The 144,179-nt window shown below is 40.9% G+C and overlaps 3 protein-coding genes and 1 long non-coding RNA gene across 20 annotated transcripts in view; 1 reads left to right on the plus strand and 3 right to left on the minus strand.

Moving 5' to 3' along the window:
- Positions 1-9,211: 9,211 nt before the first annotated feature.
- On the minus strand, positions 9,212-73,050 carry ACOT9 (acyl-CoA thioesterase 9). Of its 11 annotated transcripts, XM_072743678.1 has the most exons (20): positions 72,659-73,029; positions 69,403-69,483; positions 61,823-61,928; positions 59,442-59,545; positions 57,851-58,269; positions 30,237-30,334; positions 28,736-28,771; positions 28,062-28,107; positions 25,664-25,834; positions 25,359-25,396; positions 20,424-20,507; positions 19,722-19,825; positions 14,989-15,062; positions 12,664-12,731; positions 12,069-12,180; positions 11,817-11,907; positions 11,356-11,441; positions 10,858-10,945; positions 10,554-10,704; positions 9,212-9,521 (listed from the first exon to the last, which is right to left on the minus strand). In XM_072743678.1, exons 5-20 carry the CDS (start codon positions 57,904-57,906, stop codon positions 9,433-9,435), a joined length of 1,392 nt encoding a protein of 463 aa, XP_072599779.1. In that variant the 5' UTR covers positions 57,907-58,269; positions 59,442-59,545; positions 61,823-61,928; positions 69,403-69,483; positions 72,659-73,029; the 3' UTR covers positions 9,212-9,432. The 11 variants fall into 11 exon arrangements, with proteins under 11 accessions (XP_072599779.1, XP_072599784.1, XP_072599781.1 ...); XM_072743683.1 differs by lacking the exon at positions 59,442-59,545 and having other exon boundaries at positions 57,859-58,269; positions 72,659-73,050; XM_072743680.1 differs by lacking the exon at positions 59,442-59,545 and having other exon boundaries at positions 28,745-28,771; positions 72,659-73,050.
- Positions 73,051-73,217: 167 nt separating this feature from the next.
- Positions 73,218-76,287, plus strand: SAT1 (spermidine/spermine N1-acetyltransferase 1). Its single transcript, XM_072743690.1, has 6 exons — positions 73,218-73,547; positions 73,777-73,828; positions 73,919-74,002; positions 75,382-75,483; positions 75,577-75,617; positions 75,762-76,287. The coding sequence occupies exons 1-6, from the start codon at positions 73,482-73,484 to the stop codon at positions 75,930-75,932; spliced, it is 516 nt and encodes a 171-aa protein (XP_072599791.1). The 5' UTR covers positions 73,218-73,481; the 3' UTR covers positions 75,933-76,287.
- A 31,122-nt stretch (positions 76,288-107,409) lies between these two features.
- On the minus strand, positions 107,410-113,577 carry LOC140596238 (uncharacterized). Its single transcript, XR_011998275.1, has 5 exons — positions 113,356-113,577; positions 112,972-113,092; positions 112,546-112,665; positions 108,508-108,684; positions 107,410-107,695 (listed from the first exon to the last, which is right to left on the minus strand). It is a non-coding gene; the product is annotated as an uncharacterized lncRNA (long non-coding RNA).
- A 66-nt stretch (positions 113,578-113,643) lies between these two features.
- APOO (apolipoprotein O) overlaps positions 113,644-144,179 on the minus strand; it is a 55,175-nt gene continuing 24,639 nt past the window's right edge. The window contains exons 4-9 of one of the 7 annotated variants that reach the window (XR_011998273.1): positions 143,701-143,755; positions 140,593-140,688; positions 133,345-133,436; positions 129,259-129,334; positions 118,260-118,325; positions 113,644-113,895 (exon numbers count right to left, since the gene is read on the minus strand). Coding sequence is in view for 4 of the 7 variants with exons in the window: in XM_072744483.1 (XP_072600584.1) it covers positions 129,294-129,482; positions 133,345-133,436; positions 140,593-140,688; positions 143,701-143,755 (432 nt within the window). In the remaining 3 variants the exon portion in view is untranslated. Of the gene's footprint in view, positions 113,896-118,259; positions 118,326-129,258; positions 129,483-133,344; positions 133,437-140,592; positions 140,689-143,700; positions 143,756-144,179 lie in introns of all 7 variants that reach the window. The other 6 variants (XR_011998272.1, XM_025997444.2, XM_072744485.1 and 3 more) reach the window with 6 other exon arrangements.

The raw sequence follows: 144,179 nt of genomic DNA on the forward strand, positions 1-144,179 counted from the left end.
TTAGTTTTAGATAGCAAAGAAACTCACCAATTCCATGAACACAATTTTGGCATAATGTTACATACATTTGCATAAAATCCTAAGAATTTATTTTTAAAGATCCACCTTGCTAAGGCTTAAGCTTAGATTTTTTAAAATCAAAAGCCAAGTCAAAACCCAAATTCACCTAAATCATGCATTTGTTCATATATGACCTACACATGTGCAAGGTACTTTGCTGGCAATGTGGATAAGAACACATGAAACAGTCCCATCAAGAAGAAGAATTTGCAGTCTCCCAAATGAAACCATATGAAAAGAGCAAGACAATGTAATAAATGCTAAAAACACCAACACTGATGGTCATTCTAAGGGGAGCATGAACAACTACCAGCAAAGACAGATGAGGGGAGGTGTGCCACTGGCAGGGAGTTCGCATTTCCTGCTCTCCTACTGAAAGCCATACCACCTACAAGAGTACTGTCCTTTAAAAAAAATAAAAAACTGGGACACCTGAGTGGCTCAGCGGTTGAGCGTCTGCCTTTGGCTCAGGGCATGATCCCAGATCCTGGGATCCTGGGATCCCAGTCCCACATCAGGCTCCCTGCATGGAGCCTGCTTCTCCCTCTGCCTGTGTCTCTGTCTGTCTCTGTATGTCTCTCATGAATAAATAAATCTTTAAAAAAAATAAAAGTAAAAAAGTAAAAAACTACTTGTTACCCAACCTCAAGAAATGAAAGCACTAATTGGTTTTCCTCTTTCATGGTAATCTACTGGGAGATAGCACATACTTTAGAGTTGATTGGTTAGGGTTAGAGGTGTGTGGCCAAGCTTAGATGGAAGAATTGAGTCACATTAACTTCAAGCTCTGGCCATTTGGACAGCTCAGTTAGGACATCAGAAACTGAATTTACAAGTTTTCTATAAAAGGTAGTGTGCTACACTGTAACCCAAGGGCCACAAGATGGCGCCAGGCAAAGTTATTATTGCTTTAGACTTTAATAACTAATTTAAAAATAAAACAAAAATTTAAAAATTCTGAAATTCAACCTAAGTACAGCTCAAGCAGCCATCTTATTGTGTACTAAGTGTACTCTTTCCATCAGTTACCATGACCCAATTAGTACATTATACACTGTGACAGTCCATCCGTAAATGTACGCACCATGCAGATGCATAACAAGTTTCGCATATTTACCATTTCTAGGCATGATGCATTCTGATCTTTTATTTTCGTAATGTTGGTCACAACCCACTAAATGTCATGACCCACGGTTTAAAAATTAAACACAAAGTATTCTTATAAATAGATAGAAGATACAGATGTATATACATATAAAATCAGGATAAAATAAATGCCTGGTATATCAATACCTTATCAAATGTGTAATTTTCACTTTACTTCCATTAGGGTTTTGTTCATTTGTTTTAGCCTTACTATTCTATTAAAGGTGCACAATTTCTGTGACGCAAACCCAAATATCCTACCCTTTTTCTTGGTTACTCTAATCCTTTCTCTGAGGTATTAATTTCTCAATGCCTCTGGATAATTGAATGGTTTTCAGAGGGCTATTTTACTCTAAGGCTGCATTTTTTTTAGAATACACACCTTAAGACTTGATTTTTAAGATGATATGCAATATATTCATTACAATATTTAACCGAAAAGCTGAATCAAGTGAAAGAATATAGGCCTAAATCAGGGGACTCTAGAACGAGAGTGCCCCTTTTATGGAGTAGGAAATAGAATTCAAAAAGATGAATCTCCTAGCCCAGTCCCAGAAAAAGCCAGTTACAGACCTATAGGCGAAACTTCATGGGCACAGACATTCAGGTCAACACCGCTTCACCCACATCACATCACACTGCCTTCTGAAACCCACCCAATGGATGAAAGGACTCCCAAAACCACCTCAGACTGATCCCCTTAGATCAAAATAATTTTAGGACACAACAGTTTCATGTAGAAGCAATGTGATGAGTCAAGGACTCTTAAAACCATTTTTGAACCTGCTAAATACTTATTTTTAATTCCTCTTTCCTGTTACCTATTTTACAATTCATTATTTGTTGCCAAGGTGGGGGGGGGGGACATGCACAAGTCCATTTTGAGAGTCAATGGAGACTCTCTAAAAGTCTCCATTTAGTCAATCACAAATGTAGTAAAAATGTTTTCTATAAGGGAATTAAATGCCAAAAATATCTTAGCCATCCTCATCTCTCATGGTTGGAGACCTGACTGTATCCCAAGATCTATATATAAATAAAATATTTGTGGGGATCCCTGGGTGGCACAGCGGTTTAGCGCCTGCCTTTGGCCCAGAGCGCGATCCTGGAGACCCGGGATCGAATCCCACGTCGGGCTCCCAGTGCATGGAGCCTGCTTCTCCCTCTGCCTGTGTCTCTGCCAATCTCTCTTTCTCTGTGACTATCATAAATAAATAAATAAATAAATAAATAAATAAATAAATAAATAAAATTCAAAATAAACAAAATATTTGTAATATTACAAATTTGGAATATTATATATTGCAAATACATAAATATATAATCATTACTTAACCTTTTATCATAACAGCTGAACAAATATGTATAAAATGTATAAAAGGGCAGGACTCTAGACCAATCTGGGCCTTCACCACCTGTGGACCGTTAGATGAGCTTTGGGAAGTCACTTTCCTCATCTGCAAAATGTGGGTAACAATGGTAGTGACCTCAAAAGGGGCGACTGTAAGGATTAAATGAGAAAATACACTTGAATGTCATTAGTATAGTGCCTGATCCATAGTAGGACTCCAATAGTTAGCCATATACAAAAATTCTTATTTTATGATTATTACATTTCGTCAACGATTTCTTGCAGCACTTTGCCAACATACAAGTTGCCATAGGAAAAAAAAAAGTTGCCATGGGGTTCTGTAACCAAATAAAGAATCCCTAATTATTCCCATGTTTTCGTGTTGAAACATAAAACACCGAATTTGAGCTTTAGGCTCTTGCCCAGAAACAGAAATTGGTAACAAACTGGTATTGGTATCAAAATGGAGGCAAATGTAAACTAACCTTCACCATCCCCCTCAAGCACTTCCCTTTGCCTCCCTCTTCCTGTGTGTAAAGAGGTACAATGCTACAAGGTTATTGTTCAGAATTTGTTGTAAAGTTAAACACATGTTCCTACAAGTGAACATTTTCTACCACAGCAGCAGTGACAACAAGCAATTACACTGCCATTAAAAGCAAGACTGCCAACCCTCGAAAGTTAGAAATGTCAGTCAGATCTCACATGAGATCCTACATTTGGTTTTAAGAAACATAATACAATATTTGATTCTTCACAACAAAAGAGGATATAAAGATTCACTCTTTGGACAATACACTCTACTGCTTTTTCACAGTACAAAATAAAAGAGAGTACAATCCCAGCTTTGGAAGTTACACAAACTCTTCATGTGTGCAATTTGTTAATAGGTATTGTTAATAAGAAAGAAGGACCATGGTCAAATAAGTTTCATAAAAGCTGATTTAACAAAGTTAAACAGGTGTTCTTATGGACCTACTTCTCAAAGAGTCTTGTAACCTAATAGGCAATCAGAACTACCAGAGGAGGGGTATCTGATGTGTTGTTTCCCAATGTTACTCGTTGACAAAATGTTTTTAAAAGAGTATCTCATTAGCACCAGCATCTGAGGAATTCACCCAAGAAAGAGAGCAGGACACTTGGAATGATTCAGCCCCAGACAACATCACATTCTGAAACTTCTTTCTAACCAGCGACCTTGCAATCATCCCACTGGTGGCCTTTACCCAGTGCTCATCTTTGTCAACTTCTACAACACTGCTCATTCTCTCCACAGAAATGGCTGTGAGAGGCAGGATGGCACAGTTGGGATCCGAAAATCTGGCTGGCTACTCTTGGAGAGGCCTCAACCCACCATTTATAAAATCCAACCAGCCTGTTACAGGCCTGGCCAGCCCCCACCAATTCCAGCCACCTCAGTGGAGGTGCCAGATGTTCCAGTCCCAGACATGCTCCCAGCTGAACACAGCTGCCCAAGTGACCACAGAGAATGCTACATGGAAAAGAATCTCCCAGGTGGGCCCAGCCATCCCTCAGAATCAAATATGCATTTAGGGGATGCCTGGGTAGCTCAGTCAGCTAAGCGTCCGACTCGTGATTTCAGCTCAGGTCATGATCTCAGGGTCGTGAGATGGAGCACCACATCGGGTCCTGCGCTGGGTGTGAAGCTTGCTTAAGATACTCTCTCTCCCTCTGTCTCTCCCCCACCCTGGCTCTCGTGCACACTTGCTCTCTCTCCCTCAAAAAAAAAAAAAAACCATGCCTTTAGAAAGATAAAAGGTCTTTCTCTTTCTCTGCACAAACTTATCAAAAAGAAAAATAAATGTTGAACTCCCTGGGGTGGCGGTGGGGGTAAGACTTCAGTTCTTCAGCAGTCAGGCTCCTGGCTGTATGCAGAGATGAGAGAAAGCAAATCATATCACAGGGGAAGCAGGGAGCTAAGGGAACATGCAGAGTCTTCAGGGTCCACAAGAAACGGATCCAGAGCATCACACGGGTACACACGACACAGTGCAAAGCACACTAGCATGAACTCTTCTAAAAAAAAAAAAAACGGTGTTAAAGACACCATCCTCAGAGACTGCCCACTGAAGAAATAAACAAAAACAACACGGTAATAAATGCCGGAAGTCAGATTGGGGTATCTCAGCATGGACAACTCAGTACAGAACTCTGCCCTGCCCATATTAGGATTTTCCATGCTAAACACATTCCGGTGCTGGGCCTAGTTAAAAACTCACTATTCTTTAAAGAGGGACAGAACACTAAAAGTCTAAAGCCTCTTGTATGTCCTTTGTACTTTTCTCCATCTGATCTTTTTAAAGTCCTTTAAAAGTGAAAACCTCTTTTGTTTTCATGTGCCTGATGGCCATCTGGATATCTTCTTTAGAAAAATGTCTTCTGGTGTCTTCTGCCCACTTTTTAACTGGATTATTTGGGTTTTGAGTGTTGAGTTGTGTAAATTCTTTGTATGTTTTGGATACTAACCCTTTACCAGATAGGCTATTTGGAAGTATCTTCTCCCATTCTGTAGGCTACAATTTGTAGATTGTTTCCTTTGTTATGCGGAAGCTTTTTATCTTGATGAGGTCCCAATAGTTTTTGCTTTTCTCTCCCTTGCCTCAGGAGATGTGTCTAGTAAAAAATTGCTGCAGCTGAGCTCAAAGAGGTTGCTGGCTGTGTTCTCCTCTAGGATTTTGATGCTTTCCTGTCTCACATTTAGGTCTTTCATCCATTTGGAATTTATTTTTGTGTGTAGTGTAAGAAAGGGGTCCAGTTTCATTCTTCTGCATGTTGCTGTCCAGTATTCCCAACACCATTTGTTGAAAAGACTTTTTCCCATTGGATATTGTTTCCTGCTTTTCAAAGATCAATTGACCATATAGTTATGGGTTCATTTTTGGGTTTTCTATTCTGTTCCATTGATCTATGTGTCTATTTTTGTGCCAGTACCACACTTTCTTGATCACTACAGATTTGTAATATAGCATGAAGTCTGGAGTTGTGATGCCTCCAGCTTTGCTTTTCTTTTTCAAGATTGCTTTAGCTATTCAGGGTCTTTTGTGGTTCCATAGAAATTTCAGGATTGTTTGTTCTAGCTCTGAAAATTGGTCTTCTATGAAAACCTATATTGGTAGGAAGCAGATTTTGAGTTAAGATTCTGATATCCAAAATTACAATTACTCCATCTAGTAATTTAACTAAAAAGGTAATAAGCAATTTTTAAAATTTCAATCTTAGCAGAATTCAAAAAAAGGTCATTAACAAATGTCACTTTTCACCTATCACAATGGCAAAGATGTTTAAAAAGAAAAGGGTACAATTTGGCAAATTTCAGGGAAATTAATGAGTAAATGAAGATGTCCAACTGTTCTGCAAGGTTATGTGAAATGTATATGCAAAGTTTTCAACATGTGCATACTATTTGGACCTAGATACCACTTCTCTACAGTTCTAAGGAAATCATTTAAAGGTTAATTATTTTAGCTATTTAGAATATTTACTGCAACATTGCTTAGAATTGCAAGAAAAGTCCTAGAAAGACCTTCAGTGTATAGAACAATAAATGCTTAAATGTATAATATATAATGTATACAACAGCATACAGTAGGTCTCTTAACTGATCTGCACCTAACACATTCACACACTCCAAGGGTCCCCATTGAGTCACAGGTGAATATGCAAAATGCTATACTGAAGAGCCCAGAGCAGCTCAGGATGGTAGCAAGTACAGCATGGGGAAACAAAAACTAATGCTAGCACACCTCCAGAGTGGTTGGATCTGTTCCCATGATGGTGCCAGAAGTGCTCATTCATATGAACTGTGAGTCCAATAAATATTAAAATACAAAAACATTTTATGTGAGACAAGAATCCATCAAAATCCTAGAGGAGAACACAGGCAACACCCTTTTTGAACTTAGCCACAGCAACTTCTTGCAAGATACATATATGAAGGCGAGGGAAACAAAAGCAAAAATGAATTACTGGGACTTCATCAAGATAAAAAGCTTCTGCACAGCAAAAGAAACAGTCCACAAAACTAAAAGACAACCTACAGAATGGGAGAAGATATTAGCAAATGACCTATCAGATAAAGGGCTAGTATCCAAGATCTATAAAGAACTTATTAAACTCAACAGCCAAGAAACAAACAATCCAGTCATGAAATGGGCAAAAGACATGAACAGAAATTTCACCAAAGAAGACATACACATGGCCAATAAGCACATGAGAAAATGCTCCACGCATCCCTTGCCATCAGGGAAATACAAATCAAAACCACAATGAGGGGATCCCTGGGTGGCGCAGCGGTTTGGCGCCTGCCTTTGGCCCGGGGTGCGATCCTGGAGACCCGGGATCGAATCCCACATCGGGCTCCCGGTGCATGGAGCCTGCTTCTCCCTCTGCCTGTGTCTCTGCCTCTCTCTCTCTCTGTGACTATCATAAATAAATAAAAATTAAAAAAAAAAAAAACAAACAAAACCACAATGAGATACCACCTCACACCAGTGAGAATGGGGAAAATGAACAAGACAGGAAACAACACATGTTGGAAAGGATGTGGAGAAAGGGGAACCCTCTTGCACTGTTGGTGGGAATGTGAACTGGTGCAGCCACTCTGGAAAACTGTGTGGAGGTTCCTCAAAGAGTTAAAAATAGAACTGCTCTACGACCCAGCAATTGCACTGCTGGGGATTTACCCCAAAGATACAGATGCAATGAAACGCCGGGACACCTGCACCCCAATGTTTATAGCAGCAATGTCCACAATAGCCAAACTGTGGAAGGAGCCTTGGTGTCCATCGAAAGATGAGTGGCTAAAGAAGATGTGGTCTATGTATACAATGGAATATTCCTCAGCCGTTAGAAACGACGAATACCCACCATTTGCTTCGACATGGATGGAACTGGAGGTTATTATGCCAAGTGAAGTAAGTTAATCAGAAAAGGACAATCCTTATATGGTTTCACTCAAACGGGGAATATAAAAAATAGTGAAAAGGATTATAGAGGAAAGGAGAGAAAATGAGTGGGAAAAATCAGAAAGGGTGACAAAACATGAGAGACTCCCAACTCTGGGAAACGAACAAGGGGTAGTGGAAAGGGAGGCAGACAGGGGGATGGGGTGACTGGGTGACAGGCACTGGGAGGGGGGCACTTGATGGGATGAGCACTGGGTGTTATGCTGTATGTTGGCAAATCGAACTCCAATAAAAAATATACAAAAAATAATAATATATGAAAACATTTTAAAGATTTATTTATGTTAGAGAGCATGTGTGTGAACAGGGTAGGGGCAGAGGGAAAGAGAATCCCAAGCAGATTCCCTGCTGAGTACAGACCCTGCCTTGGGGCTCCATCTCACAACTCTGAGATCAAGACCTGAGCTGAAATGAAGAGTTGGGATGCTTAACCAACTGAGCCACTCAGGTGCCCCAGTATGAATTAAAAAAAAAAATTCTAGGGATCCCTGGGTGGTGCAGCGGTTTGGCGCCGGCCTTTGGCCCAGGGCACAATCCTGGAGACCCCAGATTGAATCCCACATCAGGTTCCCGGTGCATGGAGCCTGCCTTCTCCCTCTGCCTGTGTCTCTGCCTCTCTCTCTCTCTCTCTCTCTCTCTGTGACTATCATAAAATAAATTTAAAAAAAATTCTAGCTTATTCTGTGACAGAATCAAGTTTGTGATCACTGATCTAGAACTCACACTAAAGATTGCTTCCTTCTTAGGAGCACCTGTTCAGGGATGACTCTTCTGTACAGCCTGATTTTTTGTCTCTTCCAGATTCAACCAACCTTCTGTCCCATTAAGGAAGACACCATGTCTCGGCTCAGCTCATGGGAATACCTCCTCTTTTGTGTTCCTAGGTGACTCTGATACTGGACACAGCCTCTCTTGCTATATTCCCAGAAAGCAGGACAGGGTACTGGTCAAGAGTGCCCCGGCCCCACACCGCCTAGCTCTGAATGGGAGCACCATCACTTACTAGCTGTGGGACCATAAGCAAGTTACTTAACCTCTCTGCTTCAGTTTCCTGAGTGATCTAAGCTGAGGGGGTTTCAAAACCTACATCTAAGGTTGGTGGAAGAAATAAATGAGGTAATACATGTCAAGTGCTTAGGACAGTGCCTTAGCACAGGGCAGGTGTTCAGGAAGCATAAGCAGCTGTTATTATTGCTGTTCCTGTGTTTGAATCAGATATATCCTGCCCAATCCCTAGCCAAGTGTGCTGCAGGGTTGTCCGGCGAATGAAAGAATAACATGTAGGCCTGTGTGTCTTCACCCAGGTCATCTCTGAACACCTCCTCTTAGCAGGGCTTTAGATCTAAAGCCTCCCACAAATCCTTCCAAATACCTTACCTTTTGCAGGATCCCTGCATTCCGACTTTTCATCTTCCCTCTGTTAACAACAAAAGCTGGGAAGCAGAGGGAGGCAAAACACAGAAGAATCAAGCAGGGCTGATGGGATTTAGACAACACAGGGGAACCACCACTAAGAGCAAGCTAAAGGAATGCCCTCCAAATACCTTGGCAGGAAACTGCACATGCAGATAGTTTGTGATAAGGGCAAGAAAAAAAATGTGTCCAACTACATCTAAAGGCATTCTGCCCTTGTTTCTTTTCTTTACCATAGAGGAGGCAACAGGGCAGATTCACAATTTCAATTGTCTTGAGAGTATTTATTGTGTAATAACCCCACCTCCCCGTGCCCCACCCAGCTTCTCTCTGGTCCTGCTTTTCTGAGCATCCTAAAGGTTGAATACATTCTTCTCTACGGCAGATGAGAGTAAAGCTGAAGCCGGAACACGTGAGCAGGCCTCCATCAGGCACTATGTCACGACAGAGAGCTGCTCTGCTGCAAGCATGGCTTTCCTAGGGCGCCTCAGAGCAGTCCTTTCTCAGCTTAACCGGTACGCTCATGGAATTGAAATGCCGCTTCCCATCTAAATACAACATGGACTCTGAAACACAAAAGAAAGAACCATGAAGAAACCCGCAGAACCTTACAGAATCACTGTACAAACACAAGACTACTCGGGAGCACGAGGACAGCCACAAGCATGCAAAACTGGCACTCGGCCTGCCCTGCTGGGCCAGGGATGTGCAAGGCTCCCGACGGAATCGGCCTCAACTCTTGCCCCATTCCTTTGGCCGGACTGGTCTCTGACCACCAGTGGCTGTTGTCAGCTGGCACTGACTCTGCAGACAACAGACAGGTTCGGGCAGAGCAAGGACAGCCACCTGCAGGCCATGAGGCATCCAGGCCTTCAGGGCTGCAAACCCTCAAAAGCACAATCTTCTAAAGATATGCTCTAAAACCCCGAATATCGACGAACCATTTGGACTTCCTCTTGTGAAGTGTGTTATTACTTTTTTTCATACCCAGTATCCAAGATGCCTGCTTTTCCAATATCCTTTTATAGGTCACATTTGAACAACTTATTTCAGGTAAGGTAATGCTATCAAATGAGACATATTTGGGACAAGTTCTTTCCAAAATATAATCACAACTTACTTAAATTATCTTCTATGAATGTGATTATAAACTTCTTAAAAACAGGACAAGACTTTTTTATTTTATTTTTCACCTTCCAAAATAATCCCATGCTTTCAACTTTCATTGCTGGAATTTCTCATGGTGGTTTGGGGGTTTTGTTGTGACTCAGTTTCCCTCAAGTATGTAAAGGTGATTTTTATCCTCTTCAATCTGTGTAACTGAATTCTGTTCTTTGTTATTTTGTATGTTATAGGCAAATTATTTCCCCAGCACAGGTTTTTTTTTTTCATTTCCCAGTTTCATTCATTTTATAAAAGTCACAGTGAGTTTTTCTTTATTTCTGAAGTCCCTGCTAAATTTATGGTTTGTTGGGGTTAAAAAAAAGATACACTCTTGAGCTAATAGGCATCAGTATACTTCCTATGACAATTTAAAAGAAAAAAATTTCTTTGAACATTCTTCCATTCATCAGGGACAAGCAGACACTGCTGCTTACCTCCATATGTTCTAGGGAAAACCAAGGGCACTTCTTTTTCCGACATGAATGTGAAATGAAAGACATTGGTGGTCATATGCTCTTTACTCTCAAGAGAGGCCACTTCACTATGTACTCTGACTTGAATGTAATTGTCCTTAGTAAAGCAAACCTAAGAGATTTAGATACAACAGTTAGTCAAGTGCATTGAAAAGGGAAGAAAAGGCAGTCATAAGAGAAATATTGACTTTAGGGGGAAAAAAAAGACTTCTCGTCCAGGCCCAAATGATAGAAAATTGTATTTCATCTCTCATCACACACCTACCTGTGAAGAAAGGAACAGCAATGATCCAACCTCTACAGGCTTCTGAAACATGATATCATCCACGGCTACAACAAACGGTCGGGAGCCACTAATGGGCAAAGACAGAATATGGGTCAACCACAAAATTCAAATGATCTCTACTTCTCCCCTAACAATCAGCTGAAGCAAAATTTAAATAATCAAAGAATAAACTTACGGAAGGAGGGAAGGAAGACCAATGAGAAATGGTAAGCAATGCCCCTGAGACCAGATCACCACTCTATCTTTTCCCTCCCGCATATCATCACCTCTTCTCAGTAGGTCTTTAATGTACTGACAGAGGCAGCACTACAGCCTTTGGAAAAGTAAGCTCAAAGGTAGGTGGTATCACTAAAATAATTATCTAAAAACAGAGCCTATTCCCCAGTACATCCAGTCTGGTCCAAAATGTTCCATTTGGTTCAATGGGGTAGTACAAGCTGCTTCTCAGAAGTTAAAACCACCTTCACTCTGACTCACCCAAAGTTACAAGCAGTAGCCCATCCAAGTTCATATGCTTTCCTCATAAGGAAACCACCAAAGATACGATTAAAAATGTTGCGCTCCTATAGGATATAAAGTAATTATTAACAAATACAAGCTCCCAGCCACCCTCATATACAGAAGAAAGGAATTAGCACTGCTGCAGAAAGGAGGTGAGTTTAAAGATATGTCAAATTTTACACAAGAACCACGAATGCGAGTTATCCTATTTAAAAGATTTTTCAGGGATCCCTGGGTGGCGCAGCGGTTTAGCGCCTGCCTTTGGCCCAGGGCGCGATCCTAGAGACCCAGGATCGAATCCCACGTCGGGCTCCCGGTGCATGGAGCCCACTTCTCCCTCTGCCTCTCTCTCTCTCTGTGTGACTATCATAAATAAATAAAAAATTTAAAAAAATAAAAAATAAAAAGATAAAAGATTTTTCATTAACTTAAAATACCTGAGGGTGGCACACTTCCAAGCTCTTCAGTTTTGAATTCTCCATCCACACTGCATTAGGGGGCAAAATTCGACTTCGAAAACTTACGGTCCTGTACAAATGGAGATTTAGTAAACCCTGTGAATGCTATGGCTTTACTGTTGAAAAGCAAAATATTTGCAAACAACTCCCAGTATGTGAGGCACACGTAACTCTGGAGAGGGCCAAGGCTGAAATGCTTTCATAACCTACAATCTCACCCTGCTGACTTACTTCGGATCCAGCGTGTTTAGAAACATCTCATGTATGGTAGTCCTCTCCTCAGCACTGGGAGCCATTTTCAGTAATGACGTGGCACTGAAGGTCACCCTTCTCCCCTTGTTCACTGGAACACAGGGCAATAAGCAGCCACAGTCAGGAAGGTCATACCCCAGCACTGGGGTTCCTGACCTGGGCTGCCAGGGACCCTACAGAGGCAGCATTTCCAGATTTTAAAAAGCCCAGGGGAAATTAAACATCTATCCCAGAGGAGGCTGCCAAGGCTACATAAGGTATTCAGAGATTCTTCGCTTCCAGATGGAAATTATACTGGCTCAGGGGGGCCAGGAGTTATTTCACTGATAAGCTCCCATTTTATTAAAAATAAGAATGCAAATCATTTCACTTGATGAATACTATCTAATTGATAAAATTGTTCAAACTATGGACTCTGGGGAGAAAAATAAGTATTTTTAATTTCAATAAATTCTTGTCCTGAGTAAGACACATGACCGGTATGAGGAGACCATACATACTCTTACATAACCTACTCTGCAGTACAGTTAATGTGCTTTTTAAACTGTATCTTATTATAAACAAATTAATATACATTCTCCTTGTCTAAAGAGCTCTTCTTCCTCTGGGCTTTCAGGGATGAGTGGATTTACAAATGCCGGCCTAAAAAGAAGAAAAGAAAAGATTACAGTTTAAGAGGTGTCATTACCTAGCAAATATGGAAGGTGAACAATTACCCACTAGTTTCAAGAAGTCTTTGTTAATGCTGCCTGACCGCTTCCCATAATAACCCTAGAACAACTGAGGGGCTTTCTGGTTACGGATCAGTCTGTACACTAGAAAGTTCACATTTATAAAAAGAATACTGCCTCGCATCAAAAAATTTCACCTGATGGCAGTAATGAGGAAATAGTCAAAGACAGGCTGCAGAACATTCTCCAGGATAACTGGCCTGGACTCTCCAAAAAAAGTCAACATATTAAAAGAAAGAAAATGGCAAGGGACTCTTTAAAATAAAAAAAACATGATAACTACATGCGATACATGATCCTTGATCAGATCCTGACTCAGATGGAAGGGCTATAAAAGACATTTTAAGGACAAAAGGCAAAGTTTGAATATACATCGTTTATTACATAATATCACTATATCACTTAAATTTCTTGGATATAATAAAGGCATCCAGGTTGTGTAACAGAATGACTTTATTATCAAAAGATACATGCTGAACAAAAAGTATAAAGCCAAATAAGTTAAAATCAATCTGCCTTGGAATTGATGGTATAAACTCATGAGGTTGGATGTTCATTGTTTTTTAACATACATCCTAGCTCTGTCCACCAAAAAGCCTTAGAGACAATGATAAATGAGTAACAACATATACTTCTAGGGTTCAGATTCTGGTCTCTAAATATCAGTGCTCACTGAGAGAAACCCCAGGATTCCTTGGAGAAACGGCTGGTTTCAGGCCTGAGGCAGGAAAAGTATAAGATGACCCCAGGACATCCCCTTGTACCAGAGAACAGGAAGACTAGTAGAGAAATGTGAAAAGAGCTTTTTTACATGAGCAAGCTGAAAGCTGCCCCCGCTGCCCAAAGATGGCTGCAATTTACTGAAATACAGACAATTAAAATCCATGAATTCACAATGATACCTTTTTAAAAAGCCAAAAAGTAGAAAAACCATGTCATTGCTAGCTAGTAAAGCAACTCATTATTCAGAAAATGTGTAAATAAAAGGCAAGAATGAAACATTAATCCCAACTTTCCTTTACAAACTAAATTACCCTAGCTAAGAAAGGAAAGCTCTTCTTTCCAGAACTCTAGGTAGTAAACATAGAAGGAAAGACAGGAGAGAATCATTTACATACCTTCATGATTAAAGCAATGATCAGCAATGAACATTTAAAGCACTGGAGAAAGACTGATGGGAGCTAGCTATCCACAGGGTGAGAGCATATACTCTGGATATATCCTGTACTATACTGCACCCTGCACATTATTGCTGAGTGTAAGGGGATAAAGTGAACCCTACAATGAAAAGATCAGTTTGGTCACTACTGAACCACCATACACCAATCTTGGCATCACTATGAGTGGGACAATCTGTACCTCCTGATATGATACAACAATTTGAGATACACAGATCTCATCACCTACAAAGTGCTCTCATCAAATATGCTGAACCTGAATCTAATCAAGGCTTTAGCTGTAACTTCAGTTTATAGAAAATACTAGAGATAGAGAAACAATTAAAAAAAATACCATGAGGAAGCAACAAGACAAATCTATAAAGTTGTACACTGTACAGAAAAGCCCATCTGGCCTTTTAACAAGTTTATATGAAACACTAAGGGGGCAGTGGGGACACACAACTATTCTAGATTAAAAAGCCCTAAGAGATACAGTTCTGTGAATATACTAAAAGTCATTAAATTGTACACTTTCAATAGGTGAATTGTATGGATATGAATTATATCTCATAAAGCTATTAACAAAAATGATAGGATTAAGAGACATAAAAATCAAATGTAGTATGTGAACTTTGGATTGTGACTTGAACAGGTCATTAAATGATATCTGGAGAAAAGTGAATACGAATTGATCATGAGACTATATTACGGACTATTATTTTTATTAGGCATGCTAATGGTAATGTCTTTATTTAGGAAAATATCTTCATTTTTAAAGAGATGCCTACACTTAAGTATTCAGAGACGAAAGGTCATCATGTCTGGGATTTACTTTAAAATAAAGAAAACAATATACTTTGAAAAAACAGATGAAGCAAATATGGCAAAAATGTTAAAAATTCTAAGTCTAGGTGATGGATACATGGAAATTCGTAATAGTCTTCTCTCTAGTTTTATGTATCTCTGAAATCTTTTAAAATGAAGAATTAGGAAAGAAAGAGCAATTACCCTTTATTTTCAGAATCACGAGCCACCATTACAAATGTTGCATCCAAAACAGGACAAAATTCATTGCCATGTAACTAAAGAACAATGGAAAGAAAATACAGATGTAAGAAATGCATTTACTGCAAAGACCTACCACAATTCTAACAGCATGCACCCTTTGAAAAAGACTACAATTAGAAAAAGAAAAGTGTGTTCGGTAACCTCCGTCTGCTGAGTTGCCAGGCACAGAAATAAGCTCTGGATGAGAAGGGCAGCATGACCAAAGAGCCTATGGTCTGGGAGAAGAGAAAGATCTCCCAAAATTCAAACAGCAGACCAGGTGAGAAGGGCTGGGATGGACACTACCAAAGGGCTTTGGAACCGCATGTCACTGAAATCAAGGGCAAGGGTCACAGAGGGACCCTCGGCATCAGCAGCATTTAACTGTCCAGCAGCGCGTGGGATCCTGGCTTTCTGCAGGCCTACCTGCCCTTGCAGTGGCACACAGAGCCAGGTGAATGGCCCACTGCACTCACAGACATTAGTATTTGCAGGGTGCCAACTACCAGCACAGGTTTCAGTTTCCTTAGCTGAGTGCGGGGGCTCCTGCGAAGCAGGGAGGATCAGTGATAATTCTGTGGATTGAGTGACATATTTACAATGCCCAAGCCTTTGAGGTTTTAAGGTATTTCTTTATCATCTAGGAATCTGTACTTCCAGGGAAGTTATATCATGAGGTCCTGTCATCAGCTGAGGGTACAGTAGGCTGGCTCGACAGACCTCACCCCTACTCCTCACTGCTGCCTGTTCGGGCACCATCACCCTCTCCCCCTCAACCTTCTTCCCGCATCTGCTCTAAGCCTGCTGGCACCATATATACACAGGCCTCCACAACACAGCCCAGATTCCTCTCTGGTTGTTCACCAAACAGCCCTCTCACACCTGCACCTTTTGCCCTAGCCGCAGCTGACAATTCGGAGGTTTTCGAACATACCATGCTACGGAACTCCTCCTGCCCATGTCTGTGTCTGATGCCTTCCTCATAGCTGCTGTCCTCAAGACACTCCTCCCCACTCCTACCCCATTCCTCCTCTTCAGGCAGAGGTCATCATCCTCTCCTTGGTTTACCACTAGAATGGAAACAAAGTCCTCCCCTGAAAGTGGTTCTCAATGTAACAGAGATGGATACCACCCCTATAGGGAGCATTTGGATATGTGTAGAAGAGGTTTTGGTCGCCACATGACTTGAGGAACATCACTAGCAGGGCAGGGGTAACCAAGGAGCTAAACATCTCACAACACGGGATTGTCCTGCATAACTAAAAACCTTCCTACATACAATGCCAATAGTGTCCCTACTGAGAAATGCTGCATAATGCTTAATATTCTACAGATCTCAGGACTCCTGGGTGGCGTTTGTCTTCGGCTCAGGTCATGATCCCAGGGTCCCAAGATCGAGTCCCACATCGGGCTCCCCGTGGGGAGCTTGCTTCTCACTCTACCTATGTCTCTGCCTCTCTCTGTGTGTGTCCCTCATAAATAAATGAATTCTTTAAAAATATATATACTGCACATCTCCCTCAACTTATGTCCCAACAAACCCATCATAAATTGAAAATATCATTAAGTTGAAATGCATTTAATACATGTAACCAAGAGAGCATCACAGCTTAGCCTAGCTTACCCTAAGCACACTCAAGAACACTTACATTAGCCCACAGCTGGGCAAAATCATCTTATACAAAGCCTATTTTATAGGAAAGTGTTGAATATCTCAAGTAATTTACTGAATATTCTTCTCAGAGTAAAAGCAAAATGGCTAAATGAGGACAGGATGGCTGCAAGTGTATCAGTCATCTACCTTCATGATCACACGGCTGCCTGGGAGCTGCAGCTCGCTGCTGCTGTTGTACTACGTATCACCAGGCCAGGAAGAGATCAAAATTCAAACTTCAAAGTACAGTTTCTACTGAAAGCTCTTTCAAGGCATCGTCAAGCTGAAAAAACATGAATCAAACCATCCTAAGTTGGGGACCTTATGTAAATCATAGTCACTTATTTATGTGGCTGTCTCCCTATTGTAGCATGTGCTTCTTGAGGACAGAGACCCTTTTATTCACACTTGCATCCCTTTATGCATAGCACAAAGACCGGCAGATGGCACATACGCAATCAGTATGAATTAAGGCAGAAAATGACTGAGTACTACTAGAATGTGAACTCTAAGAGAATCAAACTTTGGGGTTTCTTAAAAGATTTTATTTATTTATTCATGAGAGACACAGACAGAGAGGCAGAGACACAGGCAGAGGGAGAAGCAGGCTATCCACGGGAAGCCTGATGCAGGACCCAATCCCAGGACCCCAGGATCACGCCCTGGCTGAAGGCAGACGCTCAAACGCTGAGCCACCCAGGCATCTCGAGAATGAAACTTTGTTTAGCTCACTACTGCATACCTGGCACAGCACAGGCACTCAATAAACAATGGCTAAGTCAATGATAAATGAATGGATGTGAGGAAGTGAGCCAGGTGACTCACATCCAGATGTTGTCATTAAGACTCATACAGTTTGGTAGAAGAGAAAAAGATGTGTTCATACACAGCTTGGTGCAGAAGAGATTCGCCAGTGCCAGGAGAAAGGTCAGGGAAAGGGTACTGAGGGAGGAGTCATAGGGAAGGAATAGGTGCTATGAGCTGAAAGCATCCGAGCATGAGGTGATCTGGAAACACAGGTGGAATGTGGATGGTGGAGCCAGAGCATGACAATCTCAGGCAAAGAAAAAAGCATAAGCAATGATACTCATCCAACTCACTGTTTAAATTATGGTTTATTATAATGAACACCTACTAGCACCAAGCATCAAGAATGCAAAACTGAACAACTCTCTACTCTTAGAATGTTCAAAATAGGGATCCCTGGGTGGCGCAGCAGTTTGGTGCCTGCCTTTGGCCCAGGGCGCGATCCTGGAGACCTGGGATCGAATCCCACGTCGGGCTCCCGGTGCATGGAGCCTGCTTCTCCCTCTGCCTGTGTCTCTGCCTCTCTCTCTCTCTCTCTCTCTCTCTATCATTAAAAAAAAAAAAGAATGTTCAAAATGCCCAGCAGCAAGCTCTAGGAAGGTATATAAATGTTAAATTGCTGGGAATATGGTTGGAAAGCTGAGTGGGAGGTAGGTTATGGAGCACCTTGGATCCTAACTAGTCAAAAGAAGTTAGACTGTAAGGCACACCTAACAGTCACAGGTTTTTTGAGACGCAAAGCAGTGTGATTTAAGATCGGCTTTGGGGGATCCCTGGGTGGCTCAGCAGTTGGCGCCTGCCTTTGGCCCAGGAAGTGATCCTGGAATTCCAGGATCAATTCCCACGTCGGGCTCCCTACATGGAGCCTGCTTCTCCCTCTGCCTGTGTCTCTGCCTCTCTCTCTCTCTCTCTCATAAATAAATAAAATCTTCAAAAAAAATAAGATCAGCTTTGGAAGACCTAGCTGGTAAAAATCTGTACAGTTAACAGAGAGGCAACAGACTAGAGGCAGGCAGGCTAACTAAGACAGTTCAGGTACTCACACAGGAGGCAGTAAGGCCTTGAATGAAATACATGGGCCCAGGAGAAGGGGAAGAAAGAACTCTGATGAGTTGTATGGGTGATGAATTTGCAAGACTTGGCAGAAGGCTGCATAGGGCAAAATTAAAGCTATCACAAAGGGTTGGGGCTGGGGAGACAAAAGGGAAAATGAAGGAGGATCAGGACTGGAAAGGAAACCAACGGACTCAGTTTGTAACACACTGCATTTGAGGTAGCAAAAGCACATGCAGGGGGAGAGAGATAACAGGTACCCCTAAGGTAGGTCTGAATGTCAGTCCCAGAAAAGATTTGGGGCCATCTCCATAGCGATGCTAATATATCAACATTATTGCCAATGTGTGATTAGTGGTCACTGTGTGACAGGCAATTATAACAAGTAATTAAAATGGTTGGGTTGTTTCTTCATTCACCCTTAGCAAACAATATAATGTGGTACTATTACTGCTTTCATGTTACACTTGAGACAACAGAAGCTCAGAGAAGGTAAGTAATTTACCCACAGTCGCATGGCTAATAAGCAGCCGAGTTGGGATGTGAACCTACAGGTACCCAAAGCAAAGGCAAAGCCCCTACCACCAAGCTTCCTGTCTGGAATAGAAAGGATCACTCAAGTCTTAAGTTATTAGTCAAAATGACCAATGAGAAACACAAACTTAAAACAGACATTTGTTCCTGCCTAACATTAATTTTCATTCTCTCTCCTCACAATAACTCCTGTATCTCTTTTCAACCTATTGGGCCAAGATTCAAATAACCGAGAATCCCCAGAACAGGTCCTACAGCAGGAATCTGGCAGGGCAGGAATCAACCATGAAGGTGGCTCAGTCGACTAAGTGTCCAACTCTTGGTTTCGGCTCAGGTCATGATTTCGGGGTCCTGGGATTGAGCCCGGCAGCTCCCCACTCAGCAGGGAGTCTGCTTGAGGATTCCCCCTCTTCTTCTACCTCTCCCTCCACTCGCTTTCTCTTTTTCCCTCTCTCTCTCTCTAAAAAATAAATAAATAAATCTAAAGAAAAAAAATCACCCACCATCTGCATGACATGAACTTTCAATTGTTTCTCTATAAGTGGTGAGCTATAGACTTGTCTATTGATACATAGGTAACTGCGCTTTTCACTGGGCCTGGATGGTTGTATTGGAATAAGCAGTCAATCTTTAGATAAATACACACCTGAAACATTTGCATCTTCACTTCCATGGATGTCTTCCCAACCCAGCTAACATGGCCACTGAACTTAATGTCCTGTTCTGGGCTTAAGCTCGTCTTACACATATCTGCAAGACAGAAAATCAATCTGAGTTCAAATGACACCCAAAGCTATCTGTATTTCAACTGGAAAATTTCACTTGAAATTCTGACCAATTCCACCACATTTCCTTTTTTCTTTTTTACAGTCTTCAAAACTAAAAACAATTTTTTGACATATAAAAAAATTCATATGCCTTTTGGAAAACTATAGACAATGCAAAGAATATAAAAAATAAAACTGGAATCATGAAAAACCCTTCCACTCAAAGATTATAATAAATATGTATCTTGGTACATAGCACTCTAGAATTTTCATACATATATATACACATAAAAATTCCCATAAAAGGAAAAGATTTCCTCTAATTTCAATTAATCTCCTATAGGGCAGCCCCGGTGGCGCAACGGTTTAGCACCGCCTGCAGCCCGGGGCGTGATCTGGAGACCCTGGATCGAGTCCCACGTCAGGCTCTCTGCATGGAGCCTGCTTCTCCCTCTGCCTGTGTCTCTGCCTCTCTTTCTCTCTCTCTGCATCTCTATGAATAAATAAATAAAATCTTTAAAAAAATAATCTCCTATAATTACTAAGAATGCTAATTATTCATAGAAAATAATATTGCTTACCAATCTTGTCCACCAGGGCTGTAACTATTGACAAAGGAGACATCTTAGCTGCATGAACTCTGGTGTGCATGTAGCAAATAAGAACTGTAAGGAAAGCGAAGAGAACCAAATGAAGGAAAAGCAAAATTATTTCCCAACATTTACAACCAACTCTCTGCCATTATCTGAAGACCCAACCCCCCAGATCCCACCAGCAGTCTTTTCTGATAACCAAAGACTTTTATATTTTATACATTGAAGATATTTGAGGATTCTCTAATCTGACCGCCCACTCAATTTTAGATTTGGTAAAGAAATCAAAGCTCAAAACCAGCAGGCGTCCTGTCACCACTACACAGAGACACACACAGTGCCTCAACTAGAAAAAGACTCCAGCCCATGAGTCTGACAGCACTGAAGATCTTCAGAAAAGAGAAACAAATCACAGGGACTCAGCAATCTATTTTCCTTGACTCTTCCTTAATCATAAAACAATTACTTAACTGAAATCATTCCTCCTTCCCAAATAACAGATTTGACTCTTACACCACCTTGTGGCTATCTATATACTTTTAATCAGCTAAGCGTGCAGCTATGCATCTTACAAATAACAAGTCATTTAAAGATGTATTATACTCCTGTGTTTAGAAGCCTCATTGCTTCTCCATGAGTCATTCAAACTTGTATCATCAGCCCTCGGGACCAGGGTCTGTACCCAATATTACTTAAGTGACAATAAATCCTTCCATCCATGCACCTGCTAAAGGATGCACTGGGGGAATGAGAGGCTAAAGGCAAGCAGGTCCATTTAAAAGTCTCTGTGGTACCCATAAAATACATCACATGTGGCTAACCTATGGTAGCCACTCGAGGAAATGAAAGGATCAAGTTAAGAAGAAGGTGCACTTGACAGCATTTTAATAAACCCAGGTCTCTAGCTTGCCTGAGTGAAGATGGTACACCATTCACTGAAAAAGAGAATACAAGAAAGGACAATGGACTGTTTTCAACATGTTAAATTTGAGAAGCCTATAACATTTCCAAATGAAAATGTCTGGTAGGCAGGATGACAAATTGGTCTGGAACTAAGAAAAGCAGAACAGGAAATATAGCTTCCTAAAGATTCCACATACTGATAATAAGTGAAGAAATGACACTGAATGAGAGTATTTAGAGTGTATAGATAAGCAAAAAAGGGTAGAAGACAAAATCCTGGGGATAACCAACATTCAAACGGTGCTGGACGCTAAAGAGGGCACGTGATGGAATGAGCACTTGGCGTTATAGAAGACTGATGAATCATTGATCTCTACCTCTGAAACCAAGAATATATTACACGTTAATTAATTGAATTTAAATTAAAAAATTCTTCATAGATCACTAGGCAAAGAGGAGCCTACACAAGAGACTGGGAAGGAAGAGTCAGAGAGGCAGGAGGAAATACCACCAAAGCATAAAGATGAGTTTAACAACATTGTAAACTTGGAAAAGCATCCATCAGGGGCACCTGGATAGCTCAGTCAGTTAAGCGTCTGCCTCCAGCTAGGTCATGATCCCAGAGTCCCAGGATCAAGCCCCACATCCGACTCCCTGCTCAGTGGGGAGCCTGCTTCTCCCTCTCCCTCTGCCTCTTCTCCCCAATAGTGTTCTCTATCTCAGATTTTAAAAATCTTTTTAAAAAGGAAAAGCATCTATTAGATCATGAAATAAAGGGGCTGATGGAGATCTTGGCAAGAGCAGTTCAATAGCAGGAGGAGGAGCAGAAGCCAGAACATATGAGATTTAGAGGTAAATAGGAGGTTAAGGTATAGAGGAAATAAGAGCAAATGACTTTTTTCAGAAAGTTAGCTCTGAAGTGAGGGAGAAAGTTCAATAGTGTTGTGAGGGAAGGGGATTTTACCTACTTTTCATTCTGAGATGGAAGAGCCTTTAACATGTTTGTAATAAGCTGAAGGAAATGTGAAGTTGAGAAAAGGCTTGAGATACTAGCGAGAAAGCATAGGTGATAAGGCAAGTTCCTAGAAGAACTGGAAAGAACAGAATCAAGTGAACAGGTGAAATGGATGGCCATCAACAGGAGTCAATGAGGAAAAAACAGGGTAGTGGCAGGGGAGTTTGTGCATTTAGGGACACCTAAGTAAACCAAAGTCAAGAGTGTATGTGTGCGTGTGCGTTTTTTTTTTTTTAATGTCAGTAAGAATGTTTAACCAAGTTTATTTTTTAAAAGATTTTATTTCTTTATTTAAGAGAGAGAGAGAGAGAGTAAGCGAGCGAGAGAGAACATGAGTGGGGGTGGAGAGTGGCAGCAGGAGAGGGAGAAGCAGGCTCCCGGCTGAACAGGAAGCCTGATGCTGGGTTAGATCCTGGGACCCTGGGATCACGATCGGAGCCACCCAGGTGCCCCTAACCAAGTTTATTTAATATTTTTTAAAAGATTTTATTTATTCATGAGAGACACACAGAAAGAGGCAGAGACACAGGCAGAGAGAGAAGCAGGCTCCCTGCAGGGAGCCCAATGTGGAACTCAATCCCAAGACCCTGGCATCATAACCTGAGCTGGAGGCAGATGCTCAACCACTGAGTCACACAGGCACCCCAGTTTATTTAATCTGAAGAAACACAAAGCTGGGTGTTAAGCCTAACAACTGACTTATGTCTATATTGTAGAAGTCATTAGAGCTAAGCCCTTTCCCAATAGTTCAGTCAAAAAGTCATTAGTAAGAGTAAGCAAGGTAGCCCAGAGTGGGATGCTAAAGGCCAACTGGAATCAGGAGGACATAAAGAGAGGAGACAACAAGATAATGGCCCAGCATGTTGCAGACTGAGCAAAAGGAGGAGAGTGACCCTGCAGAGGGGGACGTGGTACAAATCCCAGTGAGATGAGGGGAGCATCCATGAGGGGACAGAGGTGGCAAAGATATGAAATTGGCTACATACAGAGGAAACTGAAGAAATAAGTATATGGATTTAGGATAATGGAACCAGCTGGAAAAGGGAATTACAAATATGAAAAGGGAAGAAGAAATGAATGAACTTGTGGTGCTGAACCAAAATTGGAATGGTCAGTGTGAACTCATTGTTTTCATCGATGGATAGAGAGACAGACAGACAAACATGTAAATGTATGTGCATAGATTCCCCAACTTGTCCACTGAAAGGGCACAGGAGCAGTGACACCCCAGCAGCAGTGACCACTCCCAGCACTGGTATCTTGGCTTCTAATTACCATTCTCCATCAGAAAGAACCAGAGCTCCTTGGAGATTTGGTTGATTTCAGGACTGAGGCAGGGAAAGTACAAATGAGCCTAGAACATCTTACTGTGTAAGAAAGCAAAGAAGTACTGAAAGAATGATGGGGACCCATCAAAAAACCATAAGCCCACCTGAAGGGACTGGGACAGTCCCAGCACAATCTGAGCACCAGAAGAGATGACAGCAACATATTATAATCCATTCAATAAAAAAGGAATCCAGGCAGCCCGAGTGGCTCAGCGGTTTAGCGCCGCCTTCAGCCCAGGGCGTGATTCTGGAGACCTGGGATCCAGTCCCACATCGGGCGCCCTGCGTGGAGCCTGCTTCTCCCTCTGCCTGTGTCTGTCTGTCTGTCTCTCTCTCTCTCTCTCTCATGAATAAATAAATAAAATAAATAAATAAACAAAAAAATAAAAAAGGAATCCTTGAGTCTATACTGATTTTAAAGTAATAAATTGGTGATGAGAAATGGAATGTTTATAAGGTCTGCCTACAAGTTACTTATTAATTACAAAGGAGGAAAGAGTAAGTTTACAGTGAAGAAGCCTGGCAGACACCACCTTCATCAGGGGATTAAAGTTAACATTCCAGTAATGGGACAAATGAGAATTATGCACCAGTTGACGAGATGCAATGAGAACACATCATAATTTCTGTGATGTCCCTGCCAAAGATGTATGCCCCAAATCTAATCTTGGGTAAGTATCAAATAAAACCAAATTTAGAGAAAGTTCCAAAAAAGAACTGGCCTATAATCTTCAAAAGTATCAAGGTCATGAAAGAGAAACACCAAGGAGCTATTCCTGACACAACAACTAAATGCAACATGTGATTCAGAACTGGACCCCTTCTGCTACAATGGACCAGTGGTGAAAGCTGAATGGGGTCTGAGGATTAAACAATCTAAAGTATCAGGGTTAATTTCCTGATTCCAATGGTTGTATTGTGGTTATGGAGGAGAATGTCCTTGTTTGTAGGAAATTTTTTTTTAATTTTTTTTTTTAATTTATGATAGTCATACAGAGAGAGAGAGAGAGAGGCAGAGACACAGGCAGAGGGAGAAGCAGGCTCCATGCACCGGGAGCCTGACGTGGGATTCGATCCCAGGTCTCCAGGATCGCGCCCTGGGCCAAAGGCAGGCGCCAAACCGCTGCGCCACCCAGGGATCCCAAATTTTTTTAAAGATTTTATTTATTTATTCATGAGAGACACGGAGAGAGAGAGGCAGAGACATAGGCAGAGGGAGAAGCAGGCTCCATGCATGAGCCTGATGTGGGACTCAATCTGGGGACTCCAGGATCATGCCCTGAGCCGAAGGCAGCCGCTTAACCACTGAGTCACCCAGGCGTCCCATTTGTAGGAAATATTAATGAAAACAATTGGGGATGATGTACATCACATTAGCAACATATTCTCTCACATGATTCAGAGAAGAACAATTCTTTGTACTGTACTAGCAACTTTTCCATAAATTTAAGACTTTTTGAAAAGCTATTAGAAAGGATTAATAAGATTACAATTGTTAAACAGGAATCTACATTTTCAGGAAAAAAATTATGACAATTCAGAAGTAACAGAGGCCCTTCTTTTGCTCTTTTACAATATCCTCATCTGTGCAACTTGAAGAATTTAAAAGGCCCCCTCCAGCCAAAGAATTCAATGTATAGCTGTAAATATTTATTTAGAAATATTAAATACCAGTACCTCCTAAGCTGTCAAGGTCCTCAAGAATCCTGCCAAATCTGTGAAATAAAGAAAACTGTGATTAAATGAAAATCACGATGATCATCTCTTAAAAATGAAGAACATAGTTTGGGTGGATGAAAGGTTCTTAAGTTGAATGTGGTGATGGTTGCATGACTCTTACAAATATACTAAAAACCACAGAACTGCACACTTTACATAGCTGAATAGTATGATGTGTGAATTACATCTACATCTCAAAGTCGTAGTAATGAAAGGAAATAAAATAAAAACAAATGACACAAACAAAAAGAGTGCTGTGTTACCTTATGGTGTTTTGAACAGTCAAATACTTCTCTCGTAATTCAGGCTGACTACCCAAAGGCAAGAGAACCTCAATATAACTGTCTTTCATTGTCCTGGGTGGTAGTCCTTCCTGCGACTTAGCCAAAAAACTCTGAAGTAATTTTCTTTCCTCCATTGCTTTCATATGGTCTCTGAGAAGAAAGGATGAAAGCTTCATGAATGAAACACAGAGGCAGTGCTATCCCACATGCCAGTGACAATCAGGCAAGTTAGACCCCATCAAAGGAGGAATATGAAGGTCTGGACCTACCTCATTTTCTCTTCCTTCCCTCCCTCCCCACCTGGCTCTCAGTGTAATTAAAAATTTTCTATTAAAATGCCTTGCGGGGCGCCTGGGTAGCTCAGGTGGTTAAGCATCTGCCTTCAGCTCAGGTCACGATCCCAGGATCAAGCCCCACATCAGCTCCCTGCTCAGAGGGGAGTCTGCTTCTCCCTCTCCCTCTGCCCATCCCCCTCCCACCTTGTTCATGCTTTCTCTGTCACTCTCTCAAATAAATAAATAAAATCTTTTTAAATAAATAAATAAATAAAATGCCTTGCACTTGTAGATTAAAAAAAAACATACTTATAAGTGATATAGATAAACCCAAACAAACCATATGTTCACCCTCATCAAAAAGTATATTAAAAAATAGAATATCTGGCATCAAATTAAAAATGTAGTGATGGATACAAACACATCTATGGGCTAAAGAAAGTGGCCACTGAACTCCATATTTCCATCTCTCACCCTGACAATTCTTGCATTCTCTGTATGTACCCTAGCTCTCTGTCTCTCTTTCTGCCTTCAATTTTAGGAAAGAGAGACAGAGGATGAAAAATAGAGTATATCCAAAAGAAATATGGAAGGCAGAGCAAAAGGTAAAGAGGAGGAGATCCTGAGGCGAACTTGGAAAGGAGATGGGAAGGGAAGAAGAAGACAAAACGATTAAAGTGGAAGAGAAGAGAGAGAAGGACACCTGGGTGGCTCTCAGGGCATGATCCCAGGATCTGGGATCAAGTCCTGAATCAGGGTCCTTGTGGGGAGCCTGTTTCTCCTTCTACCTATGTCTCTGCCTTTCTCTGTGTGTCTCTCATGAATAAATAAATAAAATCTTTAAAAAAAAAAAAAGAAGAGAGAGACAAGGGGATAAGAAACTAAAATGTTAAAACATCATTAATTCAGATGTCTAAGCTTCACTTGCAAAGTATTATTGCCAAAAAAGTTTAGCTTAATATAGGGGGTAGAGGAACAAGTTAAATGGTACCAGGTAAATCCTAAATATGGAACATTCTACATGACAAATAGCTTGGCCTCTTTAAAGTCAAGCTGGTAAGAAAAAAAAAACAGGGAGGAGAATGGTCTGCTATTCTAGATTAGAGGAGACCAAAGAGTCTTAAACACTAAAGGCATCAAATCTGGCATCAAATTAAAAATAAATAAATCTTTTATTGGATCTTGGTATTTTTGTAAAAAGCTGTAAGAAACATTTGGGAAACAGTTGAGAAATTCTGAATAGATGAGTAATATAATATTAGGGGATTATTGTCAATTTCACCATGTAACAGAGTATCTTGTTTGTTAGATACACAATTGCAGATTTTGTTATAAAAGAGAATATATTTATTTATTGGAGATATATGCTGAAGCCGCATAATACCTATAATTCACTAAGAAATAGTCAAGCCAATATATGCAAATTGGCAAATCTGGAAAAACCTCAATATCCAATCAAGATGGTAGGGACATAGGTATTCACTTTTTCTACTTTTCGGCAAATTGAAAATTTTCATATAAGCCGTTAAAAAGAAGTCATTAGATAATTTCTATACCAATAATAGATTATTGTATGCCTAATAATTGCTTTTTTTAATCTCAATAATCCAGTCTCAAAATTCAGTGCACCAAGAAGGATATTACCCTATTTCACAGGGGGGAAATATTGAGAGACCGGGTTAACTGGGAACTGCTGTTAGCAAGAAGCAATAAAGGAATCAAGCTGCACAAAAAAGAAAAAACAAGAAACTTGGGTTTGAGTCCCAAACTCTGATACTCAATCTTTCAATCTTGAGTTTCAGTTTCATCATAGGTAAAAAAAAAGATAAGAATATATGCCATAAGCATGTCACAAGTTTTATTGAGAACCAGTGAGGTAATATACCTGAATATATTTCAAAAAATAACAGAGTAGGTGTAAATCGCATTTTATGACAACAATGCACCAAATGATGAGTATGATGGCATGTTGGTCTTCTTCAAGTAAAAAACCCATTTCCAAACACAGGGCCCCCTCCATCCCTACAACGAGACCATCAGCTGAGCCTAAATACAGCCTAACATAAGGGATGAAAGAATGAAGGACCACAAAGCATGCTTACCTCCAGTTTGTGGATACTCCTACTATCTCCCGCAACTTATCACGAACTGAAAGAAAAATAAAGAGGTCACTCCAAGAAACCAAGAAGTATCGGAAATGGATTATGGCAATGAGTTCAAGAACCATGAAAAGCAATTCATGCACTCAAAAGCTTTATTTTTTTTTCAAAAGCTTTAAAGATCCATTAATTTCCATTTAATGCCACAACAGAGAGCTCAGGGAAGAGATCAAGCCTCTGCTTCCTAAAACCTCCAAACAATTATTGTCTCCTTAGTGTAGAAAGGAATACTATTGTGTCAATCACTGGGATTTGCACACACAAACAAAAAAGGGTAACTTCAATTATTCATCAGGTGGGGCAGAATCAGAGTCCGTAGGAGTGCCCTTATGATGGAGATATCATGACCAAAAACGTCACCTAGCTTTTTATAGCCAGCAGTAAATCAGATTACTTAGTGCAGGGACTAACACTGATATACAAGTCTCATTCTAACTGATTTCTCATATATTTTTACTACCCTGATTGTTAGAAAAGTTTGAGCCACAAAAAAGAAGCAAAGATGTAAATCAAGGAAAAGCAAAGAAAGTAATTTAATTTTAGTTAATGCTCAAAAAGTGCAAGAATAAATTAATGCAAAAAAACTAAGCACTTAAGAAAAAGTTGATACTAATTACCACACACACCGTGATTCACATGTATAGGTGAACATGCTATATGGATAAAGGGAAAACAAATTAGATAACCAGTAGAAATTCAAGACTAAAAAATAAATCTATAGAATTTCACATAATACTGAGTTCATTTTTTTCTAGCATTTATATAGGATTTAGAAAATATATATTCCAGTTTATAAGAAATTAACTACAGAAATCCTTGGTCCTTCAATAACTAATGGATCAAAATGAAATATGGTTAGAGAAACATGCATTTTAATGAAAAACAGTTGATTTTTCTATCAAACAGTTGTTACACATAATAAATTTGGTACAAACCATAATTACAACTAAATCATAGGGGTGCCTGGGTGGCTCAGTAAGTTAAGTGTTCCACTCCTGGTTTCAGCTCAGGTCATGATCTCAGGGTTGTGAGATCGAGCCCTGCATCAGTCTTTGCGCTCAGCGTGGAGTCCGCTTGTGATTCTCTCCCTCTCCCTCTGCCCCTCCCCCTAATCACTCACCCTCTCTCTAAAATAAAATAAATAAGTAAAATCTTTAAAAAAAAAAACTAGATCATAAAGAACTGCAAAATCTACAGGCATACCTCATTTTATTGCACTTCATCTTACATCTTACTGTGCTTCCGAGGTATGCCTCCAGTAACCACTAGTATATTGGACTTATTTCTTATCTTTATTCCCTCCTGAGTTCCTTGAATAAAAGAAAGGACATAAAGTACACAAAATGTTATACTCACTGATATTTGCTGATGTAAAATGATTATTACTAGTTTATTCAGTGTAAGAAGAAAGATGGGTACTGATGGCCAAGAAAAAAGTAGAAATTGTAATTACGCATATATAATACATGTGTACCTTTTCTAGAAACCACAATTTTAATTATAATGAATACTCTCAAATTGATATAAACATCTATAATTTGCATATCAGGCTAGTAACTGAAATTAATTTCAACTAAGCATGGATTAACAGCATGTCTCTAACAAAACTATAGATTAGGAGCATTTAGTTGCTACAAATGAAGGGCCCACCTTTTATCCAGCAGGTGTCTTTGTTCATGCTTTCCCCTTTAGTACTGATACAAAGAAGGTGTAAATCATTTAACTTGAAAGAGCTCCATCTCCCAGGCTCCAAAGCTCAAATTCTGAAAGTGGTTTCTACCCAAAGCTGATATTTTTTTTTTAAGATTTTATTTATTTATTCAGGAGAAACACAGAGAGAGAGAGGCAGAGACATGGGCAGAGGGAGAAGCAGGCTCCCCACAGGGAGCCTGATGTAGGACTCGATGCCAGGACTCCGGGATCACACCCTGAGCTGAACGCAGATGCTCAACCTCTGAGCCACCCAGGCATCCCTTTACCAATCATTTTATAAATGAAAAGTTTATAAAAGACCCACCTTTAGTGTGTCTCATGTGCCTAAACTATCTATCTATATGCCTCCCAAGTAAGACAGGGTTTTTCACCACGTGGGCCCAAAAGATAAACACTCATGCTTGCCTTCATGCATATGGAAGACTCTCTGTTTCTCTGGATTCTGGGATCCTTGAGTCAGTCCTCTGCCAGGAATAAGCAGCTCCCTGTTCAAGGCACAAAGCCTACAAAACAAGATAAGACACACTAGAGTAGGTTCCATGGCTTCTTGGAAACCTCAAAGATTGGCCTCTCCTCCCAGAACACTTGGCCATCACACACCCTCAGTATACGCTTTCTTGTAAAGGTCTGTACCTGTTTCTCCAGTGTATATTTGCATACGAGGTTATTCTATAAATCATCTCTCCAACTAGAGTAAACATTTCATGAGAGCAGAGACCAATTAGCTAACAATCTACAAAATAAATAAAAGATATCAACCAGGTTTAATGGATTTACTCTTGCTTTTTTTATTAGCTTCAGAAGCCCAGAATCAATCTGGTAAACTATTGGGTAAATTAATTACAAACATATATTATTAATTATGAACACTTATTTTGTTCTTTATTATCACGCCATAAGTTAAAGCCAATTATATCAATTTGCAAATAGAATTAACCATTTCCAGACTCAAAGACTGGGGCAGAAATTTCCTAATCCCCAAACAAAATAAAAGCTATTTACCAAAATGTGCCCAGCCTAGTCTGCCAAAATAAGTTGGTTTAGCTTACTGTTTAAATGTTGACTCCTAATCACTCACTATTGTATCAGGAATAACACACATATAATATCAGAAATTGACAAAGCAATCTACTGATGGCACAGCTGAAGAAAACACAGCACTGAAGAGGTTAAGAACCCCAAATACTGTTACTCATACTAGTTCAAGTTATTAGTAAATTCTTACTATCTCATGCTGGGACAAGTGAGGACTAACTCCCTCATCTCCCCCCCCCCCAAAAAAGTTTCTTCATCTGTAAAATGGGGTAGTTATAGTAACTATCCTATAGGACTGTCATAAGAAGAAAGAAGTTCACATACACACATGTACTCATGAATGCACACGCAGGCAAGTTGCTTTTTTCACAATCTCAGGCTACTTCCCTTTTATACATGCGGCACTGAGGTGGAGGGAGCAGAAGAATGGTTTAATCACTACTGGACACCTCAGTACCTCAGGTATACTGGCTTCTCCCTGATAAGCTCTCGGAGTCTTACAGGAAAATTCTGAGGCCTTTAGAAGAAGCTGTCAAGAGGCTTTGGGATATTCAGGCCCTAGGACTCCATGATTGAACCTTTCCAATGAAAGAAGACCAAGGAGCCCAATCTCTTCATGGTTTGCCTAGGAAGTAATAGAAATCACCTAAGGTGTGAGCAGAAGTGTCTCAGCTCTGATCTGGATCCCAACCTTAGGGGAGGTGTCCAGGAAGAGTTTCCAGTACAGTAATAGGCAATGCCACTCACAGGCCCTCTACTCTGGGGAAATCCCTCAATTTAGAAACAGACAAATTCAGGTGACTCTTTTGTGAGTCTGGAACAAAAAAGAAATGAAAAAGACTGCCCACTAGTCAAATAACCTAATCATGTTGAACGGTCTGTATTCATTTATGAACTCTCTCTCTCTCTCTAAACCCTGGATAGGACTCACAAGAAAGGAATGCAGGTTTATGGGAGTTCAGGACAAAGAAAGAGACTTCCAAACTGGGGGAGAGGAGATCAAGAAAGGTTTCCTGGGAAGAGGGACATGGCAAGACCATGTAACTTTGTAGAAGGCCTTTCACATCATGTCCAATGTAAGCTAAAGCCATCTGTGGCCCTTCTTGTCATGACTTTCAACCTGTCTAAACAGTGTTAACAAATCTTTTATTTTTTCAGTGCTATATGAGAGAGAGACAGAGAACCTTTTTCAACTGGTAGCAAGACCCACAGGGACAGTGAGAGAGAGAGATCCAGGGCCCTCGAGAGAAATGATAGAGTTCAGGGTCAGTTGACACCAGTGTGGGCCAGCTATGGGAGTTGACAGACCTGTAGCGGGATGATTCCAAACGCTGGAACAGGGGTGAGGCCCTTGGGGTCCTGGCCAGACACAAAGAACCTGGGAACAGCTGGAGTGCTCAGGTGAAAGGGGCTGAGGGAGAGCCAGACCTGTCCTAGAGTCTAAGTCCCTAGGCCTTCAATGGACAAGCTGGCATGGACACATACAAAAAAGCATCCTCGTCCAAGTAGCCTTATCAAGCCTCTCACCTCGCCCCCTTCCTGCTCATTAAAGGTAAAATTTAGATCAGCACCGAAAGCCCTGGGCACACAGTCCTGACTAAAGTCCTGACAGTCCAAGAGGTACCCTGCAATCTCTGCCCACATTAACCAGTCAAGCGGGTCAAGCACTTAAACCGAGAAATGCTCTCCAAAGGAGGGCAAAGGGCTGGAAAGTAACGTGGAATCCTAAAGGCTAGCTTTCGGACTTGGGGCTACCCCAGACCACACCCCTGATGAGCATAGAGAAAGGAATTTCAAGGGAACACCCAACTTCCTCCCTTAAAGTGCCGCTCCGCTTTTAACCTCAAACTCTGCTCCAGAAGCCTTTAAGGTGGGGGTCGCGGCGCCCCACCCTAAGCCCAATGGCACCCGTCCAGGCAGCAGGTGGGCGCCCCTTCCAACCCGGCCCCACTTTCTGCTCCAAACCATCGCATTAGTCCTCCCAGCTGGCGGCCTGCTCCTTCCGCCCGGACCCGCTAGCAGCCCGGAGCGAGGGCGTGGGCGACCCCAGGACCCCGCCTCGCCGCCTCCTGCTACCTACCGCAGCGCCAGCCGCCTCATGGCGCTCCACAGCCGCGAGCGCGCGCGATCCGAGACCCGGGCCACGCGAGCCGGCCGGGGGGGCGGGGGGAAGTCGAGGGAACCGAGAGCCGGAGAGCGCGAGCGCAAGCGCGGGACCAGACCTGCTCCCCACGACCGCACCCTCGCAGAGCGGCCGCCCGGGGGCGGAGCCTCGCTGCTCGGGGTGGGGGCTCGCGGCCGCCGGGGGTGGCACGCGGCGCCTGCAGCCGCTCCCATTGGCGGGAAGCCGGAGTTGGTCCCCACTCAATCAGCGCGCCTGGCGTGTTGCTACGGGGAGGACCGGCCACTCCCCGCCACGGTCGATTAAAGGCACCACGGCCAGAGAGTGACGTGGAGGCCAGGAGTCCTGGCGGCTAGTCTCCGTTTTCCCGCCGCGCCGAAGGCCGCGCAACCTTGACCCCCGCGTCTCGAACCCTGGTCTGTGGCTCTTGCCCTTCGGCTGCACGTCGGAATCTTCTGGGCAGCTTCCTGGAAGACTGATGCCTGAGCCCCACCCTCTGCGGATTCCGATATAGTCAAGAGTCTGGTCCAGTCTTTAGAATGTCTAAGGGCGCCCGGAGGCGATGCTTATTATGTAAGCAAAGTTAGAAACCACTACCCTAAAGGGAAAAATTGTTTCTGTTCTAATCTCGGCCTGCCCCCTAGTGTTTGAAAGTTGGGAGATTTCTGGCTGGCCCGGAGATATTCAAGGCCAGAGCGTTAATGTGATTTTACTGTACAACCAGATTCTCCATTTCATTCCACGAATTCCGTTTGCAGTAAGCCAGATGCTGTTGTGGATGGTGGGGATGCAACAAAATAGACAAAAATCCCTCCCTTGGGGGCTTACCTTAGAGAGAAGAAAAACAAATCAACAAGTTACCACATAACATAATTTCCAACATGGTAAAGCAGTCTAAAGGAGAATCCAAACAAGATAATGAGAGAGGATCTTTACAGAATAAACACAAGTCTTGCTTTACCCCTGAAGATGTTTCTTTCCTAGAAGGCAGGGACCAAACTGTATGCTTTTCTGATATGTCATGCTTAGTAAAAATGTGTCCATTTTAATTAAGCTGATTTTTTAAAATCACATCACAAATTACAAATGGAACATGGTCTTTGGCTTTGGCTTTCCTCTCTACCTAACTTTTATCAGCCCTGCATCCTGAAGACTCTTCTTTCTGGATGAGCCTGCAGGGACCTCTCTTCCATTTTTGTTCCTACTGTCTGTACCTTTTCATGTGCTCGCTTCGGCAGCACATATACATACTGTCTGTACCTTTTCAGTGATGGTTTTGTTACATTTTGTGTCACCTATACTTTTTAATACTCTACCACACCTAACACAGTACAATAAATATTTTATTGAATTACATTATTTTTCTTCTTTTTACTTTTAGTTAAAGCAATGTTAGGTTCAGAGAGAAAATTAAAAAGATAATTTTTTCAGGTTACAAAGATAGTATAATAATGGATAGGAACAATTTATAATTTTTGGGCAATCAAGTCACCTTCCAAAAGACACCTTTTCATCAGCATATAAATGGTGTCGAATGAGCCAGAACAGCTGAAACCAGGGACTCATTACTATAAAGATGCCCTCTCTCCATCCCTTATCTTCACTTCCCTCTGCACACTGGCCTCATTCTTTTTTCTATATATAATATCTTTCTCCACATAGCAAAAGAAGTTCCTGATCTTTACATCTTATAACCATAGCCACATGCATAGAGACTGACCCAAATTTCTGTGTCTCAAAAATTCTTGAGAGAAAAAGAGGATTGAGAAGTATAAGCTTTCCATTTTAAAATTAATAAGCCACAGAGATGAAAACTTCAACATAAGAAATATAGTCAATATTTTAATAACTTTGTATGTATGGTGACAGATGGTGACCACACTTATGGTGACCACTGAGTAATGTACAGAATTGCAGAATCAATACGTTGTATGTCTGAAACTAATATAACATTTTATGTCAATTAGACTTCAATGAAAAAAAAAAGTCCTGAGAAGGGATTCACTGGCCCAAGTGGGATCAGGCTCGCACCCTTGGACACACCCCAGGTCAACTGTGGCAGCAGGGCAAGGTCATATGATTGGCCCGTGTGACTTACCAGGAATCCCCTCAGCCAGAATCGTGGTCAAGTGCTCAATCACAATCTCTAACATGGCTATTTCTAACAGTAACTACATAGTTTAGGGAAATGGAGCACTTCTTAGAAAAAGCAGTGCTGAGAAACCAACCCCATAGATGTCTACTACAGATGTAATTTAAACAGGAAAAAAAACCCTATCACTTAACCCACTTACCTCAATTCTTACCTCACAGAACCCCTGTTAAACCCAGCTAGCCCAGCATTCATCCACATGTCCAATTTTCTCAAATAGCACACACATAAAATTCTTAAAACGGGCACATGGGCAGCTCAGTCTGTTAAGCATCTGCCTTTGGCCCAGGTCACCGTCCTGAGATCAAGCCCCACATTAGGCTCCTGGCTCAGTGCGGAGCCTGCTTCTCCCTCTCCCTCTGCTCTTCCCCACCACTTGTGCTCACTCTCTCTAGTGTAGTCTCTCTCTCTCTCTCTAATAAATAAACTCTTAATAAATAAATTATTAAAACAGCTTAGCAACCCTGATTTCTATGTGTGTATTGTTATAAAGCATATGTGTTATACCGAATTGTAGGTAGCAGGGATAAAAGGCAAAGTAGTCAAAAATCAGACCAGGAAACATCCAACAGTTGTACAGTGATGAGATCACTGTCCTTAAGTAACAGATTCTCCACCCCCACCTTTTTGTTTCCTGTTATGCTCCATTAGTTCTATTTTGATTTGGTGTCAGGGTAACAGAGATAGTATCTAAAAAAAAATCAAGCATTGATTTTTACATAAGATATTATCAAGATACATAAGATATTATCAAGGTCACTATTACAAGTAGAAGAATAAAATCAAACAGCACAACTGAAAACCTTGTCTGCTCAGTCAAGTAATACGAGTGAAAAGTATCTAGTAACCATCTTTCCTTGGGCTATTGAACCATATAAGCTTTTGGATATCTAACCTGAGTAGAGTAAGTTTTTGGAAAACTATGTCATCAGCTTTCAAACAAACTGATTCTTGCTATGATTTCAATCAGGATCTAGAAATTACTTTTTAAAAAGTAGTTTATTTCCCAGATTATAGATATTACACAGAGGGATCCAGAATTGGGAGGTGGAGGAGGAAACAATGGGAAAGTGTTTTTCTCCCAAACCTTAAAGAAAAAACTGGAAAGACTAGTGAGCTGTTACATGAACGTGTTTAGTATTATGTCCACTTGCCCCAAGAGTAGCAAAACTCAGTGATTTTTATCCATTTCCCTACCTTCCCTCAGTTCTACTTTATGACTACTCATCAAATCCAAGTGTTGAAAGGTTCATGTCTTTAATGGTCTCCTTTTCCTCTAACAATTTCCTCTTGCTTAAAAATAGCAAATGCTTAAAACATGTCATACTATTGGTGATTTGGTGTCAGAGGGCCTCCTTAGGATAGGACATCTTTCAGGGTGTCATCTTCAATAAAAATGCTTCTTTCAATAAGAGAGAGCTTAAACAGTACAATTTCAATGGTGTCTCCCCTGCCAATGCCTAACCTTCTGATCATTCTTCACCGTCATGCCTCCCCCTCTCTCCCACTTCATCCACTTTCACCAACAAATTCAGTTCTCTTTGATTTATTCCTCATTTTACACTTTATTTCTCTCTATTCTCCTGCCCGGTCACTTTCCATATTTCCTCATACCACCTCCAAGTGCTGTCATCCCAGCTGAGAAATAGAGCCTCCAGTTACTCCAGGATTGCCTGTTCAGCTGGGCCAGTATAGAAGCCAATTTTGCCATTCCTCAGGCAAGGAAAACCAACAAGTACCTCTGATACAATTATAGCTGCACTAGGACACACTAACCACGAAGAGAACAAAGCTGTAAACATATTTCATTCTCTTTGCAAAAGTTCATGCTTCAGAGTGCATGCAAGCTTTTAAAACTTACTTTACAGTAAGAATGTGCATATTTCATATATGCTAAAATCATGCTGGCTGCTTGAATTCATAAAACATGCTTTGGGGTATAAATTTGTATTTTGTGCTTTTGGGAGATGAGCCACACAAAAACAGGGTGGTGCCAGTAGTATTAATTTACTTTATCTTTAGAAACACTGACCTTACTCTAGCTGGTTCATCTTTCTGTGTGGTATTTATAGGATTGTTAGACTGCTTTGTTTGGTTTATATAAGGAACTAACTAGCACATTGCACAAGACACCACATATGGCTTCTGTTTGGCCTCATCTGTGGAGGGAGGAAAGATCCTTATTTTACTCCTTCAAAGTGCCCATTTCTTCCTTGACTCTAGTTCCTACTATTACCCACAATTCCTCAGTCCTTGTGTATTACTCAGGCTCCTCCATCTCCCTCACCCTGGCCCTGGCAGCTCTCACAATACTTCCCTGAAGAGATATATGGTCAGAGACAGAGACAGAGACAGAGGCAGAGAGAGAGAAGAAGAAGGAGGAGGAGGAGAGGATGGGGGAGGAGGAAAACGGGAGACAAGAAAGAGATAAGAGAGAGACACACATACTCTGAGAGCTTGAGTTTGATTAGAGGGCATATTCAAGGTCCCCAATAGTACCAAGATCCAGCATTGGGACACGAGAGAAACATTGATACCCACAGAAAGCTCAAATTAAAAACTTCAGTGACTGGAGCTGCTCCATCTCTAACTGAAGTCTGTGCTTCCCATCTGGGACGATAAGGATTGAGCAACACTGTAGGTGGCAGGCGAGGGAGTGGATGAGAGGAAATTAGGGGTTCTCTGTTGATGGGGCATATCCAGGAGGCTCAGAATACTGTTGAGTCATTCCTGAACCAAGAGCCCCACTGAGGCCAAGATGTTTGGGGCGCAGCCTCCCCTCGGCTGCAGCTGACCTGCAAATTCTCTGCATTCCAAACAAGCCAGCCCCCCCCCCCAAGAGAATTAACATCAGCCAGACTCAGTCCCCACCCGTTCTTGAGCTTTCCCTCCCTAGCACTGACACCACCACCATCTCAGTCTCCTCCCCCTCGTGACCCCCCACTTCCTTCTTCAACACCACAGATGCCCACAGAGATTCGATGACATTTGAGAGATTAAGAATACAGAGATGTAGAAGGCACAGTCCCGGACCAGGAGAAGCCAACAGCCTGAGAGAGGGAGAGAGAGGAACATGGAAACAAATCAGTATAACTGTATAACATTAACTCTAATAGAGGAAGATGCAAAGCTCCCCTGATACAGCAAGAATGACTTATTTCTGGACAATGTGATTTGGACAGTTTTTCCTCACCCAATATTAGTTTCCTATAGTTGCTATCACTAATTTACCACACACTTAGTGGCTTAAAACAGCACAAATTTAGTATCTTACAGTTCTGAAAGTCAGAAGTCTGAAACAGGTTTCGCTGGGCTAAAATTAAGATATTGGCAGAGTGGTGCTTTTTTCCTGGAAACTCTAAGAGAGAATCCATTTTCTTGCTCTTTCCAACTTCTAGAGGGCACTTGTGCCACTTGGCCCATGGCTTCTTTCCACCCTATCCGAAGCCAGCAACATTGCACCTCTCTGTGCCTTTCTTCCATAGCCACATCTTCCTCTGACTCTTCCACATTTAATGACTTGTGTGATTACATTGGACCCACCAGAATAATCTCCCTATCTTAATGTCAGCTGATGAGCAACCTTAATTCTCCTTTGCCATGTAACCTAAAATATTGACACATTCTGGGAATTAGGATGGAGACATTTTTGGAAGGCCATGATTCTGCCTATATATATGGAGAGAAAGAGAGAGAGAGAGAGAGAAAGAGAGAGAGAGAGAGAGAGAGAGGGAGAGGGAGAGAGAGAGAGAATTTCTATACACAGACACACACACACACACACCCCAACCTGAGTTCCATACACGTTCCTCCCTGCCCGCCCCACTGTATAGCAGCACCTTTCCTTCCTCCTGCTGATTAAGGGCAATTACCCCTGCCAAGAATGTGACTCCTTGGCCACAGGAATCCAAAGCCCTGACAGTAGCCATACTTGTAGTTCAGTGAGACCCTTGCTGTGTCCATTGTCAAGAATGTGACCCTATGTGGAACAGAACCTCAAACTCTGCAGAGCCCAGAGTAGCAGGCTGAGAAAGCATAAAGTCCCCCAGTGGGTCATTATGGTAATAGTAATTGAGGGTACTCCTGCTTCTGCCCTTTGGTTCCCAGACTTACCTATTTTTCCTAAAAGAGGCACAGTGCCACTCAGAGGTCTCTCAGTCAGAGCCTGTGGTACGTAGAATCCTAAGATGGTTCCCTTGATTCTCACTCCCTCATATCCATGTCCCTCTTCTTCAGTGTGGGGAGAATCTGTGAATATGATGGATGCTGCTCCCATGATTGGGTTATGGTATAAAGCCAACATAAGGGGCACCTGGATGGCTCAGTCAGTTAAGTGTCTGCCTTCGGCTCAGGTCATGATCTCAGGGTCATGGGATTGAGCCTCATGTCAGGCTCCCTGATCAGCAAGGAGCCTGCTTCTCCCTGTCCTTCTGCCTCTCCCCCTGCTTGTTCGTTCTCTCTCCTCCCCCACTGCCGTCAAATAAATAAAAATAAAATCTTTTTAAAAAAGCAAACATAAAGGCATTTTGCAGATGCAATTAAGGCCCCAATCAGTTTGACTCTCAAAAAGGAGAGTATCTTGAGTGGGCCTGACTTAATCAGGTTAGTCCTTAAAAGATTTCCTTGGAGTCTTTGGCCTTCCTTGAAGATAGGGAGTCTCCTGCTGGCTTTGAAGAAACAAGCCACCATGAGTTCTACATCTGCAAGAAAAAGAATTGTAACAACAACCACCTGAGCTCAGAAAAGGACCTGCGCCTCAGATTAGACCCCAACCCTGGCTGACACCTTGAGTACAGCCTTGTGAGACCCTGAACAGAGGCCCCAACTAAAACACGACCAGACTCTTCACCACAGAAACTGAGTCAATAAATGTATGTTGTGCAGGCTGCTAAGTTTGTAGTACTTTGTGACTCAGCAATAGAACTTTATATCTTGAATTTTTATACCTAAATTTTCCTTAGGCTTGTGATCTTATTGGTCAAATTTGTCTGTAATTCTCCAATTTCTCTTTGAACTCTGACCCTGTCCCATAGTTTGCTTCTTCCCTCATTCCTCTTCTCTCAGCCTCTTATCGGAACCACCTACAACTCAGTTCTAGGGATGGCTTCTTATAGTCTGAGCTAGAGAAAGTAAAGATATGAACTTGAGGAATTTTTCAGATGGAACTCTAGCTCTGATTCTTTAAAAATTATCCATAGAGGGCAGCCTGGGTGGCTCAGCGGTTTAGCGCCACCTTCAGCCCAGTGTGTGGTCCTGGAGACCTGGGATCGAGTCCCGCATCCAGCTCCCAGCATGGAGCCTGCTTCTCCCTCTGCCTGTGTCTATGCCTCTCTCTGTGTGTCTCTCATGAATAAATAAATTTTAACAAATAAAAAAATAAAAATTATCCGTAGATGAATGGATAAAGAAGTTGTATTTATACACAATGGAATATTACTCAGCAATCAAAAGAATGAAATCTTGTCATTTGCAACAACATGGATGGAGCTAGAGAATATTATGTTAAGCTAAATAAGTCAGTCAGAGAAAGACAAATACCATATGATTTCACTTATATATAGAATTTAAGAAATACATCAAGCGAAGGGAAAAAGAGAAAGACAAACCAAGAAATAGACTCTTAAATATAGAGAACAAACTGATGGTTATCAGAGGGGAGGTGGGTGGGGGGATCGGTGAAACAGGGATTAAGGTGGGCACTTATGATGAGCATGGGCTGTTGTATGGAAGCTTTGAATTACTACATTGTACACCTGAAACTTATATGTACGTTAACTAACTGGAATTTAAATAGAAACTCGGGGGGACGCCTGGGCAGCTCAGTGGTTTAGTACCTGCCTTCGGCCCAGGTTGTGATCCTGGAGTCCCGGGATCAAGTCCCACACCAGGTTTCCTGTGTGGAGCCTGCTTCTCTCTCTCTTTCTTTCTCTCATGAATAAATAAATAAAATATTTTAAAAAAGAAAGAAACTTGGGGCACCTGGGTGCTCTGCTGTCAAATCTGAATCTTGATTTGAGCTCGAGTCTTGATCTCAGGGTCCTGAGTTCAAGTTGCACGTTGGGCTCCCTGCCGGGTATGGAGCCTACTTAAAATAAATACTTTTAAAAATAATCAGTAGAGCCAATATATTAATTAAATCCATTTATTGAGCACCTATTATATGCCAGATGCTGTGCTGGGTAGTGAGGCTATAGAGATCAAACAGGGAGAGCTCTTGACCTCCAGGAATTCACTGTCCAGGAAGAAACAAACGGAAATGTAGTCAAATGTGCTGTGGTAATTATTCCAATGAATAATGTGCCATAAGATCTCAGTAAATAATGCATTCTGCTGAAATGGAATGCTGTAGGAGTCCTGGTGAGGTGACAGGATAGTGGCCTGGAAAGCCACAGAGAGGAAGTGACATATGAGAGAGTTCTTCCCTTAGAGGAAAGGACACTAAATGATCCAAATTGAATTTTCCAGTCTCATAACTACACCCCTTATAAAAAGGCTAAGAAAGCTTTCCAAGAAATTAAAGGGGACAATGCTATCTGGCCTTCTAACTCACGTTATCACACATACCTGGCTACTTAAAGTACGTCATTTGGATTAAAGGCACCCACGGAAACTGGCCAGGTACCATTGCTCATTTCCTGGCAGGAGAGTTCCTGAGTGACCAACCCAAATAAATCTTGTGCTAGAGGCAACTGGGGCTATGTGTGCTCAGCGGAAGGGAAGTGCATAAGCAAAACATCCGTTTTCGCTACATTCTCAGAGGACTTAGGTCTATGGCTTGGGAGATGTCTCTCTCTCTCTCTCTCTCTCTCTCTCTCTCTCTCTCATGGTTCTGAGCCAAGCCCCAGCTTCCTGAAGGGGAGTCACTGTTTGCTAACATCAACTTTATCCCTGGGTAGACATATCTCCAAACCATCTCCTCCACATGTCATGTTTGTTCAAGTAAAGACCCACATATCAAGTGCCAATTTATTAAATAAAAAAATTTATTTATTTGGTGGGGTGGGGGCAGAGGGAGAGGGAAAGAGAAACTCTAAGCAGACTCCGAGCTGAGCTGGATGCTAGGCTCTATCACAACCCTGAGATCATGACCTAAGCAGAAACCAAGAGTCGGATGCTTAACTGACTGCACGACCCAGGTGTCCCTGAGCACACAGTTAATTCCCAATATCTAGTTAAGATTTAAGTGATCAGAAGATGTAAACATTCCTCTTGAGGAGGCTAGTAATGGAGGGAAAGGAGCTATAAGCAATGCTCCCACCTTCAAAGGCTAGTTTGATCTAATCCAGCCTTTAAAAACCAGCCAGACTGAGCTTTTAGCATCCTCCATAAGAGCATAGCATAAAAACAAAAGGATCCACATTATAGATCATATTCAGAGTCCAAATTAAAGATGGGGACTATCACAGTGAGAAAAAAACATGACTGACTGTAGGAGAGAACAATGTAATCTGTGATAAACGTCAACCTCAAAGGCCACCCTCCCCAGCATCATAAATTCAATCTAATCAATTATCCATGCATTAATCTAAACCCTTTGAGATGTTTTTTTAAATGAAAACTTTTCTTATTACTGTAAAGGGTTATTTTTTCTGCACCCCCCTCATCACCCCCACGACCCCTGTCCCATCCCCACCCCTATTCTTGGAGTCTGGCGCCTCCTACGAAAGCTTGATTAACAGAAAAGGACATTTAGTAGGAAAAGAGACAGTGACTCTTTGTAGCATTATAATGCCTGAGAGCACATGAATGTTGGCAGTGGGAAAGGTCTGATTTTTTATAGCTTATCCTTTCTGAGGGAGGACTATGATAAGGACTTCTTTCTTTTCTTCCCTCTTCTAATGACTTGAAGGATTCAAGCCCCAGTAAATCCTCAATCCTTTTCTACTCTCTTGGCCTGTCTCATCGAGAAGGAACTGGATGACTGACACCCACTAAGGAGACAAAGTCCAAAGGGCTGGGTTTTCCTTATGGACTGGGAAAATACAACTCCCCTACTTTCTTCTCCTTTCTTGTGGGAAGGCCAAAGTGGACGTTTTGGTCTGTGTTGCTTTGCATCTATATTCTTTTCTCCTGTGACAGCAGAATTTCCCCCTAGTACTTCAGCAGAAGCCAACCCCCCCCCCCACACACACACACACACACTAGGTTCTTCTGAAAAGGAAAGACAAAGCAAAGCAAAAGTCCCCTATCATGAGCAGCTTATTTCCCACGTGCCTATATGGGGCAAAGGCTGTTCACATTTGTATATCTTCCCTTCCATCCTATAGTCAGCCAGAACTTGGCACATTATAGGAAGGCATCTGTGATCTCTTTGGAAGAAGTCCAGAGAACTCCTAAGGGAGAAGAGTCTCACTAGTAGTGCCAGAAAAACTTGTCCAGAGTCTTGAGGGTTCGGTCTTATTTACTGCTGTGGCTCCTACATCTGGCACAATGCCTAATATACTGTAATTTAATTATATAATAATATGGATTGGCCAAATGACTAAAAAAGCAGTATGATAGCTACCACATATTGACTACTTATTTCAGTGCCTAACATAATGAAAATTCATGATGAATTCAACTGTGAAGAAATAGTAACAAGGACAGTATTATTTATTGAGCACTTACTGCTCAGTTATCTTATTTAATCCTTACAACAACCATAGGAGATTGGTATTCCCATTTTATAGATAAAGATATTGGGGTAAAAAGATATTAAATATCTTTCCCCAAAAATCAAAATGGCTAGCAAGTGATAGCTAGCAAGCATTTCCCCAATAGTTATTACCAGATATGGAGTAGTGATGTCCTTCTCCACCAGAGAGCGTGGTCTTATACCCCAGACTTGCCCAGAAAAACATGATATGGGTAGATATGGAGAAGTAGTCTCATGATCCCAGGCATGTATAACAGCAATCACTGCTAGATTCAGGCAATTCTGCAGAGTCAGGGGAACCAAACTGGGAAATGAGAAATTATCTAAAAACCTAGATGATCACGGGGCCTCAAATGATAATCCTCAAGTTCCCCTCTCATGTGTATATTCAGCATTTTCCAGGTCTTTAGCTGATATTTCTCCCTTTCTGATTAGTTTCCCTGTGTGTAAAAAGGTATTCTATTTATTTTTACTTTGGTAAATTATAAAGTAACAACACATGGTTCTAGTTTAATTGATGGGTTATTATTAAATGGCTCCCCAACATACCGCAAAATGTCCTGAAATTTGTCTTTTCAGAATCCTATCTCTGAATGTTAATTTTCCTAAACTAGGATTCTTTTCTATCTCAGGCCAGTAAATAAGGAAACTCTATTTCTACTTCTTTCCACTGTGCTAGGCAAAAATAGATTCAGAACTTATTACTATTCCACTGGATCTGAGTCTGTCTCATTTATTGGCTAGATCCTTACACACATATCATCCTTACCCACCCCCTTGTCCTGTCCACCATGATGTGGTGATGTAAGTGATGAAGGGACAAAAGCAAGCATGAAATTCAAAACCAAAATGATAAGTATATAAGCTGGTACTGGCTACAGGGCCCTTATTTTATGCAACTGGTATCGACCATTCCTACTGGTCTGTTCTCAGTATGTCACTAACAAATGATATAGCAAGGTCAAAAGTCAAGATTAGGAGAAAAGATATATCAGGCAAATACTTAAAAATAAAGCTGTATTTGCTGTATTTATTTCATAAAAATGGACTTTAATTTCATTTTTTTAAGTGAGAGAGGGGGGATGGGCAGAGGGAGAAGGAGAGAGAGTCTTAATCAGGCTCCACACCTGGCACAAAGCCCTCATCTCATAACCCTGAGATTATGACTGAGCCGAAATCAAAAGTTGGACGCTTAACCTACTGAGCCACCAAGACGCCCTATGGACTTTAAATTTTAAAAACCACTAAAGATAGGGGTGCCTGAGTGGCTCAGTCAGTTAAGCATTTGACTCTTAGTTGCAGCTCAGGTCATGATCTCATGGGTCCAAGGACTGACCCCCCACATTGGGCTCTATGCTCAGCAGGGAATCTACCTGAAAATTCTCTCCCTCTGCCCCTCCCCTCTCTTGCACACATGCACTGTCTCTAAAATAAGTAAATCAAACTTTGTTAAAAACCCACTAAAGAGAAATATCAGAAAGGGAGACAGAACATGAGAGACTCCTAACTCTGGGAAACGAACTAAGGGTGGTAGAAAGGGAGGTGGGCGGGGGGTGGGGGTGACTGGGTGACGGGCACTGAGGGGGGCACTTGATGGGATGAGCACTGGGTGTTATTCTATATGTTGGCAAATTGAACACCAATAAAAAATAAATTTATAAAAAAAAGAAAAGAAAACCCACTAAAGATAAAGAACCACAAATATGAGAATAGGGAAAATACACCATGAAAATATGAAAATTTAAAATATATATCTATATAAAAATTTTGAATTTGCTATACCCAGTAACCATCTTAGTTCCAAATGGATTGATAAATTTGACTATTTTAAAATAAAAAACTTCCATATAACCAAAGACACTATTTTTTTAAACCAAAGACACTAATAACAAAGAAAAAAGATCCTAGCCATAGATTTGGTACATGTCTGGAGCAAAAAATAATAAAAAGGAGGGGTGAGGAGTTAGAATAATAAATTGTATAAAAGGGTTACTACAAATGAATAAGAAAAAGATAAAGAAGTCAATTTAAAAATGGACAAAGGTCATGAATTGGCAATTCAAGTAGAATTAAGAATATATGGCAAAGAAACATGAAAAGTTCAACATCACATTAATCAAATTAATTGATTAAAATGGCATAATAAGATGCCATTTTATACCTATCAGGTAAGCAAAAACCAGAGTCTGAAAATACCAACTGTTGGTGAGGATGGAAGATGCCAGGTAAGAATTCCCATTCACTTCTAGTAGAAGTTATGAATTGGCACAATCACTCCAGAAAACCATTTGGCTGTATTCCATAAAATCAAACATGCATAAACCCTCTGACCCAGCACTTCTGTCCTAGGTAAAAACCCTATAAATTCTTGCTCCTGTACTCAAGGATATATATAAGAATGTTCATAACAGGACTGTTTGAAATGACAGGGAAAAAAAATGTTCATAACAGGACTGTTTGAAATGACAGGGAAAAAAAAAAGAAACAAACAAATGTGTACCAATAGGAAATTTTTTTAAACCTTGAATCCTCTGAGGAGGAATTTTAATCCTGTCAGTTCATGACACATTACACAAGTCACCAAGTTTCAAGGCCAGTATTCCTTTTTTCCAGAGATATTTAAATGCTTAAAATTTAATATTCCTTTCTTATATCTCTTTCACACTAATTAATAAATGTAAATATTCCAAATGGGAGAAACATGCATTATTGGGGTATTAACTAGAGAAAACTGTGTGGCTTTCTGTCTCCCACGATGGCTCACAGGGTTGAAATGCCTTGCTGAATTTATCATGATTCAGGTATTGGCCCTCAGATATGCAGGTCAAAAACAAGATTTGTCATTTCACTAAAGGTGAAATGTGTGTTCCTAGTAGGACTCACATCAACCAAAAGACTGACATATGAAATAAAAATACCAATTTCTTAATTCATAATGCGATGTAAGACTGCTTGGGGACCATAAGAAACCCAATTATAGGGACGCTTGGGCGGCTCAGCGGTTGAGCATCTATCTGCCTTTGGCTCAGGTCGTGATCCCAGGGTCCTAGGATCGAGTCCCACATCGGGCTCCCAGCTAGGAAACTGCTTCTCCATCTGCCTGTGTCTCTGCCTCTCTCTCTGTGTCTCTCATGAATGAATAAATAAAATATTTTAAAAAAGAAACACAATTATAATCAGGAAATTTACTGATGAACGTGGAATCTGTTGCATGCAGCTAAGACACACTTACTAGAATGTAAGCACCATGGGGGCAAAGATTTTTTTCACTATTTTTTAGATTTTATTTGTATTCAAGTTAGTTAACATATAGTGTATTATTAGTTTCAGGAGTAGAATTTATTTTTTTTTCAGGAGTAGAATTTAGTGATTCATCAGTTGCATACAACATCCAGTGCTCATTATACCAAGGGCCCTCCTTAATGCCCATGAGATTTTTGTCTGATTTTTCTACTGCTATAATTCCAGAGACTAACAACTGATAAGATAAAAATCTGTTAAGTAAATGAATAAGGAGAGACTGATGTATCCATCTCAACAATATTCAAAGACTCATCTCAAGATTCAACTACTGGAGTTCTTGCATCAGGGCATTCTTGTTCCAGTATAGTGCCAAATTGAGTAGCACCAATTTTGGCCTCTGAGATTCCTCTTTTTCTATGCTTCCAGTACTGATTGTAGTAAACATCTTTAGTTGCCTATCCTATGGTCATTCTCTTCTAATTCCTTGTTAAAAGAATCCCAGTTTTGTTCTGTGGCTGAAATTACTCAATCTCAAAGAAAGAATCACAATTTATCTTGGCCAGACACAGCATCTCTGTTCCCCTTTGCAAGAAACCTACTGTCCCAGCCTCCCTTGCAGCCATGGGATAAGACATAAAGGGAAGACTTCTGGAGTATTATGGGAAAGATGTTAATTGCCAGATAAAAAGACAGATAAATCCTCATTAGGAGAAAGATTAATTGCTCCTGACCTTTCCTCCCTGTTTGGGAAGCTGATGTGAAGATATGATGCTTGGAGCTACTGCTTAGAGCAATAGCTTGATATTGCTTAGAGCTACATCCCTTCTATGTTCATGAGATGGATTAAGGATGACTGGCAGAAAGGAAGGGTTTTAAAAGCCCAGGTCCTTGATACATAGTAAATTGGTGAATTAGTGCTAGAACTGGCTACCTCCAGGCTTCTGAGGGTTTTTTTTTTTTTTTTAAGTTTCTATGACTGAGGAAGGAGTTAAGATGGCGGAGGAATATGGGGACCCTAAGCTTGCCTCATCCCTCAAACACAGCTAAATAAATCATTCTGAATATCCAGGAAATCAATCTGAGGACTGAGAGAGTAAAACTTCACAAATGGAGGTAGAAAAACAGCCACCTTGTGGAAGGTAAGAGCTGCAGAGAATTGATTTGGGGGAGAAAAGAACTGCAGGTGCTGCAAAGGGGAAGGAGCCCTGATTATGGAGAGAGAGAGAGAATGCAGGGGATTGCATGCTGACCACCACCAAGTTTTTATAAGCAGTGAAATGCAAAGTCTCAAGTTTTGGAAGTTTGCGACATTGCCAAGGTCATGCCTGGTGGGCTTCGTGGTGCTCCAGTGGGGAAGGAAGACAGAGATGTGGGAGTGGGCAGCATGATCTGAGGATCCCCTGGGTTGCACAGGAAGAAAAAAAAAAAACTTCCCCTGCTTGGAGTGCATTTGGGAGAGGTGGCACAGCCTCTCCAGGGACAAAAGAGCTGGCAACGCCAATGTGCTACTGTATTCACTGGCATAGGAACAGAGACACAGGTTGAGGGCAACAAACCTTGGTGCTGGCCTTTCTGCTGCACTTCACCATAAACTCTGAAACACTTCACAGTGGTGTGACCGATTTCTGAGACAAATAGGCACTGGCCACAATGCGGCGAAACCCTCTCCCAGAGGACCCACACAGGTCTGCACTGCATGGGTCTCCAAAATATGGAGTTTTGAAACCCAGCCGCACGCCTAAGATAAAATACAGGAGTACTGTGCTGTCTGGGAGGCAGATAGCTCGGGCACAGACAGGGTGAAGGCAGGGATCTGATGGAAGCCAGGAACACAAGAAGGGTGATTGTTTGCTCTTCTATAAGGGCTTCCTAAAGCATGAACTTCCCACTCCAGGGAGGAGAGAACAGGACAACACCATTCCATGCCTCACCACCATCAGCACTGACCAACTTCAGTAAGCCAAACAGCAACATCCATCAGAGGCTGGAGCCCCTTACACCAAGCCCCACCCCCTTTGTGCCCTGCAGATGTGTCTCCACTAGGGCAAGTCCACCTGAGAATCAGCACAGCAGGCCCCTCCCCCAGAAGACCAGCACAAACTCCTTGCACATACCAAGTCTACTGATCATAGAGTGCTGCAAAGCTTCAGTTCTAGGGGAAATAGGATCTAGCTTCCTTTTTTTGGGTCTAGCTTCTTTTTTAAAAAAGATTTTATTTATTTACTTAAGAGAGAGAGATAGGGCATGAGCAGGGGGAAGGGCAAAGGGATAAGGAGACTCCCCACTGAGTCCAGAGCCCAACACAGGGCTTGGATTCTCAGGACCCTGAGATTATGACCTGATCTGAACTCAGACACTTAACTGACTGAGCTACCCAGGTGTCCCAAGGATCTAGCTTCTTTTGACAAGCAAACCAAAACACACCTAGGATCCAGCTTCCTTTTTTTTTTTTTTAACTCTTCTTAATATAGCTATTACTCTCAGGAGCAGGAATACAACAGGCTTTCCTAATAATCACACACACACAAAAAAAAACAGTAATTCAGACAAAATGACAAGGCAGAGGAATTTACCCCAAAAGAAAGAACAGGAAGAAGTCATGGCCAGGGATTTAATCAATACATATACAAGTAAGATGTCTGAAACAGAATTTAAAACAATAATCATAAGGATATTATCTGGGCTTGAAAAAAACAGAAGACACTAGAGAATCCCTTACTGCAGAGTTAAAAAAAAAAAAAAAAGCTAAAAACTACTCAGGCCAAAATTTAAAAATGCTATAATCTAGATACAAAAACTGAATGGATCCAATGACAATGAGGATGGATGAAGCAGAGGAAAAGATCAGTGATACAGAAGATAAAAGTCTGAAAAATAATGCAGCTGAAAAAAGAAGGAAAGGAAGGTATTGGATCACAAATGTAGGCTTAGAGAACTCAGCTGCTCCTTAAAGGGTAATAACATTCCTACGTAGGAGTCCCAGAGGAAGACAAAGAAAAAGGAGCAGAAGGTTTATTTGAGCAAATTATACTTGAAAACTTCCCTAATCTGGGGAAGGAAACAGACATCAGAATCCAAGAAGCAAAGAGAACTCCCATTAAAGTCAACAAAAGCCAGCCTTCACCAAAACATAGCATAATCAAATTCACAAAATACACAGACAAGGAAGTAACCCTGAAAGCAGCAAGAGGAAAAGTCCTTAACCTACAAGGGAAGACAGACCAGATTCCCAGTAGATCTGTCCAGAGAAACTTGGCAGCCTAGAAGAGAATGGTGGGATATATTCAACATGCTGAATGGGAAAAATATGCAGCCAAGAATCCTTTATCCAGCAAGGCTGTCACTCAGAATATAAAGAGAGATAAAGAGTTTCCCAGACAAACAAAAACTAAAGGAGCTCGTAACCACTAAACCAGCCCTGCAAGAAATATTAAAGGGGACTCTATGAGTCAGGGGAAAAAGACCAAAAGCAACAAAGACTAGAAAGGAACAGAGAACATCACCAGAAACACCAACTTTATAGGTAACACAGTGGTACTAAATTCATATCTTTCAATAACTACTCTGGTTTAAATGGACTAAATGCTCCAGTTGAAAGACGCAGGATATCAGAATGGATTTAAAAAAACAAAACCCATCGATATGCTGCCTCCAAGAGACTCATTTTAGACCTAAAGACATCTGCAGATTGAAAGTGAGCAGATGGAGAACCATCTATCATACTAATGGATGCCAAAGGAAAGCCAGAGTAGCCATACTTATATCAGACAAACTAGATTTTAAACCAAAGACTGTAACAAGGGATAAAGAAGGGCATTATATCACAACCAACGGGTCTATCCACCAAGAATATCTAACATTGTAAATATGCCCCCAACTTGGGAGCACCCAGGGTGGTGGAGATGGCCTTGACCAGAAGGAACACCAGTAAGGGAGAAGGTGACATCAAAGGTGGACAAATGGCAAGGCACGTCGAGGAAACGAGGAGGATCCAGGCTACAACCAATTGGAGAATGTTCCCACATCCAGAGCTTTACTCCTGTCAATCTTCCATCTAAATGCCCTGACGTCTCTCATCTCTCAAGGCTCAATTTATTTGCTTGCCTTCCTCATGGAGTCCTATATGGATTCTTGTATGAAACCTCCCTCAGGTATAAATAAAAAAGCTCCTCTTGGGGCTACTAACTGGGCCAAAAAAATATATATATCAGTTAATAACAAACATAAAGAAACTCACTGGTAATAATACAATAATAGCAGGGGACTTTATTTTTTTTAAGATTTTATTTATTTATTCATGAGAGACACAGAGAGAGAGAGAGAGGCAGAGACACAGGCAGAAAGAGAAGCAGGCTCCATGCAGGGAGCCTGACCCGGGACTCGACCCCAGGTCTCCAGGATCAGGCCCTGGGCTGAAGGTGGCACTAGACTGCTGAGCCACCTGGGCTGCCCCATAGTAGGGGACTTTAACACCCACTTAAAACAATGGACAGATCATCTAAGCAGAAAATCAACAAGGAAACGTCTTTGAATGACACGGTGGACCAGATGGACTTAACAGATATATTCAGGACATTTTATCCTAAAGCAGAGGAATACACATTATTTTCAAGTACATATGAAACACTCTCCAGAATAGATTACACACTGGGTCACAAATCAGCCCTCAACAAATACAAAAAAAAAATTGGGATCATACCATGAAAATTTTCAGACCACTGTGCTATGAAACTTGAAGTCAACCACAAGAAAAAATTTGGAAAGACCACAAAACATGGAGGGTATAGAACATCTTACTAAAGAATGAATGGGTGGGACACCTGGATGGCTCAGCCGGTTGAGCATCCAACTTGATTTTGGCTCAGGTTATGATCTCATGGTTGTAAGACTGAGCCCTGTGTCGAGCTTTACACTCAGCAGGGAGTCTGCTTGAAGATTCTCTCTCCTCCTTCTGCCCCCTCCCTCTAAAATAAATAAATAAGTCTTAATTTAAAAAATGAATAGGTTAACCAGGAGATTAAAGACGTAATTAAAAGTATACGTGGAATCAAATGAAAATGAAAACACGAGAGTCCAAAACCCATCCCAAAGGATGTAGCACAGGCAGGGCTGAGGGAAGTATATTGCAATACAGACCTACCTCAAGAAGTAAGCAAAGTCTCAAATACATAACCTAATGTTATTCATAAAAGGAGCTAGAAAAGGAACAGCAAATAAAGACTAAAACCAGCAGAAGAAGGGAAATTATAAAAATTAGAGCAGAAATAAATGATACAGAAACAAGCAAAAAAATAGAACAGATCAACAAAACTAAGAGCTGGTTCTTTGAAAGAATTACTAATAAAATTGATAAACCCCTAGTCAGACATACCAAAAAGAAAAGGACCTAAATAAATAATATCATGAATGAGACAGGAGAGATCACAACCAACACCACAGAAATAGAATTACAAGTGAATATTATGAAAAACTATATGCCAGCATATTGGACAACCTAGAAGAAATGGATAAATTCCTAGAAACATATATATTACCAAAACTGAAACAGGAAGAAATAGAAAATTTGAACAGACCCATAACCAGCAAGGAAATTGAATCAGTAATCAAAATTATCCCAACAAACAAAAGTCCAGGGCCAGATAGCTTCCCAGGGGAATTCTAGCAGATATTCACTTCCTTAATTAATTAATTAATTAGAGAGAGAGAGAGAGAGCGTGTGCGCGCTCGCAGGGGGAAGGGGAAGCGGGAGAGAGAACTCAAGGAGACTTCCTACTGAGCACAGAGCCTGACGCAGGGCTTGATCTCATGATTCTGATATCAGACCTGAGCCAAAACCAAGAGTTGGGTACTTTAACCAACTGTGCCACCCAGGCACCCCTCTGCCAGACATTTAAAGAATAGTTAATGCCTATTCTTCTCAAACTGTTCCATTAACTAGAAATGGAAGGAAAACTTCCAAACTCATTCTACAAGACTAGAAATGGAAGGAAAACTTCCAAACTCATTCTACAAGGTAATCATAAATAAATAAAAAAATTTTTTTAAAAATCAACATGAAAAAAAATAAAAATTAAAAAATTAAAAAAATAAAAAAATAAAAATCAACATGATATATTACATTAATATATAATTATATATAATATATAATAATATATTACATAATATATATTATACATAATATATTTTTTTAAAGATTTATTTGTTTATTTGAGAGAGCGAGAATGAGAGTGTGCATGTATGTGAGTGGGGGGAGGGGCAGAGGGAGAGGAGAGAGAGAATCCTTTTTTTTTAAAGATTTATTTATCTATTTATTTATTTATTTATGATAGACATAGAGAGAGAGAGACAGAGAGGCAGAGACACAGGCAGAGGGAGAAGCAGGCTCCATGCAGGGAGCCCAACATGGGACTCGATCCCAGGTCTCCGGGATCACACCCTGGGCTGAAGGCAGCGCCAAACCTCTGAGCCACCCGGGCTGCCCCTGTATCCATTCTTGATAAAAACCTTCAACAAAGTAGGTATATATGGAACATATCTCAACATCATAAAAGTCATATATGAAAGACCCACAATTAATATCATCCTCAATGGGGAAAAACTGAGAGCTTTTCCTCTATGATCAGGAACAAGACAGGGATGTCCATTCTTATCATTACTATTTAACATAGTACTAGAAGCCTTAGCCTTAGCAATCAGACAACAAAAAGAAATAAAAGGCATCCAAATAGGCAAGAAAGAAGTTAAACTTTCATTATTTGCAGATAATATGATACTCTATGCAGAAAATCCAGATTCCACCAAAAAATTGCTAAAACTAATATATAAATTCCGAAAAGTTACAGGATATAAAATCAATGTACAGATGTCTGTTGCATTTCTATACACCAATAATGAAGCAGCAGAAAAAGAAATTAAAGAGTCTATCCCATTTACAATTGCAACAAAAACAGTAAGATACCTAGGAATAAACCTAAGCAAAGAGGTATAAGATCTGTACTCTGAAAACTACAGAACACTTATAAAAAGAAATTGAAGAGAACACAAGGAAATGGGAAAAAATACCAAGCTCATGGATTGGAAGAACAAATATTGTTAAATGTCTATATTACCCAAAGCAATCTACACATTTAATGCAATCCCTATCAAAATACTAATAGCATTGTTCACAGACCTAGAACAAACAACCCTAAAATTTCTATGGAAGCACAAAAGATCCTGAATAGCGATAGCAACACTGGAAAAAAAATGGTGGCATCACGATTCTGGATTTCAAGCTATATTACAAAGCTGTAGTCATCAAGATGGTATGGTACTGGCACAAAAACAGACACATAGATCAATGGAGCAAAACAGAAAGCCCAGAAGTGGACCCTCAACATTATGGTCAACTAATCTTTGATGAAGCAGGAAAAAAATATCCAATGGGAAAAAGAAAGTTTCTTCAACAAATGGTGTTGGGAAAACTGGACAGTAACATGCAGAAGAATGAAACTGGACCACTTTCTTACACCACACACAAAAATAAATTCAAAATGGATGAAAGACCTAAATGTGAGACCAGAAACCATCAAAATCCTAGAAGAGAACATAGGCAGCAAATTCTTTGACCTCGGCTATAGCAACTTCTTTCTAGACAGGTCTCTGGAGGCAAGGGAAAAAAAAGGAAAAATGAACTTGACTTCATCAAGATAAAAAGTTTCTACACAGCAAAGGAAACAATCAATAAAACTAGCAGGCAGCCTATAGAATGGGAGAAGGTATCTGCAAATGACATATCTGATAAAGGGTTAGCATCCAAAATCTATGAAGAACTTACCAAACTTAACATCTAAAAGACAAATAATCCAATTTAAAAATGGGCAGAAGTCATGAATAGACATTTGTCCAAAGAAGACATCCAGATGGCTAACAGACACATGAGAAGATATTCAACATCACTCATTATCAGGTAAATACAAATCAAAACTATGATAACACCTAACAACAGATGTTGGGGAGGATGTGGAGAAAGACGAACTCTCTTACACTGTTAGTAGGAGTACAAACTGATGCAGCCCGACTATGGAACAGTATGGAGGTTCCTCAAAAAGTTAAAAATAGAGATGCCAAAAAAAATAGAGATGCCTGGGTGGCTCAGTGGTTGAACATCTGCATTTGGCTCAGGTTGTGATCCTGGAGTCCTGGGATCAAGTTCCGCATCAGGATCACTGCAAGGAGCCTGCTTCTCCTCTGCCTATGACTCTGCCTCTCTCTCTGTATCTCTCATGAGTAAATAAATTTTAAAAAAATTAAAAATAGAACTACCCTGTGATCCAGCAATTGCACTACTAGGTATTTACCCAAAGGATACAAAAATACAGATTCGAAGGGGTACATGCACCCCAATGTTTATAGCACCATTATCAATGATAGCCAAACTACAGAAAAAACGCATCAGTGTCTATCAATTGATGAATCATTAAAGAAAATGTGAGATATGTATACATATATATATATATGAATATTACTCAGCCATCAAAAAGAATGAAATCTTGCTATTTGTAATGACGTGGATGGAGCTAGAATGCATTATGCTAAACCAATTAAGACAGAGAAAGACAAATATGATTTCACTCATCTGTGGAATTTAGGAAACAAAACAGATGAACATACAGGAAAGGGGAAAAAAGAGAGGGAAGTAAACCATAAGAGACTCAACTATAGAGAACAAACTGAAGGTTGATGGAGGGAAGTTTTTTGTTATTATATATATATAATATACAATATATATTTTATATATTATAGTTTTATAATATATATAAAAAATATATTTTTTATTAAAGTTCGATTTGCCAACATATAGCATAACACCCAGTGCTTATTCCATCAAGTGCCCCCCTCAATGCCCATCACCCAGTCACCCCATCCCCCTGCCCACCTCCCCTTCTACCACCCCTTGTTCGTTTCCCAGAGTTAGGGAGTCTCTCGTGTTTTGTCACCCTCTCTGATATTTTCCACTCATTTTCCCTCCTTCCCCCTATAATCCCTTTCACTATTTCTTATATTCCCTGTATGAGTGAAACCATATAATGATTCTCCTTCTCCGACTGACTTACTTCACTCAGCATAATACCCTCCATATTCATCTATTTATTTATGACAGAGAGAGAGAGAGAGAGAGAGAGAGAGAGGCAGAGACACAGGAGGAAGGAGAAGCAGTCTCCACGCCAGGAGCCAGACGCAGGACTCGATCCCGGGACTCCAGGATCGCGCCCTGGGCCAAAGGCAGGCGCTAAACCGCTGAGCCACTCAGGGATCCCCGTATTCGTCGTTTCTAATGGTTGAGTAATATTCCATTGTATATACAGACCACATCTTCTTTATCCATTCATCTGTCAGTGGATACCAAGGCTCCTTCCACAGTTTGGCTATTGTGGACATTGTTGCTATAAACATTGGGGTGCAGGTGTCCCAGCATTCCCCTGCATCTGTATCTTTGGGGTAAATACTCAGTGCAATCCCTGGGTCATGGGTCAGATCTATTTATAATTCTTTGAGGAACCTCCACACAGTTTTCCAGAGTGGCTGTACCAGTTCACATTCCCACCAACAGTGCAAGAGGGTTCCCCTTTCTCTATATCCTCTCCAACATTTGTTGTCGATGGAGGGAAGTTTGTGGAGAATGGGCACCCATTTAGGGTGATGGATATTAAGGAGGGCACTTGTTATTATGAGTATTGTGTGTTGTATGTAAGTGATGAATCACTGAATTCTATTCCTGAAACCAATATTACACTATGTTAACTAACTAAAATTTAAATTAAACTAAATTAAATTTAAATTTAGAGGAAAAAAATAAAGTTTAGGACTTAAACCACTATAAATAGGCTATTCTGTTAGCTGTAGTTAAAAGTATTCCTAACTGATACAATGATCAGGTTCATTATAAAATATACCACCACTCTTTAGGTGTGTTAATTCATTCAATTAGTTTATAGTCAAATATTAATTGGTCTGGGATATAGTTTGCATATCTCTACTTGATTTCAAGTTTCACTTTCAGAGGCTACCCTAACTTCTCTCATTTCTAATTCCACTACCCTAATCATGCAACCACTTCAACTGTCACAGCACTGAATACCTCAGGTCTGCTTTCCCAGCACGCCTTTCCCTGATCTGTTACTTCTTCCAAATCTTTCCAACTTGTGCAAGGTTGCAGGCATTTCTGAATCAAAATAATCTCTTTTATTGAGATAAATAATTGATTTCATTGTTGGAAGAATCAGAATACAATTGATGCTATCATCAACAAAAGCTATTAGAATTCCATTTGTGGGAGTTTCGATACTATGTTCATTTACTTATTCTTTATCTTATTCCAGTTTCAAGAGGTAAATATACGATGTTTTAGGCTTTTCCTTTGGTGGTTTCTTACCTGACAGAGGAACAACAGTAGTCCTTTATTTCCATTTGTCCTATTTACTCTTTGTTCCTTTTCCCCTCTTTTCTCGTCTTCCTTTGGATTGTGTTTTGAGTCCCTCTTATCTCCTCTATTGACAAATTACCCACACCTTTTAAATTTTTTCAGCAATTGCTCTAAGCTTTACAATATGCATCTTTAACTTATCACCATCTACCTTTGAATGTTACAGCATTTAACACACAATATAAGAATCTCTTAATGATATACTTGCATCCTATCTCCTCTATTCTTTCTGCTATTGTGCTCATACATTCTACCTCTATAAATGTTATAAATCCCATAATATACTGTTTTTATTTGTACTTTAAGTAGTTCTCTCTCTTTTAAAGATATTAAAAATAAGAAAAATGTCTGTTATATTACTCACATATTTACCATTCTTTTGTGTAATTCATGGGTCCATCTAGTATCCTTTTCCTTCATGCCTAAAACACTTCATTTAGCATTCCTTGTAGTAGAAGTTCACTAGCGATGAATTCTCTTGGCTTTGGCTCAACTGAAATGTCCTTATTTTGCCTTCATCTTTGAAGAGCATTTTCATTGGATACAAAATTCTAGGTTGACAGTGTTTTTCTTGTAATACTTTAAAGACATTCCACCATCTTCTGGTGTGCATTATTTTTGATGACATACCAATGATTAATCTCATCTTCAAGATTTTCTCTTTATCACTGGTTTTCATAAATTTAATTCTATAGTGCCTTGATGAGGTTTGTGTTTATGCTGCTTGTGGTTCACTGGGATTCTTGATATGTTGAAGAGAATTTTCAGCGGATTCAGAATAATCTGGAAGTTGAACAAGATAATTACAAAATTGTACACTGTGTTTCATTCTTAACATGTTGTTAAAGGTAAATGAAGAGTGCTTAACCACTATTCGCAGCTCCTAAGCAGCTTCTTCTTTTTAACCATGGTTTCAGAAACCAGGTACTGAAAAGAAAGTTTGGGAAATTGTTCTGTCTGCTGTCCTGATCAGATTCTAAACACTGTAATTGCATAATTTCCCTCTACATGGCAAAACTGTAAAAAGGAGAAAGGAAAAAAGTTGTGTGAATTAGTATGTTTTGCATAATGGCCTTTTCAACATTTTCTCCTATTTTCACTAAGCTGTTTCTTTTTTTAAAAAATCTCCAGGTATGGTTTATAGTTGAATATTAATCGGGATGAGGTCCACTTCTAAAGTGAGACAGAGCTGTAAATAATTTATCCTGGGGATGTGTTCTGGATTGGACCTTGTCAACATGATATCTGGCCAGGCGGATAAAACACTCCAGGCAGAGTATAATAAGGATTACAATACTGATTGCCCAACCTCTATAATGATTCCTGATTCTATGACCACTGGGGCAGGCCTTGTTGGTTGGCAAATGTTAACAGAATTACTGCACAATTATTATTCATGAGGAAGGTCAAAGCTTCATGATAAAGGGCAACAAATAAGAGAATGATCCTGCATAAAGGCAGGATAAAAATAGGGTTAGAGATAAATCCTTCTCTCTCCTTATTGAACCATTCATAGTTATTATTCCTAATTCAAAAATTATTATATTTCTCATATCACCAGCTAGACAGAAAGGAATTAACATATAGAGGGTACCTACTATATTCTAAGCACTCTATGAAGGGTTTTGATAACATTATTTAATATTTACAACTATAGGAGGAGGAAACTATCTAACTCCATGTTACAGATAAGTACATTGAGATTCAAGAACCTCCAAAATCACACAGCTGGTAACTGGAATTTGCCTCTAGGTCTGCCTGGCCTCAAAACTTCCTGCTTTAGCTGCCACACAGTGCATTCAGCTCCATCTTCTAAAAAGGACTTCCTGCGGGGCGCATCACTGGCTCAGCTGGAGAAGCATGTAACTCTTGATCTCAGGGTTATGAGTTTAAGCCACATGTTGGGTGTAAAGATTACTAAAAATAAATAAACTTTTTTTTAAAAAAGTACTTACTGAGTCAACTATCCTTTGGCTTCATGTCAACAGGCTGGCATTCTCTAAGTCACTTGCTTAGATGGAAAAACCCACTCCTCCTGTCACATGATTGTGTACACTATCTATAAGGGAATAATATGAATGAAGAGCTATGGACCATTTTCAAAGTACTGGAATAGTGCTTGTCTCAGACAGAGTGATGATATTGCCATGACCCAGATTCACTGACAAGATGCTCAGAAGGGAATCCTCCATGAACACAAAGTCCTGTGGCCTCTGGAACTCTCCTGTCAAGAAGTCTAGATTGGGGCAACTGCTTGCAGCCTCTTAGGTGGCATGGATCTCCTAGTGAGCTGACTGTTTACTTGTCTCACTCAGGTTGTAGGTGCTCCTGATCCATATTGTAGAGTCCTACTTATCTGTTCCATCCTTGGGACAGGGGGCAAGGGCACGTGGCAGAGGAGGAAGGCTTAGGAAAAGGAAGAAATTGAGGAGACTGGAACTGTCAAGACCAAGCATTCTTTACTGTATTAAAACAAGGCATGTGCTAATGAAACTTAATTTGTGAGAAGTGGACCAAATGTGTGGAATGTTCACAGTTTTCTGCCTGAACCCCAGCCTTAGGACAGTATTTTATATACTAGCTGTTTTGTAGTTTTCTATTTTTGCCATAATATCTATGAGATATAGCAAAAGATCTCTTGACTTAGAATCAGGAGACCTCAGCTGTATTTCTGACTCTGCCACCTTCTAGCTGTGTGACCTTAGACAACTACTTTACCCTCTCTGGGCTTCAGTTTCTTAGCTATTAGATGAGAAATTGGTACTAGTGACTCACTATCATTCTATGTTTCTGTGGTGACAGAAATCTCAACAGTGAGGCTGGAAAGCTTTAAAGAAAAAAAAACCTTATTATTCCAGATTATATTCATCTAGGCTAGCTTTATTTAAGTGGCTGATTTCATTCCCAGTTTTCCCTGAAGCTATGGAATAGAAATCCATAATGAACCATTTTTTTAGAATAACAACAAATACCTTTTTAATTTAATAAAATCTAGATGACAAAACAGAATATATATTTAAAAATGAATTACAATATATAGTAGTTAAGACTAAATGAAATCACATCTGTAAAATGCCAAGCAAGGCACGCCACGCATAATAGGCACTAAGAAATGCTAGTTGCATGTATCATTTCTTCCTCTCCTGTAGCACCCTCCTATAATTAATCTCTTAAGGAGACCTTAAAATATATTACAGTTCTGGGACACATAGGTGGCTCAGTGATTGAGCATCTGCCTTTGGCTCAGGTTGTGATCCCAGGGTCCTAGAATCGAATCCCACGTCAGGCTCCTGCAGAGTCTGCTTCTCCCTCTGCCTATGTCTCTGCCTCTCTCTGTGTGTCGATCTGAATAAAAAAATAAAATATTTTAAATATATATTATGTATATATTTTACATATAATACATTATACAATATATATTATATATATATTATATATATATATATATATATACAGTTCTCTCAATTCTATGGTTCTGGGTCCCCTTTTGATCTTCTTGTACCCTTTCTCCTACTTCCATCATCTCTTCAAAAGGAATGACTCACCCTCTTATCCTCTACCTCCAGAATAAGTTCTCAGGTAATAACCTCTGTTGTCTCTAGCAGAATATGCCCAATATCTGCTCACATCAGGGCCAGACCATGGATCTGTTCCTTGTTCCTCAGGTCAGACAGACGCTGCTTGGGTGGAGTTCACTCCCTTGCCCGTCCTTCTTTGAAGTATCCTCTATTTTCCTGGATTCACAGTTAACACTTAATTGCCAGTTTATGAATGGTACAAAGATTAGTAAACTGGATTCTGAACTTGAAAATCTATCGCATGTACCCAGGGGCCATAGGGAAAAGAGGGGGTGTCTTATACTTTGTGTACTAACAGGCAATTATTTCCTATGATCTTCCTGAGTAACCTCCATACCCAGATTCAAAGAGCTGATACTTTTGGAGACTTAAGGATGGCTGACTGCACTTTGCAGGTTTCCTGAGTATTTGTAAGGGGTTAGAGCCTTGATCCCTGCACTGAGAGCTGGGCAGTCGTCTTCCCTTCAGACAGGACTTCAGAAGGGGAGAGAGAGAGGGTTGCCTAGAGGAGGTAGGCGACACTGGATGGGTGATAAACTGTGTAGCTGCCCCCTCAGTTCTGATTGCTCTGTCCCTTTTGTCTAGGAGGCTGGATCCTTTCCATCCATAACTACAACCTGTAATGTTTAACTGTAATACCCTGGAGAGCAGGGACTAGGCCACGTTTATTTCATATTCCCCAAGCACAGTGCATGGGAGGAAACAGACCTTAATAGATGTATGTTAGATGTTAAATTAAAAAACAGGCTTTTACTGACCTTTAAGTGCAGACAGACCTCAAGGTGGCCTCCATGATCCTGTCTCCAGTTGTTTACACTTTTGTGTGATCCTCTCCGCTTGTATATAGGCAGCACCTGTGACTTGCTTTGAATCAAGAGAATATAGTAAGGATGATGAGGTGTCATTCCCATGATTATCTTACATTATGGAAAACCCTCTCTTGACAGGCAACAAAAGCAAAACTAGACAAATGGGACTACATCAAACTTAAAAACCTCTGTATATCAAAGGAAACAATCAACAGAGTGAAAAGGCAACCTAAGGAATGGGAGAGGGATCCCTGGGTGGCGCAGCGGTTTGGCGCCTGCCTTTGGCCCAGGGCGCGATCCTGGAGATCCGGGATCGAATCCCACATCGGGCTCCCGGTGCATGGAGCCTGCTTCTCCCTCTGCCTGTGTCTCTGCCTCTCTCTCTCTCTCTCTCTGTCTGTGACTGTGACTATCATAAATAAATAAAAATTAAAAAAAAAAAAAAGGAATGGGAGAAAATATTAGCAAATCGTCTATCTAATAAAAGGTTAATATACAGAATACAGAAAGAACTCATACAGCTCATCCATAAAAAACAAATAAACTTTAAAAATGGCCAAAGAACTTATATGGACATTTTTTCAATGAAGATAGAAAAATGGCCAACAAACATATGAAAAGATGTTCAACGTCACTAATCATCAGAGAACCGCAAATCAAAATCACAGTGACCTATTACCTCCCACCTTTTAGGATGACCACTACCCCCACTCAAAAAAAAATCCGAAAACAAAAGTTAAACCCAGAAAATAACAAGCGCTGGTACAGATATGGAGAAAAGAGAACCCTCATGTACTGTTGGTGGGAATGTAAAATGGTGCAGCCTCTATGGAAAACGGTGTACAGGTTCCCCCCAAATTAAAAATAGACCATATGATCTAGCAATACCATTTCTGAGTATAGATCCTACAGAATTGAAAATGGGATCTTGAAAAGATATTTGCACACCTATGTTCACTGTACCATTATTCATAAGAGCCAGCAGCCATTAGAAACGACAAATACCCACCATTTGTTTCAACGTGGATAGAACTGGAGGGTATTATGCTGAGTGAAGTAAGTCAATCGGAGAAGGACAAACATTATATGGTCTCATTCATTGGGGAATATAAAAAATAGTGAAAGGGAATAAAGGGGAAAGGAGAGAAAATGAGTGGGAAATATCAGTGAGGGTGACAAAAAATGAGAGACTCCTAACTCTGAGAAATGAACAAGGGGTAGTGGAAGGGGAGGCGAACGGGAGGATGGGGTGACTGGATCACGGGCACTGAGGGGGGCACTTGACGGGATGAGCACTGGGTGTTATGCTATATGTTGGCAAATCGAACTCCAATAAAAAAAAATATACCAAAAAAGGGGATCCCTGGATGGCTCAGCAGTTTAGTCCCTGCCTTCGGCCCAGGGCATGGTCCTGGAGTCCCAGGATCCAGTCCCACATCAGGCTCCCTGCATGGAGCCTGCTTCTCTCTCTGTCTCTGCCTCCCTCTCTCTGTGTGTGTCTCTCAGGAATAAATAAATAAAATCTTTAAATATATATATACAAAAAAATAAATAAACCTATCTTCTAGTTTACAAAAAAAAAAAAAAAAAAGCCAGAAGGTGGAAGCAACCTAAATGTCCCTCAATGGATAGATGGATAGAGAAATGTGGCATATGATATGATTGTACTCATATGTGGAATTTAAGAAACAAAACAAATGAGCAAAGAGGGAAAAGAGAGAGAAAGAGACAAAACAAAACAAAACACAGACTCTTAAGTGTAGAGAACAAACTGAAGGTTACCAGAGGGGCGGTGGATGGACAGGTTCAGTGAAATAGGTGAGGGGGATTAAGGAGTGCACTTGTCATGATGAACACCAAGTGATGTATGGAAATGTTGAATCACTATATTGTACACCTGAAATTAATATTACACTGTAGGTTAACAAACTGGAATTTTTAAAAAGATTTATTTATTCATGAGAGACAGAGAGAGGCAGACATAGAGGCAGAAGCAAGCTCCTCGCAAGGAGCCTGATGCGGGACTCGATCCTGGACCCCAGGATCATGCCCTGAGCTGAAGGCAGACGCTCAACTGCTGAGCCACCCAGGTGTCCCAACAAACTGGAATTTAAATGAAGACTTTAAAAAATAAAATTTGTGAAACTTTGCATAGAAAAAAAAATGTGGTATATACATACAATGGATTACTATTCAACTTTTTAAAAGAAGTCTTATAATAAGCTACAACATGGATAAACCTTGAAGACATTATGCTAAGTGAAATAAGCCAGTCACAAAAATACAATGTATGATTCCCTTATATGAGGTATCTAAAGTCTTTAAACTCAGAACAGCTGGAATACTACAGAGAGAAAAGTGATCACCTCTTACAAGGTAGGAGTGTGCAGAAAAGAAAGGGAGGGGATATATTAGAGGATAAAATGGCATGGAGAGGGAGCCTTTGTAAGCTGCCTCAGGAAAGCAGTACAGTGCACAATTGGGAACTTTAGAAATCTGCTCCTGAGAGTCTTCCTTGCCTGAAAAGTGCTCAATGGGGAAATAGCACAGAATCACAGGAGGGGCAGTGAGGTCTCAATATTCCCGCAGACACAAAGAACAGGGGTGCTTGGGAAAAAGCTCAACTTGTGCCATAAACCACAAGCCGCAGTCGGATTGGGGGAACGATGTTGTCCTATGTCCCATTAAAGGACTGGAACGCAGCCACCCTCTACGGGCATCCAAGTGGAACACATGCGCACTCAAGTGGGGGAACGTCCCAGGGCCTGGCAGTGGAGAGAAGCGGGCTGTACTCCGTTCCTCCGGGAGAGGCAGAGCCAGTGAGCACACAAGACAGCAAAAGCCCTGCCACTGACCAGCACCCTTCAAATTGTAGGAATCTGTTCCCCCATGCCTGCCCACAGGAGGATCTAAGTCAGTGTCCACTGAGAGACTACAGTTCAGTACATGGGCAGAGCTCTTGTCTCCAGGGCTGAAGATCTGGCCACCACCATTTTTCCCCTCCTTTTACCCTGGAGAGGTGAGACTCCAAGGAACAAATGCCTAATAGGGCAAACAACTTACACTGAACCCTGCCATCTGGCAAGGGGCAGGGCATCTCTGCCCAGGCACAGACACCTGAGAATCAGTGCAGTAGGCTCCTCCCCCAGAATACCAGCTGGAAGAACAGGGGAACAGCGAGTTTACTGATCAAACAGCACTGGAAAGCTCCAAGACTGAGGGAAAATAGTATATAGAACTCAAGGGGTTTTGCCTTATGATTCGTTTATCTTTCAGGTTAAAAATTTCCATTTTTCTTTCTCTTTTCTTTCTCTTTCTCTTTTCTTGTTTTAACTGCAGTATTTTATCAACTCTTCATTTTTAAGTTTTTTCCTTTTTGACTTTCATATTTTTACAATTACAAGACATAGATAGTCTTCATTTTTGGCTTCCTTTCTTCCAATGTATACAATTTAAGTTTTGTAGATATATAAGTTTTTTGGGGGGGGGTTGTCTTGTTTTGTTTTGTTTTATAGTTTTGGAATTTAGTACCTTCTAACATATGGACCAAAATATACTCAGAACCAAATGAAACACCATGTTAGTCCACTCTGTGAGATTATATTCTCTCTTCTTTCCCATTTCACCCCCCTCTTTTGTCTTCTTGTTTTTGTTGTTGTTGTTGCTGTTGTTTCTCCATATAAGTTTTCCTTTTTTAATATAAATTTGGAATTTAGTACGTTCTAACATATAGACCAAAATACACTCAGAACCAAGAGGATCACTGTCTTGGTCTACTCTGTGAAACTATATTCTCTCTCCCCCACCACTTTCTTCCCCTCCCTTTTTAAATTTTTCACTTTTTTTAAATTTGTTTTTCACTTTCATGGTCTTTTTAAAATTCTTTTTCTTTTATGACTGGTCCCTGATCTCTTCATAATTGTCTAGGGTATATTTTACTTAGGTCATGGTTGATATTTTTTACTCTGCTCACTCATACAGCCATTCTGCACTGGACAAAATGACTAGAAGGAAGAATTCACCACAAAAGAAAGAACCAGAAGTAATACTCTCTGCTACAGATGTAATGGATATGGATTTAAGTAAGATGTCACTGATACAATACAGGATTACAATTATAAAATTACTGGTGGCTCTTGAAAAAAGCATAAAAGACTCTAGAGATTCTCTTACTGCAAAATTGAGATCTAATCAGGCCGAAATTATAAATACCTTAACTGAGATGCAGTCTAAACTGGATACTCTAACAGCTAGGATTAATGAGGCAGAAGAGAAAGTGAGTGATGTAGAAGACAAGTTGATGGAAAGGATGGAAGCTGAGGAAAAGAGAGAAAAACAACTAAGAGCCCATGAGGAGAGACTTCAGGAATTAACTGATAGTTTGAGAAAGAATAATATTCACCTTATTGGGATTCCAGAGACATAGAGAGAAAGAGAGGACCAGAAAGTATGTTTGAACAAATCAAAGAGGAGAACTTCCCTAATCTAGGGAAGGAAACAGGCATACATATCCAAGAGATGGGGAGAAACCTCCCCCCCAAATCAACAAAAAACAATGAACAACTTGACACATAATAGTGAAGCTTGGAAATTTCAGAGATAAAAGGAAAATACTAAAAGCAGCTCGAGACAAGAGATTCCTAACTTACATGGAGAGAAATATCAGATTAACAGCAGACCTATCCACAGAGAACTGGCAGGCCAGAAAAGCCTGGCATGATATATTCAGGGTACTAAATGAGAAAAACATGCAGCCCAAACTACTTTATCCAGCAAGGCTGTCATTCAGAATAGAAGGAGAGATAAAGAGCTTCCAGGATAGACAGAAACTGAAAGAATACATGACCACCAAATCAGCTCTACAAGAAATATTAAGGGGGACCCTGTAAGCAAAGAGGAAGCCCAAAGAAACAACCTGTAGAAACAGAGACTGTATAGGTAATACTATTATTTGCAAGATGAAAAATTGCTAGAGATTTGTTATACAATATGCATATAGCTAACACTATGGTATTGCACAAATGGTTAAAAATGGTTGAGTTAGTAAATTTTATGTGGGTTTTTTTCACAATTAAAAGAAAAGACTATCTTGCTAGCAGACCACTCTGTAGACTCTCCTTGCTGGCTTGATGAAGTAAACAGCCATACTGGGTGAGCCCACGTGATAAGGAACTGCAGGCAGCTTCTAGAAACCACAGGTGGCCTCAACCAACAGCCAGAAAGAAGCCAACATCGTTAGTCGAGGAAATGAATTCTACCAGTGCCAACAACTGGAGCTCGCAAGTGGATTCTTCTTTGGCCATACTCCCACATGAGAATGCAGCCTGGCTGATGCCTTGAGTAGAGAGGAACCAGATAAGCCATGCCTGGACTCCCAACCTACAGAAACTGCAATAATAAATGTATGTAATTTAAGCCACTATGTTTGTGGTCATTTGTTATGTGGCAAAAGATAACCAATACAAAAGGGACGGTATAAAAAACTTGCTTCCAAATAACTGCCTTGCTCCTGTGGAACCCTAAATAAAAGGGCTCATGGTGGATACTAAAGGCCCTTGGGCCAACAAGACCAGTCTTAAGTTATAAACATTCAGAGACTTGGAATATATTCATGTCTTTGCCTGAAAGTCACTCAGCTTATACATCTGCTGGTTTCCAGGAGGTATTTTCTACAGATTTAACACAATTGCCAAGAAGAGGGAAAAAAGTCATGGTCACATGTCTTAAAGTTCAACCCCAGGGTCTCAGGGTCTCTCTACCATAATTCTTTATGATCTTCAGTGAGAGCCCCATGGATACAATAGTAACAGCCTGGGATAGGTTTAGACTAGGATAATAAATTTATAGATTTCATCTTATAAATACATAGGGATATGTATGGGATAACTTGTTATAACATGAGAATGTCTCTGCCTCTGTCTAATGATACAACCTCTCATTCTTTGGTTTGTTATAGGCATTCTTTATGGCAATGGTCAGAAATGAGCAGAACTGGGCATATCCATGGGATTTCAAATATGATCACCCCTATTTCTGCATGTTTCCAAACAATATCTACCACTCCTGATCTGTCTTTGACCAAAGAGATTCTTATCCCCACTTCTTGTCAAGCCAGTGGAATGGAGACTTTCTGACCTTTTGGCTCCCTTTTTCCTTACAAGTGTATAAAGTGGAAGTAGCTAGGGGTGGGGTGTGCTGTGAGATGGACAACAGTAGGCAATAGGGATAATTGGAAGCATGCAGGCCATCCATCCCATCTGTGGCCATGCTGAGCCAGAAACTCAAATGTGGTTAGTCTTCCATGGCAGGTCAAAGTCATTGTCTCAGACCTCCACAACTTCCCAGATGTGCCAGCAGAAAAGAAAGGACTTTCTTGGTGCCAATGAGAAAAGACACTGATTGGCATGGCTTGGAACACAATATTGACAAAGCAGGTGGCACACTCTGATTGGCAGCCCCCTTATTACCACCAAGGAGAAGCATCTATTTGTGTGTAGGGGGAAAATAATTTTTCAAAAGCAGGAAATGCTTTTCTGGGAAACAACTAGCCATCCATTACAAGCCCTGACCTTTCCTCTTGTTCAGTTTATTTCAGATTATACCATGAAGTCCTAGTTCCAGTCATACCCATGCTCCCTGTGGTGAGCAGTGAGTTCCTCTTTTGCCTAAACTAGTTAGAATCAGATACCATCACTTGCAAACAGGAGGCCTGATTAATATCTTACTTATTACTGATCAGCCTCTTGACTGCAGCCTAAAGTAACGTAATACTTTACATTTACAAAGAGAAGTCTCACACTTTTGGTGGTCCACCCCTAAAGATAAAACAGATTTCCAGGTCCTAATGTATGATTTCTCAAATAAAGAAAAATGATAGAGAAAAAAATCTTGGCCCAAAACAGGGTGTTTTCCTGGGGCTGGCTGTTTTTATTGATCATTCCCAAAGGGTGTCACCCACACATAGAAAGAAGAGACCCCCTCTGGGGAAGACCCAAACACTAGTCTATCCCAAGTATTATAACCTGTGTAATACAGATGTCAGATGTTATCAAAATTTAGCTCGTTTGAGCTAGAGCAAGCATATCTGGAGAGTTAGCTCAAATTATACTTTCATGTAATGAGGACCTGAATTCAGTGTTTCTCTGGCTTCACATCAACAAAATTACATCCCTGCTCACCTAGCACTTCCAGGAATCTTCCCAAGGACACACTCAGAAACCTGGGCCATATTTGGACAGAAAGATGTTCATCAAAGCATTATTTATCATTAAAAAAATCTAAATCTTCAACAAGAGAATGGTAATAAACTCCACAGAATTGAACTCTAAGAAGCTATTCCAGTTTTTTAAAAATTTAAAAATACCTAATGACATGGAAAAATACACCATAAATGTTAATAGTAATAAAGCTAACAGGCCAGGTGCTATGCTGAGTACTTTACACGTATTACCTCATTTAATCCTCACAACAACTAACTATATTAAGGATATTCTTATTTACTCATCATAGACATAGAAATGGTGACTTACCAAGGTTAAGTAGATGACATGGTCACACAGATGGGGCATTCAATTCCAAAGTTGTAGTAGCTAAGCAGCCACCACACTGCTCTGAAAGATAGAAATTATAGTTATAGGATACCAATGTTATCATTACATGCATACACATAGAGGCAATTTTTAAAATATTTTTAAAGGTACAACAAAAAAGGACAAACCAGTCAGAACGGACACTACAACCAATCAGAATGGAAGCCAGATGTAAACAACCAAAATGGCATCTAGTTTGTTAGCCTTTGCTGTATAACAAACTACCCCCAAAACAGTAGCTTAAAACAGCTATTTTATTGGCTCATGATTCTTTGAGTTGATGTGGCCTGAGATCAGCAAGGTGGTTATTCTGTTGGTTTTGCCTCGAGTCACTGGTATGACTACAAACACCTGACAGCTCAATTGGGATTGGATGGCCCAAGATGGCCTCACTTACATATCTTGCAGTTGGTGCTGGCTACCAGCTGGACCCTACTCTTCATGAAGTCTTTTTCTTTAAGATTTTATTTATTTATTTATTTATTTATTTATTTATTTATTTATTTATGAGAGACACACACAGAGAGAGGCAGAGACACAGGCAGAAGGAGAAGCAGGCTCCTTGCAAGGAGCCCAATGCGGTACTCGATCCCAGATCCCAGGATCACGCCCTAAGCCGAAGGCAGACGCTCAATCACTGAGCCACCCAGGCGTCCCTTCATGAGGTCTTTCCTCCTCAAGGAGGCTAACTCAAGTTTCCTCATATGGTGGCAGCAGTGCTCCAAGAGGGCATGAGCAGAATCTTTAAGATCTTTTGAGGTGTTGCTTAGAAGTTATACATCACCACTTCTACAGCATTCTATTGGTCAAGGCAAGTCACAAAGCCAGTCCAGATTCAAGGAATGGGGAAATAGACTCTACCTCTTGATGAGAGGAGCTGCAATGAATTTGTGGCCATTTAAAATCTACTACACTGTATACACCAACTGAGTATCAGCCCTATATGTATATGTACATAGAAAAAAAAGACTGGAAGGAAATCAACCTAACAGGATTATTTTTATGAACTTTTTGTATTTCTGCCATTCTCCAATTTTCTTAATAAATATCTATTACCTTTATGAGTAGAAAACCCTAACACCTTCCATAATAGTTTAACAGGGCAGGTTGGACAGCTTCACTTTGGCACGGAAATCAACATAATTTCTCCTTTCCTAGCTCTGTCACTTCCTAGCTTTGACAGTTTTGTAACCCTTCAGAGCTTCCAATTTTCTCAGCCATAAAGATGGAGCTAACATCACCTATTTCACAAGACAGTTGTAAAGATCAAATGAGACAATGAATATAAAACACCCACAACATGCCTTGGTGGTTTCCCTTCCTCCCACTCCACCTGTACCAAGACCTCCTTAGTTTTATAGGAATTCTCTTTCTCACAAAGCTTAAGCTCTGTTGTAGTAAACTACATACACACACATCTCTAAAAGTAAACTGTATGCCCTGAGGGCTGGTTTCCAGACTTAATCCACTCCCAAGTACCTAGCACAAGACTCAGTAAGTTCTTGTTGATTCATTAACCAAATCAAAGTTTTCCACTTAATCCCTTTTTCTGCAGTTTTAAATATAAATTCCCGTATCAAGAGTAATGTTGGTTATCCAATGTATGTATCCCTGATGATGGAAAAGCCTAACGTGGTTCACCACCATAAGAAAATTCAAATTTCTTATGGTTCTAAGCCTCTACATGTACACAAATACAGTCACAATAGGTTGATTTTTTTTGTTTTCTTTTTTGTTTGTTTTTGTTTTTGTTTAGCCATCCACTTTTCAGGATAGGCTCTTCTTGCGGCACCTGGCTCACTCAGTTGGTAGAGCGTGTGACTCTTGGTCTCAGGATTGTGAGTTCAAGCTCCAGGTTAGGTGGAGAGATTACTTAAAAAATACAATCTTATGAAGAAACGGCTCTTCTTGCCATAAGAAGCAATTTCTGTTTTCATAAAAGCATGAAATTAAAACTGGGAAAATAGAATATGTAGAAAAAAGTGAAATAAATTTTAACGAAACAATCATTATTCTGAAAAAACTATGCAACCCAAACTGAAAACAGCCTTGCTATTGCTTCAACAAGGCAGCTATCACTAGTGCTTAGTTATGGAGGGTCTAATTTACGTCATCAGTAATCACATAGGTAACATGCTCTCATAGTTCCTCCCACAAGTTAGATCCAAACAGAGTAGAGAGAAGGGAGTATGAATGGTCATCCATGTATCATGGTGTCAGGAAAGACACAACCTAACCTGGCTTAGGCAGATGCAAATCAATGCTATTTTTAAAGATCTTTGAGAAAGACATTTCATAAACTCCCAGATGACTCACTATGCATAACATCTCCAGAGGGTGGGAAGGGCAACAAAGAGCCTACTTTTGCTTTCTTTTTTACATACAGGATATTGCTAACAAATGCAGAGAATCAATTGTTGAATGTTTGTGGTCATCTGGTGATAGTCCACCTCTCATTCCACACTGAGAAAGCCGTGAGCCCCTTTTATGCTTTGGCTCCTCCTGGAATCCAGGCAGAGTGGCCAAAGCAAGCCCCCAGGGCCTCTGTCTGGGAAGGTGGGTTGTAAAACAAAAACTGCATCTGCAAGAGGCCGGAACACTTGTTCCAGTGGGAACAACTGAAAAAGAGCTATACTCTAATTCAACCGTTCTGAAACATTTTGTTCTCAGGACATTTAAAAATTACTCAAGAATCCAAAAAGCGTATCTTTGAAAATTCTATGAAACATAAGAATACACAAGCTCACATCCCTTTAGTCACCAGAGCAATGTCATCACACATTCTGTAAATCTGTGATCATTTCAAAATGAAAAGTTAAAGAAAAGGGGGGGGGGTAAGCAGCACAGAGAATGGAGCAAGTAGGGATTACATCAACTTTCAACAGCGATGGAAGCCAGAAGGTAACCTGACATCACCAGTACGCTGAAAGAAAATAACATCCAACCCCAAACTCTATAAACAGTGAAAGAAATCCTTCAAGATGAATTGAAGACACATTTAGACAACCAACGCAGAAAATTTTTCTGTACTTAAGGAAATTGCGAAAAGTGCCCGTCAGGCAGGAGAGTGTTTCCACAAGGAAGGTCAGAGATTTAACAAAGAATAAGGAGGAAAAAAAATTAGGAAAGAACGCTGTGCTAACTCTAAAAATTACAAGTATGAGAGAAAAATTATTGAGGAATCCAAATAGTTTACCTTAGGAAACTGTAGAAAACACAAGAATATAAAAGCACGCATTACGTTAGTCATCAGAGCAGTGACTTCATCACACACACACATCAGGTCGCCTCTGGAAAATTCCCACAAGAATGAAAAGGGGCAGTGACGCCTCACTATTATTATGAAACTCGTTTTGACACAGACTCCCTGAAAGGACCCTGGGATCTGCAGGGTCCCCCACAGCACACTTTAGAGAACCGCTGCTCTCATCCTCGTGTTGCCCAGGGCAGGTTCTTTCTCCTGAGTTCCACTCCCGACCGGCCAAGGGACAAACGGCAAGGTCACCGGCCCGGGTTCACAAGAGGAACTACTCTTTTTCCTTTCGCAAAGGTGACCGGGTGACGCACAAGCTAGAAAATCGGGTTTCCGGGGAGGCGTCGAGAGGCGCCGCGAGAGGGCGCCCCGAGAGAAGCCCGCGGCGCGCCTCGCCCCTCCCGCCCCCCTGCCCGCGCCCCCGCCCGCGCCCGCGCCTGCGCCCGCCGGGTTCACACGGAAGCCCGGAAGAGGGGGAGGCGCCCGGAAGAGGGGGGCGGTCGCGGCCTCATTGGACGAGCTGCCTCCGCCTCACGCCCGGAGGCGGGGCTACTTGGCCCTAAAAAGCGGGACCCGGCGGCCGCTAAAGCGCGCCGTTCTGGTCGCAGTCTGGCCGACGTGCTCGTTGCTCGCCGAGGTCCGCCGGGTCATGGTGCCAGCCTGACTGGGAAGAGGACGCTCCGGGGAGACGAATGAGGAACCACCTCCTACTACTGTTCAAGTACAGGGGCCTGGTCCGCAAAGGGAAGAAAAGCAAAAGACGAAAATGGCTAAATTCGTGATCCGCCCGGCCACCGCCGCCGACTGCAGTGACATCCTGCGGCTGATCAAGGTAGCGGGAGGCCCGGGCCCTCCCTGGGGCGGGGGAGGGGGAAGGTGGGGAGCGGCTCCGGCGGGTTCCCCTTTATCCGCCCGCCCCCCCCCCCCCCCAGCTTCAGCCGGGCCGCTCGATTCTGGGAACGAATCGCCGCCCCGCCCACCCCGTTCCCTCTGAGCTGCCTGGGCCAGGGCCTCACTTAGTTTTCTCCCTCTCTCCCTTTCTCCCATGTGCATCGCCCCAGGAACTGGCTAAATACGAATACATGGAAGAGCAAGTAATGTTAACTGAAAAAGGTAACGCGACTGTACCAGGGCGGGGGAAGGGTGTCTGGTACTTGGCATCTTCACCGAGGCCGTCACTGTCCCCGATGCCCCTTCTTGCAGATCTACTAGAGGATGGTTTCGGAGAGCACCCTTTCTACCACTGCCTGGTTGCAGAAGTGCCCAAGGAGCACCAGTCTCCGGAAGGTAACGCCCCCCCGCTTCCAGAAGCCAAACACCAAGTGTTGTATAAAACATAGTGTCTGTTGTGTAGAACCACTGACAACGCAGGCCAAAGTTACTGAGAAATTGGCCAGAAATAATAGCCAGTGTTCAAACTACTGAGGAAAAAGAAAATAGATGTCCTGCACATAATAATAGGGCGGGTTGAAAGAGCTGTTTAAGTAAGTATCAGAATGCTGTGGAGACCTGGAAGGGTTAGGTATAATGTCATTTATTGTAATTCAGTTCTTGTTTGACCCTAACGTAACCTTTTTTGTAATTGTGTTAAATCACATTTTTTTCTTTAATTTGTCCCAATCTTCAGGTTACAGTCTCTAGCTTCGCCATGTACATGGCCCTTCCGTGTACATGGATGGGCGGGGAGGTAACTAAAAGATCCTTTACACAATAAAGTAGATGATCATGATAAATGAGGTAAGGTCCTATTATCACACACTTAAAACACGGTAGATCAGAAACTCCAGTGTACTCTCTTCCTGTGTTTGCAAAGGACTATAAAATGGCTAGAAAGTTTAATTTGAAACCTTTGCCTCCATTTGAAATTATAGACACCCTATTTTTATAGGGAGTCAGATTGTTTTATTTTTTTTTTTTTTTGCTGGTCCCTGTTGACTGGTCAGAAGACAGAGCTAAAAGGGGAAGTTGTTTGGGTGGGTGCTTCACTTTTTTCTTAAGTCTCTTCCCCAAGCTAGAAGAAATGAACGGAAAACATAAGGGATGAGGTACTTTTTGGAGGTATGTGGATGTTACATGAGAGCTATTTCTGGGTACCTCTGCTTCTTCTGGCTTAAAACTGGGGAGAGCAAATTGAAAATCTGAATTGGAAGGCAAGTTCTGAAATTAAACGTTACACTTTTGATGGCCTGATGTCCTGACCTTAAGGAAGCAGAGTTTCTAATCTACAAATATTTACTATTCTGAACTGCCGTGTAAACCCGACTTATTCCCAAGTCAACATACCAATATATCAATAGGATGTGAATAATGTGTGTGTTTAGTTTAAGACTACAGCAGTTTTGCTCTGGCAAGTAATGAAAGTCTCACTTCCTGGGGTGTGAGATCCAGCAGATCGCAGAGTGGCCAGTCCCATGATTTTAGCCTCGCTTCAGCTAGCTCTAATGTGTGCTTTTTGCAAATACATGTCCTGAGAACAGTGAGATCATCCAACAGTGGCCTGGACTGCACTAGCATAAAAATCAGGAGACAGTCCCGTTTCAGTGCCTACTTACTTCTATAATACGTGCATGTTTATTTTCTAAAACCTATGATAGGCTTCTGATTTTGCAGCTACAACTTTTATGGGTTGCTTTTCATTCACATCTCATGTGATATTCTTATTACAGGACACAGTGTTGTGGGTTTTGCCATGTACTACTTTACCTATGACCCATGGATTGGCAAACTGTTGTATCTTGAGGACTTCTTCGTAATGAGTGATTATAGAGGTATGGCTGAGTTTAGGAGGAGATGCCCTAAAAAGAAACCAGGACTTAACATCCTGAAGATGACTTTTTAAATGGTACTTCTCTTTCTTTTAGGCTTTGGCATAGGATCAGAAATTCTGAAGAACCTAAGCCAGGTACGTCTTGGTTTGGGGGAGGGGCAGGGGGTTTGGTTTCCAGATTTGTAAAGGTTACTGAATTATTTTAATAACTGGAACAGATTTGGGTCTTGGAAAGCAGGTGAAATGTCACTGAGTTTGTTTTACTCTCCCTTATAATAGGTTGCAATGAAATGTCGCTGCAGCAGCATGCACTTCTTGGTAGCAGAATGGAATGAACCATCTATCAACTTCTACAAAAGAAGAGGTGCTTCTGACCTGTCCAGCGAAGAGGGATGGAGACTCTTCAAGATCGACAAGGAGTACTTGCTAAAAATGGCAGCAGAGGAGTAAGGCGTGCCGGTGCAGACGATGACAGCTTCCATTCTATTTTAGATTAAGTTCTCAACTGATCTTGCTTTCTATCCTGTTTGTAGTCAAATAATAGAATGAACACCCATTCCAAAGCTTTATTACCAGTGGCGTTGTTGCATGTTTGAAATGCGGTCTGTTGAAGATGGCAATCTTGTATGCAGTTTGGAGTCAGATTTCTCCTTGAACATCTTTTGATAAACAAGGTGGTATGATCTTAATGTATATGAAAAAAACTTCATTCTTGTGAGTCATTTAAATGTGTACAATGTACACACTGGTACTTAGAGTTTCTGTTTTGATTCTTTTTTAATAAACTGCCCTTTGATTTAATTGGTATACGCATTTTGACTAATCTTTATTTCTCGAGACATTTTTCTTGCTATTGAATGCAAAGTAAAAATGGCCAAGAAACATTAACTTGATAACCTTAAAATTGTTTACAGCCCATTTTTAACCCAATTTAAAGTGGTCATGAGCTGTTTGTTCTCAAAGTCTAGAAAGAAGCCAGTTGAATTCCATGGTTTTCTAGGAAGCAGCATGCAAAATGACTTTACACTGGTGACACTGTATGCTTCACCTGACAGAATTTTCAAAAGCTGAGCACCAGGTTAGAAAGTGAAGCCCATTTGTTAACCAAGTGAAAGGCGGAGATGGAATTCTCAATCACTGGGAATGGAAGGGGGCACACATCTTTCCCACAACACAAAGATGCCATGAGGCATCTTTCCTGCCTCATCCCATACAAAATGCTATTTGAAGGGAAAGTGGATCACTTTGCTAGTCAGGCAGGCATGAACCAACTTTTTAACAGGAAATGAGCAAATAAAAAGGTTAGAGGCAGGTGCAGGTACCAGTCAGGGAAATTAGTTTATTTGGAGGGCCAGTCTATGGTACTGTAGTACCACAATGGGCTCCTCTGTGGAAAAACCAATAGTGCTTCAAACAGGGTGGTAAACAAAAGCTTTCTCCAGAACTGAAAATGAAACTATGAAGGGGCATGAGAAAGAGATAGTCTTAGATAAATATTACGTCTTCAAAAAAAAAAAAAAGTTGTACTTTTCAGTAATCTCTATACCCAATATGGGGCTCGAACTCACAACACCAAAGTCAAAGGTTGTGCACTCCCACCCCTGTTACCTCCTTTTATTACTCATTACATTGAGCTAAATTCCTAAACCCAGCAATTCCCATAATAAAGAAAATGGTAATTAATAAGAACCACTGTGCTGATTTCCAAAATTAACGTTTCCCAACTCATCAGATACCTGAAAAACAATGATCCCTCTCTTTCTGTGTTCTCCAGGAAAGAAATACTAAGCTGCTCAGTGAAAGGGGGCTATCACCCGGCATTCCTTGTTTTGGTATCTGTTCTGTCTTCCTAAATGTCTGTTCTGCCTTCCCTAAACCAGTGGGATCCTGTACTGTACTACTGAATACAAGAGAGCTTTGGGATTTATTGGTGGCTCAGAGAACATGCTATGAAAAGTTTCCAGAGTCCAGGGCCCTGCTGGGATGATAAGTAACTAGAAGAGAGAAGCTGGCAAACATAAAAAGGGTTAATTAAAACACAGAGAGCCTTGTGGGGAAAGAAGGCATTTTGAAGACTGTGTTGTGGAAAGTGGGCCTCTTTGAGGAAAACAATTACATGCTGACTGTGGTTAAATACGTGAATAAATTAGATTAACCAACCGAGTTACAATATAACTCTTTGTTTTCTCGTTCTTCTTAGAGTTTAGCCTAAAAATCCAGTGTTGTCACATGGAAGCTTTTATGAAGGTCATGTCCACTCTCAAGAAGCCCCTCACGTTTAAAATACAGAAGCTGATGCACCACAGTATCAGCCCACTGAATGCTTAGCTGAATTGCAAAGACACCTCTTGAAAACCTAAACCATAAAACAAATCTGTAAAGCTTGAAATCCTTAGGCAAGTAAGAAAACGTGTTCTGGGAAATTTTATGAAAGGAAATAGAAGACAATGGTAAAACCAGAAAGTGGGGAGAAAGATAGCTTCCTGTAAAGATAACTTTAGGGCAGCCCGGGTGGCTCGGTGGTTTAGTGCTGCTTTCAGCCCAGGGCCTGATCCTGGAGACCCGGGGTCGAGTCTCACGTCAGGCTTCCTGCGTGGAGCCTCCTTCTCCCTCTGCCTGTGTCTCTGCCTCTGCGTGTGTGTGTGTGTGTCTCATGAATAAATAAACAAAATCTTTTTTTTTAAAAAAGGATAACTTTAAAATTACTATTTTACTAAAATATTATGCCTGACATAATCACTTGGGAAGAAGAGTATTTTGGACCTAAGGACTTGCCAATTATTATATCACATAGGATATTTCAGGGTTTTTCCTCTGTGTGTGTGTGTGTTCTAAAACAACTATTTGCTAAGTGTATTATGTTCCTCAAAAAACTTATAATACCAAAATTTCTGAAACTATTAAAATGGGAAGTAGCTGGGTTTGTCTGTGTACAGGCTTATGACATCCTGCTACTAATCCTGCCACGGGGTTGAGAGTAGAGCTGTGATCTGTCACTGTCCAAACCAGAGCCTAAGATCATCAGCTGCTTGGATTCCATGGGGCAGCCTCTCCAGGGAAAGAAAGTAGACTTTATACAAAAAGGCAGAAGCAGGACATCTGGGTGGCTCAGCGGTTGAGCGTCTGCCTTCCACTCAGGTTGTGATCCCAGGATCCTGGGATCGAGTCCCACATCGGGCTCCCCGCCGGGAGCCTGCTTCTCCCTCTGCCTCTCTCTCTCTCTCTCTCTCTGTGTGTGTGTGTGTGTGTGTGTGTGTGTGTGTGTGTCTCATGAATGAATAAATAAAATCTTTAAGGAAAAAAAGGCAGAAGCAACAATTCAGAAGCAGCCTAATGACTTCTGCTTTATACCCACTCTACCCCATCCCATGAGTCCCATTTGCATTGGGCCTCGAATGGATGACACTTAACCACTGTTCCTTGAGACAAGGGAGCTGGCTCTGTTCTGAGAACCTGGCCCCCGTCTCCTGTAGGAGAAGTGGCTTCCGCCCTGACTGTGGCTGGCTCAGCCTCCTGTTCAGGCTCTGCAGGCGACCTTGCCTGCTCCTAGAATTCTGTTTGCTTGACTGGCTACATCTTTGTTTTCTTGTTTCATCATCTCTTCCCATGGATTGTCACCTCTGGGTGACCCTATGCATTATTCTCATCCCTTTTCTTTGGGCCGCCAGTCTAGGCTTCAAGCCAGTCAGCTGTTAGCCACAGCTCAGAAGGAGAGTCCCACAGCCTTACCCAACATCCTCCCTCCATCATCAATGCCTTGCTTGCCCCACCTAAGGCCACCAAATGCCCTTCCTCAGAATGTTCTCCCAGCATCCCATTCTCCCATCACCTCTTTCTTGTGGCTCACATCTGCCCAAGTGTTTTAATAGTTTCCAGATGGTTATCAACATAATAGTTAATAATAAGAGCTAACCTTTAGTAGGTACTGCCCAGGAACCAGGCACTACATTTGGCACTCTGTGTACATTTTTTTAAAGATTTTATTTATTTATTCATGAGAGACACACAGAGAGAGACAGAGGCAGAGACACGGGCAGAGGGAGATGCAAGCCCCACGCAAGGAGCCTGATGCGGGACTCAATTCCGGGACTCCAGGATCACGCCCTGGGCCAAAGGCAGGCGCTAAACCACTGAGCCACCCAGGGATTCCCTCTGTGTACATTTTTAATCCTATTCTTGCCAACACACCACAGAGGAAAGTACCATTACTGGTTTCTTTTTATAAGAAGAAACTAAGCCTCTGACAGGTTAAGTTGCCTAAGGCCAGACAACTAGGCCTGGAAATCAAACTCCAAAACCAAATTTCTCAAATCCTGCAGATTCACTGCCTTACTCTCAAAGTACCTCATATTCCCTATAAGAATGATTGAATTTGGTATTTCATCTGGATTATACCCTAAAGATTGATCGGTACACGCATTTTCTAGATCATCAAAATCGGTAATTCTCAGTACTGGCTCCAGGTGAGAATCACCTAGAAAGCTTTTAAGAAATACTAATGCCCCACCCTAAAAAAACTCCTAATTTAATTGTATTTGCATCTGCACTTCAAAGTGAAGCCAGGATGGAGAGCCACTGATCTAGATGATGACCTCGCAACTGAATCCTAGCTGTAGTTGTGAACACAACCATTTCAGTTTGTGTTTACACTGCTCACCTTAGCACCATGTCATTAACAAAGACCAAGTCCCACCACACAGCATGAAGGAGAACCTTCTAGAGAGTTTTTAGAGAAAAATCACAGAATTGTGTCATCCAAGTACATACAAGGCTGAAACCAAAAACATCCACCCCAGCCATCAGTACTATGTTCCTTTGCAAGCAACAACTTCATTTGATCAAAATATCTTCCCTCATATTAAATCAATGTTGTTCATTTGAATTTTATTAGTTTGGTCATTTTTTTCAGATTTGATTTGTAAATGTATATTGGTTTTACAGTTGTGTAGGAGCTATGAATATAAAATATATCTTGTTTTATGTCTATAGTAATATAATAAAAGTAATTTCTCTAGGGGCCTGTGTGAATTCTTTTTTTTAACAGATTTCTTTTTTTCTATTTAAAAAAAATTTTAGTTAGTGAACGAACATGCAGTGCAATATTGGTTTCAGGAGTAGAATTCAGTGATTCATCGCTTACATACAACACTCGGTGCTCATCACATCAAGTGCGTTCCTGAATACCTACCCCCAATTTCGCCTATCCCTCACCCACCTCCCTCCACCAACCCTCAGTTTGTTCTTTTTTCTTTTAAGTAGACTCCACACCCAATGTAGAGCCCAACTCAAGGTTTGAATTCATGACCCTGAAATCAAGACCTGAGCTGAACTCAAGAGTCAGACGCCTAACCAACTGAGCCCCCCAAGCAACACTGTTCTCTGTCTTTAAGAGTCTCTTGAAGTTTGTTTCTCTCTTTTCTTTTTCTCCCCCTCCCTTATGTTCCTGTTTTTTTTTTCTTCTTAAATTCCACAGGTGAGTGAAATCATACGGTATTTGTCTTTCTCTGGCTGACTTATTTCACTGAGCCTAATACACTCTAGCTCCTCCACATCACTGCAAATGGCAAGATTTCATTCTTTCTGATGGCTGAGTAATAATCCATTATATATATATATATATATCACATCTTCTTTATCCATTCATCAGTCAATGGACATTTAGGTTCTCTCCAAAGTTTGGCTATTGTTGATAATGGTGCTATAAACATGGGGAGTGCATGTACCCCTTCAAATCTGTATTTTTGTATCCTTTGGGTAAATACCTAGTAGTACAAGTGCTGGATCATAGGGTAGTTCTATCTTTAACTTTTTGAGGAAGCTCCATGCTGTTCTACAGAATGGCTGTACCAGTTTGCATTCCTACCACCAGTGAGAGGGTTCCCCTTTCTCCACATCCTCATTAACACCTGTTGTTTCTTGTGTTGTTAATTTTGGCCAAGAATTCTTTCCTTGAAAAGGGGTCTGTGTTAAGTTCAGGACACACTGCCATAACCATAATGCAAAACTGCCTGCTTCAGCATGGTCAATAAAACAGGGTGTCAGAAATAAAAACTTTACGGGGCACCTGGGTGGCTCAGTGGTTGAGCGTCTGCCTTTGGCTCAGGTCAGGGTCCTGGGATGGAGTCCCCTGCCGTGCTCCCCGCAGGAAGCCTGCTTCTCCCTCTGTCTATGTCTCTGCCTCTCTCTGTGTGTCTCTCATGAATAAATAAATCTTTAAGAAAAAAAAGAAGTAAAACTTTACTGATTGGGCCTCAACCTGATCAGATTCAGGTTTGATTTTTTGGCAAGAAAATTTCACAGATGATTTTTCCCCCATCAAGATGCATATAATGTCTAGTTGTCTGTTTTTGTGATGCTGGCAGCTATTAATATCAACACCTTCTAGGTCCACTGATTCACCAGAAGTTGCAAAATGGTGATATTCTATTTCCATCATTCTTTCTTCGTTTATTAGCTAAAATATTTCTATACAAAGAGTGCTCTCCCATCTTGTATTTCATTACCATGAGGTACAGTTCACTCAGCAAGGGCAGGATAACTACTCGATTCTTCTCTTTATTTACTAATTCTCAAGAGGATGGATGGGCTTCCCCAGCATCTTTCCATTAGCACTACCCCACACACACCACCAAGTATCATTATTAACTCATGGACTTTAAACATTTCTGTGTCTTAATGCATTGTCCTTATTTTTCTTATTGAAGCTCAGATTGCCCTAACTGTTCAGTGAGAGCTTCTTCAGGTTGGCTTCAGAGTCCTTTGGACATGACCCCAGAAGCTCTCATTAGCTTCCTCGCTTTTAAGATGTCTCAGGTGCATCTTGTACATTTCCTACCTTAGATGTGACATCAGCAGCCAGGTAATCCCGAGCTTCAGAGGTTCCTAGAGAAGCAACATTTATTGGGAGCAACTGTGTTACCTGCTGTTTTGATAATGACAAGGACACAGCATGGAGAGCCTTCTAAATGGGGGCTGAGGGGGGTGGCATTTTGCTTCTGGCTTGGCTCACAGAGGCTTTCACCAGCTCTCTCCTTCCACCTGGTCACTTATACCGCTTTCTTTCATCCAGTGGCTCAATAACAACAACAATAAAAGTGATTTTCAAGAGGCAGTTTGGGTCTGGTGGAAAGAACAGTCCACTTGGAGCCAAAGGGAACTGGATTAGATCCTGGCTTTTCTTCATTACAGTTGCTATTCATAAATGAGATGATGCATATGGACCTGCGGGATGCACGTCATTAATATATTCTATGTGAGCTACTTGTCGGAACCTATGTTGAGCATTTACTATGTGCCAGATGTTGTGATTTTGTTACTCCATTAATCTTCACGACAACAGCGTAGGGTAGTTGAAGGTGGTGCTTTGGCATTAAGGATTATTTTGAGCTAAAGGCATTTGAAAAACAGCAGATGCAAGAAGAGCATTCTTATCTTCCCTGTTCTTTCTGCAAATGGGAGATAAAATTCCCATGTGCGAAGTTGCCCTCCCTGTACCAGTAGAAAAGAAACAGTCTTCCACAGGGAGTCAAAGCCAGAATTCTGTACAAACAGAATTTTTAAAAATAATCCTTCTCTTCCTTTAGCCTCCCCATCTATTTTAGCTACTTTTCTACAATTGCCTCTTTGTTCAACCTAGTTTAGAAGCATTTAGGTTTTGCCCCTTCTTTGGATCTTCGTTTCCTGATGAGGGCTCCCAGGTCGGGTAAAAGTTATACTAAATAAATGTATACACTTTTCGCCTGTTAGTCTGTTTTATGTTAATTTGATCCTCAAGCCCAGACAAAGACCCAGAGGATGAAGTTTTGCCTCCCCCACCTATTCCAGAGGAGAGCTGGTAAATCAGCTGGAGGTGGGGGTGGCGGCCACCATTTGTGGAAGTTGCCGGTTAACACAGTGTCAATACTTCCACCAAGGCTGATTTGAAGCTACCAATAGTTTTAACAACTGGCTTGCAAAATTCCTGAATATTTAACAATAGGCTCTCCCAAGCCAGTAGGAGCCTGCTTCAGCACACCACTGAATCAGGCCCACTTTAAAGATGAGGAAACAGAGGCTGAGGGAGATTGAGCAACCTGGGTTCACCCTGGGCACGCAGGTCTGGGCTGTCAACCGGGTTTGTGCCTCCACAGCTCCGCACACACGTGCTTTCTCTACCACACACTTGCCCCTTCTCTAAGCAGTTGGTCCATATACTTTGGCCTCGGATTTACTTATTTATGCTTTAGGCATAACAGCGTGACCCAAATGCTTACCTCCTTGCTGTTAACATTCTGTGAGCAGAGACCATATCCCATAATCTTTATATCCTCAGGGCCTCATTCCATGCATGGCACACAGCGGGCACTTGATAAAATAATTTATTTCATTAAATAAATGAAATAAACCAGCCTCAGTTTTAGAGGGAAAGCAAGAGAATCAACTTTAATGTTATTCTTTACTTGTAATAGGCCCCCATTTTGAAAGTCACAATTTAATTGGGAAAAAAAAGAAAGTTCATAATTATAAAGCACTCTTAATCCTTAAAACAAAGTCATCCTTTTGTGCATGAGGAAGGTAGTGTGTAGGGGGGTGAAGCAATTCATTCCATGTGGTAGTGTGTAGGGGGTGAAGCAATTCATTCCATGTTATACAACCAAAAGGCAATGGGGTTGAGACATGAACTGGTAGCCAGGCTCCAGATACCACTCACAAACCATAGCTCATCATCTAGTGTAACCATATGTGGTGGCCTTTGGTCATTAATACTGGTGGTGCTTGAGGCCTCAGCCTGTTTCTTTGCCACCTGGAGAGGGTCTTTCCTGTGCCTAGATTAGGTGTGAAGGAACCAGGGGGAATGTGGGCTTCCTATCAACTGCTCCCTGCCTCAACACTCCTCAGCCAGCCCTGCATGAAAATTCAACTTTTCCACAGAAGACCAGCTTCAAGACAAGGCAAGTGGCTCAGGAACCATCCATTTCACTTTTTCTTCCTCAAATTATATGTGAGTTCTGTTACTAGAAACAAAAATGTGCTCTCCTAAATTTTCCACATGGGCCTCCAAGGAGTTGAAAAACAAAAATCATTTTCCAGTTTCTCTGGCTTCGAGCCTGATTCCAGGACGTGATCCAACACTAATCACCATCCAAATGCCTGTCAGCAAGACAGTCGCTATGCACTCTGGCATATAGTACTGAGGCAGTCTTGTGCAATGTTGTTAAAGCATTATGTTATAATTATACCCCGGCCTTGTTTCCTGCACATCTCGCAGATGCTTATCCACCAACGGGGTGTTAGCTGACAACCACTCTAAACAAGTCTGGACAAAAGAAATAATAGCGGTAACCCCGAGGAACTTCTGAAAGAATATGCAGCTAATGTTCCAGAATGTTCGGCCAGTTCAATACTTTCTTACAGGCAAGTCAAATGTCAGACAACATTTCGACCTTCTCTTTTCTGCCTTTGACCGCTCTTTGGACTGTCCTGTCCTGTCCAGAACAATGTCACTTAACTCCTCTACACCTTAAAATATGTCAACTTAAAACATGAAACACTGGGGGAAATTCTTACCACCCCTCAGCCTCAGAACCCAACACTACCCCACCTCCCAGAGAAGCTAAAATGCTTCTCTATGAGGAGTGGTGTATGCACACTGTTTGTTAGAAGTGCTAAAGAAGTGCTACCTACCTACTATCTTATTGCTCCTCTTCTGGGATGGAAGGGAAAGGGTTATGCCAGGGTCGTGGACACTCATGGTCGTGGACACTATGGTTTCACGTCAGACCGGATGGAACTCTGGGGAAACGTTCCCACTGAAATCCAAGGAAGTGGTGAAGAGAAAGATCCTGAGGGAAGAATCTAGGTGGTGGTGTGTGTGGCTTACATTCTTGTCCATGTTTTAAGAGGTTTCCAAGCAGGTTTTAATTAACCTTCAGCTGAAACTTGCTAAACAAGTTTTGCAACCCAGGTTATTGTGTTAGTATTTTTCCGGGTGTATTGTCCTAGGTTTGAATTTCATGAACTTTATTATTCTAGCTACAACTCAATGGCAAAAAGCAAAGTGTACGTTTTAAAACCTAGGTATTTCCTTGGTAATGACTTGGAGGAAAGAAGGATGTCTTCATGAGATTTGGACCAAAAAAGGAAATGAAAATTTTAAAGATGATATTTACGAGTGATAAGATGAAACCAAAACTATTTAAGAATATACCTTTCTTCAAATGAAATATACAGTCTTTTGGTTCAAATGATAACTTATTTGAGACTTAGCTTTTAAAACAAACCCTTAGTTTCCATATGCTCCAAATGAGGTAGAAGGGAAGGGAGGCTCAAGAGACAAGTTGACCAAAGTAAAGCCATTTTGGTTTTAGGTTGATACTTAACCTAAAAGCAACTCAGGTGGCTCAGTGGTTGAGTGCCTTTGGCTCAGGTCATGATCCCGGGGTCCTGGGATCGAGTCCCACATCGGGCTCCCCAGGGAGCCTGCTTCTCCCTCTGCCTATGTCTCTACGTCTCTCTGTCTCTTATGAATAAATAAATAAAATCTTAAAAATAAAATAAAAGTCAGCAGGTCATGAAAAGAGTTACAAGCTCCAACTCATGGAAGACCACAAGACCCTATTCCCTCTGGCAGTAAAAGCCACATAGGCTGGGCATTCGTTTTTTTTTTTTTTTTTAAGTAGGCTTCATGCCCAACATTGGGCTTGAACTTATGACCTGGAGATCAAGAGTCCCATGCTCTACTGACTGAGCCAACCAGGTGCCCTTAGGCTAGATATTCTTAAAATTGCTCCCTATGGGTAATTCCACAACCCTAAGACAATGGAAGAACTAACCACCCAATGTAAATGATAAGCCCAAAATTAAAGAGTAAGTCCTTCCCTATATGGTTAGCTAACTTAAAAGAAAAACTTATAAAACCCTTCAGTAGAGGCAAAGGGGGGGGTCCTTTTCCCATCTGGGAAGAGAGACCACTACTTTGTGAAACAGCTCCTTTCTTACTTCTATACTTTATGATTCTATACCTTATACATCTTTGCCCTTTTCTTTAAAGATTTGCTCTTGGGCAGCCCGGGTGGCGCAGCGGTTTAGCGCCGCCTGCAGCCCAGGACGTGATCCTGGAGACCCTGGATCGAGTCCCACGTTGGGCTCTCTGCATGAGGCCTGCTTCTCCCTCCTCCTGTGTCTCTGCCCCTCTGTGTGTGTGTGTGTTTCTATGAATAAATAAATAAAATCTTAAAAAAAATAAAGATTTGCTCTTAAATTCTTTCTCAGGCCTGAAGCCCTCCCTCTCAGGGCCTCCACCGTTAGGCATCACAACCCCTAGGAGACAAATTCAGAAGGCTTTCTGTTTCTTTCTGGTCTACTTCATCAAGTCCTACATTTCAGAGACTAAAGTACCACATGATCTTTCTGCAACAATAGCCACTGAATAATAATCAGTCTGTCCTCAAAGAGCCACTGAGAAGAGTAGGCTTTGAGGAAACTCAGAAATCATCAAAAGATGTAGGATGCTGCCCAAGAGGCCTCCATCCCAGAGACCTTAGAATAATTTCTTGACATGATCTCTTCATCAGTCATTCTCTATGGTCATCTCTATAAGCCTCTGCCTCAAGCACAGAGGAGTCACCTAGCTCAAAGCCTTCAAACTGAGAAACATTTGCCACTTGAGGTACGAGGACTTTTCAGGGTACTGAGTTTTAGGAACTTGGCTTCCAAACTTCAAAATCCATATATACTCTTTATGAAAATAATCTGCCTGATAATGACTCTGGTGAAGAGGTCAGTCTTCATTCCCCTTGCCTAGCTCCACTTTCATAGTTGCCCTTCTCCCACCTGACAAAATAAAGGGTATCTCTCATCACCCCCCTGAATCCTAGCATGGTGTGCTACCTTAAACTATAAAAACCTCTAGGCAAGAACCCAGAGAACAATTCAGCAATGCACAGATCCAAAGGGAAGATCTCCTTGAGTATAAGGCCATCGTGGCGGGGGAGGAAGAATAATTTTCCCTCTACCCTTCTAAGTTCTTGGCTGAGACTCCCTAAAATAAAAGATTAACAAGAGAAAAATAAACAGAAGTTTAGTAACATGTATACTTCCCATGTACATGGGAGAGCCCAAGATAAATGAGTAACTCTCCGAAATGGCCCCACCACCACCTTAAATACCATCTCCAGCTAAAGACAAAAGAAGATGCTGGGGCAGGGGCGGGGTGGGGGTAGTTATGGGAGACTATCAGGCCAAGCACAGGATACAAAGGCATGGTTGTTATGCAGGTTTGTCTTTGCTTTTTCCACTGATTAGAGTTTCTAGAGATTTATAGTCATTCTTTTCTTCCTGGTACAAAGAAAGAGAGAGAGAGAGAGAGAGAGAGAGAGAGAGAGAGATGTTCTTACAAATGGAGATCTCCCTTATAAATGTAAATGTTTCTTACAAAAGGGTAATTTCTAGTTGATTTTCAGAGCTTCTCCTGTGTCTACTGTCTCTCTCTCTCAAACAACAACAACAACAACAACAACAACAGCTCAAGATAATCTTTATGCCAAAGAGACCTATTTTGCGGTGACATTCTGCTCCACTTCACCAGCTTCTCAGATTGCTTAGAAGCACAGAACAAGGTTTTATTTCAAACTCCACAAAGGAAGAGTCTCCTAAGCAAGCCAATTCAAAGATTCTCTCTTGGTAGAGATGTCAGTGGTATAATACAGAAACTACTAGTTAAAGAGCATTAGCAGTCATTCAGCTGTGGGTAAGCATAACATTCCATGAAGAGACTGCTCAAGGATTTTGTCAGGATTGGATTGTTAATTACCTTCCAGAAGAGTCTGCAAATTACATTAGACATAAAAGTTCTATCCCCAACCAGAATTAGGGTAATTGTCTCTCTCAAGACCTAAAAAGAAATGGATAGAAATTGCAACTTATTTTATCCAGGTGACAAATTGCTTTATCTAAGCAATTAGAATGAGATAATATTTCATGTTTACTTGAATTTAAAAATGGAAGTGAGATTTTCTTTGAAGATTTCCATTCCCCTTCACCTAATTAGCTCCTATCTCTCCTCAGGGCTCAGCTTAAACTGTCACTTCCTCAGGGAAGCCCTCCCAGACCACCACCCACCCACCTCCTATTGCACATTCCTCTACACTTCCTAACTGGCACTCTGCCCAGTTGTGATTTGTTGTTTGTTGAATTAAGATCTGTCTCCTCTAGTAAAGCACAAGTTTCACAAAGCCAAGGATTATGTCAGTTACAGGTTCACCATTGTTTGGTGAGCACGAAGAAGACTAACATTTTGCACAATTCTTTAACAGTGAGTTTGATTTGTCTGATTGGTTTGACAGCGAGGATTGGCTTTGCCATCAGGTTAACAGAGCATTCACCATCCAATAATTGGATGAGAAATGAGCTGTGCCAAGATTTTGAAACAATAGCAACAGATTTAAAGTAGATGCATAATGTATAGTATATCAGAAATCACATTCTTAGCAATTATTTAACCTATGTTTTTTACAAAAATATCAATTTGAAATACGCAAGAGAACATTTAAAAGTTAAAAAGTTAAAAGACAAAATGTATGAGGGGATACACAGTTGTTCAAAATTCTCTTAGGGCATACGTGAGCGGAAATACTTGAACAAAACTGAAATAGTACAGTCACTGCATCAACGCAGGACTCTAATCTCAACTGTTCCTGGGTGGGTATCAGTCAGTATCTACTTGAACACATTTGTTGATAGGTAGACTACCTACATGGCAGCTCCAAGGATTGCTGGAAAGTTCCACTTATGCAAAGCTTCAGCTAGCTTGGAGTCGAAAGCTGCCTCTTTGTTATTTGCATTCACCCAACGGTGCCCTTAATTCTGTCCACTGGAGCTGGAACAGCACTTCATCCACTGAGCAGGCTTTTGATGATTCCAAGACAGATGCATCAGATATCCAATCCTTCAATCATTCTTGATGAAATATAATTTCTAGGCAGGGCACCATCCTTCTTTGAAGATCTCAGTTTCCCTTTGCCTAATTAACTCCTACTCTTCTCAGAAGTTAGTTTAAATGTCTCTTCCAGCACCTCCAAGGAACGTGTCCATTTTCTACACAGGGAAGGTAAGAAGGCAGAGGGTAAAATACCCAGCCTGTCCTCATGTAGCTGGACGCCCTCCCCACCCCCGCTTTTTTTTTTTTTTAATTCTGAAGGAAAGCATCTCAGAACTTCTACCTACACTTCATTTGCTGGGATATATCACATGGTAATCGTCAGTTGCCAGGGAGGCTGGAAATTCTAATAGTTTGCTTTCCAGTTACTCTTGTAGAGAAAGTCATGGTTGTAAGATGAGCAAAGTGACAAAAGCACACATTGCAAGAATTACAAGCTATAATTTTTAAAGTACTTTGGAGGACTGCAAGGTAAACTAAATAATCAGCTAACAAAATAGTTACTTAAACAAAACAAAACACACTTTTGCAACTGGGTAATGCTGTGCGACTTTGTAATTGGGTTAAAGCAAAATTATAAACAGGTCACCAAAAATGCAAATTCTCAAAAAAATAAAAAGCAGTACGTATGGCCTGACACCACTCTGTTCTCAAACTTTTCTCTTTTTTAAATTTTTTAAAAAATATTTTATTTATTTATTCATGAGAGACACACAGAGAGAGAGGCAGAGACACAGGCAGAGGGAGAAGCAGGCTCCATGCAGGGAGCCCAACGTGGGACTCAATCCTGGGACTCCAGGATCATGCCCTGGGCCGAAGGCAGGTGCCAAACTGCTGAGCCACCCGAGCTGCTCTGTTCTCAAACTTTTCCAAGGACTTCTCCTTCCACTTCCAACTCCATCCACCTTATCCCCAGATATTAATGGTTGTGACTTTTGTGTTTCCTAATCAACGTGTAAGTCAGAAATTCTTAAAATACATTTTAAATTGTGGATCACACCAACAGATGACTTGGTCTATAAAGCAACGTGATTTTTTTTAAAGGCAACTTAATTTTAGAAACACACACAAATGTTCAGTTGATTACGCTGAAGACCATTTTCTTCTGGTGCGTCAGCATGATTTCTTCATCAAATTAGGCACTTGGTCTGCTTTGTGAAACACTGGCAGTTTCATTTCCTGCTAAGGAAACAGTATCTTCAGAACTCAAATAAATCTTTGCCTTTACAATTTGCACACTGAAAATAAACAAAGAGAAATTTTAAACACATTTATGTACATTTGGGAATAGTGTAGCAAGTGTGTTTTTAGAATCATTTAAAGGTTTAGAAAGGGATTATTGTGATTGAAAAAAACCACTTTTTAATATGAGTATTTACATATGGGAGATCTATTTTTTTGAGGCGGCGGGGGGGGGGAGATCTATTTTTGAAGTTATTCTGGTTGGTGCTGTTAATTTGTGCCTAGTTTCCTTCTTTTTGTAAAATCGTTAAAATCACATCACCACAATCTACACATGCCCACCTGGACTCTTAGAGTGAAGTCTGGTGTGGGTCTGGGGCCAAGGGCCCCCCAGTATATGTCGCATACAACATCCTAAAAGCTTTTAGGAAAGTTTTTCATTATTAGTGTTTTGTTTTAGAAAGAGTCCAAAAGAGGACATGGTGAAAATCTAAAGGCTAAGTCAAGGAGGAAGAGAAAACACTTAAAAATAGAATCACACAGTCTGCAAGCTGGGAAAGAGCAAGGAAAAGGGGGATTTGGGAGAAATTGTAGAGAAAATATGCCAAAGGTCAGTGAAGAAAGGCAAGCAATGTAGTGAACATTTTCTCAAATGTCTATATAGGGCTCAGTATGACAATGACCTCAATGTAGCATCCAGTAGATAATGGAGGGGACCATCCACTTGGTTGTTTGGTTTCTGATGTATTTAGGAAACAGTCCAGATTTTTTGGTTTTCTGTCCAGAAAGCAAAAAATCCGAATTCCAAATATCGTGGCCTGTGGTGGCTCATCTTTGCCCCAGCCCACTCCCCATTTCCCTTCTTTGGCTCCTTTGCAAAACTCCCCATCCCATCTTCTTGGCCCTGGTGTTACAGTAAGGTTAGCAGCCATGGTACCCTGCATCTCTCTCACCTCCTGCCAGGAACTGGCTCAGAGCTGGGTGAACCCAGGCTTCACAGCTCCCAGTATTTCCAAATAGTTCCCAAGCTGGAGGCTATAGCCTAGGGCTGTTGGCTTCCATCTTCCCTGCCTTGAGGGAGCGTCTGCTGCAAATGTAGCCAGGGCCTGTGGGAATCAGAGCCAGTAACTGAGATAATGGCCTAGCCATTTGAGCTAGGAGGAGTTCTAAGAAGGAGGAATCTGTCCTTGAACTCCCAGGTCAAGCTCCATCCCAGCCCGTGGGAAAGAACCACAGCCTCTGCTTACAGACTGCCTCTTATTATTAAATATATCACACAGGCGTGGCGCTTCTCCCCATCTAGGTAGGTCCTAAAAGGCTTCGTAGGGGCCATGTTATTGTTTTTTTCTGCCTCATTTTCCGCACAAGCCTGACATGTAGAAGAGTAACAAATAATACTTGTTAAATTCCATTTTTTCAAAGATTTTATTTATTTATTCATGAGAGACAGAGAGAGAGGCAGAGACATAGGCTGAGGGAGAGGCAGGTTCCCCAACAGGGAGCCTCATGCGGGACTCGATCCCGGATGCGGGATCACGACCTGAGTCAATGGCAGGTGCCCAACCACTGAGCCACCCAGGCGTCCCAATTCAATTCTTTTCTTGTGACAGAAAATATACTAAAACCAGAATGTTTTTCTAATAAGTGATTCCATTAAGTGGCTGCTTAAAGCTTTACTGTGCATAACTTGTATTATCTCATTTAATTTGCACAACCGACCTGGGGAGTAGACGTTCAAGTTAATGACCTCGGAATTCTGAAGTTCTGAGTGATAAACTGCAACGGACACAAACACCGCTGACTCCACATTCTGTTTAAGAAAATGTACCGCCCGTAGTGCCTCCTCTCCAGCCCTCCCGCCAGCCAACAAGCCGGCTTGTAGCACAGTACTACCCCCGGCACCTCCAGGGTAAAGGACATTCAGGGACAAGGCCTTACAAGCTCAGTAAACTGGGACAAATCACCCGTTTTGAGTTCTGTCAGACGCAGTTCCCAAGCAACAAACTATGGGATTTAGCATAGAAACAAACTAACCATTCGCTCAGATAACACATTTTTTGAGAAAGCCTTTGGCCAACCTTAGTAACCCTGCCGCCGCAGGAGAGGCCTCGGCTTGGGGAAGGAGGGAGGACAAGCCAGTCGTTGGATTGGGACCTTCCAGAACCACAGCTGTGACCCTTAACAAGACAGCTGACCTGGGCCTTTCGTTTGCTTTGACTTCATTTGTGTGTTTAATTCCAAAGTTGCAAATAACAGGAAACGAACCACAGTTTAGCCAGTTCACATCAAAGGTAGGAGACTAGGAGGCTGACCGGGACAAAGAATTAAAAGGGTAAAAAAAAAAAAAAAAAAAAATCCAGTGAGTCACACCCTTTCAATATTCACCAGAACCACAAGAAGCAAAATGTGTGGGAACCTACAAGTGGACACCCCAAATTAGAGCAGACCTGGAGCTCTTTGAAAAATGTAAAGTTTCACACAAATGTGAGAAATAATACATAAGCCGTAGCTTGGATCAATACTCCTCCATCTGCTGCAAAAACGATTTTTAATGGTCATTAACTTGGGGACATACTGATTTGGAGTGCATTACATTTCATCCATTTTTTATTTTTTTAAGATTTATGTATTTATTTATTCATGAGAGACACAGAGACGTAGGCAGAAGGAGAAGCAGGCTCCCTGCAAAGAGCCCGATGTGGGACTTGATCCCAGGACCTCGGGATCATGCCCCGAACCAAAGGCAGACTCTGAGCCATTGAGCCACCAGGTGTCCCTCATTTTTTATTTCTTGTAGAGAGAATAATCCTTGCAGGAACTTGCTCTTGTATTTCAGACCAGAAATGTCACAGATTGTGTGGCACTTCGACTCTGAAATAAAAGTTTGTATGCTGTTCTTTAATAAAAATGGCAAATTTACAAATCTCGCTGCTGGGGAGAAAGCAGTAGCAATCTGTTCTCTCTTGTCACAGCCGTTCTCAGCCTTGGGAGCTTTACAAAAATACTGACTCCTGCTCGCACCCCTCCCCACAGTGCTCCTGAGATTCTGATGTCACCGGTTTGAGCCTCCGAATTTTGTAAATTGCCCCAGGTGACTCAAGTGTGTGCTTAAAGGGCAAGAAGAACCACTGTCTTCAGGGCTTCTTAGGAAGCAAGGCAGCTGCCCAGAGAAGGAAGGAGATTTCTGGAGGTAGGCGGAATCCAGTCTTGATTCCATACCCTTTAGCTTAGCACCCTCCACTCCAAGAAATGTCCTCAGAGGGTTTCTACTACAAGAGATCTGGACTTCAAACAGCACCTCTTAACCTCCCTATTATTTCAGATGTTTGGGAGAAAAAGGTAATGAAGGAAAATTTCCATGGCTGCCAACTGTAGTGCTGGGTTTGCTCGACTCCACTGCTCAGGCTGAGTTTGGACAAAAAAAAAAAAAAAAAAAAATTCAAAATGAGACTGCTTAAGAGAGGAGACCCTCTTAGAGTGTGTGTGTTAGTTGAAGTACAGTTGACATACAATAATATATTACTTTCAGGTATGCGATATAGTGATTTCAACAATTCTATAGATTACGAAATGCTCACCATAGGTGTAATTATCATCTGTCACCATACAAAGTTATTACGATACCACTGACTATATTCCCTTGCTGTACTTTTCATTCCCATGACTTATTTATCTATTTTTAAAAGATTTTATTTAGGGCAGCCTGGGTGGCTCAATGGTTTAGCGCCTGCCTTTGGCCCGGGGCCTGATCCTAGAAACCTAGGATTGAATCCCACATCAGGCTCCCTGCATGAAGCCTGCTTCTCCCTCTGCCTGTGTCTCTGCCTCTCTCTCTCTCTCTCTCTGTCTCTCTGTCTCTCATGAATAAATAAGTAAAAAAAAATTTATAAAAAAAAAATAAAAATAAAAGATTTTACTTATTTGAGAGAGAGTGAGTGCACAGAGGGAGAGAGAGAAGCAGGCTGCCCCCTAAGCAGAGAGCCAGATGTGGGGCTCAATCCCAGGACCCTGAGATCATGACCTGAGCTGAGGGCAGATGCTTAACCCACTGAACCACCTAGGCATCCCAACTTCTTTGTTTTATAACTAGAAGTTTTTACCTCCTGATCCCCTTCATCTAGGTGTGTGTGTTTTAACAACCATCAGAGTAACTTGGTACAAAGGTGTAGCACAGCACAGCATAGTGCTTGACATCAAATTTATGGCTAGTACCTCTGACCAAAAGTGCACATAACCTTAGCCATAAAAATATTTATGTAATGATGCACATGCAGGGGCTTTGCTTTCTGTCTTGTTTTATTTCACCTAATAATTAAAGCTAACTAGGAGAGAAAAAAGTGATCTCTCTTATATCTGACAACTCATCCGAGTAAAGGAGAATGAGGTTTAATGAGAAAGGGCCAAAAACAATATAAAGAAGTGAAAATTGGATTGAAAACAAAGACAAATTGTCAAGAGTCTGATTTCAAAATGAAAGGCTCATTGCTATGACTTTGCTACAACTTCATTTTGATAATTTTGATTTGATTTAAATTTGGCCCCCCTCTTTTTCTCAAGTGTCTGCCAAAAACATTGGTGTTTCCCTGATGTACACTTCTGAATCTGCAAAGTGATTAAGATATCCACACCTCTGGGTTAACACGGAAAGAGGAAAACTGTATGGAAATCTCTCAAAAAATTAAAAATAGAACTACCACATGATCCAGCAATCCCACTTCTGGGTATTTACCCAGAAGAACTTAAGGCAGGATCTTGATGAGATATTGGCACCCCCATGTTCACTGCAATATTATTCACAGTAACCAAGACAGGAAAGCAACCCAACTGTCCAGTGAGGGATGAATGGACAATAAATTGTAGTAGATACATACAGTGGAATATTATGCAGCCTCAAAAATGAAGGACATCCTGGGGTGCTTGGCTAGCTCAGTTGGTAGGGCATGTCACTCTTGATCTCAGGATTGTGCATTCAAGCCCCACATAGGGCATAAGGACTACTTAAAAAAAAAAAGGACATCCTATCAATCCTATCACACGCTACAACATGGATGAATGTCAAAGACATTATGCTAAGTGAATAAGCCAGTAAGAAAAGACAAATACTGTATGATTTTATTTATGTGAGATGTCTAAATTAGTCAGATTCCTAGAAACAGGGACTGAGGGGAGGAGGGAATGGGGGAAGTTATCATTTATTGGGTCTCAGTTTTGGTTTTGCAAGATGAAAAGGTTCTGGATCTCTTTTTCATGATAACGTGAATATATTTAATGCTACCAAAATGTACGCCTAAAAATGGTTAGGATGGTAAATTTATGTTGTGTTTTTACCACAAACTTAAAAAAAAAACTTGGTTTCAAGCATCAAAAACAGAATCCGGGCATCCTAAAGGAAGAAGAATTTGAACGTGGATGGAACTGGAGGGTATTATGCTGAGTGAAATAAGTCAATCGGAGAAGGACAAACATTATATGTTCTCATGCATTTGGGGAATATAAATAATAGTGAAAGGGAATAGAAGGAAAGGGAGAAGAAATGGGTAGGAAATATCAGAAAGGGAGACAGAACATAAAGACTCCTAACTCTGGGAAACAAACTAGGGGTGGTGGAAGGGGAGGAGGGTGGGGGGTGGGGGTGAATGGGCGACGGGCACTGAGGGGGGCACTTGACGGATGAGCACTGGGTGTTATTCTGTATGTTGGCAAATTGAACACCAACAAAAAATAAATTTATTATTTTAAAAAAAAGGAAGAAAAATTTGGAAGACTATTTGATCACTCTTGGAATCTCTGGGAAGCCCAAAGATCCATGGTTAGCCAGTCAGAACAAGAAAGGGTGGGAATCTGGAAATTCGGTGTTCCCTTTAAGTTGGAGACCGGAAAGCATCCAATAATAAATCTCAGGTTTGTAAATATCATGAAAAAAAAAACACTAAAAACTACAAGAGGAAGACTGAGCTAAAGGAAGCCAAAGGGTTCAGGCAGCAGGTGCACTCTGTGCTAAATTAGGACGGGAACACTCATTCAGTGGCAGACTCGGAAACAAAGAAAGGCAGGGGACTCGACAGTCCCGCTAAAAGGTACTCCATTATGATGTCAGCATTTTGATCTAAGTCTGAGTCTATTCTCCCAGTATTAAAAAAAAATCAGCCTCTCTTTGGTGGGAACTAACAACACGATCTGATTCATATTGAATTTTTCCCAAAAGTTACACAAAGGGAAGTAATAATGCTGACTGTGAGAACTGAAGTGGAAATCAGATCTCAGCCCAACCAGAACAACCAATGGAGACAATAGACAATAACTGTGACTCTAATGAAATTCATTTCTCAGCTGAAGGCACCGGGCCCATGTTTCTCTTGCTCTATTCTTAGTACTAAATCTAACTGTTTCCCTTTCAGGGAAACAGCTCTCTTCAGTTTGAAACAATAGATATTCACACTGCATTCCATATTTTCTAGGTTCTCAGTGTTGCCTAAAATGTCATGACCAGCTCGCTTCCCCCACAAGACACGGCCAAGATTTCCCCATCTGCAGGGAGTCATGGCTGTTTTCAGAACATGAGTGTGCAGAGTCAGGCTAAGTGGCCCGAATCTATGCAGCAGGAACAGTAGTGATAAAGGGAGGGAAGCCTTAAAAGCTGTGTCTTACTCATCATTTCATCTCCTGGGCTATGCTTGTCATTTTTTGGCATTCAGCAAATGCTTTTGAAGGAATAGGACAACTTTGGGATCTCTACACATAACACATTAAAAGGAGCTAAAAGTTTTATGGTTAAAGTGGTTCTTGCATTACAACCCCTTAATAAATGTTAAAGGAACATGTGGTTCAACGAACTGGATTTCCTAATGACCATGATAGGCCGAGCTGCCCACCAAATATCTATTCTCCAATTCGCTCTCAAATTAAAAGAAATGCAGTTTCTCAGTTGGCATATTACTTCCCAGCTGAAAAACCACACTTGTCAGGCCCCATTGCAGCAAGGTTAAGTTATAGTCAACAAGTAAACTGAAGTAATGGGTACAAGTTCTGTGAAGTCTTCAAGGGGTGGTGGCATGTGCTCCTTCCTCTCATCTTCCATTCTGCAGCTTGGAACTATGATGTGATGGCTGGAGTTCCAGCAGCCATCTTAGACTGTAAGGATGATGACCATATCCTAGGGAAGGCAAGGTGGAAAGCTTGGAGGGAGCCTGGGTCCCCTATGACCATGCTGCCGTCACAACAGCCCTCGATTGGTACCTTCTAAACTTCTTTTATTTGAGAAATAAATTTCTGTCTTTTTAGTTTTAAAACCCTTAGTTTTAGGGTCTCTATTACTCACAGCTGAACCCAATCCTAACCGACACAGCTATCAGAAAACACAGAATTAGGGGAAAGGTCTCAGGAATACACACCCCTTCTCCCCTTCCTCTCCACCAAGACATCGAACTCTGTCTAGGGAGGGTATTAGTCCTATACCTTATAAAGGCATTCCAGCTTAGATTGTTTTTATGATATATTCCTATAAAACTGCAAAGGTGGTTTAACTTGACTGGCAATATCCTGGCTCCTGACTTCTCTCCCCTGCTCCTAGATGCCAGTACAGTGCCATGATACTAACCAAAGATTCCCTTTGGCCTGTCTCCCTCACTCCTGGCCCTTTCTTTTTTTCTTTTATAAGATGTATTTATTTATTTTAGAGAGAGAGCGCACATGTGAATGAGTGAGTTGGAGGAGGTACAGAGGGAGAGGGAGAAAAATCCTCAAGCAGTCTCCCCTCCCCCCGACATGGGGCTCGATCCCAGGACCCTGAGATCATGACCTGAGCCAAAATCAACAGTTGGAGATTTAACCGACTGAGCCACCCAGGCACCCTAACTCCTGACCCTTTCTTTCTTTTTTTTTTTTTTTTTTTACTCCTGACCCTTTCTAAGCCTGCCTTATTCATACAGCAAGATTATCTAGTGCCCCCTTGCAATCTGATTAAACTGATTCACAGTAAGAAAATAAATGACTAATGGTCTTATTCTGACTAGGAGACCACACATTCCACAAGTGTATAATTCAGAATGCACTTGTGACAGGTGGGGGGAGAATGAGAGTGCAACACGGTTGTAAAACGACTTGTTTGGGCCACGTGGGCACTGAGGTGCAGACCTGGGACGTGAATTCAGGCCTTCTAGCTTCCAGTTCAGCATTCTTTCCTTCAAGCCAAGGGGCCAGACACCTTGAGGGCTCTACTTCAGAATTGGCGATACCAAGTCCAGGGGCACCACAGGGAGCATGTGGGCGAGATGTGTGCCTTATGAGCTCTGCCAAGTTGGAATCTGTTGACAGAGCTGAAGTCACAGGAAGCCACAGGATCGGGAAGCATGTGGGGAAGATCATGGGTTGAACTTTAAACTCCAAGGCTCTCAGTGGCACATGACAGGAAAGGGAAGTGGCTCACACTGTGTGCACTTGACTTCTTTTTCTGCGTAGCTCTTCCACAGAAGTCTTTTGAGGAAGACATGAAATTGTCCCGAAAGCATTTCTATTGCTTCTTCCAGGGCTGAGTCTGTGTAATGGGTCCCCTAGCTTGTTGGTGATATTCAAAAGTAACAGGTTACACAGAAATCTTTTTTTTCCCAATGTGGTAAAATTTACCATCGTAATCATTTTTAAGCATACAGTTAAGGGCCATTAAGTATACCCATGTTGTTGCACAACCGTCCCCACCATCTATCCACAGCTCTTTTCATCTTCCCAAACTGAAACTCTATCCCCGCTAACCACTAACTTCCCACTCCCCTCCCCATTGGCCCTGGCAACCACCCCTCTACTTTCTGTGTCTATGAATTCTGCTGCTCTGGCTGTCTCATAGGAGTGGAGTCACACAGTCTTTGTCCTTTAGTGTTGGGCTCATTTTTTACTTAGCATAATGTCTTCATAATGTCTTCAGGGTTCATCCATGTTGTAGCAGGTGTCAGAACTTGATCCATTTTTAAGGCTGAATAATGTCCCCTTGTATGGATATATATAGGAATTATTTTTAAAGAAAAAATACACACACATACATACATAAACACAGCTACGGACTATATCTGATATTGTGCAAAGGGTCTGGATTTTGAGTCTATGGTTCAGGCAGTGGGTACACAAGGAGCTGTTAGCCTGCCACACATCAGGTGCCAGTGAAGAGAGAAAATACGTGGGACTGTCCTCCAAGACAGCTCAGAGTTGACCTGGGATGCGGACACAAGTAGCTTTAATGTAATATGATGAATGTTATGTCAAACCAGGTGACACAGATGAATTCTCCCTAGGAGGTGTCAGCATGATTACACAAAGGTTGACCTTCGACAAAGCCTTTAAAAGCAATGAAGACAAGGGGTTTCTGGGCTGGTGACCTCAATGGCAGGGCTGTAACTCTCACAGGTACGGGGTGGGTGTTTCAGTTGTGACGGCTGTATGACAAATTACCCCAAAACTTGGGAAGCATTTAAAAAACCCATTTCTTACGCTCATGGATTCAGTGAGTTGTCAATTCCATCATGGCACAGCAGGGACAGGTTGTTGTGTCAGCTGGGAGACCGGAAGGCTGGCTCTGTCACGTTTGACAGTTGATGCTGGCTGCTTGCCCAGATTGCAGCTGGAACTGCCAGTGGAACACCTACATGTGGCTTCTCCGTGAGACCTGTGCTTCCTCACAGCATGGTGACTAGGTTCTGAGGGCAAGCAGAGCGAGGCAACCAGGTGGAAGGAAGTCACATCACCTTTTATGACCTACCCTCAGAAGTCATGCAACCTCACTTCTCCTGCATCCAATTTGATAGGAAGAAGTCACTAAGGTCAGCCCGTATTCAAAGGGAGGAGATTTGTACTCCACCTTTTGGTGGGAGGGATGGCTAGGTTCTACAAGAACACGTGGAACCAGAAATATTGCTGAGGCCCTATTTGATCATCACAGGTTTGGCGGTACATGCCTGAGGCTGGAACCACCTTGGCGTGGGGACTCCCTTTGGGACAGTGGCTGAGTCCATGAGTATAAATCAGCTGCTCTGGGAGTGCAGAGAGTGGTAACCTTGGGCCACCACTCCAGCCCTTGTAATGACTAATTTCAGTAGTGACCAGGCAATAAGAACCATGTACCTATCTTTTATTTAGAACTGATTAATTCAGGCCCAGTAAATCTCTGGGGTTCAAAGACCTGGTGTTCTTGAAAACAATCTGGGGAGGAGGGAGAGGGACAGAGAGAGGGAGAGGGAGGGAGAGGGAGAGGGAGATGGAGAGAGAGAGAGAGAGAGAGAGAGAGAGAGAGAGAGAGAATGAGCACACAGTACTGGGTTGCCTACTAATTTGGATATGTGAGTGAGCAATTAACATGATTACAGGGAAGTGACACTTGTACCTCCAAGCTGGTGAAGAGGCCATACCTACTCTAACTTTCATACACTAATTTGTGGGCCCACCTGCCCCTCCACCAGATTGGAAGCTCTTTCCAAGAGAGGACTCTTCTTATCTGGTCTCCCCAAAAGATTTAACAAGCTTGGCCTTCGGAATCACACCTTTGATTTAAATCTCAGCTCTGCTACTTCCTAGTTGTGTGGCCATAAATGTTATTTGATTATGCCAGACTTGAGTGTGCTCTCCTTAGACTTATTAAAAAGATTAAGATTATTTTGCCCTGCACCTAGAAGGCACTCAATAAACGGGAGACCCTTTCTTCCCCACTAAAAGTGGTGAATGGCCAGGTACACTCAGACTCCCCTCCCCCTGCCCTTCCCCATTCAGCTCTTTTACTTTCTAGGAGTCCTTCCTCCCCAAATGCTCCTCTAACGGTGAAAGTTCCAAGGACTCTTCCTGAGTCCTGCAGCTCTGCTTTTCCCAGGGACCGCCCCCAGGAGTTTCACTCCTTCCCTGTTCCCACCACAGTAGGAGGAAGAGTTGGGGAGGCAGGATGGGGTCTGAGACCTCAGGACAAAGAGAGAAAGAGGAGTTGGCATGCCCTAGGGGACAGGGAGAAGGTCAAGTTACTAGAGCAAATGAAATCCTTTTCAATCTTTGATGAAACAAATCTCTCTAGGACCCAAACATATGAGAAGCTGGGGATACAGCAATGAGGAAAGAGGTCTCTAATCTTTGCAGACTTCTGGAATTTGTATTAGTATTTGTATTTTTGGAATTGTACAAATTGTACAAATTTGGAATTTGTATTGTTATTAGTATATTGCTTATGGAGGGACAGGGGAGACGGTGCAGACAAAAGACAGACAAGCAAAATATAATATAGTGACAGTGTAACAACAACAACAACAAAACACTATGCTGGCTGACCAGAACCCACCCAAGCAAAGACTGATTGGGGTCAAGACCTGGGTGATAAGGAGCTAGCCCAGCAAATGTCCAGGGCACCAGGGCAAGGTTGCTCACCTCCAGTACCATGGGATCATTTTTTGTTGGGGGCTGTTCTGTGCTTTGGAGGAAGTTTAGCAGCATCCCTGGCCTCTCCCCAGAAGATGCCACTAGCACCCACCCTCCCAAGTTGAGACAGCCCAAAATGCCTCCAGCCATCGTCAAGTGTCGCTTGGGGGCAGAACTGCCAGATTGAGAACCACTGGGCTAAGGCATGGGCATTCCCGGCAGAAGGAACCAGGCCCCCAGGCTGCCTGACTTCACCACTTCCAGCTGCCTCTCCCCCGGGGTGAATCTGTCAACTGCAACAACTGGCAGTAGATCTTAGAGAGGAAAAGGGGTAAATAAACCAGGAAGTTAGAGTATGTTCTGGTTCAACACTTCAGCTGTTGGCTGTTCTTCTTCCTCACTCACAGCCTGAAACAGGCCACACAGCCTCAGAATACAGTCGGCTCTGCATCACTTCCCCGAGGATAACCAGGTACCCTGCTGTCCCCTAAACTCAGAGAAGAGCCAGGCAGTCACATTCCCATCATTCAAGACCAGATTTTACCATCTTAACCATTTCCAACTGTGCAGCTGAGTAATGCTAAACGTTCACATTGATCTCCAGAACCTCTTCATTTTGCAAATCTGAAATTATACCCATTGAACAAGAACCCCTCATTTGCCCCCCCCCACCAGCTCCTGGCAATAATCATTCTATTTCTATGCATTTAACTCCTTTAGATATCGTCATATCAGTGGAAGCAAGCAGTAATTTTCCTTTTGTGACTAGCTTATTTCACTGAGCATACTATGTCCTCAAGGTTCATCCATGTTGCAGCATGTGACAGGATTTCCCAACTTAAAAAAATTTGTTTTGGATTTCCTTCCTTTCTAGGGGTAATATTCCACTGTATGGATATCTCACATTTTGTTGATCAATTCGTCAATGGGCATTTGGGTTGCTTCTACCTCCTGGCTATCATGAATAGTGCTGCTGTGAACATGGATGCCCAGCACACATACAGTGTGTATTTATACCTTATTATACTAATATCTCTATTGAGATATAATTCACAAACCGTACAATTCACCCACTTAAAGCATATAATTCAATATTTTTCCATATATTCACAGAGCTTTGCATCCATGACCACAATTTTAGAACATTTTCATCAGCCCAAAAAGGAACCCATTAGCAGTCACTCCCCCTCCATGGCCCACCCCACGAGTTGTTTTTGTTTTTTTTAGTAGGCTCCATGCCCAGCATGGAACCCAACAGGAGGCATGAATTCAGGACCCTGAGATCAAGACCTGAGCTGATATCAAGAGTTGGAAGCTTAACCAAACGAGGCACCCAACAATGGTCAGTTTTATGTGTCAACTTGATACTGCTGTGAAGATACGTTGTAGATACGATTAAAGTCCATAATCATTTTTTTTAAAAAAAGTTCATAATCAGCTGACTTTAACCTAAGTGGGCTTGATCCAGTCGGTTGAAAGGTGTAAGAGCAGAAGTGAGGTTTCCCCTAAGAAGAAATTCCACTTGCGGACTGTGGTTCCAGCTCACACTCCAGAATCCCAGTGTGTCCTTCCTGATGACTTGCCCTATGGATTTTGGACTTGCCTGGCTAACCCCTACAATCACCTAAGCCAATCCCTTGCAATAAACTTCTCAATATATATCTCCTACTTGTTCTGTTTCTCTAGTTGAAGCCTGATTGATACACCACACTCCCACCCCCCAGAGTACTAAGTGACCACCAATCTAGTTTCTTTATGGATTTGCCTATTCTGGACATTTCAAATGTATAGAATCATACAATATGTGGTCTTACCATACAGTATGTGACCGGCTTCTTTCATTTAGCATAACGTTTTCAAATGTTATCGATGTAGCACATGCCAGTGCTTCATACCTTTTTATGGCTGAGTAATATTCCATGGTATGAAAGATATTTTATCCATTCATCAGTTGATAAGACATTTAGTTATTTCTACTGTTCAGCTGATAGACATAACGATGCTATGAACATTTGTAGGCAAGTTTTTATGTGGACCATGTTTTCATTTCTCTGGGGTATTTACTGAGGAGTGAAATTTGAGTCATGGGAGAACTCTATGCTTAACATTGTGAAGAACCACTGGACCACTGGACCATTTCCTCCACATCCTCATCTACACTTGCTACGGCCTTTCTTTCTCATCATAGCCATCCTAGTAGATGTGAAGTGCTATCTCATTGTGGTTTTCATTTGCACTGCTGTAACTAACACTAATGATGGTGACAATCTTTTCATTTGTTTTTTTTTTTTCATTTGTTTATTGGCTACTTGTATACCTTCTTTGGGAAAATGTCTGTTCCTTTGCCCAGTTTTAATTGGGCTGTTTTTTTATTGTTGAGTTGTAAAAGTTCTTTATATATCTGGATACATCTCTTATCAGATATATGAATTCCAAGTATTTCCTGCACTCAGTGGGTTACCTCTTAATTTTTTTGATACTACCGTTTACATAGAGCACAAAGGTTTTTTAAATTTTGAGGTAGTCCAATTTATCTGTTCTGCCCCTTTGTGCTTTTGGTTTTGTAACTAAGAAAGCATTGCCAAATAGAAGGTCATGATTTACTCCTTTACCAAGATTTACTCCTATGTCGTCTTCTGAGAGTTCTAGTTTTAGCTCGTACATTTAAGTCTATGATTCCCTTACAGTTTCCTAAAAGTCTTACCTATTTGGTAGTGCTTTCCCAGAAAATATTTATGGCACTATTAAAAAACAATTAAACTGTTGTGTTAAAAACAAAATGTGCAATGTGTGCTCTTTAGCATTCTAATCTAGCCTGAGAACAATATTTGAAATGAGCCAGTACTCTCTCTGTAGGACAAATAAATGCTTTCATAAGTACGTCACTTTTGAATGGAGTGCAGTTTATGACCTATTTACTTATGAACCAGCCCAAACAGCTTGCTTCCATAGTGTGAGGGAAGGAAGAAAGACTCTATTGTGAGAATCAGAAAAAATCTAATCGCTAATTTGGTCTAAACAACGGAGCTTAGAGCTTTCTGTGGCTTTCAAAAACTACTTTCTCTTTGCTTGAGAAAGATGAATAAAAACTGTTTTTTAATGTCTTGTGACCTGGAAATATTTAATGTAAATATAACAGTCCTTTTATTTATATTTTTCCTCTAATGCTGAAGGGAAGATAGCATAACATGAATGAAACAAGTATCATCTCAACATGCTGTTTCAGGGGATCCCCAAGATTATTCACACGTGGCAATTCACTAAAATAACTCACAGGACTCGGTATACAGTTGTACTTAGGCTTGATTTATTATAGCAAAGGGTATATGACAAGACCAGCCAAGGAAAAAGATACAGGCAGAGTGTGAGGAAATCCATGCACAGGCTTCCTTCATAGGCTTTCCTTCCCCGCCTGCGAGGGATACACTGAATGTGTTCCTTTTCTGGCAGAAAAAATGCAGCCACATTTGTATAATGCTTCTACCTAGACAAGTCCATTAGAGACTCAGCACCCAAGATTTTTATTGGGGGCTAGTCACATAGGCAGGCTGGCCTAGCAAATACCAAAATTCCCAACCAGAAGGAAATCAAGTGTTTGTTATAAATCACATCATTTACACAAACAATATATGTGTAAGGTCTGGTGTCCCAGCTTTTACCAGCTTGGGAAACTTCTGAGAAGCTGAGTTTCCTAAGGCCAACCATGTAAGCAGGTCTTTCTAAAGATGGCAGTCTTGCACCTGCTATGTTAACTGTCTTCTGCACAGAGGCCGTGGTACTCATTCAAGTGGTAGTTTAAAGTTTACTTAAGGAAACACTCAAATTTGGTGTCTAGGACTATTCTGAATTTATCATCATTTCAGTGAGTGGAAGTTTATCCCATCTATGAATTTTTAAAGAGTCAGTATATTACTATAGTAAATACTGTCTAGTGGCACGTTTAAGCTACTAAGAGATTTTTAAAGGTCAGTGGCATACCTTATTATGCAAATGGGTCTTAATTTTAAATAAAACATATCTATTCATTAAAGCAGGACATTCAGGATCTCATCTGGTACTACTCCTTAGGCAGATGTTGAAATTCCCATTTGTACTTGAAAGTAATAAAATATTAAATCTTATCAGCAATAACATTAAGAATGAGCTAGAGGAATCCATCAAGGGTGCCCCCAAAGCCCAACCCTAAGGTAACTTTTGCCAGTCTTGCTGGGGACAGAAGGTGTTCTGAAAGGAAAACAATAAGCACACAAAGAAAGCATAGGTTAGGTCCTAACAGACTAAAAAGTAAAACATACATATAAAAGCAATATCCTGTTGTACGAGGCTTGTTTCCTCTGATTACTCTTCTTCCTTCTCTAAAAAAGTTAGTGTACAAAAAAAACGTAAAATCACTCCTAGGCACCTTATGTTCCCGTTTTAGACAAATATCCTTGGGTGCTTTTTTGCATAAGACCAATGGAATCACTATCTGTCTGATAGTTAATCTGTACATTATGATGGCGCTGCCTCTAATTACTGTTTTGTGTACTTGCTTTGTCTTCACATCTGAACTGTACACTGTATTTCTCTTCCCTGTACAATATAACAGGATATCTAGACCAGGCACTCAAGGGGTGCTTAATCAATCTAAGGGGAAAAGTCACGGGGATTAAAGGCCTTTAAAGAGTACCAAGCTCAATCTCCTCTGTTTTTAGATTCCAAAGTCAGAAACAGAGGGACACACACTCTTGGATCGGTGGCAATCAAACAAACCAATGCTTATGGGTATCCTCAAAAGCTCAAATAAAACCAAATCATAATGCTATTTTGAACATTAAAGAATACACCCAACACACATTTGGCCACGTATACATCGGTGCATTAGGTCAGCGCTGTGGGCACGCTAGGGAGAAAGACACTCGCCCTGGTCTCAGGGAGAGCAATCTGCTAGAGAGCAGGTGTAAACTAACAAGGGTAGAACATGCACGAGGACGCAGAAAATCTACAAAGTGATCCAGGACTTCAGAAAGAGAAGGTTTTCATGTCAGGAAATTTAGTTCTTTAGAAACAGAAGAGCAGGGACTCAGTGCTCAGCGGTTGAGCGTCTGCCTTCGGCTCAGGGCGTGATCCCAGGGATCTCAGGGAGCCTGCTTCTCCCTCTGCCTGTGTCTCTGCCTCTCTTATAAATAAATAAATAAATAAATAAATAAATAAATAAATAAATAAATAGTTAAAAAAAAAAAAGAAAAAGAAATGGAAGAGTGATGGTGAATTCAATAGGAATGCCAAACAACTTAAAAAGGTTTTATACAGGTGCAAGCTTTTCCTACATCTCACAACCTGCCGAGAAATGAGGAACAAGAATAGAAGAAGGAAACCCAAGGGAAAAGGAAGAGTTACACAAAGAATCTATTAGTAAATTAAGCATCTTTAGATCAGTGGGGCCCACAAAGAGCCAGGAGCACAAAGCGAGGAGCAGAAAACAATGTCACGTTGCCTGACAGGACAGAGAGGAGATGCAGAAAGGAGGACGTGCCTCCTCAGCAGCCTCACCAGCAGGAGGCAAGTGCGGACTGCGAAGTGGGGAAGGCCCGGGGCACGATGGCCGCTTCCAGGTCTGCAGAGCTTCGCCTAGTTGAATACACGAAGCGGTCTGTCTTTCTTCATGGAAACAACACGACTTTCGATCCTGGGGAACATGCCCCCAAACGAATCAGAGCCTCCCTCTGTAGTAATGTTGTAATCAAGGGTTGCATTCCTGAAGAAGGAATCAGAAAGTAAATCAGAGAGAGATGACCCACAAAATGCCATAGATAAAAGTCACACCAGAACCTTCTAAAAATTGACAAAACGGAGAGCAATGGATCATACTGCACTCATGACAGGAAAGGCCCCATTGAACGAAAGCACGGAACCGAAGCTTACGAAGTAAGTAGGAGACTTTTAATGTTAACTTCCTTGCTTTTCTTAGAATTCTTTTAAGAAATGTTTTTGTGGGGACCCCTGGGTGGTGCAGCGGTTTGGCGCCTGCCTTTGGCCCAGGGCGCGATCCTGGAGACCCGGGATCGAATCCCACGTCGGGCTCCCTGCATGGAGCCTGCTTCTGCCTCTCTCTCTCTCTCTCTCTGACTATCATAAATTTAAAAAAAAAAGAAATGTTTTTGTTACTTTTGTTTGTGTCACTGTTATATGGGTGCAGGGTTTCAAGGGTCAAACAGTTCCACTAAGTGTGTTGCAAAAACCAGGAGTCCCATTGTTTCCCTCTCCCCATCCTTTCCTTGAGTGCTAATGCCAACTTAAAAAATCCCTCTCTTCCTAAGGGGGAAAAGCATTCCCTCTCTTACCATCTTCCTGGGGTCTCAGGAGAAAGTCATACATACGTGCATTCAGACACTCATTACCTGAGGGCCATTTTCTCCCAGTTTAGAAGAGATATGAAAAATAAACCAGACAGCTGATTTTTAAAAGCAGTCTGCAGCGAACAAAGCATTTAAAATCATGCCCCCCCCCAAAAAAAAAAATAAAAATAAAATCATGCCCCCAACCACACTGAAATTTGGAGTCACTAACAAAATCTGAGTATCGCGTCCTCTAAGTTTTGGAAGGACTGGCTACGACTTCACTTTTGAGTGTGGGGAGCAGTCTCTGAATCCTGGATTCTCCAGCTTTGCCTTGACTTCTGTGCCCACTTGTCCTTTACACTCCCAAGGCAGGCCAGCGCTGGATGGAGAGTGTTCCAGGGTGTACCTGAGAAGAGAGAGTTTACAGACTGACTCTGCAGGTACTGAGTCTGAAGACTCTTTCACAGGTTGGGGGTGGGCAGGGAGAAGAGTCACGTCCTACGCTGTTCTGCCTTCCAGAAGAACTGTTGCCTGCAATAACAAAGCTCTAGAATTAACTGAGAAGACAAAGGCCCTTAAATATGAAATACAGGTCACTCATTCAGCACTGCTAAGTGAACAAAATGTAAAACAGTGAAACTCTTTGCTTATGAAAACAAACCTGCTCCATCCAGAAATTTCTTTGGCTATCATTTCCCAAATATAAATAAGCCTGAACTTCGGTCATGTCTAGAGTCTGATCTAATTGTACCTTTAGAACTATGTCCAAGCTAATTGTGGACTTGCAATTTGAATCTATCAAAAGGGAAACAAAACATCAGACAGGAGGTGTACAGGGTAAAAACCAAAACTGCAAGTTTCTTTCAGCTGGTCGTGAACGAAAACATTATTTATCATTTTTTTTTTCCATCATGATAGGTGTACTCTTTAATTTCCATCTCCTATTTCACCCATTCCCACACCCTCCTCTCCTCTGGTAACCATCAGTTTGTTCTCTATAGTAGACTCCATTTCTTTCTTAGTTTGTCTCTTTTTCTTTGCTCATTTGTTTCTTAAATTCCACATATCAGTGAGATCATACAGTATTTGTCTTTCTCTGACTTATTTCACTTAGAGGAACTCTCTCTGGCTCCAGCCATGTTGTTGCAAATGGCAAGATTTCATTCTTTTTCATGGCTGAATTATATATATATATATATATATATATATATATATCTGTATGTAACTGTATCCACTTCTTTATTCATTAATTGATGGGATAGTTGGGCTACTATTTCCATAGTTTGGCTATTGCAAATAATGCTGCTTCAAACATACAAGTACATGTAACCATCTAAATTAGTGTTTTTGCATTTTGGGGGGGTAAATATCCAGGAATGCAATTACTGGATCATAGATAGTTCTATTTTTATTTTTTTTTGAAGAATCTCCATACTGTTTTCCACAGTAGCTGCACCAGTTTACATTCCCACCAATGGTGCACAAGGGTTCCTTTATCTCCACATCCTCACCAACACTTACTGTTTCTTGTGTTTTTGATTTTAGCCATTCTGACAGGTGTGAGCTGATATCTCATTGTGGTTTTGATTTGTACTCCCCTGATAATGAGTGACGATGAACTTCTTTTCAAGTGTCTATTGGCCATCTGGATGTCTTCTTCGGAGAAATGTCTGTTCATGTCTTCTGTCCACTTTTTTTCACTGGATTATTTTTTTGGGGGGGGGTGTTGAGCTGTATCAGGTATATATATATATATATATATATATATATATATATATATATGAGAGATACTAATCCTTTATTGGATATGTCATTTGCAAGTATCTTCTCCCATTCTGTATGTTGCCTTTTAGTTTTGTTGATTATTTCCTTTGCTGTGTAGAAACTGTTTATTTTGATGTAGTCCCAATAGTTTATTTTTGCTTTTATTGCCCTTGCCTCAGGAGACATACCTTGAAAACTGCTGCTACTGCCAATGTATGATAAATTACTGCCTGTGCTCTCCTGAAGAATTTTAAGGGTTTTATTTATTTATTTGACAGAGAGAGTACAAGCAAGGGGAGAGGCAGGCAGAGAGAGAGAGAGGGAGAAACAGGCTCCCTGCTGAGCAGAGAGCCTTGTGGTGGGGCTTGATCCCAGGACCCTGGGATCATGACCTGAGCTGAAGGCAGATGCTTAACTGATTGAATCACCCAGGTACTCCTCCTAGAGGATTTTTATGAGTTCCAGTCTCAGATTTAAGTCTTCAACCCATCTTGAGTTTATTTTTGTGTATGGTGAAAGAAAGTGGTTCAGTTTTCATTCTCTTATCCTGTTTTCCCAGCACGATTTGTTGAAGACTTTTTTCCCACTGTATATTCATCCCCTCTTTGTCAAAAATTAATTGACAATATAATTGTGGGTTTATTTCTGAGTTTTCTGTTCTATTCCATTGATCTAGGTGTCTATTTTTATGCTGGTGCCATACTGTTTTAATGATTACCCTTTTGTAATATAACTTGAAACCTAGGATTGTAATACCTCCAGTCTTGTTTTTCTTTTTCAAAATCACTCTGGCTATTTGAGGTCTTTTGTGGTTCCATACAAATTTTAGTATTGTTGGTTTAAGTTCTATGAAAAATGCTCTTGGTACTTTGGTAGGGATTGCATTAAATGTGTGGACTGCTTTGGGTAGGACAACCCAGTTATTCCAACCCATGAGCAAGGAATGTCTTTTCATGTCTTTATGTCATCTTGAATTTCTTTCATCAGTGTTTTATAGTTTTCAGAGTATAGGTCTTCCACCTCTTTGATTAAGTTTATCCCTAGATATTTTATTGTTTTTGGTGTAACTGCAAATGGCATTTTAATTTCACCTTCTGTAGCTTTATTTTTAGCATACAAGAACACAACAGGCTTCTATACATTGATTCTGTATCCTGAGACTTTACTGAATTCATGTCATTGATCCACTAGGGAAGTACTTTGCAGTACAGGGGCCACTTGTGGGCTGGGATCCAGCAGTGCATTTATAATAAAAACTGCTAATCCACTGGCCCAGGCACCTGCTACTGTACCACAAAGGTAGGCATTCCCTCAGCTGGCCCTGGTTCTTCTAGCTACTACTATTGTTTTGATTTTGTCCCAAATGGCAGCACAGGTGGTAAGATTGATGAAGGCATTCTTTAGCATCTCTAGTCCCTTTCCTCCCACTGAAACAACTGCTTTACAATCTTGATTTGCGATAAAGCAATCTTTCTTAGGACTCCAACCACCATATTATTACAGAACAGACTACACCACATTTGTCTCTTCGGAGTCCCTTAAATCACTCTGTATGGTAGAGAGCGTTCCCTCCAAAGTCTCTAAAGTTATTAAAATAGAATTGTCCTGGGCAGCCCGGGTGGCTCAGCAGTTTGGCGCTGCCCACAGCCTGGGGGATGATCCTGGAGACTTGGGATCGAGTCCCACGTCGGGCTCCCTACATGGAGCCTGCTTCTCCCTCTGCCTGTCTCTGCCTCTCTCTCTCTCTCTGTGTCTCTCATGGATAAATAAATCAAAAATCTTAAAAAAACAGAATTGTCCTGATTAAGTCACAGATAAACTGAATTGAGATTCACAGTTTTATCATAAGGGTAATTGGTCATAAAAAAACAATAAAAAGGGGGATCCCTGGGTGGCTCAGCAGTTTGGCGCCTGCCTTTGGCTCAGGGCATGATCCTGGAGTCCCGGGATCGAGTCCCGCGTCAGGCTCCTGGCGTGGAGCCTGCTTCTCCCTCTGCCTGTGTCTGCCTCTCTCTCTCTCTCTATCATAAATAAATAAATAAATAAATCTTTAAAAAAAAACAATAAAAAATATAAACATAAAAACAGAGTACTGATGTCAGGAATAAGCCAAGGAAGGAAAGATATAAACTAGTACTGTGAAAACTAGAAAGAGCTGGAAAAATGCAAGATCTTATAATATGCAGATGTTTTATTTTCTACAGTTCAGGGTTCATGGAAGGCAAGCAAAAAGTGATAAATGTAAAAGGCAGGCAGCATTGGATAAAAATCACCAGATAAGGAAAAGATTATATAATATAAAGAGCAACTGAGTTAGCCTGGTTGGAAAGTGATGACCTTGCTGACCTAAACAGAGACCACATACTGCTCCGAGCCGGCTCTGTGACCCCCACCCCCATTCCCACCACTTGGAGGATTTAAGAGGTTTTAAGGCAATGTTTCAGTATCATCTAAAGGATTAAAAATGGAAGTAATACTTTACAGTTAGGAGGCACTCAAATACCTTTTGATTAATGATCTCAAGAGCAATTTCTTCTCTAGATAAGCAATCTCAAGAACGAGGAAACTTGGGGAGTTTCTACTTTCTGTGGGTGATATAGGAAGCCAAGCCAATGGGAAAAGCCTGAAATAATAATAATATATTTATGAGATATTAAATTTTGGGCACAGTAACACAAACGTATCTCAGCAAAAAAAAAGAAATACAGACTTCTGGATCACTATGGGGATTATTCTAGGGACAAATTTGCTTCACCTCATTAGTCCGGTGATAATGCTGGAAACATTCTTTGCCATTTTGGCTCTATCATATGTATTTAACATTAACACGAGCACATTCCATTTGTGTACTACTATCATACCAAATGCTATCAAATCTGGAAGGTCAACAATTAGGGATTAAATTGACACTACAAGAATACAAAGATACCTTTTAACTTCCAATCTCATTTCAATTCGGAAATTCTCAATTTTGCTTCAGAGGCCGCTCCCCGGCCATCTTCCCTCACTGGCTGACATGTCAAAAGGGGCTCCTGCTGTTCCCATTGGCACTGAAAATACAAAGCTTAATAAGCTGCGCATTCAGGGGTCACAAAAGTGAATAAACGGCCTACATACACAAAATCAACACACATGACCACATGTCATTCCTCCGCTGGCAGAGGACAGAGACTACTTCATTATGTATCTCCCACTGGCATTCAAGAAGTGCAAGATCTGTATAAGCTGGGAGGCAACAGAATGCAACCAGGGGTCACAGTTACTGTTTTCTTTTGTATGTCTTCTAATCACCGTCAGGCCAACTATTACTTACAAGTTATGTTCTCGTGCTGGCCATTGAAGCATTGTCTGTCAACTCTAGAGCCACTCTGCTTGACTCCACACTTGTGGGGCTTGGATCTGGGGCTTGGACTGTGCAGACTGCCAGCTGGTGCTGCCCTGAGGGGAGTTAACGGTTTTCTTTAACACACACCCACATCACACACATACATGTACAGAGAGACATACCACACGTACAACCATGCATACATACCACACACATGAGCACCAGATATGCTTAAACTGTCACTCAATAATACATATTAACAAAAACCAGAACAACTTTTTTTTAATTCAGAATTTTAATTATGTACATAAATAGCAACATGAGAACCAGGAGTTCTAATGCTGGACATTATCTCTAGGTGAAAGGATTTCCGATTAGTCCACTGGTAGTATGGTATCACCCAAGATAACAAAGAAGCCTGGTATATAGTTTTTCCTGAAGAAGAAAGCCAATTTACTACATTCAGTACTGACTTCTCTGCCATTTTTTCTGTAGAAAATGCATGGAGTTTCCAATGTTTACCTATAACTAAAAGAAAAAGAAAACCATAAGTAAATTGCCAGGAAAAAAAAGACTTTAAAATTTGGCTTTTTGAAAATTCACTAGGGTTAAATTGAGAAACCATATCAAATATTTACATTACCATTATATGACCATGAGGATCATAATGAGCCATAAAAAAACTTATTTCCATTTTACAGACACTTAAACTACAAAGCAGAAAGGTTTTGTGTTTCATCCAAAGTACATTCAGAGTCTCAACTGGCTATGTACCTGAGCATAATTAAACAGATGGATGGATGAATAAATAAAAAATAAATGCTTAAATGGCACAGCACACACCACATGTCTCCCCTTCTGAAAAACCAAACAACTACATTTCTGTCCATCTGCTGAAGGAGAACGTGATTATATCTCCGTCCGTCTGACGTATGTATACCTTTCTTCATATCATCCCATTATTCTTCTCTGGAATGCAACACACATCATCCAAAGACACATCAAAGACAAACTGATTATTTTTTCCTGCCCCGCCCCCTAACAAACTGATTCTTCTTCAGATTGCTTTTTTCCCCTAATACGTAAGTAATCTACTTAGCAGTTAGAGATTTTAGAGATATATTTTTAGAAATAAATATATCTTCTATTTTTTTTAAAGATTTTTATTTTATTTATTCATGAAAGACACAGGGAGAGACAGAGAGAGAGAGAGAGAGTCAGAGACATAGGCAGAGGGAGAAGCAGGCTCCATGCGGGGAGCCCGACGTGGGACTTGATCCCGTGGACTCCAGGATCACGCCCTGGGCCAAAGGCAGGAGCTAAACCACTGAGTCACTCAGGGATTCCCAAATATATCTTTTAATATAAAACCAAAACTTAAGTTAAACATATACACCTCTAGCTTACCTTTTCCATCTCAGTTTATTGATCTGTTTTGGACTTATCTAAGAATCCAATACATTTACTGAATTGTTAAAACTGCAAAATGGAAATGACCAAATTGATAAGGATTCAATAGGCCATGGTAGTCCATATTAGGAAGTTATTAAGCAGCTAAGAGGAGGAATGAGATAGATCTCTAAATACTATGAGAAAAAGCAGCACATAATATATTAAGTGAAAAAAGGAAAGTTACTTCATTTGTTCAACACAGCTAAACATAGCACTGTCTATGAAGTATCCTTACCAAAACTAAACCTAAATCTGATGGAGCCTTCGGATCTATCATCTTATGGGAAATGCAGAGAAGAGAAGAACCAAGAGATAAACAGAATGACACTAAATGGATGCCCTCAGCCAGCCAGAATATGGGATCTTCTAATGAATAGGCCTGTTTTTCAAAAAAAAATAATGACGGGGGGAAATGAAGGAGATGGAACTATTACAATTTATTTTTTTAAGATTTTATTTATTTACTCATGAGAGACAGAGAGAGAGAGAGAGATGCAGAGACACAGGCAGAGGGAAAAGCAGGCTCCATGCAGGGAGCCCGACATGGGACTCAATCCCGGGTCTCCAAGATCACACCCTGGGCTGGAGGTGGTGCTAAACCACTGAGCCACCTGGGCTGCCCCACTGTTACAGTTTAAAAAGGACTTCAGAGACCTTCGGTCAACTGTAATGGGTAGATCTTGTTTGGATCCAGATTCAAATAAACCAAGTGCAAAAAGACAATCAGGGAAATCTGCATACTACCTGAATATGAAATATTAGACAATTAGTGTTAATTTTTTTAGGTGTGATAATAAAATTGTGATACGTTCCTTCATGGAGGTTTCAGTGTACTTGCAAAACAATTCAAGAAATATGAGCTCATTCTGTCAAAAAAACAAAAGCAGGTATGGATGTGCACACATTTATTTACATAGAGAAAAAAAGTCAAATGGTATGCCAAACTATTAATAGAAATTAACCATGGAAAAGGAATAGAGATAAGACAAATTTTAAAAATATTTATCTAAGAAAATTTTTTTCTTAAAGATTTTATTATTTATTTGAGAGAGAGAGAGAGAGAGAGCGAGAGAGCATAAGTAGGGGGAGGGGCAAAGCAGACTCCCTGCTGAGCAGGGAGCTGGACTTGGGGCTCAATCCCAGGACCCTGAGATCATGACCTGAGCCAAAGTGAGACACTTAATCAAGTGAGCCACCCAGGCACCCGTAAACAAATTTCTTTACAACAAATATGTATCACTTTTATAGATGAAAACTCCATCTCCAATAGAGAAATAAAAAAATAATCAAGAAATCAAGGTTGTGCATACAGTAAGCTGAAGTCTGGCCCAGAGTATTTTGGAAAGATGAAAGAGATATTTAAGTAGTTTCCCTATATTCCAAGTTTCATGGTTCCTGAAGAGAAACATAATATATTCAATGTCAAGTTTCTGGAGGACATATGTTGTTTCCTGGCTGCTCGTGTTCTAGTCTCTCTTCCAATAGCAGATCCATCCAGTGCACATCTCGCCCTGCTCTCCAGAGATGCTGGGAATTCTTGGGTGGGGCTTAGGCCTCTTTTAACAAGCTCCTGCGGTAATTTGTTTGTATAATAAAATTTGGGAAGTACAACTTGGGGTTACCATATGAAGGGCTGTGATGTGAAAGAGGATCTGTGTTTGTTTTCTGTGACCTCTACGGCAGGATCAGAACCACTGCACAGGAGTTACAAAAAGACATATTTTTGCTTAGTGTAGCAAAGTGATTAGTAACGCTTACTGATTCCGAAAAATCAGAAGCGTCCCAAGATGGCTGCCCTGTGGGGTGAGCTGCCTATCAGTGAAGATGAAAGGTGAGACCACACAGGGCTACAGGGTATTTATGCTTGAGGCTTGCTCGGGGGCCAGATGACCCCTCTCAAATTCTAAGAGTATGTGACTCTGCGTCTCTAAAAATATGGAGAAAGCTTGAAAAAGAAAGACTTCACAACTGAGTGCTTTCATGGACTGTAAATAGCAGTCATGATTTATAATAAATATAGTGGTGATTTTAAAAAAAGACTATAAAAGAAAATTCATATTTGCTGCAGAAAATTTTAAAACAGGACGTTAGGGATCCCTGGGTGGCGCAGCGGTTTAGCGCCTGCCTTTGGCCCAGGGCGCGATCCTGGAGACCCGGGATCAAATCCCACATCGGGCTCCCGGTGCATGGAGCCTGCTTCTCCCTCTGCCTGTGTCTCTGCCTCTCTCTCTCACTGTGTGCCTATCATAAATAAATAAAAAATTAAAAAAAAATAAAACAGGACGTTATATAGAAGAAAAACTATTTAAAAAATCCATAATTCTACCATCCCAAGATATATACTTAAATTTTTTGTTGTATTTCCTGGTCTTTATCCTCTCTAAAAACGTATCATACTACGTTTTTTTTTTTTTCATTTAACAAGTTTCCATGCAATTAGGTATTACTGAAACATAATAACATTCTTCTTCATGGATATACCAGAATTAAGCCACTTTTTAAGAAGATTTTTATTTATTTATTCATAAGAGACAGAGAGAGACAGAGAGAGAGAGAGAGAGATGCAGAGACACAGGCAGAGAGAAAAGTAGGCTCCATGCAAGGAGCCCAATATGGGGCCTGAACCCAGGAATCTGGAATCACGCCCTAGGACAAAGGCAGGCGCTCAATCACTGAGCTACTCAGGCGTCCCAAATTAAGCCACTTTCTGCAGCTAAATATTTAGATTGTTTCCAAACTCAATATAATCTTATATAATGAAGAAATCACAAGTGCCATTATATAATTTTTAATATATATAAAAACCAATATTAATATAACTAGGCTTTTGTACTTAGCTGGTACTCATGAGTAAATATTGAATAAATGAATGAAAATAGTGAATTGAGTGTGAGAAGGAATAATACTGATTTTTCTGACTTCATCTGGTATCCTAAATTTCTCTAGCCTCAGGTTACTCAATTTTTAAAGAAAGAATAATTATACCTATGAATTCCCTATGGCACTTATAATAATATTTCTATATAATCTTGAGCTTCTCTACAACCATCATTCATTCAATAAATGTTTATTTAATGACTATCAGATGAATACAAGGGTACCTACTATAGTAAAGTGCTATTTGAAAAAAAAACATAAACCTAAGAAATAATGACACTTTTCAATTGTTTGAAACAGTTTTGTAGACAAATCCCAACTGCCAAGTTCTAGCTTGTCTAAAAAAAAATAAAAACAAAAAACCCAGGTGCTTAAGAATGAACACAAACAAGTGAAGGCACTTAAGTCCACAAATTAAGGATGGAATGAAACATTATCCCAGCCCTTTTATGTATCTACATGAGGCTGAAACTGATATAATTAATTAAGTTAAATTAAGGACAAGTCATTTCAGCTGATGCTAACAATACTAAAAATGACTATAGTGTTCTCTTGTTCTTTACCTGATTAAAATGGGCAGAGCATGGAGCATTCTACTTATTTCCAGGTGAATTCTTCACATTTCCTGGCTTGTAAGACAAAAAGTAAGAATATTAATACAGTTTAAAAAGGAAATAGTGAAACTTCTAAAGAAAGAGTGGAATGTCTCAAAGTGCCCATCTTTAGTATTTGGCTGAATACAACATTAAATATTCTTATAATGCAACCTGACCTACTTCTTAGTTAACTGAAGGAATTACTAGGGTTCCCTGAGGGCTCCACTGTAGACAGTGACTTAGGCTTGGAGTAGAGCTGGGACTAAAGCTTCATTAATCCTCACCACAGAGATTCAGCCTAACAGCTGATTCTATAAAAAAATCAAGAGTGAAAAGATCTCTTTACTATTTCATGCTGCTACCATTGTTCAAGTATAAAAAAAATAAAGAATAAAGCTGTTCTGTGTGCATCATCCACCATAGGGGTCAAATCACAAAACACGTTTACAATGAAAGTGGTTATAATTGGAACACACCCATTCCACCTGGCTGCATCTGGGAATGTATAATTAGGTCATGTCATCTACCAGAAGTGATGTAGGAAAGTTTCTAGTAGGAAAATTACATGCGCCAGATGCTTAAGGCTTTACTTCCTATATGTTTTCAATACTCTATTTGCGGAAACATGTTGGTAAGAACTGATATCCACCATGGACGTGAACGCTCATGACATGGCAACTGCAAACAGTAGGCTGCAAGTGAGTGGTCAATGGGGCTGGAATTCTGGAGTCTAGACTGGGCACAGATTCTCTTGGTGGCCTTCTCGCAGTTATCCATGGGTGAAGGAGCAGGGGGAGTGAGAAAGCAAGAATACATAACTAACCCCGTAATTTCAGAGCATGGTTTCTAAGCAACTCCAGGCTTACTGAAGTGATTGAAAACTGGTCTCTCTTTTTTTTTTTTTTTTTGTTTTTTGTTTTTTGTTTATGATAGTCAGAGAGAGATAGAGAGAGGCAGAGACACAGGCAGAGGGAGAAGCAGGCTCCATGCACCGGGAGCCCGACGTGGGATTCGATCCCGGGTCCCCAGGATCGCGCCCTGGGCCAAAGGCAGGCACCAAACAGCTGCGCCACCCAGGGATCCCGAAAACTGGTCTCTCAACACAGTGATCATATATCCCGGCTTGCCAAGTTATACTGGTTTATACCCACTGTCCTAGCATAATTAATAGCACCCCCCTTCACTTTCAAGCCTATCCTGACTTGGATGATAAATTATATGGTTACCCTATCTACAGACCACATCCATTTGATGATGAACTTCTGGGCAACAAGGCCTTATGTATTACTTGGTGGATCATCATACAACACCCATGTCTACTTATTGCTCTGAACAGAGCTCTACAGAACTCAGTACTGTGTGCCTTGCTGTATTCTTTGAGAGCCACAATCACACAAACACAAACACACACCCAGAGGCCTTCTTGCTGTTGCTTTTTCAACCTGCCAAGCTCTTTCCTAGGATGAGAACTTTGCAAAATGTATCTTTGACCTAGATTGGTCAATCTCAATTTCTGCCTAGCTAAATGCTATTCATCCTCTAGATCAAGGCTGTCACATGTCCTTCAATTTACATGAGAACCTTTTATTCACATTCACAGCATCATATGCTTCCTGATTTGTATAATTCTTCCATTCATTTACTAATACATAAGTTGAATCATTTACCAATATATAGGCTTCATGAGGGCACAATATTCCTAGAACCTCCTAGCACATGGTATTTAAACATTTGTTGAATAAAAAAATTAAATGTAGTACAACCTAGAGATCTGATGAGGTTAAAAAAATGTTTGGGTATGTAATTAATGAAGAAAAGAAATAAAAAAAAAAGAGGCTTCATTTATGAAGCTAAGTGAGATAACCACGTCCGGCAGTGGGGTCTGTCATAAAAACCATGGAGTTCTCTACCTAGTTAAATATATTTTAGGTGTGAATTACCTTATGTAATGCTTGCCAAGTACTTCTAGTGATAGTCTTATATATTTTACTATCTATACTTGCCAGCATCTCAATCTCAAAAATATAATTCATAAGTTTTTTTTAATCTTTTGGACATTAAGAAAATGAGCACATGAAATATTCTGGTTGAGGAAAACAACTCTGTTGCTAGGAAATTTTTCTTGTTTGGTTATGTATCACTTATAGTGTAACAAAACATGACAGTCAAATATCTCACTAAAGAAATATTGAGCCCATCCACCCTATTACAAATCAGATCTCTCTTGGCATAAACTGACATGATCTCAGAAAAAAAATAACATTCTCCAACTTCAAAAGACAGATTGTGATTTAGTACAAGCCAGAAATTAATTTTTTTTGCATTTTTCAGACAGCTGTATTTGAAATATTTTATAACTAATTCTCCTTATAATTTAATTTTGATACCTATCAGGTTTCATTTTTTTTTAAGATTTATTTATTTAGGGGTGCCCTGGTAGGGCGCCTGTTCTCAGATTTATTTATTTTAGAGAGAGACCACATGCATGACTGGGGGGGGTTGGAGAGGGAGAGAATCTTAAGCAGACTCCCCAGTGAGTGCAGAGTCTGACACAGGGCTCAATCCCAGGGCCCTGAGACCATGACCTGAGACAAAATCAAGAGTCCGAAGCTCAACTGACTAAGCCACTGAGGTGCCCAGGTTTCATAATTTTTAAGCAATTATTATATTTTATTTAACCCAACATATCTAAAATACTATTATTTTAACATATCAGTATAAAAATGAGATAGTTTACATTCTTTTTATTTGTACCATGTCTTCTAAATTTGCTGTGAATTTATACTTACAGCACACACCTCAATTCACACTAGCTATACTTCCAGTCCTCAATAGCTTGTGGCTGCCATATTGGACTATATAGGGCTAGAGGAATAAGCTAAATAGCACTGTTATGGTTAGTTTGATGTGTCAACTTGGCTAGGCTAGAAAAGAAAATTTATTTCCTTACCACATCCATGAACATGAATGATCATTTCTATTAGCAAAATCAAAACATTTGTTTTAGTCTAAACATTTATTCCTAATTAGTATGCACTGCCATGTAAAGAGGGATTTCTGGACAAATCTCTGAGGTATAGCATCCCACTGAAATGTCTGAGCTCCTCACTAGTTGATTATTTTAATTACTTAACTTCCCCAAATGCAGTTTCCTCATTTGTAAAATGGGAATAATAACAGAACCTGCCTCAGAGACTCTTCGTGAACAAAGAGTTTAGTACCCCAGGGCCAAGCTCACAGCAAGTGCTCGATAAACATTACTTATCCTATGTAAAAAGTCACTTAACTTTTTGACGAGGAAACAAAAGGTACAGATAAACAATCTGTTAAAGACCCCAATGAAATCCCAGTTCACTGATACCGTCAGCAGAATACTGCCTCCCCCAAAGATGTCTGCATCCTAATCCTGGAAACTGTGACTCTGTTACTTTACCTGGCAAAGGAGAGTTTATGTGGCATGGGGATTTGGGTTGGTAATCAGCTGACTTTCCAACAGGGAGATTAGTTTGGATTGTTACATGGGTTCCTATAGTCAAAGAGGGAGGCAGAAGACAGGGGCAGAGAAATGGGACATGAAAAGAATTTAACTTGCAGTGGCCGGCTTTGAAGATGGAGGAAGAGGGCTGTGAGCCAACGAAAGCTGCAGCCTCTAGAAGCTAGGAACAGCCCTCCGCTGGCAGCCAGCAAAACAGACCTTGACCCTACAACCACAGGAACTGAAATGAATTCTGTCAACAACCTGCATGAGGGGGGAAATGGATTCTCCCCTGGAGCCGCCAGAAAGGAATGCAGCCTTGCTGACACCTTGATTTAGCGCCAGACTTCTGACCTACTGAGTCTAAGATAATATAAATTTGTATTACTTTCAGCCACTAAATTTGTGGTCATTTGTTATGGCAGGATAGGAGACTAAAACACGGGGGGCAGGACTCTTGACTAATGGATATAAGCCCTATGTTTCCATTTCCCATCAGAGGATGTTATCTTCTCAAGCAGAAGCAAAACTGTGCAGTGTCCTGTGACATCTGTCATGGCTCTTGTGTGCTAGAGTCTGTCCATTTTATAAGTTTCTTACAAGGATAAACTCATTTAGTCCTCAAAGCAGCCCCTGAGGTCCTACTCGCATTTCCCAGAGTGCCAGAGCAATTTCCCAAGGTTTCATGGTTTGTAAGAGGTGAGGACGGGGCGGGGTGGGGCGGAGCCTGGAGCACTCATTCCAGAGTCCAGTCTCTTGGCCATCAGGCTATGCTGCATTCTGCTTGGTCCACCTTTTCTGATACGAAAGCTTTATGCCTTTTGAAAAAGGAGATGCTCCCCACTGCCCTGCTGCCCAGAATTTTTAACTTTTTATTTTGCTAAGTAATGATGTTAAAAAAAAAAAAAAAAAAAGAAAAATCATTGCCTAGGACCTTGATTTTTTAAACAGCCAAAACTGGAAAGGGCACAAATTCAGAACAAATTTAGCTTTATGGAAAACCCACCACATTGTCCTTATGTTTACTTTTATTTTATTGGGTTAAGAACACTTAATATGAGATTTACTCTCCTGACAAATTTTTAAGTGTATGCTTTACAGTACTATTGACTTACAGGCACTATGCTGTACAGCAGATCTCTAGAACACATTCATCTTCCATGACTGAGACTTTACACCCATTGTACAGGAACTCCCCAATCCCCTTCCCTGTAGCCCCTGGCAACCAGCATTCCTCTTTCTGTTCCTATGACTTTGACTCTGTCAGATACTTCATATAAGGTGAATTATGCAGTATTTCTCCATTTGTGATAGAAATATCCGAGAGGATCACTTTGAAACCACGTAACTTATGGAGAGCTAAACCTGAGTGTGTTTAGCAAGCTGAGGAATTTGGAATGGAGGAAGAGAAAGCAGGGCATATTTACTCAGGGTGGTGGCTGCTGCTTCCCTTTCATTTTCCTGCTGAGCCAGCAGGGGCCTGAACACAACTATTAAAAGCCCAGCTTTAGAAGTTCTGCTCAGTTTTCACGTTAGTAACAGGTTTATATTTCTTCATGGATTTTCTTGCCCTTTAAAGACTTATTAAGATTTTGCTTTTTAGTTATTGTTGGCCTTTAAGAGTCATTCTGCAATTCTTTCAATAGTAACTTGTTATATTTTTTTAAAAACCTAGTGAAAACTAAACATGCCATTTACCGAGACACTGCTGTGTTTGGCTAATTATAGGACAACTCCAAAAGAGCCATCTGTGACCCTGGGGCCCCACGCCCACAACTGGCTTCCATCTCAGATACTCCAAGGACGTTGGGCTGATACTATTGTGAAAGGGTTTCAGATTAGCAATGGACAATCAGTAAATAGTTTCAGGCTTTTATTAAGCTCCTAGACTCAGAGTGAAAACCATAATGGAAAAAAATCAATAAAACCAACTACAATAAGAACTTCTGATGGTCAAAAGACACCCAAACTGAAAAGAAACCATCTGCCAACACATGATGAACAATATTAGCATCTAGGAAAAAATAAAGAACCTTTATAAATGATTAAGGAACGAACAAATTACTCATGCAAAAATGGCCAAAAAACATGAGTAGGCGTTTCAAGGAGAAACCAATAAACACGTGAAAAGATGTTCAACCTCATTAGTGATCAAGGAAATATATATTACAACTACAATGAGAAATTCTGAGACCGTTGTGACATGCTAGATAGCGAGGAAACTATCATATTTAGGTCATGTCAAAAGGACTCAAAGACAACTTCTATCAGCCAAAGTGTGACAATCTGAATTTTAATAAGGAGTAAGAATCATGAAGCATTCAAATCCAAATATGTATAAATCTACAAATTCATAGCTATATATAAAAAACTAACTAGTGACCTTCTGAGGATAAGAGGGAACCAATCCATTATTTTGAAAACTGGATACATAGGAGAAAAAATAAAGCATCTATCCTGTCTCTCCTCTAACTGAATGAGTAAATAGTAGATGAGGGGACGTGGTTCCTTATTAAAGTATTCCAGGTAATATGTGAAAAATGACATGACAGAGGTAGAATATAACCATTTTCTAACTCTCAGTGAATTAATGGATCTGGGCACTGGGCATCAATAACCACGAACCCCAAAACAGCAAAGTAAAAACCAGACTTAGGTGCCTACATAGATCTACAGCCTTGCCAAAAGGATCAAACACAAACCTCATAAAACAGTCATCTGAACCCAGCTGCCAATCTGCAGGAAATGCAGAGAAGAGAGGAACATGGTCAACTGCATCTTAAGTGTGCCATCAGCATCTCAAACTAACAGAAAGTCTCTAGGTCCAATATGCTGGGTTCTTTTAACAAACACATTGTAAGGAAAATAAAAAGAAGAAGAAACTGTAGATTAAAAGTGACTTAAAAAGGGTGAAGGGAGACTTATTTTTTTTTTTTCACCTTCTTTTTTTTTTTTTAATTAATTTTTATTGGTGTTCAATTTACCAACATACAGAAAAACACCCAGTGCTCATCCCGTCAAGTGTCCACCTCAGTGCCCGTCACCCATTCCCCTCCAACACCCGCCCTCCTCCCCCTCCACCACCCCTAGTTCGTTTCCCCGAGTTAGGAGTCTTTATGTTCTGTCTCCCTTCCTGATATTTCCCAACATTTCTTTTCCCTTCCTTTAAAAGGCATCTAAAGTCAGAAATAATAAGAGGAAAAACTCAAGTGACAGGGATAAATACTTGGGTGATAAAACCATAAAGAAAAATAAGAAGGCTATTACTATAGAAGTCAGGGTAGTAGGTAATTTTGAATGGAGGGAGAGAACTGTAATTGGAGTAGGCTACATGGAACGGGTTCTGGGAAGGCTGGCAAAATTCTGTTTTTGTCCTTAGATGATGGTCATGAAGGAGTTTGCCTTATTCTAATTCATTAACTATAAAAAATGAATTAAGAACTGGGGAAACCTGAATATGGACTGCATACAAGGTAATGTTTATATAAACAAGGAAATGTTACTTTTCCCTGATGTGATAATGGTATTGCGATAATAGTGTCTGCATTCTTTGGAAATACATGCTGAATTGCGTATGTGTAGAAAGCACAATGATGCCTACAACTAAGTCTCACATAGTTCAGAAAAAGAAAATACGTGTGTGTAAGCACCACACATGTGTAAAATATGGCAAAGCAAATGTAGAAAATGTTAACTGGTGAATCCAAGTGAAAAGGATAGTAATTGTGTACTATATCTGCAACTTTCTGTAGTTTTGACATTTTTTCAAAATAAAAATTGAAGAATAAAGCAAAACCACACACACACACACACACACACACAAACACACACCTCATAGTGAAAAACTATTTTAAAGCTACCAGAATGGCAAAATTAGAAATAACCACTTATTAAGTAAGACTATTTAACGTCACCTAGTAAAACTGATGTGCAGACCCTATGAACCAGGGATCCTGCCCTAGGAACACTCTTAATAAAACAACTAGTCATCAACATGGCTATTTTCCCACAAAGGAATATTTTATAGGAGTGAAAAGGAATCAACCATAGACATATGTGGCCCATAAACATGTTAAAAGGACAAAATGAGTTACAGAATAGTACAGATAGAAAGACTCTACCTAGATAAAAATCTTTATATGTGTATTTGATACGTTTATTTATATTTTCAAGACAAAAACCAGGCAAGCTCAACTACAATGTTTTAGAAGAACAAGGAAATGAAAAACTAAATTCTGGACAGTAGTTCCCTCTGGGGAGAGAGAGGCAGGAGGAGGAGGGCATGAAGAACTTGGAAGGCACTGGTAATTTCCTATCTTTTATTTTTTATTTTTTTAAAATTTTTATTTATTTATGATAGAGAGAGAGGCAGAGACATAGGCAGAGGGAGAAGCAGGCTCCATGCACCAGGAGCCCGACGTGGGATTCGATCCCGGGTCTCCAGGATTGCACCCTGGGCCAAAGACAGACACTAAACTGCTGCGCCACCCAGGGATCCCCAATTTCCTATCTTTTAAAGGTGGATGGATGATTGTATATATGTGGTCATTATACTGTTGGATTTTAAACTCTGCTTCTGTGTGTTTGTCTATAAACAGAGGGTTTTTTTAAGATTTTTTTTTAAGTAATCTCTATAGACACCCAATGTAGGGCTTGAGCTTACAATCCTGAGATCAAGAGTTGCATGCTCCACAACTGAGCAAGTGGGGTGCCCCTGTAAACAGAGTTTAAAATCTAACAGATATCTTCTATCTGAAAAAACAAACAAACCCTAGACCACACTAGGCTGACAAGATTTCTGGACACACCCAGCATTGCTTCACAGTTCTGACAAAGAGTTCATTTCAGCTGAAGCAGATAAATTTCTCTTAACTGACCAAAGACAATGACAGAACTGAAAGACTACCTCATCCGAACTTTATTGGTCGAAGACTCAGTGCAAACATTTAGTGTTAATTCCTAAATGTGGCAGAGCAGAAAAATGCCACTGGCTTATTTAGGGTCTTTGAGAGTACTACAGCTCCACAGAGCAAATAATATAATTGAGAACTGAGCCATCATTCATACCATTGAAAATTTCAGAGCCCTGTTTTAAACACGATGTCCACAATTTCCTTTTGACTATTTAGAAACAAAAGCACATACATTTGTTAGATCACTACAGTGATAACTACGAACCACCATGAGTTAGACTGCATCTAACTGAGACTGCTAATTTCAAGCCTGACTTGAAAACCAATTTCCAAATAAGCTAAGAAACAAACAAAAATCTCAATCATGAAGTGTCCTGTCCCCCAGGTCTCCTCAAAGAGACAGTTCCTGGGCCCCAAAGGACTCCTGTTCCAGGGTAACTTAAATCTTTGCTCTCATTAATAAAACAAAACAAAAACCACTGAAACCCACAAAATTCAACAAGAAGGGGGAAGAGCGATCAATAAAAAAAAATGGCATTTCACTATCAAATAATTCCTGAAATCTAAGTATATCAAAATTTGATTAGCGTTTTCTGTTGTTCTTCATTTAAAACTTGTGCTAAAAATAAATAAATAAATAAATAAATAAATAAATAAAATAAAACTTGTGCTAAAGGTTTAAGTAGTCAACATCAATTTTATTACCTCCACCAAGAACACACAACCATCAGGAAGATTGTGCTTTCACAGTTAACAAATGAAAGAACATTCATTACATTCTCAGTGACTGAAGAGGACAAGGGTGCAGAAGACTAATGAAAAAAAATGCAGGCCAACCATGAGCTAATTAGACATCTTTACTATCTCACTCCCCAAAGACTCACATATAAATGTGAGTAGCTTTAATATCCAATGTTTTCAAATTACCATAAAATGCTACCCTGTTTAACTTACATCCCAACCACAGTCCTGTTGCTTCTGCCCTGGGCTGAAGTAGAGAAAGCTATTTCCAAGCTAGACGCTATGGAGGGATTCCCTCCCTGGTTTTCATGTGCAGCGGGTCTGAGCTGCCCACGGACACCACAGCAAGCACTCAGAGGCTCCAGGGGACACCTCCCAACTGGCTTTGGTGCACATGTGTCTATGTTACCCCCACGGTGAGCAACTGGAACTGAGGATGAGTTTCGTTTTCCATGTTTCTTTCTAGGGCTCTGTAGAGCCTTCCCGACATTCTATTTCCTTTCCCATATAAAACTCAGTGTGGACCTAAGGAATTCTTTAAACAGGAAAGCAAGCTTCCAAAGAAAATGTCAGAGGAATGAAAACAAAACTATGAGTGTTTATTCTTTAAAGGGGGTTGCCAAAGGGCACTTGATATTAATGTCGAACTTCCTACTCAAAGCTAGCTTAAACAGGCTCCATAGAGACTAACTCCTTTAAATACCACTAACACAAAAATGAGTCTTTAAGATTTCATTGGTAGATTATTTATGTAAATAATGAGGAGGGCTTATGACTTTTTAAAAATTTTCATTTATCCATTCATGAGAGTCATACAGAGAGAGAGACAGAGACACAGACAGAGGGAGAAGCAGGCTCCCTGCAGGGAGCCCGATGCGGGACCCAATCCCCAGATCTGGGATTATGCCCTGAGCCGAAGGCAGAGGCTCAACCACTGAGCCACCCAGGCATCCTTATAATTGATTCTATAACATTACATCCAAATTCCAGTTCAAAATTCTGGATTTCAATTTTGACAGAATTCTTTATATTTTTTAAGAGTATTTTAATTTGAGATGACGAAGTCAAAATGAATTTCCTTCAATCTATAATGTAGAAGGTATGTTAAATGTAAAAACCCTAATTCTTCCTTATTGAGCAGTGCCTCCAAGGGCTTGGAGGAGACATGTTGCTTTGTTCTATATTCATTCTTATCAGAGGAAAGAATGTTCCAGCAAACAGGGGCAACATTCAATCAGCTATGGGGCTGCAAGAAGAGATGAAAGATGACACCTTCTTACAATTATGCAACGTTCTCCCTCTGCTGCTCATCCACCAGTCAGCACAGAGAATATGGTCTGTAGCTGGTGGCTGATTCCCAATACACTACGACACATGCCCTTAAATGGGCCAAGAAGGCTAGGGGATGAAGAGATACGGTCCTGCTAAAGGAAAGGAGGAAGGCAGTAATAAGTGAAATAGCAAGAGGAGGAGACTTGGTTAGTTTTCTTGCCTGGGAACACAGTATGTTCCCTATGAATCCAATTTTGATAAAACTTTCAGATAATATGCTACACTTTGAGCACATTATAAATACAATAGAGAGAAAATTATGACCTAAGACTACAGTGGAATGCCTTTCATGGTCACCACTTATTCAGCCCTGCTGATAATAACCAAAAGCACAGAGGTTCTATTGCTCCTCCAATAAAGGCCACCAACAGAGAATCTGAACTAGAGGTGTAATGAAAAACAAAAAAAGCAAGTTCAGGCAATAGGATTATCAAGAATCTTACAAAATCCTAGAGAAACCATACATTTAAACCAAAAGGAAGATAATGAAAAAGATCTTTCTCACCTTTTGAAAGTTCTCCTTCCACAAATCTTCTACGACTATGTATCCTCGTAAACCCCAGTCATATAATTTCTCCCCACTGACCTTGAAACAAAATATAAAAGATCCATTGCTATTCCATACATGACTGGTATGAATGAGAATATTCCACTTTCCTTTTTCCTGTTTCCAAAACAACTGTATTTAAGCATGATGACCCCAGAAGCCGTGGGACATACATATTCAGGCTGTGCAATGTAAGCAAATAAAAAGATAATGAGAATCGCAGCATAAGAAGAAAACACAGTTTGGTCATGTAGTTACTGTGCAAAATAATCTGCCATAAATTATAGGTGTATAAGGAAAAAAAAAGTAGTAGGTCAACTGGTGATATGTGAAACTCCTGAAAAAGAGACATAGAAAGAAGGCTTCTGCCTATCACATCTAGCACGTCAGAGCCAACCAAGGCACATTTGCCCAGCTGAAAATCAATCATTCATTTCAAGGGCCTGGGTAAAAAATACGTGAACCTAATGAAGATGTTAGTTTTCCCAGGTCCCCCAAAACATAAGGTATTCACGTTTCTACAGGGATTTTTGCCTCTTGACCGAAGATTCTTTCTACAATATCCTGAGAGGTAGGCCCCCAGGTCAGAGAATACTTCGGAGCCAAGGAGCTCACTACTTAGTATGATATTGTAATAGCTCTGCACAGTGATGGATGGTAGCTACCCTTGTGGTGAGCATGGCATAATGTAAAGACTTGTCAAAAAAAAAAAAAAAGACTTTTCAAATCACTATGTTGTACGCCTGAAACTAATGTAATATTGTGTGGCAACTATACTCACATTAAAAAAAAAATTAAAAATTAAGGGCGGCCCAGATGGCTCAGCAGTTTAGCGCCACTTGCAGCCCAGGGAGTGATCCTAGGGACCCAGGATCAAGTCCCGCGTGGGGCTCCTGGCAGGGAGCCTGCTTCTCCTTCTGCCTGTGTCTCTGCCTCTCTCTGTCATGAATAAACAAATAAAATCTTTTTAAAAAATAAAAATTAAAAAAAAAACACTGGTCTACCTTTTGCTAGCTAACTTTAACTGTTGGAAATTTTTTTTAAGTACTGAGCTTTTTTTTTTGACAATTTTATTCATTTATTTGACAGAGAGAGCACAAGCAGGGGGAGCAGGAGAGGGAGAGGCCTGATGCAGGGCTCGATTCCAAGACCCTAGGCTCACAACCTGAGCTGAAGGAAGACACTTAACCCACTGGGCCACCCAGGCATTCCAGTACTGAGCTTTCTTTAAAAAAAAAAAAGAAAGAAAGAAAAAAAATGCTTCTAGTGGGGCACCTGGCTGGCTCAGTTGGTAGAGCATTCAACTCTTGATCTCAGGATCATTGAGTTCAAGCCCATGTTGGGCATGGAGCCTACTTAAAAAAAATGCTTCTAGTAATTTGCATTCATTGGTCCTACATATGACAAACTATGGAGTTTCCACTTCACATTTCTGAAAGCAGTTATTATTCTCTTTCTCGTTTTTGTAATAATTCATCTATGAATGGCATTTTAGTTTACAAAGCACTTTCACATGAATTATCTCTATTCTAAATAACAACTCTGTGCAGTAAGTACATAAAATTATAAGGAAATATTCAGAGGCTAAGTGACTAATCTAACTAAGGTCATGGTGCTAGTAAATCCAGTGGTCATTGCAAGACACTGGTTTCTTACAATTTATATTCTTCCAGTTGTTCTGTTCTTAAAATATATGATTCTCAGACGCACTGGTAGACATAGCAAGCATTTACCACATATATGACACTACTCTTGGTGCTTTAAATTTGAGTGGAAAACAACATTTGCCAGGTTTTTTTTTTACAATACTTCTCTCCAAACATGACTGAACAGAAAACAATGTGAGCAATTAAGTGGCTGGTCCAAGGTCAGGGTATTCCTTAAAAAAAATTAAAACTGTGAAATAGGAACTAAATGACACTAAAACAGTAACAGAAAATCTCTTTTAATCACTGGTGTCTCTTTTGTTTTACTGTAGCAAAATATACATACAATTTACCATTTCATCCATTTTGAGGTGTACAATTCAGTGGCATTAAATACATTCACAGTGTTTTGAAACCATCACCACTATCCATTTCCAGAACTTTCTCATCAGCCCAAACAGATCACTAATGTTTTATGTCTAGTGAAAATAAAGTTAATTGTTGTGTTCTGGCTTACTCTGAATACAAAATAAAAGACAAAATTCCTTCCCACTGACTTTAAAAATAAATTAGAATACAACTCATAGTTGCATCCTACTATCTTGGCTGTGAATACAAAAGATCTTTTGCAACATATGCTGTGGAATATAAATAAAAAAGACCTCTCTACTCAGGGGGCAGCCACATATGCTTCTCAACCAGCAGCTAAGCCCACTCTCCATACCCTACCCATTTACTGTTTAAACCACAACACATTGAGATGATGTATGATTATGTTTATGATCCAGGGCAGGCAGATGTGATTCACTGTTCCTGAGCTGGGGCTGAAGCAGGCAGAGGGATATTAACTGTCTGCTAGAGGGATATTAACAGGACTGCTATAAACAATGTCAAGCCCATGCTATAAAGATCTTACTGGCATCTGCTAACCAAAGCCACCAATTTCTCACAGCTGGAGCCACTGGCCTCCCACATACAATGGCAGTGCAATCTAGGAATCCAGACTCAATCCTGTCCTAAGCGCTCCAGGGAGCTCAGCATTGGATCAGTCTGGCTCAGAGCCCTGAGGGCCCAACTCCAATGACGGCACTGCTGCTCCTCCTGGGACCAAGCCTCCGCGTGACAGAGTACCTCCAGTGACTGGGTCCATGTCTCCATATGCTGTCCAGAACTTCAAAACCTAGAGCTTGCCTTGTCCTTGCCAATTTTCCATGGCACTCTGTGTCTAGAGTTGCACTAAGTCCAGACACCACTGCCCTAAGGAAGTCTAGTCTATGTCAGTGGTTCTCAAACATCAAGGACATCTGAATCCCCTGGAGGGCTGGCCAAGACACAGATCACTAGCCCTAATCCTCAGAATGTCTGAGTTAGTCAGGCCGAGCTAGGGCCTGAGAAATGTGCATTCCTAACAAGCCAAGTGATCCTGATGTTGCTGGGCTAGGGACCAGATTTTGCGAACAGTTGGTCACACTGAATTGTGTCCCTGGAAATGCACATGTTGAAGTCCTAACTCATAGTATGACTGTATTTGGAGATAGGGCCTTTAAAGTAGTAATTAAGGTTACATGAGGTGATAAGAATAGGGCTCTAATCCAATATGACTGGTGTCATCATAAGACGAGGACAAGACCCCAGGGATGTCCACACAGAGTGGAAAGTTGGTCACCTACAAGCCAAGGAGAGAAGCCTTAGGAGAAACCAACCATACTAACACCTTGATCTTGGACTTCCAGCCTCCAGAACAATGAGAAAATATATTTCTGATGTTCAAGACACTAAGCCTGTGGTATTTTGCTACCGAACTTTGAGCAGACTAAATCATTGCTTGACCCATCTTGCCTGCCAACTCTGTTCTCTGAATTGACAGGATGCCATCAAGCTGAGGTCTGAGGGGAAAGAAAGGAGCAGCCAACTGAGAGCCCTGAGAGGGGCATTCCCAGCAGAGAGGACCATACTCCTTGAAGGCCCCAGCAAGGAAAGTGAGGCTGGGACCAGGACCAGGGAGAAGGTGCAGAGGGCCAGGGCACAGGCCTACGCCTGCAACTCCAAGGAGGACTAGGTACATTCCAAATGGAAAATGACCGCTAACCATCAGCATTGGAGTCTGAGTCTTCATGTACTTGAGACTTCTAGGTAAATGTGCCAAAAAAGTATCTTAATTTTATTTGACTAATATTCAAATTAGTGTGCGCACTCTGAATACTGACACGATTGGAGGGAAGGCCAGAAGTGAGGCACATGGCAGAGAAAGACATTTAAATTTGTGGTGGTTAAGTACATATGCAAACAAACTTTAGCCTCATGCTATAAAAGCTGCAAAATAAAATATATTAAGCCATAAACCCAAACATGCATAAGCAAGAACAAGGGACACTCCAGCTTTCTGGGTCTAACTCACCTGGACAAATACGATGGCTTGTTGTGGATAATAAAGAGAGGCAGCTAGTCCCATGAACCCAGGTGGATACACCAGCTTCTTTATTTTTGACCCTATTAAATAAAAGGTTGTAGATACCATCAGACAATTCACTACCCTTAACATCACAGTTTGCCCTGGACACCTAACACTGAAAAAGACTAATTTTCTTTGGACCTAGATTAACAGAGAGCATAACATGCCTAATAATGTCATATGCACCAAAAAGAACCACCACACTTTCACAGCTTTTGTGAGATAAATTCACATCACTCACCCATTTAAAGTGTACACTCAATGGCTTTTGGTGTATTCACAGAGATATGCAACTAGCACTACAATCAATTTTAGAATATTTTCATCACCCCAAAAAGAAACGCCATAGCCATTAGCTATCACCCTCCCTACTCCCCCATTCTGGCATCCCTGGGGAACCACTAATGTACTTTCTGTGTCTACAGATTTGCCTACTCTGGAAATTTCACATAAATGTAGTTACATAATATGTGGTCCTTGGGGACGGGCTTCTTTCATCAGCACAATGTTTTCAAGAGAACCAACACTTGTAAGGGAGCAAAAACAAAGAATGTTTTGAAAAGAAGCACACGGCTGGTTTCTAAGGTTTATGTTCTTTTAGAGTAAACTGGCTTCCTCTTTAAGTACTCAACCCAAGCACTGCTCTCCTCTCCTTTCTAACACTCCATAAAAATAACAGTAAAAGGATAAAATACAGGTAATAAACCCAAGACCAAGAGGAAACGAGTGGAGGGGCCATGGGGAGAAAGAAGTCTCATCCAATTTACAGAAAGTGGAGAGTGGACAGAAGCAAAAGGACACATGGCTTTTAGGTCCAGAGGAGGGGCTGCAGGGAAGGAGGGAGCAGAATGGCCCTGGCAGCCCAGAGAGAGCAGGTGCTGTGGAGACCTGAGGGCAGCCACAGATCAAGGTGAGGGGAGGCGGGGAAACAGGAGGACTACCAACATGCAAATGCAAGTCCTGTGCAGAGCCTAGGTGATTTTCTCCTTCTTCTGTGCTATCTTAGTGCAAAACTGCCTGTGGTCACGCAGTCTATCCAGCCAGAATTTTATAAAGGTGGACAAGTGTCTCTAAAGAGGGGCGCCTGGGGGGCTCAGTCAGTTAAGCATCAGACTCTTGAGCTCAGCTCAGGTGTTAATCTCAGGGTGAGTTCAAGCCCTGCACTGGGCTCCACACTGGGCATGGAGTCTACTTTAAAAAAAAGAAAAGGGAGTATCTCTAAAGAAATGCTATCAATTTTCTGCTGAGAACCAAGACAGCTGGTGTGTGTGGTGCGAATGTTACTACTGAAGAACAGAACTTTCCTCGCACAGAGCCCCGACTGTAGGCACCTTCCATGTAAAGTCAGTTTCTTTTCAGCTCACCCTGAGGTAGAACCTGCTGGCCAGTAAGCCCCACCTGTACACAAAAAGATCCTGTTAGCATTTCAATCACCTTGCTCTTAAACATGACTGTACAACCAAGGATCACTAGTTATTTGAGGAAAGCCTACAACATAAAAGAGGAGATAAAGACAAGCAAGAAAGGGGGAAAATGACCCTACAGGAAACAAAAGAACTTAAAAACAAAACTATACCTGTTATTAAGTATCACTGAATAAATCCAAGAAGCTACTACCTTAAAAGAAAAAAAAATGTTCTATGAAAAAGGAACAATCAAAGAATAAGAAAGAGCTACTTGGAAATGACAAAAGTAAAACAAATCAAAAGGAATACAACAAAATTATCAGGAAAATAAAAGAGACATATTAGGGTTGCTTAAACAGCTCCATTGCTAATTAACAGGAGTTCAGGAAGGAAAAAGAATAAGAGTAAATTGTCCAGGAAATACAAAACAGATCATCTTCCTACAGCTGAGGGCTGCAGGCCACCAAGATGCTCAACCAGGAATGAGATGTCTATGTGTTAGTCACAACACCCTGGAAGTCCAGAACACTGAAGATTAGAAGATCCTCAAAGCTTCTGGGGGGATGATGGAGAGGAATGAATCACTTCAGAAGGAACAAGCATCCAGACTGGCTGCTGACACTCACATCTGCAATGCCAGATGCTAGAAGACATGGACTTCAAAGTTTGGATGGAAAACAAATTCTATATCCAACCAACTTGATATGAAGGTAGAAAGTAATTTTCAGATTTGCAAGGATTTGAAAGTTTCCTTCCGACATGTGCTTTTTCTGAAAGTGACTTGAGCATGTAGTTCAACAACATGGCAGAGCAAACCAAGGAGAAGATGACATGGAACCCAAGGGAGTCAAACCCAAGAGAGTATAGAGTCCTGTCTCAAGACCACAGAAGTATTGAGCCTCCATCCAGATTGCAAGAGGATGTATGAAAGAGGGCTTCAACTACCTCCATTTTGACCTCAGTCTGCACTTTTGCAAAATTTTTAAAGATTTTATTTTTAAGTAATCTCTACACCCAATGTGGAGCTTGAACTACAGCTCTGAGATCCAGAGTCACATGCTCTAAAGATTGAGCCAACCAGGTACCCATCAATCTGCACTTTCTGAAAGATTAAATTTCCCTTTCCAGCTTATCTCTTAACTCAGACAAAAGACCCTGCATGCAAAACATCCCCTGAAAGGAATAAAAACTACCCCCTCAAACAATAGGGACTGCCCTGAACCAGCAAGACTCCATGTGACTAACCCTATGACAACTATGGGCTTGACCTTCACTGACTACCTGCACTTGCCCACTGAACTTTGTCCCACATTTTCCTTACATAAGCCTGGAAATATTTTCGGCACTTTGGAGACTATCTCTGAGACGCAAGTCCACTGTCTTCCAGGTGCTGGCCTCACTGAAATAAATTCCTTTCTTGTTTCAACACCACTCCCTTCTCTGCCTTTGGATTTTGTCAGTGACTACTGACCAAACCTGGTCTATTTAAGACTCCCAAAGACAGCTGCTCTTACACCCCTATACCCCAGCTACATGTAGAGCCCTGGGAAAGGGGGAATGGGCAGAAGAGGCAGCAGCATGGAGAACTGGAGAAGCCTGAGAATGAGGTGAAGAAAACTGGTAGAGGGTGAAACAGGAGAATCCTCTAGAAATGAACTTGGACCTAGAGAGTCTCTGCTGAGAGGCACAGGGTTTTTCACATGGGACACAGACAGATGATAGTGCAATGTATGTTACTAACACGCAGTCAGGATAATCTAAGTGCTGTTTATTGGTTTTAAACTTTAAACAGACATATCTCCAAAGATGGAACTGGGGTTACAGGAGACAAAACAAACGTTATCAATCTAGACTCTTCATAAATTAATATTTCTCTCTCAATCCTACTGCCTTGATTGAAAGGACAAAATTATTCTAGAAAACACTCTCTTATCCCTGGGGTCCCACCTGTACCCTTGAAGCTTTAAGTTTCTGAGCAGCTCATACAAGTGAGGTCCAGGTGAAGGGCAGCACACCTGACAACCAATCATTTCTGGGTCATTTACAGAAAACTGATAAGCAGCAGCTCTTGGGCCTCCAGCTTCTAATGGTTCCTACAATGAGCTGGGGCCCCAAAAATTCAGGAAGGAGGTGGGGAGGGGAAGAGCCACCAGAAGACAACAGTGGGCAAGAACCACCTGCCACCCTTGAGTGACCTGGCTGAGTCTACTTTCTTTGAATGATCACCCGCTCACCTCCTACTAGAGAGGTGCCTCTTGTCACCACCAGTCATGGCCATTCGCATCAAATGAGGAGGATTACCTTCACATTTATGCTCAAGAAACCCTATCATATGATCCAGTAATCCCTCTTCTGGTATACCCCCAAAGAAAATGAAATCAGTTATCTCTTTTTTTAAAAAAAATTATTTATTCATTCATGAGAGACACAGAGAGAGAGAGAGAGAGAGGCACAGACACAGGCAGAGGGAGAAGCAGGCTCCATGCAGGGAACCTGACGTGGGACTTGATCCTGGGTCTCCAAGATCACACCCCGGGCTGCAGGCGGTGCTAAACTGCTGCGCCACCGGGGCTGCCCAGTATCTTTTTCTTCAAAAAAATATTTTATTTATTCATTCATGAGAGACACGGTGGGGGGGGGGGGTGCACAGACACAGGCAGAGGGAGAAGCAGGCTCCATGCAGGGAGCCCGACGTGGGACTCGATCCCGGGTCTCCAGGATCACGCCCTGGGCTGAAGGCGGCGCTAAACTGCTGAGCCACCCGGGCTGCCCGAAATCAGTATCTCAAAGAGATATCTCTGCTCCCATGTTCACTGCAGCATTAGTCACAACAGCTAAGACACGGAAACAACCTAAGTGTCAATGGATGAGTAGGTAAAGAATGGAGTATACCTATATGAATGGAGTATTATTCAGCTTTAAAAAAGGAGACCCTACCATTTGCAACAACATGGATGAACACAAAGGACATCATACTATGTGAAATAAGCCTTAAACAGAAAGAACAAAAACTGCACTATCTCACTGATATCTAGAATCTTAAAGAATCAAAATGTATAGAAGCAGACAGTAGAAGTGTGGCTACTAGAAGCAGAGTGGTGGGGAAAATGAGGAAATGCTGGTCATGGGGTACAAAATTGCAGTTATGTACAATGAATAAGTCTAGAGAGCAATATATGGCAAAATGACTACAGTTAATAATACTGAATCTTGGAGATTTACTAAGAGATTACAGGTGCTTTCATCTCAAAAAAAGTTAACTATGATAGAAGATATGTTAAGCAGCTTGACTGGAGTAATCATTTCACTATGCATATGGATATACATACATGAGAGGGAGCTGGGGAAGCTTATATATATATATATCACATCATACATCTTAAATACATACCATTTTTACTAAAAAATAAATTTTTTTAAAAGTTAGACAAAAAAAAAGAAATGAAACTGCCAGGAGGAATCTTCTGAGCCCATCCTGCTGCTGCCAGCATAGGGGGGCCATCCACCTGGAGGGGGCTGCAAACCACTGCAGACACCCAAAAAACATACCTACTATCCTGCTCATCTTACTCAGTATCTTTTTTTTTAAGATTTTATTTATTTATGCATGAGAGACACGGGGAGAGAGAGAGAGAGAGAGAGAGAGAGAGAGAGAGAGGCAGAGACACAGGCAGAGGGAGAAGCAGGCTTCACGCAGGGAGCCCGACATGGGACTTAATCCCGGGACTCCAGGATCACGCCCTGGGCCGAAGGCAGATGCTTAACCACTGAGCCACCCAGGGATCCCTCTTACTCAGTATCTTATTCAGTGACCAAACCTGACGTTGTTTATCTCAGGCCTTTCTACCCCAGCACCCCGAGGAAAAGACCCATAGTTGAATATTTGTGCATGAATGTGTGTGCACATACATACTTTTTTAAAAAAGATTTATTTAGGTCAGCCCGGGTGGCTCAGCAGTTTAGCGCCACCTTCACGCCAAGGCGTGATCCTGGAGACCCGGGATCGAGTTCCGGCGTCAGGCTTCCTGCGTGGAGCCTGCTTCACCCTCTGCCTGTGTCTCTACCTCTCTCTTTCTCTGTGTGTCTCTCATGAATAAATAAATAAAATCTCTAAAAAATTAAAAATTAAAAAATTAAAAAGATTTATTTATTTGAGAGAGAGAGCAAGAGAGAGAGAGCATGAGCAGGGGAATGGACAGAGGGAGAGAATATCCAAACAGATTCCCACTGAACTCGGAGCCCAATGCAGGGCTCGATCTCACCACCCATGAGATCAGGACCTGAGCCAAAACCAAGAGTTGAACGCTTAACCAACTCAGCCAACCAGGTGTCCCCATGTGTACTTTTTTGAAATAGAATTATTGGAGTTTTACATTATTTTAGTGCTACTGAGTCCTCCGTGGAAAAGGAAAAGGAGAGAGGAACAAATAAACCAGCAAGCAAAAACAAAGGAATAGAACCCGCTGTAGTGGGTGTCCTTATATTGCTGTTCTGCCGGGGAAAGCAGAGTCCCCAATTTTTCTCAGGATGGTCACCCCAGTGGATGTGCAGGGGGATAAACACCAGACAGCACAGCAACGCACTGCAAGCATCTGCACACGCACAGCAGAAGCAGCTTTCTTTAGGGCCATGCTCTAACCCTGAGAGGAAGGTGGGGAAGCTAATTTCACTTGATTCCACATTCCTGGCTCCCTAACAGTAGCCAAGACTCCAACTCCCTGGCCTTGAGAGCTTCATAAATTTCAAACACTATCTAAATAAGATATGAATGCTTTTTGGGACAGCTTTACAAGAAGGAGGCAAATAATGTTTCGAATAATGGGGCAAGGGAGAAAAGTTAGTTCAAGTCTTCCACAAGTTGATTAGTAAAAATGAACTCTAACTTTAGTTCTTCTATATTGTGCACAGGCTGGGAGGAGGGGCATAGAAACTATGACAGGAGGTCATTGTAACAAGTTGAGGGAGTGGCACCAGTGCCGCCTGGCTCCAGATTCTGAGATAACACTTAAGGCATGCACAGAAGAGCTTTTTAAAACTGGAGGAATGGGTACCAAAGCAGTCATGATAGTTAATCTTTTACGAGAGTCTGATCACAGCATTCATCAATTCTCTATTTTAGGAATTTTTGTAAAGCCTGAATTTTATCACCAGTGAAACCTCAGTAGTTTATAACAAATTTATGTCATTATAGTGAAGTACCTTATCACCCTTTATCCTATAAATTTTACAATCCAGCAGCATAGTGTAGTAATATGTTTCAGTTGACATTTGTTAGCTTTTAAGTGTTTAAAAAATTTTAATATCCTCACTGATGACTGAAGCTATGACACATCCAGAAATTAATAAAATTTCTATGAAATCACTATTCTATTTACTGTGATTAATAGCCTGATCTCAATAGTGAAACAAATAGAGACAGTTTCTCAGGTGTGACAGACTTTAGTTAACAAAAATTTACTCTTTTTGTACCAGAGGGATAGTAATTTGATCAAGTAAATGTGCCTATAAAGGATAACTATAGTCTATTTTTAACCAGGAGTATACAATTTCTTCCATTTCATATTTTTATAACTTAAAAGTTATATTTATATAACTTTTATATAACTTATATATGCTTAAAATCAGATATACCAGAGAAAACAACCATATTAATTATATATTAAGAAGTCCATATTTCAGGAACCAACTCATTATTCTGACAGCCAGCAAATAAAAAGAAAGAACCAAGTATCCATCTTATCTTTCCCTTATGAGCTGTTTTTTAAAAAACCCACAAAATTGCACCTACCTCTAGCCAAAAGAAGTCCAACAATGCCAGCAAAACCAATAACACCAAGTCTTGGAAAAAATCCAGGAGGTGCATTTTGTAGATATTCATAGCTGTCTACAATAGAATCAGACCAGGAAACAGTTCTGTAAATTGCCCATTAAGAAACAAACCCCAAAAATCTTACACATAGCTAGTATATATAGTATCAAATGCTTCTCAAATAATGTGTTCTTTGCTCTACGCTAATACGTTTATTTCAACATTCTTTTTACATGATATATACACATGGTTTATTATTCACATGGCAAGTAGCCAATTTCCAAACACTTCTGGTCTGATGACCTACTGACAAGAAAGTAATGTTAGATTATCTTCATATTCCTGAAAGCAACAGATCTGAATCTACGCACAGGGGGAGAAATACCAACACAGGGATTCCTTGCCTTCCAAACACAGAAACAATAGATTTGGATAGATCTGCCGCTATCTTGAAGCTTTGCTGTTTGTTCTCTGAAACTCAGGAACCAGATACATGAGGCTTGGGGGAAAAAACGTGTCCTTTGCCATCTGAATTCATGACTCAAACTCGAGAACAGAATCAATCTGGAGAATGAAGGAAACTTGTAGCGCAAGTATATGTGGGAAATAGTCACCGGTGATAGATAAACACAAAGAAATGCAGCATGTCCAGAAAAAAAAATAGAAATGCAGCATGTGAGCCTGTGTGCCATGCCTGAGCATGCCTTATGACCTCATCTGAATGATGACTCGTCTTCTGTCCGCTGAACCAATCCCACCAAGTAAGAGCCATCTGCATTCCTAACCTCCTCAGAAAAGCCTTTGCTAGACTTCTCATCCCATGCCTCCCTCCCTCCCTCCTCTAAAGTCCCATTGTATTTCTTCTCTGTACCATTACTTGCTACATAATCCTATTATGTAATCCTATATAAATCCTATATCCTATATTCTATATGAAGCACCCTTCTTCAGGAGTGAATTTTATGTCTCCTCAAGGAGAACATATGCTTCTCAGTGGTACACTGCATAGACTTCTACATTATTTTCCTTCAGTGGGAAGAGGGGATGTTCATCTGACAGATAGTTGCTAAAAGCACTGCTAGGTGTTGAATGTTTCAGAGAGGCTGTCACTGAAAAACCCTGCATGTCTCTCTCTCTCTCTCTCTCTCTCTCTCTCTCTCTCAAGCCTATCTGCAGCACTCCCAATCTGCTTCCAGTTTCCAGTGCGGGAAACAAAGTCACTCCTCTGAGCCTGGATTGTGCTGGGCCCTCCAACGTGGAATGCTGCCGAAGTTCCACCTTCATGTAGCAGCGTGGCTGACTCAACTCTAGGGTTCATCTCAGAAATCCTTCCCTGACTCTTCCCATTCCCTCTGAACTCTATGAGACAAATATCCTTCCTCTGTACCTTCCACAGTGGTCTGAGACTTTCTCTGTATTTGTGCTCATGTTGAAAATGTGTCATGGGCCCCTCAGGGGCTGTGACCACGGTCTTAATCAGCCATAATTTTCCATGCCTGCCATGATGGTGACTTAACAAATGTGTGCAGAACTGAACTAACTTGAATACTCAGTAATCTTCTCCCCCAGAAATGAGCCAACACATGCTGGTTTATCATTTCCTGGGCTGTTTGGGAAACTCAGTGATCATTTTAAATACTTCTATAGGGCTTGTGCTATGCACACAAATTCCTGTCTGGCCTTGTACTTATTTTGCCCTTAACTTAGTTTTCACTTTCCATCTCTTTGTCTGGGTCATCTGAGGCAATTTTCTACTTCCCTTTATTTTTGCCTACCAGCACAATGTTTTTGATTCAAGACGTGCACACAGAGCAGTTGATAGGAAGTCACCCAGATGGCCTTGGTGAACAGAGCTGAGGTGGGTAAATCACAGAGAAATGGCAAAGAAGATATGCTAAAAGGCTGCGATGAAGCCTAAGCCCAGCTTCTGGTAACATGTCCTGGCTGTGACTGCCAGGAAATGGACGGATTGCCTTGGCAGACAACAACACAACTCATAATGGAATGTTTCTTCTTAAGAGCTTTTGCAGTAACCAGTCCAAGAGAAGAAAGACAAGATTTAGGTTGCAAATAATGCCTACCGCTATGCATCAATGAGAAGTGATAGGTAACAATGAAGAGACCCCTCCTCCATCACACACGTACTGACAAGAGATCAGGAGTTCTTTAGTCTCTTCAGATTAAAAGATGAAGGTAATAAAAGCACTTTCCTGTCAGGGTTATGAGGATTATACATAAATTAATATTTTAAAGCACTTAGATTAGTTCCTGGCATGTAATAAAAATTGAATAAGTGCTTATGAAATTAATAAAATTAGGAGGTTACTTATTAACATACATATTATTCATGGATGCTCAAATCCTGTATCAGCACATCAACACTCAATGATCTTCAGAAGGAAATAAACTTTATTTATCTTTGTTTTATGTGGTCATGAAAGCAAACACTTATAAAAACATGAGTTTTTGTTTGCTGAGATGCCCAATAAAGGAAATTAATCCAATCAGTGTCCATTAATTCACCAGTTTCTGATGGAGACAAGTCAGAATATGGACTATGAACCCAGTTTCTGAGTGTATGGGATAAGTGGATGTGAACAACAGTCAAGGACAAGAAAAACCCAATTTAAAAATATAAAAACACTACTCATGCAGTAGGCCCTTCCTGGGCACACCAGCCCAGTTCCTTCTTGCCTCTAAACTTCTGTAGCATGTATTAACAGCCATACAAATGAGCTACCCTGATTCTAAAAACCTACTAATGAGCTAGTAGGGGTGAGTATGTGTGAGTCAGTGTCACTGAACTTGGAAATTGATTTCAGAAAAAAAAAAATCCAGCGTATCTGAACTTGTTAACCCAAAAATCTTAATGATTGTGAAGAGACTTCCTAAATATTTAGGGACACTAGTCCTCTGAAATCTGATGAACACAACAGATCTTCTTTCAAGAAAAATCCACATAGCTCTAAGATTCTGCGTAAAATTTTAAGGAATTCCTGGATCTCCTGGAGCCCATCCATGGAACCCCTGTTAAAGAGTTCAATGCTAATGAAGAAACAAATTGTGTTTAATTAAAAATCAACTTACCTAACCCCCATTGAACCAAGCTCTGCATCTTGGGCTTTGTTTGTGAGTACATTTCCTAAAAAGGTGAAAAGAAAATGAATGAGAAGAGTATGCTGATTAGAAAGCAACAATATATTTGTCTTTACTGCATAAATTATCATGTTATTAACACTTTTTGAACAAAGGGATATACTGTCTATCTGGGTTTTTTTTTTTTTGTCTTTTTCTCTTGTGTAAGTTCCCCTTCACCACAGATTGCTCAGTAGAACAGTTTATTATTGCCACAGGAAGCAAAGATTACAAGTCGAATGATTTCAACAACCCAGCCTTTTTATTCTTCTATTAAATTCAAAGAGAATGGACAAAAATCAATCCCTCTAATCATTAAAGCGGCAATGCTTTCCCTGTGAGATTAAATCTGTCTTTCATACTAAGTCTATTTCTTGATCTGTCATGATTTTAGAGTCTGTATCTGAAAACTGCCCTTCAGAAGCAGGAAT

This window comes from Vulpes vulpes, chromosome X (genome assembly GCF_048418805.1).
Source record: "Vulpes vulpes isolate BD-2025 chromosome X, VulVul3, whole genome shotgun sequence".
In the NCBI taxonomy this organism is placed as follows: Eukaryota; Metazoa; Chordata; class Mammalia; order Carnivora; family Canidae; genus Vulpes; species Vulpes vulpes.

Coding starts and splice junctions, on each gene's coding strand:
- ACOT9 (XM_025997446.2), bottom strand. CDS start 33,203: ATGGGAGCGGCTGCAGGCGCCGCGTGCCACCCCCGGCGGCCGCGAGCC. Junction 30,335..32,946: donor ATGAGGCGGCTGGCGCTGCG/GTAGGTAGCAGG, acceptor CTTGTTTTGTAG/GCTTTGTGCCTTGAACAGGG. Junction 11,442..11,816: donor TGGAAGTGTGCCACCCTCAG/GTATTTTAAGTT, acceptor TATATCCTATAG/GAGCGCAACATTTTTAATCG.
- SAT1 (XM_072743690.1), top strand. CDS start 73,482: ATGGCTAAATTCGTGATCCGCCCGGCCACCGCCGCCGACTGCAGTGAC. Junction 73,548..73,776: donor ACATCCTGCGGCTGATCAAG/GTAGCGGGAGGC, acceptor GCATCGCCCCAG/GAACTGGCTAAATACGAATA. Junction 74,003..75,381: donor GGAGCACCAGTCTCCGGAAG/GTAACGCCCCCC, acceptor TTCTTATTACAG/GACACAGTGTTGTGGGTTTT.